General features: G+C 38.5%; 2 protein-coding genes across 2 annotated transcripts; both read right to left on the reverse strand.

The window, feature by feature from the left end:
* Positions 1-15,661: 15,661 nt before the first annotated feature.
* Positions 15,662-23,351, reverse strand: LOC128624217 (CUGBP Elav-like family member 5). The gene is made up of 3 exons (XM_053651682.1): positions 22,374-23,351; positions 20,487-20,630; positions 15,662-15,876 (listed from the first exon to the last, which is right to left on the reverse strand). The coding sequence occupies exons 1-3, from the start codon at positions 22,504-22,506 to the stop codon at positions 15,749-15,751; spliced, it is 405 nt and encodes a 134-aa protein (XP_053507657.1). The 5' UTR covers positions 22,507-23,351; the 3' UTR covers positions 15,662-15,748.
* celf5b (cugbp, Elav-like family member 5b) lies at positions 22,620-61,045 on the reverse strand. The gene is made up of 6 exons (XM_053650921.1): positions 60,079-61,045; positions 55,591-55,670; positions 48,351-48,509; positions 38,360-38,504; positions 23,331-23,540; positions 22,620-22,624 (listed from the first exon to the last, which is right to left on the reverse strand). The coding sequence occupies exons 1-6, from the start codon at positions 60,251-60,253 to the stop codon at positions 22,620-22,622; spliced, it is 774 nt and encodes a 257-aa protein (XP_053506896.1). The 5' UTR covers positions 60,254-61,045.
* Between the last annotated feature and the right edge of the window lie 83,134 nt (positions 61,046-144,179).

Raw genomic sequence — 144,179 nt, forward strand, 5'->3', positions numbered from 1 at the left:
ATGCTCTTCCCTGTCCCTGATGAAAGGTAACTCATACATAGTTTCAACAGAGGTGATGGCATCGGTTATGCAGCGATAATATAGAAAATTCTCTTTGTTGTCTTTTATGTTTTTATTGCGATGTAATGATTCAAATCATGTGCATTTACTTTACCAACTGATTAAAACTGCTGCTCGATTGATTTCAGTGTATGATATGATGCAAAAAATGCTCTCCCAGAGGTTTGTACAGCCAAAGAACACAAACACAGTTCACCCACAGCTTATTTCTGCAGTATTTTTAATATATAGACTGAACCTTTTTAGCATAAAATATGAGTGCTATATATTACAAAGTAGAAATAAGTCACTGTACTATAAATATTTGTCTCACTACATTTCCAACAGCAAATGTCGACTTTTATGTTAATCCATTTCTTTGGACACCTTTTTTTTCCCCTATAGCAGCAAGTGTTTTATTCCTTATACCACAGCAATTTGGTATATTTGGTAAAATAACTGAATTTACACAAATGAACCAGTTCAAAAGTTTACACACGCTTGATTCTTAATACCGTGTGTCGTTACCTGGATGATCAACAACTGTTTTATGTTTTGTGATCGTTGTTCATGAGTCCCTTGTTTGTCCTGAGTAGTTAAACTGCCCACTGTTCTTCAGAAAAATCCTCCAGGTCCTGCACATTCTGTGCTTTTCCAGCATCTTCTGCATATTTGAGCCCTTTCCAACAGCGGCTATATGATGTTGAGATCCATATTTCACACTGAGGACACCCGAGGGACTCGTACACAACTATTACAAAAGGTGCAAACATTCACTGATACTCAAGAAGGTAACACAATACATTAAGAACCAGGGGGGTGTAAACTTTTAAACAGGATGATCGGAGTAATTTGTTATTACACTGTTGTTATTAGACTTGTATGTTCTCATTTGTAGGTCGCTTTGGATTAAATCGTCTGCTAAATGAATAAATGTAAAATTTATTATTTTGTTTAAAAATATATATATATTTTTCGTTTAGTTCTGCCCTTCAGAAGCTACATAAGATACTTACGTTTCCCAGAAGACAATATATGTATATTTTTTAAAAACTATGAACATTTAGCAAATTCCACAAGGCGTATGTAAACTTATGACCTCAAATGTACGTTAAAACGGCTATAAGCAGTTGTTCTCTCACCAAACTCTTTTTGTTTCCCGTTAAAAAAAATCCAAACTCCTGAAGACCTTCCTGGGTCACAAAAAATGATAACTTTCCCTCTGACTTGATGTTAAACGAAATAAATAAATAAAAAAATTCCAACTGTCATCCTATCAACTATTATGTTTGTTGTATTTGTTTTTAGATTATGGCCAGGGTCCATGTGAATGAGCTATTTCTATAGAAATAATAAAATATTAGAACAATCAAGTCTGTGATCTGAATTACAGCCAGATATTCTGACCAATCAGATTTCAGAAATTCAGAAAAGCACGACAGCATAAAAAATATGTAGTAAGTAAAATAAAGGGTGTACGTTCACTTATCCACTAATCAAGATTGCTGAGTACATGTAGCTTTTTCGGTGATTACAATCAGATCAGGACAGCGTGTTTCCCTGCGTTCAGTTTGTCGAGCTCAGCAAACCTGCTGATGTGGAAATCTACACTATAATCATATCGCTCTAACGGCCTGCAGGTCCCTGAATGATGAAAACATCGCCCTCATTAGAATGTACACAAATTTTCGCTTGCGCTTTACTGCTTGCTTATGTTTATGTATGGTGTGATAGAAAGAGCTGACATCCGTTCTCTACTGTGGTGAGTTTCAATCAAGTTCAGGAAACTTTCGAAGAGCTATAAAATGTTTTTCAGTCTGCAATGATTTACCAAAATGCATCCAAGTAGATGCGCGTCCTTCATGATAAATCTGCCCTTTTACACTCGCACTCAATATCCTGCTTTGCTCTCGAGCCCACTGACAAGCCTGGCTTCAGGCATTCAGTGTTATTTGGTTCCAGGAAAGACTGCGTTGCTGATAAGTACTCAAGTCATAAATCTTATAAATAATATAATCTCTCAGGAGGCGTTATTATCCTAATTCCTAATGATAATTCTAATTCATAATCTGGCCGTGGCAAACTGTGAGAGTGCTCACACGGAGATGGAGGAGAGCAGGATGGGAGATTGATTCTCATTAGCTGATCCTAACAAAGATGAACTGACAGCTTCTCTCATCGACCAGCCAGCACGCTTCATCATAATTGGGACAATTTATTTCTCAAGCGAATGGGGGTCAACATCTCATCAATGTGTGCCCAAGAATGGAATCAACTATAGAGATCGTCTTGTCATTTCATGGAAAAGTGTTAAAAAGATGAGTCACTAAACATAGGCGTCTGTGTTGTCGATTGAGAAGAGTCCAATAATTTCCAAAAGGCAGGACACTACAAAATTGATTCATTGATTGACTGATTGATTGATGTGACAGCTACCAACTAGGGAGGGTGAACAAGCTAACATGGGCTTCCTCCGAGACACGGGAAGCCACTGCACGTTTTCAAACTTCTGCTCGTGCTGCATCACAGCACAGCGTATCACATTCAGAGGAAAGTACTGTCTGCCCTCTTCCACATACATGAGCTCACATATGTCTACGATTGGCTAGTATTGCTGTGATTGACAGGAGAGAGAGAACATGGCTAATTTTGCTTGTTTGGACTCCCAGCAACGGATGGCTATGGCATCATCAGGATACGATCTCGCAGTCTCCTGACGATGGGTCTTGCACCATACCCTTGGTGTGTGCCCACTATTTAAAAACCTCCAGTGTTGTTGTTTTTTTTTTTTTTTAGTTAAAAAAGTTTTTTTTTTTAAAAAGCAGTGATTTAATTTTTTAAAAACCCAGTCCAATCCATTCACAACAAAACCCCTCCCCTCGTTCACATTAGTGCAAGTATAATGTACTATAGGTCTTAGTGAGGCTGTAGTGAATCTGTACTAACAAAGCAATAGAGAAAATCCCAAAAACTACAATAACAATAAAGTGGCTTTAATTGACGTCGATGTCTTTACATCAGGTTACAGCTTGTCGTGCAAGCATGGAACAAAACAAATGGTTTGATAGAGAGTAAATATTGAAGAGACGCTTCAATAGGACATGTTTCAATGTCAGTAACTTAAGGTTGAAAAGCAACTATCCATGCATCCATCCATTTTCTGTACTGCTTATCCTACACAGAGTGGCAGGAAGCCTAGAGCCTATCCTAGGGAACTCGAGGCACAAGGTAGGGGACATGCTGGACAGGGTGAGAACCCACTGCAGGGATCAATCACACACATTCACACAATACAGATAATTTGAAATTGTCAGCCTACAATGCATGTGTTTGTACTGGGGGAGGAAACCTGAGTACCCGGAGGAAACCTCTGAAGCACAGGGAGAACATGCAAACTTGCAGGGTGGAAGTGGGAATTGAACCCCCCAAGGTCTGAGGTAAATGTACTAACCACTAAGCCAACATGCCTCCCTAAAATGTGTTTAGAGAGAACAAATTTGTTTGTTTATTGGTCACAGAATGGTTCAACTTTAACTATGGTTCAATAAATGTTTAAATGGCATTCCTCTTAATTATCTGTCTCTCACGTGAAACCCACCTCTTTGCAACCCAAATTTTGATAAGTGATCTAATCTAAGCTAATAATAATAATAATAATAATAATAATAATAATAATAATAACAGATAGTTAGCTTGTACTAGGTAGGATTCCATTGTAGCACGGTTATAGTTACAGTGTGTTGAAAAACATCTAGGGTGCTTGGCTGTTTTTTCCCCAGAAAAAAAAATGTTGGCTGGAGTACAAAGATTTGTTTAGCTCAGGTGATGAGGGTTTTGTTTGCCTTCGCTGTAGCTTTTGATGTAGAAAATCAAAAGAGTTTTAGCTGCTCGTGCAACTTCACTGTATGCAGCCACACAGGTAAAGTGGGACGTATTCATTCTGGGGAATGTCCCAAATAGAAACTTTTTTTTTTTTTTTTTTAGTTATTTAACAATGTTGCAATATAATATAGGTAATACATATTTTCATAAATATCTTTATATTCGCTCACTAACAAGACAAATGTTTCACCTTGTTTCTCTTGCTTGCCCTCCCAACTTGTAACCTGATTTGTCAGATTTTCTGATTTGTCAGAAAAGCCTAACGGCTTTCAACATCGGAAATGTTGCGGAAATGTTACACTTCCTGTAGGATTGTACGTAATTCTTACTTTTTTTTTTTTTCCCAGGTTTTTACTTCAAATGCTGATCAGGAGCAATTTGATCAAATAAACGTCTACTATCTTGTAAAACACAGCAGGTTGTGGAACAAAAAAAATGAGCGTGACACAAGATTTCGGAGTTCATTTAAAGTTTTTTATTGTAAAATTGAAAAAAGGAGAAAGAGAGAAAAAGCCCCAATAAGCCTTATTTATACATACATATTAATGTCTGAAATAAAGAATGAGGGAAACAAAACCTAGCATTCGTACATAAATATATAAATGAAAACAAAATGGAATAAAGTTCCTTCAGTCAAATAAATAAATAAATAAATAAATAAATACCAATGAAACCTTTTACACATTTAATTGTCAAAGCAGCAAGTTCAAGAGGGAGAGAGATGGGACAAAAGTTGTTGTTGTTTTTTTTTTCTCCATAAATCAGAACCTTGTCAAGAGGGCAGGCTATAATCTTTAAGCTCCGCCCCAACTCTTAAAGCCCATCCAACTGCTTTCTGGCTGTGTTGTCAAGGCAACAGCCGAATCCTAACATTATTTCACATAAGCACACACCCCACACTTCCCTTCAAAGCATTTCATTAACATAGTTTAATAATAAGATTCTGTATTTAGCTTACATCTAGTACATTGTGCCAAGAAACCCAAAATTATAACACAATCTTTAACCAACCCCCACCCTTCAGCCCCACATATCAGACAGAGAGCAATGGAGCTCTTACTCCAACCCACCCACTGTACCTGAAGAAAGATTCCTGTGCTAATAACATCCCCTACATACAGTATACTGATTTCTTTATTCTCGAGCCATCTCTCATCGCACTGCATTCATTAGAATAACATCAGTAAGAGTCTATAGCAGTGTATAAGTCTATATCATCCTACATTCCTACTTCACAAACCTCTCTCTTCTACACAAACACATTCTCAGTGTTGACTCTGGAGCTGTTCATTCATGAGTGAGACGAGATTCTGGCAGTAAACAAACTCGAATAGAAAAGCTGAAGTGTTTCAAACTCGTGCGCGTATTGTTTTAGCGGTCCAACCGTGGACTCGTTTAGATGGTAACAGCATATAAAAAGCACAGGAAAGGAAATCATCCTCACTAGCTCACATATAGTGAAATATGCCTGGTAAAGTAGATCTAAGACTGTAGTGTTTCTAAAGGAAAATCCCATTGTCCAAATTTTTCTGAACGTTTCACAGCACTTCATTTTGTGAAAACAAAGTTTCCAGTGTATGTCATGGTGCAAAAATGGCCTCAGACAGGTTTGTGCAGCTAGAGAACTTAAATACAGTTCAACTTATGTGAATAAAAATGTTTTTCATGTATACACTGACCATTAACAATGACAGTGACTGTAAATAGATGAAATACTGTAGGTGACTGTATTATAAAATACATCCATCCATTTTTTCATACCGTTTATCCTACACAGGGTCGCACGTGCGGGAGCCTGGAGACTATCCCAGTGAACTCGGGGTACAAGGCAGGGGATAACCTGGACAGGGTGTAATCACACACACATTCACACACCATGTACAATTTGGAAAAGCCAATCAGCCTATAATGCATGTCTTTGGACTGGGGGAGGAAACTGGAGTACCAGGAGGAAACCCCTGAAGCACAGGGAGAATATGCAAACTCCGCACACACAGGGCGGAAGTGGGATTTGAACCCCCAACCCCGGGGGTGCGAGGCAAATGTTCTAACCACTAAACCACCATACCTCCCTGTACTATAAAATATATTATAAAAGTATTTCATTTTTACCTCACTACTATTTCCAAAAGCAAACATCTACATTTATATTTAAGCTTCTTCAGACACCTTTATTAAGCCTTTCATTCAGGCACATTTTCATAAAGTTGGCTCAGTAAGGAACAAAACATAACATGGTGTGATGTTATAGGAAAATAATCAACAACGATAGAGGTGTAATGTGGCCTGACACATATCCCTAAGCATTTCATTTCTCTTATACCAGATCAATTTGCCAAAGATTTAAGACCATTTTTATTGATTCCATTTTTATTATCCATTTACAGTTACATTTAATGTTGTGGACTGTCTGTGAATTTGTAATTTTTTTTTTACCATGGACTATTTTTGTCCATTATAGAACACAAAAAGATTTCAAGCCCATGAATGAATCAACTTCATATATTTTGAAATAAGATTTTTTTTCCCCCTAACACTAACAATTATGATTTAAGATAGTGCGTCACTGAATTTGAGTTTCTAAAAGCAATTCTGATCTGATCTACCAGATTTTATGCCCCATGGAAACCTGGAAGGATATTTTTGCACCATATTTAACCTTAGAAATGTGGAGTCATTTAAAAAAAAAAAAAAAAAGGAAAGAAAACACTTGGAGTTTCCTTTTTAAACACACAGCTTGCTTGTCACTGTGAGTGTTCTTCACAGCAATATGTTCACATGACCCCTTGAAGCTCAGTTTCATAGATTAGCTCTAAATAAAGTGGTTTATTTATAATAATTGCCTCGGATCATTTGAAATGGCATCATTTATACACGCAGACTGAAGTGAAAGCAACTCAAAGCTTTTCCATAACGGCCTATTTGCGCAAACTCTAGTAACTGTGCTGTTCCTGATCTTCTCATTTAGCTCACATTATGTTATCGTTATGTTGTTGTTGTTTTTTTTTATTCCTGGAGGTATTGGTTGGAAACACAAATAAGACAAAAACAAACAAAAAAGTGCAACACTGCATTTTAAAATTTTCTTTTACTAAAAATGCGTCTCTACGTGTCTAGCTAAATGCATGCACAGAGTGTTTGTCAGGCAGGGCAAGCTATGAAAGAAGGAAAAAAAAAGTTTTGGTAATAAATAGAAGTATAAATGAAGTGATTTTTTTTTCTTCGTTATATTTGTACAGTGAGCTTGTTTATCTGGTCGACAGGATATAATACATCTCTCACTGCCAAACGGCTCTGCAGCGATGCCACGAGCCCCGGAATGTTCTGTTGTGTGACAGTTACATCAGTGTTACACCATCTGGCTGCCAGACGTCACAGAATGAGACAAAGGGTGCACTTGATTTCGTGCCCTGAAGAGTGCCCACATTGCCCCGGTTGGGGGAGACATGTCCTTCCACCTTTTTTATTTATTTATATATATATATATATATATATATATATATATATATACACACACACACACACACATATATGTGTGTACATATATACATATATATACATATATACACACACACACACACACACACACACACACACATACATACATACATACATATATATATATATATATATATACATATATATATATATATATATATATATATATATATATATATATATATATATATATATATATATATATATATTAGGGATGTAACCAAATAAAGAATGAATAGATGATACTATTGCATATAGGAGGTGCTCTATTGGGACTGGGACTTGAGGGGGTGCAACAAAAAAAAAGTAAGATCAATGTGTAGCAATGTCAATGACAGTGCAAAAATTTTCAATGCATTTACAGCAGGACTGTCTAATCTTATCCACAAAAAGCTAGTGTGAGTGCAGGTCTTCATTCCAATCAAGCAGATGCCAAACTGGATTCCACCTGTTTAATCGGTTCATCTTGGCTTTCAGCAGACTCCGGTGTGGCTTCTTCTTGGTTAGAATGAAAACCTGCACCCACACCGGTCTTTTCCAGATAAGATCGGACAACTCTGATTTACAGCATGGCCTGGTCAGGGTCACGGTGGTTTAAATTAGGCTACAACTTTTTTATATACATACTTTGGGAAATAGAACCGAATCAATTTATTCGAAAATATCAGGGGAAGGTACAAACTAACATCATAACTTTTTGCAAGTGGGATTTAAAGCGCACCTATTATAGATTTGAAACGTGCCTAATTTAGTTTTAAAGTTCTCAGATTTAAATGCATCCAAGGTCTAAAAACACTTTCATGTGCTCGTAATTTAAATTGCAGCGTTACCTTTGTCCCCCCCAGTGTCACAAACGACTCGTTCAATGATCCGTTCTAAAGGATTCATTCTAAACTCCTCCTTTCAGAGAGCATACTCTGCTCTGATTGGTCAGATGTGCCAGTCTGTTGTGATTGGTCTACTGCTGTCAGCGTGTTTCAAAAAGGAAACGCCCACTACCATAACGAGTATCAGCTCAGTCTATTCGCGAGCAGCCGATGAAGACCGGAGGCGGGGTTTTTATTACAAACCTACGTATGTTAGTACAGTAAGTAAGTCTGGAATCACTAACAAGTCGTTTAAGCTGTTGAGAATCGGTTCCTTCATTTGGGAGTCAATAACTCTGTTTGTCCTGAACTTTGATTTTTTTAAACTTTGCAGATTTTTTACATTCACAAACAGCTCTATAAACACACTACATGAAAGGTGAGATTTGAAAAATCATAATAGGAGCGCTTTAAAAAACAAACAAACAACAACAAAAACTAGTCCTGTGTAGATCTCTGGCTGGATTATAGTGATGTAGCTGAGGTTGAGGACTGTCAGAGTCAGAATTCACAGAGCATGCCGACAGAGCTGGCATTTCTACCTCAGTTTTTTCCCAATGGTTTATTTTTTGATATTTAATAAAAAACAAAAACAAAGCAAACCCCTTCTGGATTAGATCACGCACACTTTAAATTTGGTTTTAAATCCAAATACAGCCACATAGTGTCATTGCGTTACATCCCTTTTATATATATATATATATATGTGTGTGTGTGTGTGTGTGTGTGTGTGTGTGTGTGTGTGGGTGGGTGGGTGGGTGTGTGTGTGTGATTGCTGACCATATTGTCACAAAAAAATCACAGAATTCAGACCTTTCAATTGGCACATAGCTAGAATGATCCTAGGATAAAAGGGCAAAGCCAATGGCAGTTTAAACTTTACATGGTAAATGCTTCCTCATCATCTGCGGCTTTCAACTCTAATGAGAGCTGTTTACGGTAAATGGACAGAAGAATATTACGTTTTGGCTGTGATTTTATCTGCAGCCTAACAGGAAACTGGAAATGTGTATCGTCCATAATTACTGCACATTGTTAAATCGTAGAATTTTTCAGCATTCTGACATGTCACTTGGTCCCTAATCACTAGGTCTAACAAATAGAATAATCCATGGGCAGTGAGAGATTTCATTTGCGTTGTATTGTCTGTTTCAGTCTCATGTTGGGTTTCAACCCAAAATAACGACGCAGTAGCAAAGTCTAAATCCTGATTTGGCCTTAAATTAAAACATACCTCAAATGCAATAAGGAATGTGTCAGTGAAATACAACTGAGTCACTGAGGAAGGGTTTTTTAGCAGCAGCCACACCTCATCCTATATCTACTGCAATGTACTGATCATTCCCCTTAATTCCCTTTATTACTTTATGATAATATACATGTAGCAGATGTCTATATCTCTAGAAAAAAAACAAATAAAATCTAATTCATGTTATCTCAAAAAGCAGATTTTTAAAAACAGCATCTACCTTCTTCTAATTTCTATTCTGGTGTTAGTACAGTAGAAATTCTACATGCAAGATTCAAAACGAGTTAACATGTACAAGAAGGTGACGTCGCAGTAGCGTAAGCTGGCGTCATAACTGACGGGGTTTTCTTTTTTTTTTGGCAGGGCTAAGAGGATGTTAAAGGTATAGTTAGCAGTTTTGGCAGAAATGAGCTGGTTTGAAAGTCCAAATCATTACAGCTAATTTATATAGCCACACCCCCCACCACACATGCCTAAAAAAGCTAGTAAGAGAGGCTAGTAAGAGAGGCGGAGCTTGCTATATTGACAGGGAAGTTTAAATTTGGTTGGATGTTAGATGTGGTCCACATTATTAATGTTTCTCATGTTTACAGAGCACTGGGGAGCCAGGGAGTTTTTCTTGACAGCTGATCGAAAGTCAGGTTGCCAAATATTCCAACTTAAAAATCAACTATACTGACTCCATGTTTAAGTCCACCTGCTGTAATGTTTCTTTGAGAATTTGATCAGAGCTGTTGTGTACTGCTGTATATCTGATATTTTATAGCATAAACATGTTCCGTGCAAATGTTCAGAGGCAGAAAGCGACGTAATAAAAAGCAATGTAACGTTATGGACTGCCTTTACAAGTTTAAATAAGGCCCAGTCCAGTCTTTGTAAAATGTATCCCGTTTGGTTTCGCATCCACAACGAAACAGCATTTTTGAATCTGTTCTCCAAAGCAGATAAATCTGAAAAGCGATGTTTTCGCGTTTTAGATCAGAAAAACGTAGCCTTTAAAAACACTGACGTGTTTATCATGTGATCGCTACAATTCCAAGATGTCTGAACCCACTGTGATGCAATTTTATGTAGTTTCAGTCATTTTTTCAATTACATGCTTGTCTGCTTTGTTTAGTATACAAGCGATACTGCGATGTACAAGAAAGCTTGTCTTATGTACTTGGTGGCAACACATGTGAAAATGGCAAACAAAATAGCAGTAAAAGTGTGTGAATACCCAGCATACTGTAGCCGCGTTCACACCGCGTCGTAATTACGGTAATTATGAGATTCCGACTTGGAAAAAGCGTTCATGTCCTCGTAGAACTCGTAATTACAAGTTGTGAACTAGGAATTTTCTAAGAGCTCCAATTTCTATCACCTGACCGCTGTGACATCACGCCGAAACACTCAAAATGGTGGCGGCTTCAGCAATAAAATGCACTTAAGTGGTTAAGTCGTAATATTTCTGTGTAATAATTTGTATGATTGACTATTATTAATGATAATGAGTCTTTATTTGTCACATATACATTACATTTTCTTCGCATACCCCAGCATGTTAGGAAGTTGGGGTCAGAGTGCAGGATCAGCCATGATACAGCGCCCCCGGAGCAGAGAGGGTTAAGGACCTTGTTCAAGGGCCCAACAGTGACAGCTTGGCAGTGCTGGGGCTTGAACCCCCGACCTTCCGATCAGTAACCCCCTAAGCCACCACTGTCTTAATAATGCACGATTAATCTGAAAATAAAAGAACGACATACTCTACAGTACAGTTTAATGTAGCTAGCACAAAGTTTTAGTTGTTGTTTAGGTTAGCAAAAACACATTACCAATGCCTGCGTTATTAATAAATTGTTACCTAATGTGCTTTCTGTATTCTTCAATATTTAGCATAAAAAATGTGATTGAATGTTGTAATGAAGTATTTTGCAGTGGTCAACAACATCAAATCATACGGATTCATTTAGGCTTATAGAAATGCATTATTCCGAGTCCGAGGAAGTGTACAGCTCCGAGTAGAATGTCCGGTTGTCATCTAGTAATTACAGTAATTCCGACATAGCGTGAATGAGGTGTGTTTTCCATCATTTGTGTATGTTTTTGTAGGTGGGAAGCTTTTTCACGACATGGACTACTGTTCTAAAACCGAAAAACTGCATTTTCAGATTTGCCTGCATCAGTGTGCATTAACCCAAAATATATTTGAACAGGGCGTGGAGTTATAGATTTATGTAATACACTGTTAATTCACTTTTTTTTTTAAACAAGGCCTGAATATAGAACGGAATAATGATGTGAGTTAGACACTAGGGCTTATTGTTTGGTTTGTTTCTGTTCTGTGATTCATATGCCTTTTTTTTTTACGGTGAAGGACGCCGCATTAGCTTTAGGGAAAATATGACAAAGAGGTGCTAAAATGAAATTTAGATTAGTACATTTCCGCACGTCTGTTGAATCACTGAAACATATCTTGACACTTAGTAAATAGAATTATTATCTGCCTATATTTGAAAACCTGTATCTCCTGCTCCCTTTTTGTTCAATATTTCAAAAGAGTGACCTTTTCGAAAAACGAGGTGTGGCTGTGAATGAGAAAGGAGAACGAACCCCTCATGTCAACGCATGTCCAATTCTATATCAATAACCATCACTGTAGCTTTGCTCCTTTAACCTAGAACCTAGTTTATTCACAACGAAACAGAACCCCCCTGATTTTTTATTTTTTTTTAAACATACACTATACACCCTGAAGTATTTTTCTCTAACTCTTAATTGTAATATTTTATGCAATATCCTGTATCATAAGATAATCAGTGATAATATTGAACGTTACTATAGATAGAGATTAAAAAGATTTGGTCCTCTGGACCCCAATGGGGCCATGGGTGAGAGAGAGAGAGAGAGAAAGAGAGAGAGAGAGAGAGAGAGAAAGAGAGGGATCAAAAGAGAGGAAGGAAAGCGAGAGAAAGATTTGCAACGATACTGCTTCTGTGGAACCTCTAATGAGCCATATACAAGAGCTCTGCGGAAAAAAGAGAGAAAGAGATACAGAGAGAATTCTTACATCCGTCCAAATGACGAAATGCTTCTTCTTTTTTTTTTTGTACCTTGGAGATTAAACCCTCATTAGTCCATAGAAGTAAAAGCCACAGGTGTCGCTCAATGCCTCGTGAAAACTGTGGCTTCTTCAGCATCAATCCAAAATCTGTCTTTCAAACAGTCTTTCTCTCTGGTTGTTGTTTTTTTTTTCCAAGGAAAAGTTTGTTCTTTTTTTTGTCCTGTTTGGCTTTCTCATTGCTGGCTTCAGTCCTCTTGATAGTGACGTTCCCTGTCATGTTGTTCCCTAAACTTCTCATCGCCGTGGTGTTGCACACAAAGTCAAATCTGATATGTTTTTTTTTTTCTTAAAAAAAAAAAAAAAATCATGTACTTATTTGTAAGCTGCATTTATTTGATTCTTTTTTTTCTTCTTGGTTTTTTTCTTGTTGGTCACTTTTCCTTCTTGGTTTTGCAAGTAAAGTTTTCCATCTGTTACAGATGTCAAGACTGTTCAAAACCTGCAAGAGAAAGACAGGATGTCAGAGTTGGACTCAGGAGAAAGAGACAAGCATGGCGAAATGTCTCAGCCTGACAGCTTGATGTCTGAACAGGGAAGCTTGTACTGTACGTATCAGGGAATCTGGAGCTAGAAATGATCGGATGAGGTCGGATCCAGACGTTTGTCTTTATTTTACACCTTACCGAATTCACTCAAATCTAAGCTTTTAAGCGTGAACATGAGCTTTCCGGCCTATGTAGAATCAAACACTAAATTCTGATATGGTCTCTTATGGCCTTAAATTAAACCATGCCTATAAGCATGGAACGTACCGGTCTAATTTCTAAAAGCGCAGTCTATGTCTTCCTAGTCATTGGAGATTATTTATACCCAATCCCTTGACATAATCAGTGGGAGCAAACAGCAAAAAAATGTGGGGTTTTTTTTCAAACAGCAGAGTGGGAGATAGTAAAATAATCAGCCATAAGGAATAACAATGGCTTTATCACCACCAAAGCTGTCTGAGTTTCATTCCTCATACACCTCCATGCAATTACATTTAAACTAAGACTAAAAAAAAAGAATTATGAATAAATAAAATAAAAAAAATTTTAAAAAACGTCATGTCCGAGTTTTTTTCCATTTATGCTTACTGTTGTTGAATGTCTGCAAAACAAGTTATCATTTAGGTTATAGCAGCTCTAAACAGTCTTACTCTCGCCAGCTTCGTGTTACCGAGAAACCAAAAAGCACATAGTCCTCTGTCCTGAAGGTGCTAACACTGAAGAATCCTTTCTTAAATGTTCCCACAACCTTTTTAATGATCTCTTAAATACAAACACGCAAAACATTCTTCAACAAATGATCATTTCATCCCAAATTTAACCAAATGATTCAAAGTATACAGTATATTCATACATCAAATGATATTTATACACCAAATGATATTTATACACCAAATGATATTTATATATATATACACCAAATTATGAGCAAAATGCAAATTTCAAGGGTTGAATCAACAATTAAAAAAAAAAATCGGACACCTAAATCCATAAGAAGAAACAGAAACTGGTCAACATTTCATCTACGCTAGCCTCTTAGCCATGTATGATATGGGGTGATTTAGATCAAAATCATGACCTTCACTTCCTCCTCATCTTATATTTGTATAAATAAATACATCAGCTGAGGAGAAACTTCGACATGCAGTGCCAGTGGATTACTAGCACATCTTTACCCTTTTCCAGATCTATATATCATTTATATTTTGCACTCTCATTTTTTTTCACGAGTGGAAAATTCATCCGTACATTTACATCCAGGATTTCCAGCATGTCTGAGAACCCTGTGTTCTCACATTTGAGGACTTGTGCTGCTGGAATACGAGAACCGTTTCACCTAACATTTAACTCGTTTTGGTGCAACCATTAATCTTTTAAACCGTCCACCATCCAGTGATGGACATGAGGACGCTGTATGACGGTTACTTTAGCGCTTGTTTGAATTATTTCAACGTACACCCATGCTATTAAATGACAGCTAGAAGGAAACGCTGAAGGTTGAAATCTTTATAGGAGATACAGGAAGTTTGATCCTTTCACGTACATAAGTCCGTACTTATGGACAGTCAATTTAAGGCTGTTTTTGGGAATATATATATATATATATATATATATATATATATATATATATATATATATATATATATATATATAAACTATAAATCAAATCTCAAACGTTTGAGAAACCATCACTGCAATTGATCATGAATCATTATTCTGATTTCTATTTCTCTTTAAACTAGTTGTCATTCTCAATGCAGCACATGTCTCTGGTATATCTTTAAAAACCTTTGACGCAAAATTAAGTGAGAAATAAATAATTTGGGCCAGACTTGTGCCAATGAACATCTGATAGTTATTCATTACCGAAGATTTTCTTTAACCGCAGACATCAGCTTTATCAGGCAACCTTTGTCCATCAAGAATATTGTTCCAAAATGCTGTTTTCGATCATTTTCTATATTTTGCTCGTCACTGAATGCTAACAACTTTTGTCTATAAACATATTGTAAGCTTTCTTCTTGTTGTTTGTTTGTCTGTTTTCAAGTTTTATCCTTTTTCCCCCATCTTAAACATGGACAATCTATTTACTTTTTAATTCAAATAAAATGTTTAAAAAAAAATAAATAAAATATGACGCAGTTTAAATGAGTAAAAAAAAATAATATGGATATGTTTTGAAATAATTTCTGCATGAAATGATTAAATAGCACACCCATTACACTGCAAAGCAATGGATTGTAAAATCTTTGAATAATCAAGCAGCAACAATCGAACTGTAGCTAAATTCCATAAAGAGTCACTTGTGGATGAAATGATTCATTAACCTTGTCATTTGCTTCTTACGTCTGTCAATCATCCTGTGCTCGGACACGCCTACCTCGCAGTAGGTAAAAACATTTTTGTAAGCATTTAACCATGAGTAAATTGTTATTACTTGAATCTACTCTTAGTAAATGATTTATTATTATTATTATTATTATTATTATTATTATTATTATTATTATTATCAGCTGAAACCATGGGGAAATGGCGGAACGTTTCGAGGTTATTCAGCAGCAGTCCTACCTGTGCTGTCAGCTGTGTGTGTGTGTGTGTGTATGTGTGTGAGTGTCCTGGGCGAGGGTCAGTAGGGGCGGCTGGCGTCCTTTGGCCGCTTGAGCTGCACTTTCAAGCGCTTCATGCCGATCTGGAAGCCATTCATGGCCTGGATGGCTGCCTGGGCACTGCCAGGGTTATCGAAGCTCACAAAGCCTGCAGGGCACCGAACACAAACAAATAGCAGGAAGAATAATTCATAAAAATTTATTTAAAACGTAAAGCATTTTGAGGCTATAATAGGTAAAATGTTATGAGACGAAGTTTCAATATCCCTGCTGCTGGCCAAATGACTTAAAACGAAACAAAACCAAAAAAATGCAGAGAGGAATGAAGTCATTTAGCTTTTAATTAATATTGATACTTTTAAACTTGGATTATTTCTTTCTTTATTATGTTTTATCATGCTATCTTTATTTCCTTGATTTAATATAGGCAGCTCTGAGTAGCAGAATTCAGTCAGTTGAATATTATTTATACAGGGGCCGATTACATTATGTTGTTGCAAAGCAGCTTTACAGAAATCTGACTCCAGACCCCCTGATGAGCAGCCGAGGGCAACCGAGGAAAGCAAAGTACCCATAAGAGCTCATAAAGAGAAACTATAAGAGTAGTGGAGTAGGCTCTAATCCTTAAAAAAAAATGTTTTAAAGAATTATAAACGCAGGATTAAAACTGAAAGGATTTGGGGTATGACTGGCATGTTGGATATATCAGGAATGGCAGGTAAAAAGTTCAATATGACCATGAAGCAGGTTTTTAATCGTTTAGGAAAGAGTTTAGGAGCACATGCTAGGGTTGGCAGTTCATAATGCTGGTTAGAAATCATAACAATATGAAGCTAAAGAGGGATGTGGTGGTAATGTATTCATTAAAATCTCTGGAGGCTTGAGAAGGAAGTTTTATGCATAAAAAAATGCTATTTTATAAGACAATCATGGCGACACTACATCATAACAACAAACCTCAATCCCAAATCTAGCATAATTCTATATAGAATAAACCATTTTAAGTATAAACCCCAATATTCATACATCACAAGCAAAAAAATAAATCAATAATTATACATAATTTTGTTAATTTAGACATCATTCATTCTGAGATTCCACCACACTTGTAAGTTAATTTGTAATTAAAAAATGGTATTAGTTTAATTTTTTTAAATAAACAACACATTCATCTTTATGATTAACATATAATCTTAACATAATGAAATTCTGACATTATGATCTATTTCCACTATTTCACCTTACCCACAATGCCATCTGAAGTCCTGCTAATAGTGATGCAGTGGGATTTTGTTTAATCTCTACCTAAAGAGAGTGCTGCAGCAGCGCTTTAGTGCTTTAGTCTGTCCTGCTCTCTGACCTCATCATCTGTACTGTACACTCTGCTCAAACAGATCCACTTCCAAAGCTTCAACTTTCATGCATATACCGCCATCAACGCCACCACGCTTGTCAGGTCATAGATCGCTAACTAGCCGAGCCGAGTCTCTGCCGTAATTGGGATCTTTGAGTCCAACATTTGCTGCCTGCACTACTTCTCTGTTGGATTTCTGAGATGGAAAATGGTGAGTAAGAAAAGAAGCTCTTTTGTTTTTAGGCACGAACAGTGAAACCTGGCTGATATCCCTTATGTGTGAGATTATTGAATTTTTTTTCTCTTATTAAATGTCATTGTAACTGTGCTATCAATAACAATGTCCCCAGGTGGCATCAGTGTGGCACACCCCCACCGACTAACAAATTAGCAGCAGAAACACAAATATTTCAAACTTTACTGATTATCTGCCAGACATTTTTTGTTGTTGTTGCAGCAAACCTAGCTTTTGGAAATAAGTTTGATGATTTTTGTTATGTCTAGAATTAAAATTGAAATTGCGATTAAAGGAGCAATTTGATGACAACTGAAATTCGATTGAAAGTATTGACAAGCCTTTTCCTAACCTCTGACTGACCCCATCCCCTTAATTTCAGGGTCAAAAATGTAAGTATCCATAAAACTATATATGGATATATACTGTATATAACTAGAACTAGAATTATTGTAGGTCAAGATACACTTTTCAACATTTCGAATCACAATGTGGAATTAGTTCTATATATTTCTTGCATATAACATCTTTTTGTACTTGACCATATATTTTACAGAGGCAACATTGGATTATGGCCATAGGCCAAAAAAAAGCATTATCCCGCATTCCTCCTATAGTTTCTCCTAATGTGCTCCTTTGCTTGCCTCTGCTGCCTCTTTTACATCTGCTGCCTCTTTTCATCGCAGCCAGAGAGTGATTAGTCCATGTGCTCAGGCTCCTTGGTAAGTCAATGAGATCTGAGCTCATATGAGTGCATCTGGGCAAGAAATAAAATCCTGTCAACCCCGAGAGCAACCTGTGTTAGTTTATCTGAGTGAGGAAGACAGAGAGGACGAATGAACGTCCAAACATGCTTTCTGATGAACAAAGCCGTACGAATATGAATAAATGTGAGAGAGAAGTCTTCGTTAGCTTCTGTGTGTGTGTGTGTGTGTGTGTGTGTGTGTGTGTGTGTGTGTCTGTGACCAGTAAGGCACAGAACCCCAGATCACTCTGTCTTTCTCACACACATAACCAGACACATAGCTCACTCCGAGCTATTTCAGAAACGCTTTTCCCAAAAACGGCACTTTCCGAAAAATGCCCCATTTCCCAAAAAGCTTTCCTGATCAATGTGAAATTGCTCTTGCTCTGTCTTATCAGAGAGGGTCTGCTGGAAATGAGTGTGTGTATGTGTATAGTCGTGTGTGTGTGTATGTATATATATATATATATATATATATATATATAAATATATATATATATATATATATATATATATATATATAGAGAGAGAGAGAGAGAGAGAGAGAGAGAGAGAGAGAGAAAGAATGTGTGTGTGTGTGTGTGTGTGTGTGTGTGTATTCAGGCAGGGGAGTAACGGAATACATGTAACAGCATTACGCAATCAGGATACAAAATAAATGGTTATGATACAGTTACGCCAAAAAACAAAGTAATCAGATTAGAGGTACATATTGTAAAAACTGGAAATACTATCAGGATCACATCTTTTAAAAAATTTAAAGCCAAAGAAATTAATCTTTTGACATAACACAAAGCATGGGCAACCTCCTGGTGCATGCACAAATAAATTTTGGTAGAAAAGTTAATTTGGTAGAAACAAACACAAATTGTTCTCTGAAATGCTTGTGTTAAGGAGACTGTACTTCCATACGTTGTGTTAGGGTGACCATATGGACCTTAAAAAAGCGTCTAAATTTGAGAAAATGTCCAGGATTCGGCTTTAGTTTCATTATGATGTGATTATATATATACAGTTGCAATCAAAATTATTCAACCCCCATTTGCAAATCAGGTTTATTGTCAAAATTTACAGACTTTCAGCTGTTTGCAACGAACAAATCAAACAAAGGCAATTGAAATAGTTCAACACAACGAATGCTTCAAGTGGTTTCCCCAAATTCAACTGAAAATGCAACTTACAATGATTTCTCCAGTTTCAAAATTATTCAGTCACTTCATGGCAAGCATCTTTAGTACTTAGTAGAGCACCCTGCTGCAAATGAGATGCATAGCCAGACACCAGTTTCTGGCAGCGTTCCTGAGGAATCTTAGCCCATTCCTCATGATCTATGGGGTTCAAGTCAGGTGACTGTGATGGCCCTGTAGAATCTTCCAGGACTTCTGCAACCAAGCCTTGGTGGAATTTGAGGTATGCTTGGGATCATTGTCCTATTGGACTGTCCAATGTCCTCAGTGCCTGTGGCCACCAAGTCTTGCTGCAGGTCTTTTGCAGTCACTCGAGGGTTCTTCCCAACCTGCCTTCTCAGAAATCTGCTTGCAGCCATTGATAGCTTCCTTTTTCTGCCCCGTCCAGGTATTTCATACATTTTCTACCCCAAGCCAGTTCAGGTAATTCATGTGTTCCAGCTCAAGCACACCTGGTGCAACTAATGAAGCCCTTGATTGGTTGCATCAGGTGTGCTTGACACAACACCTGTCCTGTTTTGCATATTTGTTCTGTTGTGAGGGATTCTATTCAGGGGTTGAATAATGTTGAGACTGGAGAAGTCATTATAAGTTGCATTTTCAGTTGAATTTGGGGGAAAGACTTGCAGCATTCGCTGTGTGGAACTATTTCAATTGCTTTTGTTTGATTTGTTCATTGCAAACAGCTGAAAGTCTGTACATTTTGACATTAAACCTTATTTGCAATTGGGGTTGAATAATTTTGATTGCAACTGTATATATATATTTACACATGCTCACACACACACCAGTGCCATGGGGTGTAAAAGACACCGCCCCTTAGTTTAATAATTAGGTATTTTATCACCTCAGCGATGCTCCCTTACACCTTGCATTGCCAGATTAAGTGAGATTCCACATAGCTAGGCTATTTTTACTCAGCTTGAGCAGGAAAAAATTTGTTCCATTACTAGATATTAAAATGCTGTATGTCAATAATTAAAATGAGATTTGAACAGAAATTAATGCATCCAAACTGGCATTCATATAGATCCCAAGGTCACCATCACTCACGATCCAATGACTCTATATGTATGTGTGTGTGTGTGTGTGTGTGTGTGTGTGTGTGTGTGTGTGTGTGTGCGTGTGTGTGCGTGTGTGTGCGTGTGTGTGCGTGTGTGTGCGTGTGTGTGCGTGTGTGTGCGTGTGTGTGCGTGTGTGTGCGTGTGTGTGCGTGTGTGCGTGAGCTGATCCTCACCAAAACACTTGCTCTGGTTGGTAGCTCGGTCCATAAAAACTTTGGAGGAGATGACGGAGCCGAAAGGTAGAAACATCTGCATCAGTTCATTATCGCCAAACTCCTGTGGCAGGTGGTAGATAAAGAGATTGCAGCCCTCTGGACCTGAAATACACACACACACACATGATAGTAATATAAATATTAGTAGTAATATTAGTAGTAGTACATGTATTATTATTATTATTATTAGTAGTAGTAGTAGTAGTAGTAGTAGCAGTAGTAGTAGTAGTACATGCAGTATTAGTAGTAGTAATTGTCGACTTAGTAATAGTAGTAGTAGTACTAGTACATGCAGTATTAGTAGTACTAGTACATGCAGTATTAGTAGTAGTAATCGTCATCGTAGTAGTAGTAATAGTAGTAGTAGTACATGATTTATTAGTAGTAGTAATACTAGTAGTAGTACATGCAGTATTAGTAGTAGTAATCATCATCTTAGAAGTAGTAGTAGTAGTAGTACATGCATTATTATTAGTAGTAAGTGTCGTAGTAGTAGTAGTAGTAGTAGTACATGCAGTAGTAGTAGTAGTAGTAGTAGTAGTAGTAGTAGTACAGGCAGCAATTAGTATTAGGAGGAGTAGTAGTACATGCAGTATTAGTAGTAGTAGTAGTAGTACAGACAGTATTAGTAATATTAATAGTAGTAGTAGTAATACATGCAGTATTATTATTATTATTATTATTATTAGTAGTAGTAGTAGTAGTAGTAGTACATGCAGTATTATTATTATTATTATTAGTAGTAGTAGTAGTAGTAGTAGTACCACAGGCAGTAGTAGTATTAATCGTCTTCGTCACAGTAGTAGTAGTAGAAGTAGTAGTAGTAGCAGTAGTACATGTAGCATTAGTAGAAGTAGTAGTAATAGTACATGCAGTATTAGTAGTAGTAATTGTCATTGTCGTAGTAGTAGTAGTAGTAGTAGTAGTAGTACATGCAGTATTAGTATTAGTATTAGTAATAGTAGTAGTAGTAGTACTAGTACATGCAGTATGAGTAGAAGTAATCGTCAGCTTAGTAGTAGTAATAGTAGTAGTAGTACATGCATTATTATTAGTAGTAAGCGTAGTAGTTGTATTAGTAGTAGTGATAGTAGTAGTTATAGTAGTAGTAGTACATGCATTATTAGTAGTATACGTAAGCGTAGTAGTAGTATTAGTAGTATTAGTAGTAGTAGTAGTAGTACATGCAGTATTAGGTAGTAGTAATCGTCAACTTAGTAGTAGTAATAGTAGTAGTAGTACAAGCATTATTAGTAGTATTAGTAGTAATAGTAGTAGTAGTACATGCAGTATTAGTAGTAGTAATCGTTGTAGTATTAGTAGTAGTAATCATCGTAGTCGTAGTAGTCATAGTAGTAGTAGTAGTACAAGGAGTATTAGTAGTAGTAATCATCGTAGTCATAGTAGTAGTAGTAGTACATGCAGTATTAGTAGTAGTAATCATCGTAGTCATAGTAGTTGTAGTAGTAGTACATGCAGTATTAGTAGTAGTAATCTTGGTAGTAGTAGTAACGATAATGATAATGAGTCTTAATTGGTCACATATACAGTAGAGCACAGTAAAATTGTTTTCTTCACATACCCCAGCATGTCAGGAAGCTGGGGTCAGAGTGCAGGGTCAGCCATGATACGGCACCCCTGGAGCAGGGAGGGTTAAGGGCCTTGCTCATGGGCCCAACAGTGGCAGCTTGGCAGTGCTGGGGCTTGAACCCCCGACCTTCCGATCATTAACCCAGAGCCATAACCGCCAAGCCACCACTGCCCCAGTAGTAGTAGTATCAGTAGTACAGGCAGTATTAGTATTACTAGTATGAATCTTATTATTAGTAGTAATCATCTACTCACCTTCTCTCTGTTGTTGCTGCTGCTGAATGACCTGAGGCGGCTGTGGCAGTGTCTGGCCTATAGGAGTCAGTGTGGTGGTGGGGTAAATAGCTACACACACACACACAGACACACACACACACGTGTATTCCATGCATCGGGATGAAGGGGACAGAGGGAGGAGAAACAAAATCACATGAAAGCTGACTGACCTTTATATTCTAATGAGAGATTGACAGACTCACAATACAGCACATTAATCATATTTCAACCTGAGAGCAGATGACAGATTGTTCACTACCGCACTGATAGCTCTAATTTACTGGCAGGTATTATTATTCCACACAAAGACATCATTTCCTTTCATGTGGCATCACAGAGACAGATATGCAACCTAACATTTTAATCAGGGCACACACACACACACACACACACACACACACCTTCAGACTTTGACATTGAATTCAATCACCAACTCTGAATTTAGCATCTATCTATCGATCATCCAGCTGTCCTTGCACATATAGAAACATATTATCTATCTATCTATCTATCTATCTATCTATCTATCTATATATATTTAGTACGTTCATACATACATATTCATCCATCCATATCTGTCCATATCCATCTATCCATACATACCTGTTCATCCATCCATCCATTCATCCACCCATCTATTTATGTACCCCATTCATCCATACATACATATCTGTCCATCTATCCATCCTTCAATCTATCTATCTATTTCCATCACATATCCATCCATCATCCACCCATCCAGTACATATCCATCCAACTACCCCTTTTATCCATACATACATATCTGTCCATCCATCCATCCATCCATCCTTCAATCAATCAATCAATCTATCTATCTATCTATCTATCTATCTATCTATCTATCTATCTATCATATGTGCATCCATCTTCATACATTTTAAATAGAAAATATAGTGTGTGTATGTGTGTGTGTACCTGTGTACTGTTGGACGCCAGTGAAGGCCTGCTGAAGTGTGTCGGCAGCAGTGGGGCTCTGGGTGGAGTACGGTGGCAGGCCGTTGGCGTAGACCGCCTCCACCGGATGACCGTTGGGCTGCGTTGGGATACCAGTGAAGCCATTAACGATGGGTGTCACTATGCTGGGCACGCCCGAGGATGCCAGGTTAGCAGGGGGAGAACTCAGTCCTACAGAGAGTGAGAGAGAGACGCTAAAGTGAGACAGGTGCAAAAAACTCAACTGATCTAATACACATGTCAGAACCAGCGTGAAAACTGCATTGTCTTTTATGTGTATTAATTTGGCCAACATTTTTAATCAGAAAGAAGTGTGAGGAAGCAAACAGAGAGATATCTCACACACACTCACATAGACAGAGTTGAACTAGATGGCTGCTAGTAATTCTACAAATATAGCATATAGCCATATAGTATTCAGATGCGATTTGGGATTTGGTGAATGTGAGGCCATAGAATATGAATTATATCATTTTCATCCCTGTTAAAGCATTCAGCATGTCCTTGTGCTCTGTGGATTGGGGCAGAGTCATCCTGTAAGAGACCATGCCCATCAGGATAAAAATGTTTCAAGAATGTTTTCAGAAGAATTGTGTATTGATTGGCAGTGAAAGTGGACACAAACTGTGCTAGCGAAATGCTACAGCGTAATGGAGAATGGACAAATACGAGTGGGCCCAGTGTATGCGCAAGCACTCACCCCACACACACACACACACACACACACACACACACACACACACATATCGGAAGGTAGTGGTGACAGAGGAATTGTCTCCTGCAGAACTCTGAAATGATGAAATGGTGATGCAATTTTCAGGGCAGCAGCAGTGTCACACTACTGAGTGAGGGGGTAGAGACAGAGAGAGAGAGTGCATGAGACAGATAGATAGAAAGAAAGAGGGAGTGCATGAAAATGAGCGTGAAAGAGAGTGAGGGAGATAGAGCATGAGAATTATAGAGTCAGAAAGAGCGATAGGGAGCATGAGAATGATAGAATGAGCGAGAAAGAGAGAGACAGGCATGAGAAAGATAGAGTGAGAAAGAGAGAGCAAAAGAGAGTGAGACAGAAATAGTATGAGACACTCCGACAGAGAGACAGAGAGAATGAGAAATATAAAGAGACTGAGACAGAGAGTGAAAGAGAGTGAGAAAGAAAGAGCATGAGACCCACAGATAGAAAGAAAGACAGCGCAAGACAAATATAAAGAGTGTGAGAAAGAGAAAGAAAAAGAATGAGACCGAAAGCATGAGAAATATCGCGATTTAAAAAGCGAAAGAAATGTAGAGTGAGAGAGAAAGCACATGAGAAAGATAGAAAGAAAGAACGCGAGATGGGAAGAGCATGAGAAAGATAGAGTCAGTGAGAAAGAGAAAGAAAGCAAGTGAGAAACAAAGCCAATGAGAATGAAAGAGTGAAAGAGAGAGAGACAGACAGAATGAGAAAAAAACCCCACTATGTGAAGAGTTTCCCAGGCCGCCACATATATATATAGTTTATATTAGAGATGCACCCATGTGAAAAATTTAAGTAAAAATTGCTGATGTCGATTATCGGCCGATAAAGGCTATTTTTCACGCTATGGGCCATCGGCCGATAGTTTGAAAACATCCGATGATCAGGGCCGATTATATCCTGTCAATCAAAAGAGGGCGGGAAAACACATCGATTTCGTGCTGTGTGTAAAGAAGATATCTCTTGTGTGGAATGACGACAAAACTGCAGTTTGTAATCCCTGTAATCTCTGCACTGATAATATTTTACACCGGAAGTAAGCAGCAGTGAAGCGGGAGTTTCAGTGTCGAGTCGAATTATTTATTTATTTATTTATTTTGCCAAGCTGCTCGCGCTGAATTAAAGCGCCAGTACACCGCTGAAAGATTTAATTGAAGATGAGTTGACAAAAAAGGTATATATTGCACAGAAAAATATATTTGTAGAGTAGTATATTTCATATCCAGTTAATGATAATATATAAAAAAGTTGATATTATATATTACCAGTTTGATATTCAGTGATGAAGTAGAAATGCTTTTGTTTCTGGTGAGTGAATGTGAGACTAACAGGAGTTTTTTTTTTAGAATTCAGTCAATGTTAATATAAATTAATAACATTCAGTAAGTTAAGAAATCTTACTTTAATCTTCATAATTGAGTTCATGTGTTAATGTTAATTAGAGTAATGTGTTTTCTGTGTATGAGACCAGGTACTGTGAAACAACTTGTTGAAATGGAGAGAATAAAGTTTTTATTTGCACTTCTTTCAGAATTGTGGAATTAATTATTATCCATTTAAAAGAAGGCATAAAAGGCAGACCTATCGGTATTGGTTATCGGTTATCAGCCGATATCACTCTGAATAATCGGTTATTGGTATCAGCTGAGAAATTTAGTATGGGTATCTCTAATTATTATATATACTGGCCTTGACCAGCATCATCTACATCTACTGCAGTCAGTACCATGTAGATCACATTATCATTTACACCACAGGAGTCAGCATGTGCGTTTTGTGTGCTGAGATAACTAATCGCATATCCAGATCCGATCTGTGTAACAGCAAAAGAGAAGCTGTCTCGTTGGAAGCGTGTTTTGTCAGATCAAGGCTTTGTAAAAGTAGACCAGAATGTGGATGTTTAGTCGCTAGTCGAGACGTGCCCTCCGTTCAAGGTTGGGTTGGAGCATATTCTACTCAAAATCTAGCAGAATCCTGAATACACAGTGGAGGTTCGAACATGTTGCGAATACCTCATAATACTACCAATTTTAGCATGTTGACAATTTCAAGAAACTCTCATTATTTGGAGATTTGAATTGTATTCACTCCATGATAGTTTCTAGAAAGGCAGCATTCATTATAGTTTATGCATAATTTATACTTTCCACTAAATGAATACACCCAATCCTTCAAAGAAACTATTTTCAAATCAGCCCACACACACACACACTGTACAGGGTGAGCAGCAGATGGTCCACAAACACAACAATGGCAGGCGGTGACGCTTTTAGGATGTGGAAGCATACAGAAGCTTTTTTACATTTAGAAATCGAATGAAAAACTACTGTGCAGTACCACGACTGTGCCTTATTAGTCTGTCTATTCTGTTCAAACAGGTAAGGATATAGCAGGGAGATTTCAATTGAAAACAATTATCATCCTCCTGGTCAACTGCAAGAAATCTGAAGTCTGCTACTGAAGTCGAGCTGGTTCACGTTTAAAAAAATGAACTAGAGTCGCTGAACTAGCCGGTTTTGTTTCCATAAGTGACATTAATCTGATCTGCTACACTATATTTTGAGTGCTCGGTTCAGTCCAGTCACCACGAAAACTGACATCTTAGTCAGTGAAAATATCTTGAATATAGTCAGATTGATCTAGTATTTCCTTTTATAAGATTACACCTAACCAAATATAAGATTATTAAACCTATTTCTAGACATTTTTTGAACTCATTTCAAGCTTTACATATTCTTGTTCTATTGACAGATCATTTTCACTGCTTATTTTGCTAAACTAGCAAACTTATCTGCCAACTGAACAAGACTATTTCAAGTTAAAATGAGTAAAAATGTCAAGAACTAGGATTTAGTAATCTTATATGTGGTTTGTTGTAACCACTAGTATAGGAAATACTAGATCAATTTGGCAGTATTCATGAACCCTTCATTTGCTAAGATGTCGTTTTTTTGCAATGGGGAAATGGTGACATTAGGAGAAAGCTGTCGTCGCCCAGGTTATGATTCGGGTATATATTTTAGTGAACATAATAAGCCTACACAGTGTGACAAAAGTCTTCATACTTATGGGACTATGTTTGCCAGGACCCCGTCAGGTGTGCCTTCGTCAGTGGATGTTCGTGGACGTCCGTTTCTCGCCCGGTCTGCAACACCTCCAGTCTTTTTGAATTTGTTAATAAGTTTGGCAGCAGTGTGTGTGTGTGTGTGTGTGTGTGTGTGTGTGTGTGTGTGATGTGCTCGCCATGTTTCCTGTTAAAGTCCATCTCAGCCTTGCGACAGCTTCCCGATCGAGCCGTGAGAATGATTTCAATACGTTCTTCTTTTGTCAAAGGCACTCTTAAAGGCTATTTGAAAAAAAAAATGTAATAACATAAACTAAGTGTAAGGGGGGCACAGTGGCTTAGTGCTCAGCATGCTTTCCTCACACCTCTAAGGTTGGGGGTTCAATTTCTGCCTTAACCCTGTATGTGTGGCATTTGCATGGTCTCTCCATGCTTTGGAGGTTTCCTCTGGGTACTCCGGTTTCCTCCCCCAGTCCAAGGACATGCATTGTAGACTAATTGGCATTTCCAAATTGTCCGTAGTGTGTGAATGGGTGTATGAGTGTGTGTGCGATGGGTTGGAACCACGTCCAGGGTGTCCCCGTCTTGTGCCTTGAGTTCCCTGGGACAGGCTCCAGACTCCCCTGCGAACCTGTGTAGGATAAGTGGTATGGAATATGGATGGATAGAAACTAAGTATGAATCATTTTGGAAGACGTTTGCTAAAAAGTGTTCATTTCCCCATGTACGGAGACTTCTGGGACACCCTGAGGTAACTGTACTTTTTTAAATAGTAACTTTTAGTTATTTGGGGTTTTTTTTTTTGAGAAAACAAACTGCAGTATATAACGATTCAACTAAAAGGTTGGATTATGTATCATACAGCAACGTACAGACTTGAGAGGAAAGATCATTCAGGAAAGTTTGGATGCCATGATGCACAACACTGCATGCAAATATGGTTTGATTTTCTTTTTTTAATCATCAGTCCTTTTCTCTTTTAGAGCAGCCTGATATTAAAATATCGAATATATATATATAGCGTATTCGATATTTCCTTTTCTCTTTTAGAGTCCTTTTCTCTTTTCGATATTAAAATATCGAATATATATATATATAGTGTATTCGATATTTCCTTTTCTCTTTTAGAGCAGCCTGATATTAAAATATCGAATATATATATATATATATATATATATATATATATATATATATATATATATATATATATTCGATATTTTAATATCAGGCTGCTCTAAAAGAGAAAAGGACTGATGATTAAAAAAAGAAAATCAAACCATATTTGCATGCAGTGTTGCATGCAAGTATATATATATGTATGTATGTATGTATGTATAAGTATGTATAAGTATGTATATATATATATGCAGTATATATATATATATACATATAAAAGTATTGAACATGTCTGCCACAAGAACAACTTAAGAAGGTCACTGATAATGGGAACAACTTTGCAAAGGCTTTCTGGGAATTTTGAGGACGATAAGGATCAGACAGATGACTCAGATGTTCAATTTGGGGAACAAGGTGATGACAGAGTGAAGTCACGAAGAGCAAAATGCACCATAGTGCCATGCTTGAGTGTTCGGCAATCTGGAATAAAGCACTTATGTCTCTTTTAGCAGTGGAGAAAATAGCTAAAATTGGTGGGGAATGGAAATAATTCCCACTGTGTCATGCTGAAACTCGGAATGCAACGATGTGCAAAAGACGGTTTTGTGAATGCCTCAGAGTTCGAATGTTACAGCCTCATGAAATTACCTTCCTCAAGTATTACTAAGGTACTGAAGACACTGGCTATTGCTCTTCACCTCCTCTTGACCTCTTTCAAGGATAGCAAAAATGCTATTTTGTCAGTCCATGATAAAAAAAAAGAAGAAGAAGAAGGAGCTGTCTGAAAAGCAGCCTTATTTGTGTTTTCAGCTTGATGCCATTTGCACAATCATCAATGCGATTGATTCTCGGTTCCACGGTTTCGTTTGAGGAGGCTGTCTGAGAACGATAAGAACAATATCCACTAAGCTTTGTTGATTGAGGCTGTCACATGAAACTCACAATGGAAGATTCTGACGGTCCGGTGAGCTTTGAAAGTTTAGAGAATTACTCAAAGAGTGGACCAAAAAAAAAAAAAAGAATGAAAGAAGACAAAGTCATGAGGTTTTGAGAGAGCTCTAAAGAAAATCGTTGAATGACTTTGCTATGGTTATGTACTTGTTCCTCAAATACAACATGGACTTGCCTTTAAGTGCTGCAGTGTGACCTTTTCAAAAGGATCCTGTTGAAGTGTTATAAATGTAGAGGACTAAGAGCAAAGCTGTTGTACCATGTGGAACCTAAAGCACAGAACCTACACTGACTATTCTGTTAAAGCTCTGTGAACTCATAAAATTCATTCATAAAATTCACCTTAATTGCCCATTTACTGTATATTCTCCATTTTTAAGTAAACACTCTTTAATTACTGCATACATTCTTAAAATTGATTTGGTTTAATCTGTCATGGTCAGACTTCTTGGCAAATTTCAATTCAGTTCAATTCAGGTTTATTTGTATCATTTAACAATGGACATTATCACAAAGCAGCTTTACAGAACTATATATATATATATATATATATATATATATATATATATATATATATATATATATATATATATATATATATATAAGTTCTGTAAAGCTGCTTTGTGATAATGTCCATTGTTAATATGTATCTATGTATATATATTCAGGATATACATTTTAAATTGATAGATTTATCTCTAAGAAACAAGCCAGAGGCGATGGTGTCAAGGAAAAACTCCCTGAGACAACATTAGGAAGAAACCTTGAGAGGAACCAAACTCAAAAGGGAACCTGTTCTCATCTGGGTGTCAACAAATTGTGCAATTATAAATAATTCCCTTCTATAACTGTGCACTACATGGACAAAAAGTGTTACTGTGCAACCAGGAAATTCATTATGGTTATTGACATGAAAAGAGCCCGGTACTTGCTTTTGTTCTTTTTTTGTCCTGTTTTGGTAAGGCTGCCACTTGCTTTTAATTTTTCCCTGATTATGGTCACCTGCACCTAATTTTCCCCATAATTATAGTATATGTTCCTGGTTTCCTGACCTTTCCTGACCTTTCCTGACCTTTGTATTATAAATTTCTACCTTCCATTCATTCTTACACCCAGACAGAATGTCATACTAAGGTCACATGATGCTTGTTACACCCTCCTGAATACTGATTATGAATGTTCCAAGTCTAGCTCACTGTAATTTTATCTCTTCAATATACAATGATAATGGTTTGATATGGTTTGCTTTTAATAAATTTCATGCTGAGCACACAAGTTTGTATCCTGTATTCAACTCCTGCATTTTCCAAAATCAGATTTGAAATGTTCTTTATTATATTCTTATAGTCACTAGTTGGTTTGTTTTTTGTTCAACATGTAAAACTCTTTTTCTTTAACCATACTTTCTCCTATATTGGTTTTTATTCCAATTCCCTCCCACTAGATAGAGCTGTTCTAGCATGACCGTACTACCGAGCAGGCAGGGTGAAGGTAACTTGATGAAAAGCACAAGAACTGATAACTGTCTTTGTTCACGTACATTAGATCAGGCATGCATGATTGACAGGGGAGAGAGCATTGCTAATTATAATGCGTCTTTATTGATCACATATATATGTGCACAGTGAAATTCTTCTCTTTGCATACCCCAGCATGTCAGGAAGATGGGGTCAGAGTGCACGGTCAGTCATGATACTGGAGCAGAGCAGGTTAAGGGCCCAGCAGTGGCAGCTTGGTAGTACCAGGGCTTGAACCCCTGACCTTCCGAGCTGTAACCCAATGCTTTAACCACCAAGCCGCCACTGTCCCCGAACCAAATTGACATCCCAACCACCCAGAGATCCCAGCCAACTCCTGCCTATGTATATTTAAGGACATTCTGTGTTATCTGCTGAAATTTGCTATATGTTAACAGGATTGTAATTATGGTTCAGTTATATTATAAGCCAAGCTGCTTTAAATAACTTGAGCATTCTGATTTTCCAGTCTGTTTGTGATATTCTGCTCCTATTAGATTCTATGCAAAACGTAATTAACCATCCCGACGCATTACACAAAGCAAGCTGCCAACCAATACCTCCGAAGGACAGAGTGACTTCAGTTGTACTGATGATGCAGCACAGTTGTATTGAAAATGTGCCCTGCAGTTACACTTTTCATGTATTTTAACGGAATACGTTACTGCATACATTTCAGAGTGTATTCAGGATTCAGCCATCAATACCTTTTTCAAAGGGTTTCGCACAGCCCTGCCTCCAACACACCACCACCGTGATACCTCACAGAGTTATTCATGCTGACACTGACTGATACTGCTGAGCCTGCACTAAACAAAGTGTACTTACTGTACGTCTACTAAACACACAGTGTGTCCCGCATGTGTGTGTGTGTGTGTGTGTGTGTGTGTGTGTGTGTGTGTGTGTGTGTGTGTGTGTGTGTGTGTGAATATGCTAATGAGTGACAAGCCTGCTCCTGTACATAATCATCAGGATTTAACATTGTGTGCTGTTCAGATCGAGCGACTCTGAATAGACCTGACTTACTAATTTAGTATATGAGATCATAGGAGATCACCTATGTTAATGCTATTTCTGCCTGCTAAGCTTGAAAACAATGATTATGTCTGGAATTTTCGCAATTTAACTCGTAATTTAGTGTGCTAGTCCCGGACATCCCCCTTTCAGGAAAAACTGCCTCTTTTGGGCGGTATTATAAATGCATGAACTCATTTCCATAATGATACCTGATATTTTGTTGTAGATTTTTAACCCTTTACTGCATGGTGTTGCCATATGGAAACAATTTAATTATATCCAATTCTTTTGATAGGCAATAATACAAAGCTGCTATCTTCCTTAGACATAACAAAACAATGCCTTGTCACATGACCAGGAAGTGCTGCTTGCTAAGCTTCTCTAATAGTATAAAGTATTTAATTATTTTTTTTTTCATATTAAAAGTAAGAAAAACTGTTGTAATTTCAGATCATTTGCATTTCAAGAATTCAAGAGAAAGAATTAAAAGACACTTCACTCAAAATATGATTGGATATAATTTATGTATGTATTTTGAGTAAATCGTTCCCCATATAACTGTAATTCCTTTCTATAAGATTTAACGTTTACATGCCTACATGCTTAAAAACTTATAGTCTGGAAAATGCAGTAATGGGAATTGTAATACATTTTGTGTTATTTTTTGACCATGTGATACTTTCCACCTCTGCACATTGTTGCCATACGGCATCAATTTACCAACTACCCCTCCTAAACTAAAATTTTTTTGAATGGGTCAATTTGACCTATTTCCACATTTGAGATAAATACTAAAATAAATACTATCACATTTGAGATAAAATACTGGTTAATCTCTCTTTTTCTCTTTGAAATTTTTTGACTTCATTTAGGGTCATGAACTTATATGCAAATATTGCATATATGCAAATATGTCTCGGACAAGCCATAATAAAGGTTTTAAGCTGTTCTTTGATGTTTTTGGGTGTATTTAAACTGTGGAAGTCATTTTGACCAATAACATAATGGATGTGACTTTTTTCCCCCAACATAATAGGAGGGTTAAACATTTTTGGATGTAAATGTAACAATTCATGCACTAGAGGGTTAAAAGTTTGAAAGCTCGAGTCACTGAAATAGCAAGCTAGGGATATAAATGAAGGTTGTCTTAAATGTACATGAACAATTTCACCTGTGGTTGTACAGTAAATGGTCATGAACAGAACTATTTATTTCCTGTTTGTGCTTTTAAAAAAAAATCTGCTTCAGATTATTCTACAAGGAACTAAAACATGTTGCTACTACAGATGCAACTAATATAGTATTAGGTATGTATACCAATTAGAGAGGCTACTAATAGCAGAAATCTGTCCCTTTTACATGTATAACATGCTCAACGTAGAAGAAAACACATCAGTGAACATGATTATGACCAAAGCGATAACACAGTGTCTCAATACAAATAATAAAAGGATTCTAATTCATTCATTGATGCAAGGTTTAACCCAAATTATTTACCTCAATATTTTCACTAACTTTCTAGCGAGGTATACCGTTTCCAAGAAGTACATTTCACGTCAAAATTTGGAATAAACAGAGTAATTGTAATAATTTAAAATGCAAAATTTTGTTCCTAGATCCTTTTAGGATTCATCTCAGGAAATGTTATCATGAAGAAAACAAGTTTAGGCAATGCTCACTGTACATGCCTTTGTGAAAACGTATATAATATTACTAGCTCTCAACTTCTGAACATTAAAAAGTGTCTCAAATGAAAATCTAGTAAGTAAACGAATAAACAGCTCCCTTAGGTCTCCAGTGTTTGTTCAGCTCTATGGATTCCTCTCATTAATCCCCTGCAGTTGGAAACATTGATAGCTATGTGAAATGCAGATGCCATGGCTGCCTCTTTTCCATGTTATTGACTGGCATAAATCAATAGGAACATGCCATGTGTTCCAGTCACTGGCACTGATTAGCAGTGAGGGCTGAGAAAGCTGATCTGCTGTTACGTGGTTTAACTTCTAGGCAGAAGAGCTTGTCCAATATTTTCCGTGTGTATTAAAGAGTTTCCTGTTCCGTGCAGTAGTGTCCTAAATTAGAAACGTTCATTTCACATTTTGATGAATTTCTATAAGGCTTTTCAATGCTGATTTTTTTTTTTTTTTGGATTAAAAGATTTCAAAGAAGCGAAAGGCAGCTTTCCTTTTTAGCACCCAGATTACATGATAGTTAAAAACTCTGGCTGACATTTTTGATCACATAAAAAAAAAAAAATACCTTATAGACGTTTTAATGCTTTGATCCTAGCCTCTGCTGCTGATTAAATAGATGGTATTGATCCACATCCACATAAGCTTTCATTTTCAAACGGTTCAACCTTAATCATCTGACACATTTAATATCAATCTCCAAAAACGGCTTAAAAAGATGTTCACATGTGGCTTAACACAGATTTGGAAAACCTTTCAAGACCTTTAAGAAGTGACCTTTACTCTCTGATGTACCTTTCCTGATTAGCCTTCCACACACTAGACTCCTGGTAGATACTCTATGATAATGTAGCTTAGCTCTCTCCGCTTGAGCTCTCTGTTAATGTGGCAAGCCAATGCGCAGCAAATGCTGCTTCCACTTCCTCAACTAATTTTTGCAATCACGTCAAGTGGGTGCACAAGAGCTACTCGAACACGGACGAGCTTGAGTTCAGTAATCAGGGGTTGAGGACGTGTAGAGGGAGGGAGGGAGGGACAGAGAGAGAGAGAGAGAGAGAGAGAGAGAGATAGAAAGGGAAATAGGCAGTTGTAAAACAATGGAGAGAGAGCGTGAGGGTCTGGTCTGTAAAAGAAAGAAATAGGGAGAGTGGGAGGGCTCTCTGTAATGATCACACACACACACAGATAGTATGATATCCCATGGAATAGAGGATGTGAACACACTAGGGGATGCACAACTACTAATTTTTACAAGTCGACCAGTAATAATCACTATTTTAGGCTGTTTTCTTTGTGCACAGAAGAACCACTTCAATTATCATCCATACACAAATACTACAAATTATATTTCCAGCTTCAACACATTTTTTTGTCTACATTCTTAACAACAAAAGTGAATAAACTGGTGTAATAAATGTGCAAATCAGTACTAAATCTGTGCGTCATATTACACAATTTAAGGACGATCTAGTGGGTCAGCTGAAATCGTCGATGTGCTGCGTCCCAATTCGCCTACTTAAACTATGCCCTAAAAGTTGTATTCTTTTTGTGAATAAAATATACATACTTGTGAGTGTTTAGCAAAAAAGTATGCAAGTACTGGGACATATTAACACCTCATGGAAAGGATGAGAACGTTGTTGCCTATGGTAAATGCTCTGCACTTTTATAGTGCTTTTATCCAAAGTGTTTTACACTGTGTTTCATTCACCCATTCACATACACCAATGGTAGCAGAGCTGCCATGCAAGGCGCTAACTTGCCATCGGGAGCAACTTGGGTTTCAGTGTCTTGCCCAAGGACACTTCGACATGTGGAGTCATGTGGACCGGGAATCAAACTGCCAACCCTACGATTAGTGGACAACCCACTCTACCACCTGAGCCACAGCCGACCTAGTTATGCCTAGTTATGCGCACTGTCACCGCAAACAAACTCCTTGTTGCATTTCAGCTTTTCTTCATTTATTATTCCTAATATCATTTATATTATACAGTTTAATTTACCGTTCCCTTGATTTATTTTTCCACATTTCATTTATATCTCTCAAAAATGCGTCCTTGACTTGGCGAAGCAAACCGCCATGACACTCCTCCTCCATGGAGTTCGCTGAAAAAGTGTCCACGGATCCACGTGTCAAAAAGCTTCAGGAAATAGTAGACCATCCGGGTACCTTTGGGATACTAATTTCAACATACTACAATTTGAGACACAATAATTCTAATCTCAGATACTATTTAGGACAGATAGTAGGCGAATTGGTATTCAGCAATGGAAACTGCTTTGAGCTGGCATGCATCACTGATCTGACTCTAAACTAGAGTGGGATTGGATAATGATGCGCAACCCTGAAATATTTTCAGAGTAACAAAGTACAATTATTCTGATTTGTTTTCTCCACTACCCCGACAAGTCAACATCCCCACAGAAGCAACTAGTCAATGTGTTAGTTAACTAGTCTGTATACCCATTAATACACACATGTATACATATACCGTGCATATATACACATACCTCTAATATGGCTTATTTGCTGCTTAGCTTTCTGTTCATGGGCTTATTGTAGCACCTGAGTTAAGAGTGCAATAGTCAATAATTCTTACTAATACAAATAATGTAAAAAAAAAAAAAAAATTTAAAAGTAGAACTGATGAAAAAATAATAGAGTTGGGAAACCTGCCTTCCAGCTCAGAATGTTTGTATTTGGATTCATTTTACAGACACACCCCCGATGCCTCTTCACACCCTTATAAATCGTTATGAGGAGACGTTGCATGTTTATAAAGTTGTAATTGGCTTTCAAGCAGTTGAATGTCCGAGTGCATTTGAATGTGATGTCAGCTGACAGATGACAGTTGCTGATGCTCACTTATTTTTTAGCATGGTAACTCTAGTCGAACCAGCATAAGTTTTGGGGGCTGAGCTTTGCGTACATGGGTGGAAATGGGGTTCTCAATGAGTCTTATACAACACCATCCATTTAACCATTAGAGACCTTTATTTCCACCCAACAAATCTTACCTAATGCACCTTTAATCATATAATAAGCAAAACAATGGTCCTGGTTGTCTATTTCAAACTCGGACAAAAAAATACAGAAAATAAAGTGCACTCAGTCTTGAAATATGAGAAACCTTCCTGGGGTGCACGCAGTTACTCGTGTATTTCTGTATTTTTTCTTGGCACCCTCATCCTCCTCATTAGTTGTCTTTGGAAGTGTTTCTTCACAAAGCCAGTTTGTGGTGTCTTGTTAAAAGGGCAAGTAAAACTTGTTTCTTCTTTTGTTGATCTTTTTTTGGTACAGGAGGAAATGTTGTAAATGATCATGCTGTGTCAAAACTGTACATAGCATTTTTATCAGCACAGCATGTGCCCTGACAAGGAACTAGGCTTTTGTTCAAATATCAGGTGACTATCGGAGGTTCTGTGTTGTGCCATTTTGAAGGGAAAATAGTGATAATAATAATAATAATAATAATAATAATAATAATAATAATAATAATAATGAAGGGAAGCAGATGATTGGTGCAAAAAAAATATCAGGTGACTATTGGAGGTTCTGTGTCATGCCATTTTGGAGGGAAAATAGTGATGATGATAATAATAATAATAGTAGTAATAATAATAATAATAATAATAATAATAATAATAATAATAATAATAATGAAGGGAAGCAGAGGTTTGGTGCAAAAAAAACACAAACAAAACAAACATCAGGAACTAATCACAAAATGAACTGCTAACAGAAACTAATTCCTCTTTTGTGTGTCATTTCCTGTTTAAGTGAATTAACTGTTTTACTAGGCAAGTTTTATTTACATTTGGTCTGACTGTTACATATTGCCACAGTCATACTTGAAATCTCCTTGTGAAATGTGTTACGAAGCGTAGACGGAGACAAGCGCGGGCGAGCGGAGGGATGACGTGAGGAAGAATCCAGAACGAGAATCGAATCGGGACAGGACAGGTGAGCTGTGTCTCAGGGACGTAGGCAAAAGCGTAGTGAGAGACGAGCGTGAGGTCAAGCACCAGGGAAAACACTTCTAATGAAATCGGCTTGGTAAACAAACAGAGACGAGGCTGCTGAGCGGTTACTTCGCAAGCGGCTAATGCTAGGGAGGCCCTTATATAACCTTAGGTGTTTGCAGGTGTTCGTAATTAGAACTCCGGCGAACTCGAGCGCGGGTATGACTGGGAAGTGTAGTCCTCCTCCGCCACATCCCTGGGCGGCACTACACTTTGTGAGCTGCCGCGCCGATTTCGTCGTGTCGTAACAAAATGAGGCAAGACCAGATTAGCAGCTCCATTTTGGAGAAATGGGAAACTCCTCCATTTTGGAGTCATGTGATTTGTAGCTAGCAATATTGTGGCGAGAATGAAGAAACAACAGAGAAGCTAATTTTCTGGAGTAATTTGATGCAAGATTAAGCTCATACTTCTTTGTCCATTGTGTTTTTGTCATATATAAAAAAATCAAACAAAAAACAACGGTTTGCTAATCAGACCAGGGAGGGTAAACGAAATGAAAATCTAGGAAAGTCTGACTGCAATACCTTTAACCCCGTGTCTAGTCTCTGGTTTGATAAGCTACCTTCAGCTATAGTAATTGGAGAAACTGCTTGAGTCGCTGAACTTCTATATTTATCAGCTCTGCTACATAATTTTTCAAGTTTAGTCTACATACAAATGGCCATCCACCAGTTGATGACCCATGGGCTATAACATTGATATTTTGTAACACTTTTGTGGTCGCATAATATATGCAGGTGTCTACAGGCAACAGCATTGCTGTAATCACAGCCTGTGAGGGTCCATGATGGACCACATATGAATCACATATAGCTAGTTTGCACATCACTAATACGAGATGTAATTGTGTAGCAGTGACTCTGACTGACCTGACACTGGAGTCATGGGAGTCGGTGGCAGGCCGTTCATGTTGATCGCCCCCACCTGGTGGATCTGTGTAGCCGGAAACGCCATGCTGGGTGCCAGGTAGCCACCGTGAGACGCAGCCATTATGGCCGCCTGCTGCTGCATCAGCTGTGAGAGAGAAACGGTGAGGGAGTGAGGAAATAAAGTGTTTTACATTAGTAGCCACTCATTAAGATTAAAAAAATTATAAAATATACACACAATATACACACGATAAGTAATAAAAATATCTAACTGAACATTTAATCTCCCAGTGTCCTGGTGAAATTCCCCCATTGGTCCTTCTCTATCATGTCCCCCTAATAATCCCCATCTCTTAATTGGCTAGAACACTCTCTCCTCTCCGCTAATAGCTGGTGTGTGGTGGGCGTTCTGGCACACTACGGCTGCCGTTGCATCATCCGGGTGGATGCTACACACTAGTGGTGGTTGAGGAGACCCCCCCCCCCCACTATGTAAAGCTATATAATGTAACTGTAACTGTAATCCTCTTGCACCTGATGTGCACACATGCTCACAGGAGCCTGTCACACTCCTCCATGTATGCACACTCACACTGAATAAGTTATGAACCACCACTACTCAGACACTGATTATTAAATAAATTAACACAAATTCCCTGTACACCCTGGCAAACAAAGGTAATTACAGTAAGGCTGTCACCATGGCAACACCACACTGAATCAATAACCTTAAAAGGCCAATCTGTCAGACTGAACCCATCAGAGTCGGGATTCACTTTCATATCAAATGCTTCATCCAAAGCTAGGTCTGATTTTTAAAATGACATGACGGAAATCAATAACTAATATTATTACTGCTAATACAAAAATAGTAACACTAAACATAACAGGAATTATATATCTGCACCTGCCCAAGTGTGGCAGTATAATTTTTGTGTAACCTGATTTGGATATGTAGGTAGTGTTATCTAATACATTTACCTCCATAAATCTGGCCAGTGTGCATATCTTTCGGGAAAAAAAAGAAAAAAAAAAGAAAGGAAATGCTTTGAATAAACTTTTTAGTCCAGGTCCCTCCAATACTCAGTACTCAAGGGGGGAGTGTGGGCTCATGAATGAAAAAAAAATGAATATGTCCGGTTTCGCGCAACTTCAAATATAACAGTTCTTTAAAAAATCGAGACTGACTTGATTCTAGCTAGGTAGCTGGAGGAAAATGGAAATATGGCTAGCTTCCATAGCCTATGGCTAGTACTATAACCTTTGCTAACTAATATGCGAGAGCAAAATTGCTTTGCTAAAATGCACGAAAAACACTAACATAGCGTTATGTCTTCTATCTTTTTGCGAACTAGGTATTTAATGCCTACATATTCAAGATAGCAAGCAGTCCTGCTAATCCCCCCATGACTGATTGAAAGTTTGCTTTGCAGAGAATGAAATCGAAAATCCATCAGTCTGGAAAACTGAAACTAAAATTCATTTCATTCCATGTATAGTTAGCTTGAATCAGAGGTCACTAACATTTCCAAAGTATTACCCCAACATCAAACTTTCTGATGTTAAAAAAGGAGTCTATTTTGTGCGCAAGCCATGAAAATAACTAGTGATCTGAAAATGAGGCTTTCGGTCCAAATGGGATTCTCCTTCTTAATATAATTAAATAAGAAGAAACTAGAATCTGGAGCCTATGTGAGTATTGGACAAGTGATCAAATAGGCTAAGAAGCTGTAACTGGATTTAATATACAGTATCTGTGTATTAAATGGCTAAAGAGACCAGACCATACAGACCTATAAGCTGAACCATTAGTATGCATATATAATGAGTCTTAATACATTTTCAGCCTACAATTGGATTCTGAAGGAAGTAGAGCAAGGTCACACCGACCCTACAACTGCCGCTAAATGGAAATAACATCAAGTCAACTATGAATTATTTCTCATCACAGCTAGTTATAACATTATTAGGGATCATCAGTTTATGTGTATGCGTGTTTGAGTGTATGTTTTCAGCCTGGGTTTAAGGGTCAAATTACAAACAGTACGTCTTGTTTCTGGGATTGAATTCACAAAGCCGTGTTTATCGGAAGAACTGCAAAGAAAACTTGTGTGAGAGGAAGACAATGAGGGAGAAAGTATATTGTGAGAGCCAAACAAGACAAAGCCAAAGGAAAAGCTGAGAGTGATTGTACAGATCCTGTGTGTCTGTATATGCACCTGGCATACACATAGATCTGTTGAAATAGTCCCTGATTATAGTATCTTTAATCTCTTCCATTCCAAAAAAATCAATCTCGAAGTCAAGTTTCAACTCTTTCGCTCACTGTTTGACTGTATTCATCAAACACACTGTTTGACTGGATCAAAAGATTGTTTAATCAGCCAAGAGAACATGGGCTGTGAACACATAGCTCTTAAGTCAAGCTAATATTCTTTAGATGATTTGTTTTTGATTATATTTTGACTAGCCATGTCTCAGGGTTGGCAAACAGGAACTGTGCATAGTTCAACTTGGACGGTTGATATCCAATGCCATTATTTGTACATTTGTACATTATTTGTGCCATATACAGTGTTCTCTATGGTCTGCCTTCCTAATGCTTTCCATGATCACCGTGGTCTTTTGAACCTTCTTTTGTTTAGCTGAAAAGGAGTATAGAAATACATGTTTCAAACCGGAGTATCGCTAGAACAGCACACTGGAGGAAGATTTCTGAAAACCCACAGGCTTCACCTCAAAGGATACAGATATGGATCATAGCCATGTTCTGCTCGTCCATCTCTTTTTCTTTATCATTCTGTCTCTATATCTGTCTCTCTTGCTGACTGACATTTTGGTTGGTGTCAGGCCAATTCAAAAGGACGATTCCGAATCTTGACAGATTGAGGCCTTGAACTACATGCAAGAAGTACAATGTCTCTCTTTCTTGACACCTGTCACAGATGTTCGTCTCCCGATCGTTATCATTGTATGTCTTCTCTAGAAGGACCCCTCCCTGCATTTGTCTAAAGTACCATTTGGGAGGCTATTGCGAATCTTGTCTTCTGCTACTTTATCACAGTTCTTTTTTCTCTCAAATATTTGCTACGTCTCACATGATGTTACGTTACACGGTTAAGGAAGCACTGGAGAATCCTTTTTGGAATGATGATAGGTACTCAGGGCCAACAGTGGAGCATGTGTGATAGCTGCGTTAAATGAAACTTGTTTACATACCTCACCAGTCCCCAACTGTGTTGGAGGTTTTCCCAGTGGACAACAGAGTTGCCTCTAAGAGGTTTAATTATCAGGGAATAAACTGAATGTTGTTTGTGCATAATCCCAAAATAGCAATTCAGAGTATTGGAGGAGGTAAAGCAGGTGTCCAAGAGGATAACTCCTACTGACCCCACAGTACAGCAGTTGGGAAAAACTGAAATACTTGGATGGTGCATGATTGGGAGCAATGGCCTCCCAGATCTGAGCTTGAGTGATGTGCATGTCATATGGTTGCCTAATACTGCACTTGGTACCAGAGCACCTTGCCCCATGGTAGGTCAAGATGTTTTCACTGATATGTTTTGGGCACCTTGGTAAAGAGAAAGGCAAAGCTGTAAATGGACAGCTCTTGCTCTGACAACCATTCAGTGCTTCAGGAGAGGGAGTCAAGACATGCAAAAGACATGCATGAGCAGTGCTCTTCTGGGAATAATGCTGAGTGAATGAAGGAGCACTCTGAGGAACTCCATAAACCAGTGGGCGTACCTTCACTTCAGGAGGTAGTGATCTTTCTGTGGCTGAGGCTCACCCGTCTGTTAATCCTAAAGACAATGGCAGAAATATGTGCCGGAGAAGGTTAAATGAGTGTGTTCATTTTAATTGGGGTGGTGTGGTTAACACACCTCTTCCTGGTTGCATGAAGATCTAGGACAGTGCCCTTGGGCTGGCCACCAGGGATGATATTCCCTATTTGGTAGGAGACCAGAGGATGTACCAGGCTTATGGAGAGACTGTCCCATAGTTGAACCTAGGATTCAAGAGGAACAGTACAGGTTCTGCTGAGGCCATAGAACAGTGGACCAGCTCTTTACACTTGCACAGCTTACCAGGCTCATGGGACCATGGTAATCCAGTGACACATGTTTTGTGGATTTGGATAAGGCCTATGATCATGTGCCTTATAATGTCTTATTGAAAATATTTATTGGTGTAAATAAAAAAAAACTGTCCTTGACCTTTCAGCCAACTGGTTTTACTCTTTTTTCCTAAAACGTTGAAATTTTTTTTTCTAAATTACTGTGATACTTGGCACATACAGTAAGCTAAAGATGTCGTGAATAGAGGTTAGGTTGAAAATGCTGGATTAGTGTTTTAATATGCTTTCTTGCTAGTTAAATTGTAATCTCATCGGGTTTCTGCCATGATCAGTTCTGCAATTTCAACCTGGACTGAAAAATTGCCTCACTGATTGTTTTGGTGTTCCAAGCTCTCAGGAAATATACAAGGAATCCTTGTCATGACTCTCTTTGCAACTGTTTGCAACATGCTCCCTTTCTCCAAATGAAAGGATGTACAAGGTTGGTGGGGCTCTGCTTATGGTGATATTGCTGTCTGGAAAATAAAGTCTATTCAGGTTCAGTTGTCCCACTTTTGGAAATATTATGTTTATTCCAGCCAGTCGTCGAACATGCTTTTCAGTCTGTGAACGGATGTTCATTACAATTTTGACTAATGTAGTTATCCAAGCAACTCTTTCTTATGTTTCACTCATCCACTCAGCCTTCACTATCTCGTTCTGACACTATTACACTATTTGCATACAGCTTTGTCTGTAAATATTCTCATCTCAAGACTACCACGTTGTACTCTGGGCAGACTTTACAACCCAAACTCCTGCCAATCCCTATTTAACACAAGCGTCACCTTCTTTCTGGAACATTCTCTTAATTATTATGCTAATGTAATTGGCAAGAACTTCAAATCCAACACATCCCACACAGAAACAGCAGAAGTAAAGAGCTCCCACCTGGAGAACAATTGAATGTGTTAAATATTCGCAGTTCAAAATGTAGGACTTTGGAATAACACCGCCTGTATACTTTAACACAATAAAGTGCTGAACGTGTGATACATTCTCAGTGAAAATGCAGACAATTTCTATGTAAATATTGTGAAGTATTCTTGGTTCAAAATGCACCACCACCCATACACTTTAACACAGCAGATGCTAAATGTGTAACATATTCTCAGGGTAAATTCAAGAAAATCTGGATAGGAATAAGTGTTTGTTCCCTGTCTGCCTAGAATTTTACTGTTTATTATTTAAGGTCATTTTTGAAGTGATAACTATATATATATATATATATATATATATATATATATATATATATATATATATATAAAATCAGCATGCACTATAAAATATATATTATCTTATATATCTTATATCTTAAAGCTAGAAATATCTGACAGTTCAGACGTTGTGTCAACATTTACCTGGTCCCCATGAGGAACAAGAACAGCTTCTTTTTTTTGTATAAAAACAGCTTTAAAAAAAAAAAAAAATCAATGAGCAGTTAAGATTAGGGTTAGATTTGGGTGTAGGCATGACATTAATTAGCATTAATAATTATAATATTATATTAGCATTAATAATTATATCAGTGGAAGGACAGTGTGTGTGTGATGGGTGTGGATCTGTGGAAGGCTGAAACTAGGTCGGGGTCCTTGATGTTTACACTGTTAAGGGTCAGAGAGCAGGTGGATTGTGGAATACCTGGGGACCTTCCGTCTGTTGGTCGATGATTAGACGTCAGAGAGGAGCGTACACACTGATAGCACACCAGGTGAGCATCAGTATGTCATGTGCATAAATATAGACCCGTGTGTTTTTGGGATGTAACCAAATATGAATACATTATTCAGATTAAACAGATAGTTTGTTCTAAACGAATACAAATACTGTACTAATCGGAGGCACGCTATTTGAGTTGATTTATTTCTTTATTTCTTCTTGTAAAATTTCTCTGCCGGTTGATGGTTGTGGTGGAACTCCAGATGCAACCTTGAGCGACGGACTTCCCTGGGAAATGTGTGTCCGCTGGCTGTGAATTAAGTGCTGCAGTGTGTCTTTTGCTTTTGTCAGTGGTGGGGAAGTTCGCTCTGCTTCTTTTTCTGTTTTCTTTTTTTTTTTTTTGCACTGTTTGGTGCCACCATTCTCAGCAGTCTCAAGGCTGCTCAACCCTCTGATATGCTGTGCTAATTTTGCGTTGCGATTGTGCAAATACAGAGTGGTGAATAAAGATGCAACTGTGTGCAATCTCTGCACAGCACGTGCTGCATATGGTAGTGGCAACAAGACAACCATCATCTTTAATCTTTAATGTGTTGGGACTCCCAGTACTTCCATTGCTGCACCAGCCAAATAGACACAAGTGTGGTTCTAATAAAGGGGGCACGCTTGCAACAGAGAGGTGTTCATTGAATTCCTGAAGCTCCATCCATCTTTATTGAAAATGACATCAGGTATGCTGGACAGTTTATTTACGATTCTGCCATGTGTCTCGTAATAAATCTCAGGAATTACCTGACAAGAAGGTTGCCACTTCAGCAGCAAGGTATCAGGGTTTGAGCATTTTAATCAAGTGCAGAAATCCCAAACCCTCAGGTTGCCACTTTGCCAACAAAATATTGATTTGTATCTGTCAGAAACGCTAGAGGAAGTTGCATAATGACTGTAGTGAGAGGCTTTTGTCTTTGATTCAACAACTTCTCTCTTCCTTTGCTTGCAACAGACAAATGACTTAAATGACAAAACAAGAATGTAAATAATGATGTCAAGGACAGCTTGACTGACAATGAATTGGAGTTCATTCATGTTCTCAAACCCCTCAAGACCCCCAATGACAGGTCCCTATGAGAACTGAAACAACCCTGAGTGTCAATGATCCTACATGCTGGAAATGATTCTCAAATCCATGGAACTACAAGATGAGGAGAACATAACCATCAGCGAGGCCAAGGAGATCATCTCTAATGACCTGGAATGCAAAACCTGATCTCCATGTCCAGCTCTGAAGGGTCACAGCCTGAAATCCAAGTAATGACCTTAACTTTGATGGAGGCCACAGAGGCTCTATGGTGATATAACCTGTAAGATCTTGAAACTTGCACAGTGCTGCTATTTGATGACTGCTTTCCAGTAGCTCAGTTATGCTACTGACCAGAACATTAGGAAGTTTTCATTGATTGATTGATTCATTCATTCATCTTCATTAACCACTCTATCCTGGTCAGGGTCACGGTAGATCCCAGAAAATGAGAAGATAGGAATACAGCCTGGATAGGATGCCAGTCCATTACAGGGCACCATGCACACTCATTTACTGTACACCTAGTGTAATCCATACACCAACGTGATTCTGGTTGGTGTTAGGAAACTGGAAAACTCACGAGAACATCCGAAACTCCACACAGATAGTGATCAATGGATAAGCTGAGCTCTGGATCAAACCAGGGACCTGGAGCTTTTTCGAGGCAACAATGCTACCCACTGCATTACCGTGCTGTGTGGTTGTGAATTTAAACCCCATAATTGCCAGATTGCCACTGTTGGGCCCTTGAGCAAGACCATTACCCCTTAACTTAAGGTGTTTTGCATAAAATTGCCTGCCTATTTTGGCTGTGAAGCAAACGAGCCTTCATCATCCATTGGAGCACACAAGCTATCTTCTCCATCAAAATATCAGCCATGGTTCAAATCTTATTACAGCTGATAAGCAGATTAAACCCCATTCATGTAGCTGCAGAGCCACGTGGACCGTGGAGAAGCAATAAGTCCGAGTACCTTCATGTTGCAAGACAGGTGCAACTATAGCACCGCATCCTTGGAACATCAGTTCCAGTGTGAGATTTGAATCTACTAAAGGAATATTTTGAAGAAGTCTGTTGGTTCAAGATTGCAGAAGAACATATTGATAAAGATCTTCTTGCTACATAGATATGATGTTGGACCTAGTTTAGTTTACTCTGATAACGTGGAATTTATGTTGGAACCGATAAAATTATTATATGATTGATTATAACTCAAGCCAAAATGTATCGGTGCATATGGCTCCAAGGGATATCAATACACGTACATCTATGTTCAAACACCTGCATTCATTAAAAAAAAAAAAAAAAAACATAAAAAATGTGCACAGATGCACACATGCTCACATGCACTTTCACAATCATACTGTAATTAAGGTTGGGTGCCTGCGGGGTAAATTCTATATATAAGATGAGCAGATCCAGCTGAAGCACGGTATGGATTCTTTGGCACGTCCATGAGATTATAACGGATCAGTCTTTAGCATTAAACCCCCATTTTAATGTTGCTTTTAATCCACTCTTCTGAGCACTGTCTTTCGCTTCTGCAGTTAAAGGAGGCCACATTTAGCTATATCAAAAAAGTATATCTATATCTAATCCCATTATCGTTCGATAAGCAGCTCATGAATATTTTCAACCATTTCGCCTTTTTTGAATACATTACCTCCGCCAGAAATGTACTCGGAACTTGATGAAGATCAATTACGTTCACGCACATTCAGCATTTTCATGCATGTCTATGTTTGATAAGTAGTTCATGAATATTTAGTTTTTTTTTTCTTTTTTTGTTTTTTTTTTCGCTCAAACGGTTGCACTGTAATGGCAGGGAATGTATAAATGGACTGCATTATAGAATGATTTCATTTTTTTTCTTTTTTCTTTTAGGTTTAATGTTTGTGCTGCTTATAACAATATCATTCATCTTGGCTGGGTTCATGCTCATGTCTTATATTTTCATTCATTCATTCTTCTTCAGTATAGTCTCCTTATTCGCAGTGGATTCGGAGCTTATTCCATGGAGCACTAGATAGAACACCGGTCCGTCAATCCATTTACTGGCATGTTTGTGGGAGGTGGAAGGAAACCGGAGAACTCAAAGGAAACCAGTGCGGACACAGAGGGAATGTGCAAAACTCCGTAATGTGAACCCAGGATTAAAGCAGGGGTTGTGAGGCAGCAATGCTACCATGCAATGCATCACCATGTTGCCATGTCTCATCTTTTGGCTGCACTGAAATAAATTCCTCTCCAAAACTCATACAGCAAATAATCTCTAGGTGTCACGATCATAGAAATGACACTGGTCCTTGGACTGAAGATTCCAAAGTCAGAATTCCAGAGGTAGAAATATGAGCTTGTGAGCCCGGAGTCATAATGATATGAATGATATTAATATTAAAGTACCTCATGAATACTTTGCAAAATGTTTGCATATATGGCCTGAATTGAATTTTGGTGGATTCATTATATATATATTAGAATGGTTGTGTAAGGATTTGTGACTGATGTGCTAATTTTGTGTTTCGCGTCTCCTCCGAATTTTCACTAAAACGGCATAAAGCATTGAACGCAGCCTTGCCTCCGAACTCGAAATGCGCCAACCCGCCTCTTTTTGTGCAAAGATGACAAGGTCTTACAATCAAAGTCAAATATTCATGAAGCAAACAAATCATAAGCCTAAACACTTCGTAACCGCAGAAATCAGATTTGCGCTCGGAACTGAAGGCTCCACGGGGAGTGCCAGAGTTAAAATTACATGTGAACTCGCAGTTCTTCACTGAGCACGAGCTCAGGGAATCGAAATGATGTTAATGCATTATTCAACATCGATGAAAAAAAGACGATGACAAGGCCTTCGGGCTTTGATATGGGCAGCTAGAACAGTTTGTATGGATGGTAGGAGTGCTTCATGACCCTAGACTCTGAATGTGTCTGAATGTGTGCAGAAGAATATATACAGTATCATTTAATGATGTTCCATGCATTATTATATAATGTGTATATACGTGTGTGTTTGTGTTTTGTGTTTTGGGACGGAGTATTAGTTCAAGCCGTACGCCAGTGTATGTTTACGTTGGCGTGTAAGTGGGTGGGTGGGTGTAACCGTGTATGTGTGAATGTGTGGGTGTGGACTCACAGCATGCGTGTAGGTGCTGTAGGTGCTGCTGTATGTGCTGAATGGCAGAGCCACAGCAGGGTTGAAGATGCCAAACTGGCCGACCATCTGTTGCATGCGGCGGATGGTCCTCTCCTTATCAGTGTCGGCGAACTTCACTACCAGACTGGAGGATGCTCCCTGAGACACAGAAAGAGACAGAAATACTGAAAAAGTGTTATCGGTAAATCATCTATCGTATATACTCATTAAATGTATACAGTTCTTATATCAGTACCATTACCAACAGCTGTTTATCATCATTTCTTCATAATGACAGTGAAACTATTACTGAAGACATCACTGAATAACACTTATATTAGAATATATTTGCATTTTTGTGACATCGTGTATTTCATTCAAATGTTAAAGCGTGTACGATCGGCATGGCGTTCACTGGGCCTCATACATCAAGCTAGATATGCTTGGTAAATCATGTGTAGGAGCGTTTACATTAGAAATACGAAAATGCTGAAAATCCACTTGGCTCGAAGAAAACCTTTGTATCCTATGAGAGCTTATGCGAGAGTTTGTGTAAATTCACATATAAAAAGACACACTAATGTGAAAGTCAAGTTATAGGCTTTCAATTAAACCCCAGAGTTACTGCAAATGTATATACTGATTATTCTGGCATGTTGAAGGTCATGTTTTACCTGGATTACTGGAAGATTTAGCGTAAGCTGCACTCAGTAGGCTCTCTTTTGCAATTTAATCAACAGTTTGTCATAACCTTTGGCTTTTATTGAGTTTTGTGAGCGCTCATAATGGCAAATCAGCTATCCAGTGAGTGTGCTTGGTAATTTACAGGAGATCGATTAACATACGAACGTATGAAGAAAATCAGTGTTCCTGAAACATTTATATGTCTGGGAGGAATTTTTCTGTACAGTTTGGCTTAGGCAAACATTTCCACACAAACTTTACTACACAAACGATAAACATTGTAGAATAATTAGGGATTTTAAGTTAGTAGGGAAGTTAGCTGAAGCTGGCTGATTTGTAATTCCCTCTAAATCATATGAGCAAGCATGAGAGCAATAGGATATCCCTATTACTTCATCAAATACTAAAAAGTTTAAGTTCTGACTTAAAGGTCAACTCTACCTTGAAACACATTAAATGTTTATGTTAAAATATTTGGGATGTGTTTAGCAAGTCTTGTTGTTTGACACTGTATATTTCGTTTCCTCCCATGAAAAAGTTAGCAGCGTGTGCCGCATTGACGTAACAGGGGGGCATTGCTGGCACACTTACACTGGCGTTTTATCACTTCAACCTCAAACAAGTGACTCCAGTCAGGTTTTACTGTTAGCGTCTTTTCACAGCCACCATTTTCCAGTGACGTTCAATATCATATTAACGAGAAATCTGATGTAGAATTAGTGGAATCAACAAACATTCAACAATGTAGTGATCTACATAATGACAAGCATGATGGCGCTGACACTGTATTAGAGTGAAAGTTGAAGCTTTGGAAGCGGAGCTGTTTGAGCAGCGTGTTCAGATGAGGAGGTCAGAGAGCTGGGCAGCTTAAAGGACTAAAGTGCCGCTGCAGTGCTCTCTTTAAATAGAGATGAGGCAAGGGCTAAATCCCACAGCACCGATATCAGCAAGTAGTTGAGAAAGAGGTTTAAACTAAAAACGTCAACTCATAATTTCATTACGCAATAATGATCACATGCTCATTTGAAATACTGCTATAAGTATCACTTTGGACTTTCACATGATTCCAAAATGATGTCATTTTGATAAATGACAAAAACTGTTTCGTCTGACTCTGCATCGCTACACACATTCTGTACACACACTCACACACACACACACACACACACACACACACACACACACACACACACACACACACATTTGCTCATTAAACGGCTTCTAATCATTTAGTGCAACACATGACCTTTGGTGTAGAGGCTACGACTTCCTGGAAATCAATCAGCTGTAAAGGCCAGAATACTCTCAACTAATGATCACACAGGAGAGAGGAGACAGCAGGGAGACGTGAGAAAGAAACAGAAGAAACAGAATGACAGTGTATTTTAGTATTAATAGCAGGCCTTTGGCTTTGTTAATGTTATTGTTCATATAACATTTCAATTACTCATATTGTACATCACTGATCATTTGCATGCTTGTAAACATGCCTCATGTATACCAGTGAAACAAGGCATGAAGGATGGTGTGTGTTCTTTGCTTCTCTGTGAGAAAGTGTGTGTTTCACTCGCAGTTTCCACCGGAGTGCTTCATTAAAATACACAACACTGAGTCCGGTGTCCCGAAGTGTACTTTACATGCTGCTCAGGCATTTAGGCACAGGCAAATAATGTTTTCATTTCTTGTTGTCAGTTTTTTAATTTTTGATTCTATTTTGTTTCATTAGTTCTGAATATATTTTATTAGTTTATATTAGATGGTGAGTAGATTTTGATTTAGCTTCATATATATATATATATACATTAGTTACAATTTTCAGTTTTATTTCAATTGATTAGCAGACTGATGCACACCTGCATATTCAAGTTCTGATTAGGGTTTATTTGTTTGTTTACTTATTTACTTATTGATAGATTGATTGATAGTTAGATTGGTTGATCTACTTATTGATAGATAGATTGATTGTTATTATGACATACAGTATTTCCAGAACAAATTCTCAGCCATCCTAAACATTTTCTCAGTTTTCCATCCTAGCAACAACAACAACAACAACAACAATGTTTTGTTTAACTTCAGTTCATTTAGGAGGTAATATTTCTTGTTTCATTTGGTTGTAATAAACTAAAAAGTAAGCAAACAAACAAACAAACTAACTAAAAACAAAGATTTTAGTAGAGATGGCATGATAGAAGTTTTTTCTTTTCCAATAATGATACCAGTACTGAAAGCCTGAGTATCCACTGATATCAATATTCATCCCATTTTTTTTCTTTAAAAATGACTAAGATTTAAAATGTTGTTTTTTAACTTAAATTATTTTAAAAACATAGCTAAAAACATCACTTGCACATAACCACAGCTTTTGCATAAAAATATGGCGAATATAATAAATATAATATAAAGTATAAATATAATAAAAAATCGATCATAAGAAATACCATAAGAAATGCAGTCTTTTTAGTATACATTTACTGTTCCAAATAAATAAAAAATAAATAAATAACCAAATCCAATTCCAGTCATTTTTATTTGTTACAGAATCGGATCCAATAGTTATCCAATTCATTCATTTTTCTCTGATATATATATATATATATATATATATATATATATATATATATATATATATATATATATATATATATCAGCCCAACATTAAAATTACATTTTAATTTTAGTCAAATTTATGTAATACAAATAAATAAAAATGTATATTTATTTATATAGCTTATTTTGAGAATGGGACCAGGCATTTTGTGTGTAAAACATTTGATCTTGCTCACCTTCTTTTGCTTCGTCTGGTAACAAACTGATCCATTTTTTTACTGCATGTAAAATGAGCATGCTATTTCTGCATTGTAGCCTGATGGCTTCTAGGCTACTTTTGAAAAGGTTGCACTCAGTGGTGAAGTTGTTAATGCATACGTTTTATTATTAACATGTGCTACGCTCTTGGAAATAAAGGTAACAAACTTTACTTTTTCTGGCATGATACCATCAAGGGGACCTGTTTTGCACCTTTAAGCATGTATTTTTGCTTTTCTTTTACCTGGGAAGGTGCATGTAGTGTACCTTTAATTAGCTTTTAGAGTAGAGTACATAAGTGGTCCAATTATGTGCCTTCAGTTATTTGAAAGGTGAAAGATAGCCAGCATACTAAAGGCACAAAAGATTTTCCCTTGATGGTACTATCTCAACAACAAGGAAGTGTACAATTTGGTTTGATTTCACTCTCTGGGGGCCACACACTGAAGAACGCAAGTGTACAATGTTAATTATGGTGAAACTCCACCCCCAAACTAACTCCACCCCCAAAATCCTAACACAGTAAGAATAAAAATAAAAAATTCTTTTTTCAAAAGCTATATAATCATATTGTGTGAATATAAGTCAGTAAAGCTCAGAAAGATCTGGATTATAATCCGTATCAATAGATTTGAGACCCAAACCTAACTGATCCTACATTAACTCTCATGCACTGATTCGTAATTGCAGTGGACACAGCGTCAATATTAAAGTCATCAAACTAAAATTCCATTTCCCGTCCCACTTCTGCAGTCTGCTTATGTATGAAAATGCCATTAATTCATTTTAATTAATAAGCTGTATGCGACAGTAATGCCAATATGTCTGGTAGGTCTCAAGTGTGTGTGTGTGTGTGTGTGTGTGTGTGTGTGTGTGTGTGTGTGTGTGTGTGTGAGGGATGCAAATGAATCCCCCGCCCCCACAGAAATACACACCACCCTAATAGATTTTCGTCAGTCTGTATTCATTAATTCTGGTTGTAGATCCAATAGGAAAATCTCCATTTACATGAACATTACATGTAACCCAATCATGTTACCATAACAACAAGAAGTTGTGTGTTCTGTCAGAGTAACAAGCAATAATGTTAGCGTAACATGTTGACTGACCTCTAAATCGCCTCACTTCAGTCCCAGCAAAATATATTATTAGCTGGATTCCCATTAATCCCCACATCTGACATTATAATAACATTCAATTTGATTTCTTACAGAAATGTTTTTTTTTTCTTCTTCTTCTTTTTTGTAGCTGGTCCTGATGCAAACATTAAAGCGAAGATTTCGACTGGGAAAATAACTGGGTTACAATTCACACGGCAATTCTTTTTCTTTAGAACAGATTATTAAACAGATTATTCCCCTCCTTCGATGTGATTAAAATTTGACCTCAATCTGTAATCTTTTTAAACTTTGATTTAGGGTTGCATAGACAAGTCGACTAGTCAGGGTGGTGGAAAAAAAACAGAGAGGCAGGCTGTAATGAAAAGCAGATTAAATGTACAGCGTTAGTCTGAAAATATTTCAAACTATAGATGATGCCAAATCTACAGTCAACTGCACACTTATGTAAGACTACACTGAGGAAAGTCTTTTTCCCCCCTTGGCTTTCACAGATATCATCATCATATCATTTTCATATCAATTACTATGACGTGTAGAGGTGTGCATGGGATTGTGTTTGTTTTTTTAAATCCCATCTCTCCCACCAGCTCCCGAAGGAATTTTGACCAATCCTACATGCTCACTCAGTCATTTTTTAGTTGCACTTTAAAGCTAAATAAAAAGTAAATAAAAGACCCACAATGTGGCATAGTGAAATCCATCATGGACAGCGCTCTGTGAAACAATGCAATCAGTGCTCTGGGTTGCATGTCGTTATCCAATCCCACTCAGCTAGGTTAAAGTGGCACATTCCAGCTCAGGGAGGCTGTTTGTTTTCAAACACTACTGAGACCAGAGCTGAACATGGTGGAAAAACTTCCCAGACACTGATACAGACAGCATCCTCCTTTCAATAAAGATTATAAGACGCTATAAGGAGGGATCTGTTGATGGACATGAGCTTCCATGCTGCGTTCTAGAATTAATTATTTCATAATTCTCCCTCCTCCCCAGCTCGCCCATACGAGGGCATTTGATAAGTCCCTAAATAGTGTAATATGATAAACAAATGTATTCATTTTCACATTTATTGCAGTGATTTATTTATTTTCATTGGTAGCAGTGTAGCCTAAAGAAGTAATAATTTCGAGCCTTGGTATTGTTGTTCACTGAAGTGAAGTTTGATGCATTATTTACCTGTTAATTAGATGATTGTGTTTTAATGTAAAAGTATCGACTAATAGACCAAAAATTTGGAAACACTAAATTTGTAATAATAAACTTTTACATATTACGTATGTACTGTATATACAGTATTGTGGAAAAGTCTTAGGCACATGCAGAGAAATGCTGTAGAGCAAAGATGTCTTCAGAAATAAAGAAATGAAATGTTTCTACATTTTTAAGAAATACTATAAAGTGCAGTAATAAACTGTAATAAAGGAAACAATTTCACTATTTAGTTTGATGACCCTTTGCTTTAAAGAAAAAAAAAAAGAAGAGTGATCTCAGGTACTATTAGTGTAGTTTTATAAGGAAATGAGCTGTAAGTTTTATTGAGCATGGTGCAGAACCAGTCACGGTTCTTCTGGAGACTTTGACAGTCGCACTTGTTTCTTATTTTTTCAGCAAAACCCAACAACCTTCATTATGTTTTTTGTCTCTTACCATTTAATATGTTGCTTTCGTTACTGACATACAAACATTTTTCTGTAACATTTCATTTTGTTTAGGAATCTAAAATGTTTTTGTACTGACCCGATGTAGAAGTCATAAAATAAAAATCTATAACAAAATTTGCTAAATGAATAAATGTAAATGTAAAGTTTGTACAATTTTTTTTTTTTTTTTTAAATAGGGTGCCAAGGCTTTTGCACAGTACTGTATATACACAAGAAATAACAAGTTATTAGCAAAAATAGCAAGTTTATTATAGGAATGTGGTAGGTTTTTTTTTTTTTAAAAATAATCTCCATCCACAGCATCTGTAATGTAGGTGCGATTACCACAAATACTAATTTTGTCCTGTTACCACATATTGAGAAAATAATGAAAACGCCGTTCAGTTATAATAGCTGTTACATTCTGTTCATAAATATTTCAAATAGGCATGTGCATAATTGATCACTGAATACATTTGATACGTCTCTATATCGATATCTGACACATCCCTTGTTCACGTTTTCTTTTTTTCCTCTGTTTTTAATCCCCAGTCAGTGTTTATTTATTCATTCTTATTCTGATAGGATTTCTTTCTTTTTCTCCATCCATATCCCTCTTCCCCCCCTCACCCAGATGAAGAATTCATCTGTCATGCGCACAGAGGGGAGATAAAGAGGAGTATTTCTCCAGAGTGCTGTAGAGGGGGGCAGATTAGGAAGGGGAAAGAGGGGAGTGATGAGAGGACAGGAGAAGGGGAAGGAGAGGGTGATGGAGGGGGAAAGAGCCTCAGCGTGGAGCAGCAGATCAGTGAGCTCATTTGCACTTAGATAGCCATCGATGCAAGAGCAGGAACACGCGAGAGCCGCTGCTCTTGAGCTTGCAGCCTTATGAACATGGAATCACCTACTATTGTGTGTGTGAGTGTGTGTGTGTGTGTGTGTGTGTGTGTGTGTGTGTGTGTGTTTGTGTAAATAAGATATACTCACCGGCATGGTCTGGCTCCCGTGGAGGCCACTGATTGCTGACTGCGCCTCGGTGTGTGTGGAGAACTTAACAAAGGCACATCCTGCAGGACACACACACACACACACACACACACACACACAGGACAGGACTAAGAATAGGGAAATAATCTAGAGCAGTGCAGTAGGCTGGCTGTGTCTGAAAGACTCGAGATTAGACACACACACACACACACACACACACCTAGCACCCAAGAATCAGCATCTATTCTTTCATACAGAATAAATATATTTATATATGCAAAGTATATTTGGGGCAAAGATGAGATGTGTTTTTCTTTTTGCATCATTTCAGAGAAAATTATTAATATTCATAAATATTCCATGACATCATTCCACTTGTCTGCTGTCTTATAGCTGTTGACAGGGAAATATTATAGCAACACTTTATTTGAATGATACCTACTTTGGGCTTTCATAACACATAATCCTTGAATAAATATTTGATATAGTAATGCTGTAGGACTTCAGTCAAATCTCCTGAGGTGACAAAGGGCCTCATTTATCAAGCTGGATATGAATACGTTTATTTGTAAATCGTTCAAAGGATCATTTACACAGCAAAATATGCTATTCCTGAAAATCCGGTTCGTTCAGAAAAAAACATTTATATCCTATGAGAGCTCACGAGGTAATGTATAACGAGACTCAGTAATGTCAATTTCGATTGATAGGCTTCAAATCTGGCGATTCTACAATTTTTCTATACGGATTACACTGTCAAGTTTAAATCGCTTATTAATGACAATGTTGTGAAACTTGCTCGTGTCATATTACCGCCTAAAAAAGCAAGCAAATCCATAAATGAAGTCCAATAAAACTACCTATTCAATTAGGAGAAAAGAAATGGCACCCTATAAAAGGAGTTAGAAAAGAATTACCTGCCTGTGATAGCCGACAATGGCTAATGGCTGAGCTGCATTATTGGAAGTTTTAGCACATGCTATGCTTACTAGACCCTTTCGTCATTTAGTCATCAATTGTTGTTGTTTGCCTTTTTAGGAGTTTTGTGCACATAACTAAATGCGTACTTGGTGTTTCGCATTCATTATACACACAATTATACAATTAATACACACACGAGTACGAAGAAAATCTTTGTTTGCGTTCGGTATGAAAACATTTATTTTTACAACTTTACTAAAATACTGATAAGTGAGGCCCAGAGTTTAAAGATAGCATGCACTATGTACAAACAGACCATCAATAGTGTGAACAACAACCAGGTGAGTGAACACCTGGCATTTATGGCATGCTGTTGAATGATAACTCAGCAAAATATGACGTTTGAAGAACTGAGAAGCTGTTGAAGGGCTTTCAAAATCCGTTATAAGGAAGCAAAAACACACTGCCCACTTCTCTGCGTGAATGACGGCAAACTGTATTTTATAATACCTAGAATGCCTACTTCAGGTGGCAGTAAAATATATATCGCACTATATTCATGGCTTAAGTAAACATTACAAATTCCCTGTAGCCATTGGTGCTGACAAATAAAATAAAAAAATGTTTTACCCAATTACGTAATAATGTATAGTAATTACTGACTAATAATATACTTTAAAATGTATAACTGAATAATAATCTAAGAATTTATGAGGTTAATTGTGCATTTTTTGAACTGTCGTGTTTGATTGTTGGGTAACAAAGAAAACAATGTAAGCCTTATTGGCGAATAATAATAATAATAATAATAATAATAATAATAATAATAATAATAATGCACTAAATGTTTTAGATTTAACATATAAAAATATATGACAATGTATTCTTCTTCTTATTATTATTATTATTGTTATTACAGATGGCACCAGCAAAAAATGGTGGATCGGATATTGGACAAAAAGTAAATAAATATTCAATCAAAATATTCAAATATTCATAGTTTTGGAGACTTTCCGACCCCAAGATACAAATAACTTGTGCAATTCTCCAGCTGTGATCCTTGGAGATTTTTTGGCCACTCAAACCATCCTCTTCACAGTGCGTTGAGACGATATAGACACGCGTCCAATTCCAGGTTGATTCATAACATTTCCAGTTGACTGGAACTTCTTAATTATTGCCCTGACAAATACTGGTGTGCAGGTGAGGGTGTGTGTGTGTGAGAGAGAGAGCGAGAGAGAGAGGTAGAGAGAGAGAGAGAGAGAGCGAGAGCGAGAGAGAGAGTGAGAGCCTCTGAGATGGGATTTGAATGAAACTGGTGTCCCACTGAGATGCGGTTACTCAGGAATGGATTCTGCCACTTTAGTGTCAAGGCCTTTCGTCAAACGCCTCCACGCTGGAACATCAGCTTGACTTGCTTGTGTCTGTGTGTATGTGTGTGTGTGTGTGTGTGTGTGTGTGTGTGTATGCTCGTGCAAATACATGCGTTTGAGAGAAAGAGAGTAAGAGTATCTGTATCTGTATCTGAGTGCATAGAGTATATCATGTATGTGTTTTAGATTAGGGCATACGGGTGTGTGTGTGTGTGTGTGTGTGTGTGTGTGTGCGAGCGTGCGTGCATGTGTGTGTGTGTAGACAGACTGACAGAGTAAAACCGAACGTGTAAATGACAGCCCAGCTGGAGTCCATCCACATGCGCTTCTATTTACAGGGCAGGTTTTTGTGTTCAGAGGAATCAAATGCTTCGCTTTGTGCAGATCAAGTGTTTCACTTTGTCTCTGAAATCCTCCAAGCAATCTGAAATCAAAGTGTAAACTACTGCACGGTTCTCATCGACACGCTCTCTTTTTAGGTTATTCTTTTCAGGTTATGCATACAGCACTTTTTTATCCATACAAGCCAGTTCAGAATGCTTCCTAGTAAAAGCGAAACAACAACAGTGAGAATGAACACAACATTCAAACATTTAATCATACTAATCAAGCAATAGTGGTGAGCTCAGCTAAGTTTCGCTAATAGATTAACGTTAGTGTTTTCTTATTGAGTCTAGGGCATTAAATCATAAGCTCCCAAGAAATATATTTGAACTATAAGACTAATGGCAGTGCTTTGACAGTTTTCCAGTCTTGCATTTTCGAGATAATACTCACTGCAAAACTAAAAGTCCAGGGGGTGGAGCTGGATCTCCTCCTATAATTCTAACTCTAATCCTAAACCATAACCCCTAACCCACACAATGCTGTACAACACGTTAAACACACTTATCCAGCCTGAAACACACTCAGTTGTCTCCACCCCCTGGACTTTTGGCTTGACTCCACCCAGGTAGGAGGAGCTGGATCAGGTCCAACTCTACCCCACTGACTTTATGTTCTGCAGTGAAGGGTTTCTTACATTTAAGCTAAACTTAAGTTAAGCTTGAAGATGGGCTTCAAGTACATTCAACAGAAATGTATACTGTAGTTGTATATTGGATCATTTTGAGTGAAATTATTTGCTACTTCTGTTGTGATATTAATACCTTAGCTTTAGAGTAATAATATTTATTTATTTAGCACCTTTCATGTGTTTAAACATACAACTCAATACAGCTTTATAGTACAGTATGTCAGAAAAAACTACCTATACTACCTCAGTGTTGATTGTTTTCCTATAACAGTACATCCTGGAGCTTTTTTTTCCCCTCTTGTACTACAACAGTTTCCCAACACTAACAATTTATCCTTATTAAAGGATATATAACAACACGTCATACTTTTATGCATTTACAGTTATGTTTAATGTTGTGGAACGTCCACGAAAGTTTTCGCGTATCTTCTAGCACCAATGGTCTCTGCGTATGAAGTCTCCGTGTAGGTTTTTACCATCGAAACAATAACAAACTTATTAGAACAAACGCTTTAATATAAACCTTGTATTGTAGCTGGAAGTACTGTCCAAACTGCTGGCATAGAAAATAATTCAACACCTTCGGACCAATCAGAATAGAGATTTCAACAGCATCATGGTATAAATAGGTATAACACACAAAAATATAGTATGATGTGTTCAATAAAGTGTGGATACTAGCAAAATACTTACAAAATAACTATAAAACAGCTAAACAAGTTTTCTGTGATAATAAAATAAATTAAAAAGTATGAGCTTCGAGCTGTTTCGAACTTATCATAGAGGAAACCTGTCGACTATCAAGGGGCATTGTGTTCCATATTTTAGGAGTACACGATGAAAAGGTTTCTTTACACGTTTTTCTTATGGATTACACTTGGGACGCTCAGCAGGAAGGAGGATGGAAATAAAACTCTGTGTCTTTAAAACCCTGATGTATTTTATTAGAAAGAAATTCTAAATAAAATGCAGAACGGTGTAGTGACTGAAAAACAGATGCAATATGAAGCGGCTTTCTGGTGTAAGTAAAATGGTGACTGTCAATTATTATTATTATTATTATTATTATTATTATTATTATTATTATTACTACTACTACTACTACTACTACTACTACTACTACTGCATGCTACAAATTCATTTCCTACTCCCTGATTTAAGAAAGGAACCTCTTCTCACCTTTGCTGTTTCCATCAGGACCCCTCAATACGGTGCACTCTTCAATCACTCCATAAGGCTCGAAAAGGCGGTACACATCCTCCTCCGTCTGCTGCTTGTTCAGCATGCCAACAAACAGCTTCCTGTCCTCTGAAACACAAACAGAGTAAAACATGTCTGTTATGCTTTCCATCATGTCACTTCCGCCTTCTGGTCATGCTTTACATTACATTCGATTTCTTCATTTAGCTGTCTGAGGAACTCGCTGTTCAAGGATTAGACATGAAGTCCTGCAGATGCTAGTGACCTGAAGCAAGTGGTTGTAGGAAGAAGAGAGGGAGAAAGAACTAACATTAGCCCACAGGCCGTCAGCTAACATTGGTCAAAAAACAATCGTTCGCCCCCGCACTGGAACATCAGCAATAATAGTAATAATGAAGCGCTATGAGTACCTGACTCAGAAATCTGTGCCTATTAACACACACAAGCTCCATCTCACAGTACTCCTGTACCAATTAAAGCTCTTCAATGTGCTGTCATGATTCATGTTCGCATTTTCATGCCTTTCATTTTCCTGAAACTCCCACCAGTTAAAGTAGTAGTTTGCAAATGTGAGTCTCCAGTCATTAATACATGATCATAAAACAACCAGAGTAACACCAAATTCCCGCATTTCAGCACGCTGTCCAAATAATGTTCATGAAAATGTTGGAATCCTGTACGCACTTCAAAAAGATTGCACTTCTCTATTATATTATATGAACGCGTACACTCACTGGACACTTAACCGGAACACAGTCATTCAAGTATCCAATCAGTCAATCATGGGGCAACAGCACAATGCACAAAATCATGCAGATACAGGTCTTTAGTTAAACATCAAAATGGGGGAAATGAATCTGATCTCAGTGGCCGTGGCATGGTTGTTGCTGCCAAACAGGCTGGTTTGAGTATTTCAGAAGGTGCTGATCTCCCGGGATTTAACACAGAGTTTACAACAAATGATGCGAAAAGCAAAAAACATCCAGTGAGCGTCAGTTCTGGAGGCAGGAACACAGATGAGGACGGGTTCCCTTCTGAGTCTGGTTCCTCTCAAGGTTTCTTCCTCATATCATCTTAGGGAGTTTTTCCTCGCCACCGTCACTTGCTCAATAGGGATAAATTCACACACTTAAAATCTGTATCCTGTGTTTATATATTTCTGTAAAGCTGTCCATTGTTAAAAGTGCTATACAAATACAATTGAATTGAATTGAATTGAATTGAATCAGAGGAGAATGGCCCGACTGGTTTCTAGCTGACAGGACGTCTCCAGTAGGTCAAATAACTGTTTACAACCATGATGAGCAGAAAAGCATCTCAGAACGCACAACTTTGAGGCTACGACAGAAGAAGACCACATCAGGTTCCACTCCTGTCAGCCAAGAACCGAGTCTACAGTGGGCACAGGCTCACTCAAACTGGACAGTTGATTGGAAATCTGAACCTTGATTTTTTTTTGTTGCCACATGATTGGCTAATTGGATAATTGCATGAATGAGCAGTGGTACAGGTATCTAAGCTACATCTGAGCTAAAACAATTCCATCTATGCAATGTCGTTTTGCCGTTATACATTATACATGTGTGGTAGAAGAAAATGAATGAACTGTACTTAAGAGTATTCAAAGGGCTACATGATAATTAACATAAACCTACATAAACATTATACCAAGCGCTATTCCAACAGGTGACAGCTGTCTAAAATTCACTTGAACCGCACTGTCTCCATGGAAATGTGTGCATTAGTGTGACATAATGTAGTATGTGTGACTCTGGGCTGGCTGTTCTTGTTTCCAGTCCTGGAGACCCCCGACCCTGCACAGTTTGATGTTTTCCCTACACACATGATCCAGCTTATTATTAAGCCCTTTAATTAGGTGGGCCAGGTGTGTTGAGGGAAGAGAAAACCTCAAACTGTGAAGCGCAGGGGGTTCCCAGGACTGTAGTTAAGAACCCCTGCACAATGTAAGGAATAAAACATGAGGTGGCGTGCTGTTATAGGAAAACACTTGACGGGGTGGTGTGACGCGCACTCTGGAGTTGATTCTTTTCCAATTCCTCTTATACCACAGCAATTTACCAGTGTTAACAATTTTTACATTTATATGTTTAGCGTCACAGTTAAGGTTGGGGAACATGTTACAAAACAAATAAGTTCCTGTTAACACTTGACCTCTGAGTGTTACAAAGCACTGACACTGGAGACTCCTTCACAGAAATGTGAAATTAACATCTCTTTACAGAAATCTTTACTATATTACAATTACACATAAAAAAACAAACATGCACGCACACACAAACATACTCACATACTCACGCTCTCTTTACACACACTTTCTCTTCTGTTCTATTCCCTAGTCTGCTCTTTTGTTCTCTGTTGTCTTGTTTAAATGCAGATGCGGGCAAGTTCGTGTTGTTAACATGCTGTGAAAGTAAAGACTGTTGGGAAAATGTTTTTTGGTATGTGTGTGTGTGTGTGAGAGAGAGAGAGAGAGAGAGAGAGAGAGAGAGAGCTCTGGGTTACTGATCGGAATGTCGGGGGTTCAAGCCCCAGCAGTGCCAGGCTCTGGGTTATTGATCAGAGGGTTTGGGGTTCAAGCCCCAGCACTGGGGCCCTGAGGCCCCTAACCCTCTCTGCTCCAGGCGCGCTGTATCAAGGCTGACCCTGTGCTCTGATCCCAGCATCCTGACATGCTGGAGTATGTGAAGAAAAGAATTTCACTGTGTATGTGTGACCAATAAAGACTCATTATCATTAGCATTATTATCTTGAACCCAGGTTTTGTATCATATAAACAGAACAGACAGAGTTTCAAACATACAATTCTCCATATAGTCTAAGATTCAGGATTTTCCCTTCATTTTAATCAGATCCGAAGTAAAAAGTAGCTTGCTACTTGAATAGTCTTCTCATCGGATACTTTATTACTCTTACTCAAGTTTTTTATATGTAGTTTGACTTGTACTTGTGTAAAATGTTTGGCTACTCTACCCACCTCTGGTTAGTGATAACGTGGTGTAGTTTCATATTTCGGGTTATGCGATTTTTATGAATAATTATGACAACACTGTAATGACAAACGTTACTATTTAAGATTTCCAAACTTATGGCAACTTCATGACACTGTAAGGCAGTTTCGTTTAGTTTCTTTAGCTCTAATTCTTTTGGTTTTGCTGTTTAAAATCACATAATGGTTAAATTGTAATGGTAAATGGTCTGCACTTATATAGCGCTTTTTTTTTTAACCTTAGCGGGTCTACAAAGTGCTTTACACTGGTTCTCATTCACCCATTCACACACACCAATGGTAGCAGAGCTGCCACGCAAGGCGCTAACCTGCCATCGGGAGCAACTCGGGGTTCAACGTCTTGCCCAAGGACACTTCGGCATGTGGAGTCATGTGGCCCGGGAATCGGACCTCAAACCCTACGATGATCCTTATATGACTCTGACATAAAGTCAGTTGTCTTGACATTCTGACACAATTCACCCTGTAAAGTGTCATTAGAGAGCCTCATGTCAGTTTGACTCAGGTTTTATATGAACTTGAATTAAAATAAACAAAAGTGGTCTATATGACTGCTGGTGCTCGTTGGTTTTTGTTACTTATCATGACAACTAACATAAACCATGTTAATATAACCGTGTTATGTAGCACTATGAACTCAAAATGCTGATAATCCTTATACAAGATGTGTGGGCTTTTAATATACACTTCCATTATTTGTTACCAATATTAGCTGAACGACTCCAGTGTAAGATTATAGACCACAGCTGTTTTAATTCACCAGTGAAGTTTGGTATATGAAGTGTAAGTTATAAGTTGCCTTAGTAGTATACAAAAGACTACGTTACAAAAACAAGTACAAATTCAAGAGGCTTAAAAAAAAAAAAAAATTCAAGCCGCCGCTAAGACAAAAGGACAGCTGGACGATTTGATAGCTGGATTTCCAATTCTGTATTTGCAGAATGAAACAGATTGGCCGGCAATGCTCAGTATCAACAGAAACTAAGCCATCGTTCCTACCAAACAAGAGCATGGAAAATTGCATTCTCACTATTTTCCAATCAAGGATGGAATTTAAATACAGGGTTCGGACTTTTTTTTTTTTTTTTTTGCACCGTTTCAGAGCTACAACACCTCCTAACCCTCCTAGTCCAGGATTGAAGCAAAAGTAGGAAATTTGTTGTGAGGTGTCATGTTATTGGGGCTGGTAGAGCAGGGAGATGGATTGAGCCAGAGGCTTGAGAACAGAGGAAGCGTGCCATACTGGCAACAGTGGGATGGAGGGAGGAGGAAAAAGGGACTGCTGGCGGGAGGTAAAAGAGCGAGAGAAAGCTCTAATCTTGGTAGAAAGCACATGGCACAGGCCACCTGTCAAATCAATCAGAGCTGACCCACAATAGCGGCTCCATACAAACCCCAGATTTTGGTCACAAACTGTGAGAGAGAGAGAGAAAGGGTGAGAAAATGTTGGTGTGTTTGCCAGAGCTCTGAATAAACCTCCTATTATTCCCCTTTCATGTACCCAGTGTGTGTCATGGGGAATTTGTGCACCCACTGTGAGTGAAAGAATTGGCACCTCATCAGTAAAGACATGCTGATTACAGAGTGTTTTTTTTTTTATAATATATTGTTTGTTAATCATTATCTCCATATTAACACTGAAATATGATAATTAGCCTTCTAATGAAGCAGAATTTTAAAAGAAATATTGCCTTACCACTGTTTCAGCACTAGCCACACAGTAGCTGTGTAGCATTAAAAACAAAGAACATCTGTAAGAGAACTGGCACACCCTAGCAACATTATCTAATCAGGTATTCATTCTTCGATAAAAGTAGCTTTGACATTATTTCTGGCTGCAAGACAAATCACAGGTTTATAAAAGGGTGCGTCAAATGAAAAAATGAAAACAAATTCCAGGTGCTGCACACGCAACCGGAGTATTTTTGTAGAGGAATTTGGACCCTTGTTAAGAGCGGTTAAGAGTTAAGAGATTATGTAAAAAAAAAAATATATATATATATATATATATATATATATATATATAGTTCAATAAACAATGCACAAAAAACATATTATTAATATTCATATTATTAAGTTTTTCAGAGTATTACCATATTATAATACCCTCATATTAACACACTTGTTCTAATATGGTATCGTTTTTGTGTTGTTGTGTATGTTAACAATAGTGAAAAAGCTAAATGTTAAATTATAACTGTTATCATGGAAGTGAAAACATGAACTAACAGCATCCCACCAATCTGCCGTCCATCACTGTACTACATAACAGCAGAACACACTATTGTTAGCTCACAAGCTGGTAGGTAGGTCTCCATGTTGGTTGTATTTTAAAAGGTATTATGCACAAAAAAAAGGAGTCAAAAAATACAAATTTGTAAACACATATAAAAGGGTGGTTTGAATCAGATTTGAAAAAACATCCTTCAATTGGATCTAGCAAAAAAAAAAAAAGAAATCAGATTTGTACTAGGGATAGGGTTAGTACATCTATCCATTTTTTATACCGCTTATCCTTCAGGGTCGCAGGGAACCTGGAGCCTATCCCAGGGAGCATTGGGCAGGGGTACACCCTGGACACTACAGACACTTTGGACATGCCGATCAGCCTACCGTGCATGTCTTTGGACTGGGGGAGGAAACCTGAGTACCCGGAGGAAACCCCTGCAGAATGGGGAGAACATGCAAACTCCACACACACAGGGCAGCAGTGGGAATCGAACCCCCGACCCTGGACATGCTAACCACTAAGCCACCGTGTGCCCGAGGGTTAGTACAATTAAATACTATTAAAACCATTTATTTTAATGTCCAGTTAGTTAGCACCAGAATGTGAAGGCTCTCCCACAAGGTTCTGTATTTAAAGGGTGCACTGTGTGAATGGCGGAATTATTCTGTTCCGCTATTGTAAATGATTACCGCTCGAATGTTGGAGATTGAAGCACGGAGCTTGCATGCACGCTGTGTGAACACGCATGTGTGTGCGTGTGTGTGTGTGTGTGTGTGTGTGCAGTTTGAGTGATGAAACTCTCAGTCAACAGTTTCCACACAGCCTGTGTTTACCGAACACACACTCGTCCAGGTGTGTGATGGAGGCTTCTGAATGTGGGCATGATTGAGTCGAAACAATGGATTCGGATGACGGGTGTGTTGCAGAGGACATGTGAGTTTAATGCCTTGTCGGTGGCCTTGTTTGACTGTCACACACACACACACACACACCCAAACAGACACACACTGCTGTCAGGACGGCCGAGCTTGACGACGTGTCAGAGTTTTATCATCTTTATGAGTCAAGGTCTGATGTCTACGGCGAGTGCTAAGCTATATAAAGCAACGGAGCAAACACCACACAGCAACAGTCCACCCAAGGCCAGAGAGAGAGAGAGAGAGAGAGAGAGGGGGGGGGTAGGGGCGAATCTAAATAAAGTATAAGATAAGTGCCTGTAAATCACAAAATGTCTTCCAAGGCCATGACATCCATCACACACTAACACACACTAATATTCTTTTTCCTCCAACACAGTGCTGGCACGAGTAATGAGAGAACCGACCCGTGATTCGCCCGGTTTAACAGTCTGATGCATGTTTTAACAAAGTCAAAACATGCAAAATCTACACACAATATAAAAACATCACCACAGACAATGCTAGACGAGAAATACGTTACTGCTTTGCGAAGCAAGTTTTGCCGATATTGACATTAATAACGTTAAACGTAAAATCATTCTATTGACAATTCAGACTGTTGCTGAGATTTCAAATGGATATCTGACTACGGATTCATCAGTGAATTTCAACAAAAACCGGAGAAATCCCAGCACGCATCACATCATATTTTAACGGCGGATATGCAAATAGCTTGAAGGAGTTTCGTCCAATCCTGATGTCCATAGGTGTCAAATTCAAGGCCTGCGCAAACTTAAAAATAAAAGACAAAACGGAAACCATTTTTATACAGGAGACCAGTAATATCTAGAATTCCCATCAGATCCATAGTAGATCGAGCAGAGCTGTAGTCGAGGCCACCTTTCAAGTTCAAGACTAGCCGACTAGAGTCAAAACCGAGGCTGTCCGAAGAGTCCAAATGAAAAACAGAGTCAAGATCGAGACTGAAAAGCATAGTTAGCATCATTCGTTCCTTGCAGCAGTGATTAGACTGTGTTTGTCAATCTTTATGCAAAACAAACATTATTTTGACCAACTCTCAGTCGAGACCATATTTAGCGAGTCCAATGTCCAAGAATAAATACAAAAGGCCGGTGAGTTCAAAAGTTTACATACTATACGCTTGATTCTTAATACCGTGTATCGTTACCTGGAAGATCAACGACACACATGTGTTTATGTTTTGGGATAGTTCTTCACGAGTCCCTTGTTTGTCCTGAGCAGTTAAACTGCCTACTCTTCTTCTTTTCCTTTCAAAACCATTCCACTGTTTAGGGTTTTTTTTGTTTGTTTGTTTTTTTAAAGTCACAGCCAAGTGAATAAACTTAATGAATCTAAAGTTGCCATGACGATGAAAGAGAATGCAAGCCCCAAATGACACCAGTTTCATAATATGCACCGATGTACTGGCTTCACAATTAAGAGATGTTCTCTTAATAAACACACACACACACACACACACTTGCAGCACTAACTATAATGGCTCTCTGAGCAACAGCTTCCAGCACAATCCTCCCCCAAAACACTTCCTGCTCTAACTGCCCTGTTCCTCTCTAACGCTGCTGCATCAGCATCTCTCTCTCTCTCTCTCTCTCTCTCTCTCTCTCTCTCTCTGTGTGTGTGTGTATGTGAAATGCTTTGCAGGCAGCAAGAAGCCTCTGAGCTCTCTCACTGTCATTCATTGTGTCTCGCTCTTCCACACCCTCTCTTTCACACTGCCCATCTCTCTCTCTCTCTCTCTCTCTCTCTCTCTCTCTCTCATGCTGACTCTCTCGTCATGTCTCTCTATCAGAGAGAAACAAACGTAAAAAATTATAGAACATTTCTAATATACACAACGTCGCTGATATCCATGTCCATCTGTCTGTCCTTCTCTCCCGCCCTCTGTCATCCCCCTTTCCCCCCACCCGTGTAAGTGTTGCTGGCTGTTGCAGTCTGCTTGCTGGATTGCTGATCTGTTCTTCTCTGCTCGATGAGAAGCCTGACTCGTTTCAGCTCTATTAGTGTCCAGCCTGAGGGGACAAGCAGTGCAGTGCATCATTATACACGCTGTAGGTCTGCCCAAATCCGTCCATACAATATTAACAGAGACATGAGAGACTGACAGTCTGTAGTGTGACGCGTTAACTTCATCCATCAGAGCTGCGGTAAACAAACACAACAAAACAAACAAACAAACAAACAAACAAAACAGTGCATGCACTTTGTTTTCAGCTACTGAGGACCTTGATATAAAAAAATGCAATAGCAACTCAAAAAATATCATATAAAAATAGCATAAGACCCATATTTATACTTAGTATATATCATTTATTTATATAACACCTATTATTCTTTACTATTTTGCTATGTTTTACTTTTATCTGTTTACTTTTTACTCCCTGTTAAACTACTTTATTATTTTATGCCTAATTTTTATTTTGACTTTTATTTCTTATTATGTTTCCTTTTATGTTTTACATAATACTGCATAGCTCCTCACTGAAAAAGACAGACAGAAAGAAAGAAAGAAGCTGGAAAGAAAGAAAGAAAGAAAGAAAGAATGGAAAGAAGCAATGGACAAAATGGTGGGAGGAAGAGAGAAAGAGAGGGAGAATGAAAAAGAGAAAGAGAACCAGAGTGGAAGAGAGAATGAGGGAGAATAAGAAAAAGAGAATGGGGATGGAAGAATGACAGAAAGAGAGAGAAAATGAAAGAGGGGGAGAATGACAGAGCGAGAGAGGGAGAATGATGTAGAGAAAGAGGAATAATGAAAGAGGGGTAGAAGGGGAAGAGAGAAAGATAAGTTCCGAATGATAGAGGTAGAGAAAGAAAGAATGAAAGAAAGAAAAAACAATAGTGGAAGAATAGATGGGAGAAGCAAAGGACAAAATGGTGGGAGAAAGAGGGAGAAAAAAGGGCTAGGCAAAAAGAGAAGGAGAATGAAAAAGAGAAAGAGAAGCAGAACGAATGAAAGAGAGAAAGATGGTTAGAACCGACGTACGGGAGGGAGAATAAAAAGAGAAGGAGATGGAAGACGAAAGAGATCATGAAGAGGAAAAGAGTGATAGAGAAGAAGATCGAAAGGGAGGGAGAGTGATAGCGAGAAAGAGAGGGAGGATGAAATGCAGGGAGAATGAAAGAGAGAAGAGAACCAAAGAAAGAAAGAAAGAAAGAAAGAAAGAAAATGGAGAATTAACGCGATAAAGAGAGGGATGGTGAAAACGAGCGAGAGGGAAATGAATGAGAGAAATAATGGGAGAATAAAAGAGAAAAAGTGGGGGAACAAAAGAGAGGGGAAATGGAAGACAGATCGAGGGACAACAAAAGAGAAAAGAGAAGGAGAATGAAAGTGAGAGACGTGGGGGGGGGGTGAGAGAACGAGACGGGGAATGAAAGAGAGAGAGAAAAAACAAATAAATAAAGAGAGACAATGAAAGTGTGAGGGGAAAGAAAGTGAAGGAAAATCAGAAAGATGGAGAGACAAAAGGGGAAGAAAAGAGTGAGAGCAAAAGAAAAAAGGGATGAGAAAATGAAGAGGAAGAACGAGGAGTAGCAGCATTGTATAGCGTGTTGATGTTTCTGTGATATAAAGCCAGTGATGAGAACGACAGAGCAGTAGTGAGAGATAATTACGTTATCGGCTGAAACACAGCGCAGGGGGCTTGGATTGATTTATTGGATGCATATTCATAATATGACCTCGGAGTTACTCTTCTGTCGTTCCGTCTCACTTTCTCTCTCTCTCTCTCTCTCTCTGCCAAATCCCTCTCTCCTGCTGGCTATAATGCTGATTATCCAGACAGACTCCTCATTTGCCTCTCATTAGCAGGGTGAATATGTATGAACCCCATGTGTTGGACTCTCCCTTCTTCCTGCCGCTGTGGCTGCATCTGCATCTCTACTCGGCCTTTTCTCTTCTCCATCCTCCCTCTATCCCTCACTCCATCCCTTTCTTTCCTTCTTACTTTCTATCCTAGAAAGCGTCAACTAACTTTCAGCAGCGACTTACTAAGTAGCTAATCTCGTTCAGTAGACTTACTTAGAAGTCTTTGTGTTCTGTGAAAGTGGGAGACAGAGACAGAGAGAGAGAGAGAGAGAGAGAGAAAGAGAGAGATAGAGAGACAGAGAGAAGACAGCATTCTTCTGAAGCGCTCCAAAAAAAAAAAAAAAAGGGATGGGGGGAGAAGGTGGGAGAAGATGATGCAAGACTGAGTTAAAAATGTGCAGGCAGTAACTGTGTGCGTTCAGAGCGAGCTCAATCAGTTACACACCTGACTGGAAATGAATTGAAAGTTTTTCACGTTATGCCGCGTATGAACATTCGATTTATTTATTTCTTTATTTTTTAAAAGCTCAAATTGAGATTCTTCCAACCAAATATAACCTTAAACATTGGTTTCCATCTAAAGAGGAATCTTTTTTTGTGTGTGTGTTGCATATACCTAGTGGGCATGAAGAAAAGAATGAGTTCTCCAATTAAGAAACTGGTTTAGTTTGTATGATGGGACTGACTGGATGATAGAATTACAAATGAAAGTAAACAGAACTTAAATGAAATATGAGGTACAAGCATCGAGCTGTTAAAGTGAACGGGTTTGAATGCAGTAAAACGATGCGAGGCTTTATGTGTAAAATGTATCGGTTTGAATGTTAGAAAATGGAGTCACTGGAAATACCTAGAACTTAGGAGACTGCCCAAGAAAGCGTTACGATATAGTCGTATGTAGTTGAGTCTGGAAACACTGAGGGGAAAATAGAGGTAGAGACGACATTATTGTCAGCACTGTGTGTGAAGTCGGACTCTGACAGTTCCTCAACCTCAGCTACATCACTCAAGTTGATAAATAGTCTTCATTAGAAATCTACATGGGACTGCTTTCTTTAATCCTGCTTGTGTACAGAATGAAATTTGTGCCAAAAGCATTGAACGTAACTTAAATATACCGTACAATGAGAAAGACATGAGAAAACACTCTGAAAACAATTAACTCAATGTTAAAAATTTGACAAGCACGGTCTTCAAATAAACAGCGTTCTTTGTTAACAGTTTCCTAAACTTCGTTTTCGCTAATCGTGGCTTATGAGTTTTTCTATACGCTTTCAATTGTAAGTTTTCTTTCATGCTCTGCACATTTGCGTTCGCCATTCTGGCACAAACCTCTCGTGTGGGTGGGGCTTATCAGTTATATACTTTGATTGGCTAGTGAGATTTGGATCAACAGCTACTGTGATTGACAGCTCAGAGATAGCACGCCATCCCTCCCGCCCAGACAAAATGATCAATTATGTCCCTTGGTTCCCAACCGCAAATGGCTGTGGCCTCTTTGGGATTTGAACTCACATTCTCTGCTTTTCTCTTGCATTATCCTGGCACAATAAAGGTTATTATTATTATTTATTTTTTTTTAGCATATTTTCAGTTTATGGCTTGTGAGTGAAACAGCTATTGGCAGTAATACAGTATTTGTCGTGATGTACCTAACAGTCCAAATATTTCATGTGTAAATAAAACAATAAAATGCAGATGGTGCTGATTTTTCAGACATCTGGGACATGCGTGTGCATAAGTATGTGCTGGGAAAGCTCCAAAATTATTGGGCAGAGAAGAAAAAAAAAGAACCAAAAAAAAAAAAAAAAATGGCAAAATAATGCGCTGCTGCATTTCAGCCTTGCTGTTTGGAGTTTTTTTTTTGTTTTGTTTTTTGTTTTTTTTAGAATGAGACTGTAATGTGCTGTAAACTGCAATCTGTCATATGTGGAGTAATTGTTTTTTTTTTTCTACATTACTGAGGCTTTATGATGATTTGGATCATTATACTTTGCCTTCTGTGCTGATCTAAATAAAAGTATTTATGGGGCCCAGCGGTTGTCAAGCCAAAGGCTGAGACAGTAACTCAAGCACAGTGCTCTTCTGTTTCCTCTGAACTTTTGGCCCTATCTCATTCATATTCATGAAATAATCTCTGCGAGATTTACCACACACACACACACACACACACACACACACACACACACACACACAATCATGCACACACTCTCTGACATGTGCATAGATACACTCATAGAGACGCAAATAGAGAGCCTCCTGCACAATCTGTACAGTCCAATAGAATAATACATTTAACTGAATACATAGATTTAAACAAACATACACACACACACACACACACACACACAATCATGCACACACTCTCTGACATGTGCATAGATACACTCATAGAGACACAAATAGAGAGCCTCCTGCACAAACTGTACAGTCCAATAGAATAATACATTTAACTGAATACATAGATTTAGACAAACACACACACACACACACACACACACACACACACACACACACACCGAGACAGCTTCTCGGTGACTTCTCAAGCAATTGAATTTGCAGGCTCATTCACTCAAATTACTACAGATGCAGATCAACTAAATAGATATATCAATAAATGATGAGTAGACATTACAGTCTGTCAGCCATCATTTGATCCTTATGTACACAAACAACATGTTAAAGCCACTGCAATCACCAGTAGGATTCAATATGTCAGCTGTGCTCATTTTAATATGTTTTTATTTCTATAGTAACAACTCATAACAAGAACTTGCAAGGCAAGGAACTTGTACACTCCACATAATCTAAGGTTAAATGGATTTTTTTTTATTTATTAAAAAACACATGTTATTTAACAAAGAAAAACATGTAAAAGTTCAATAGAATGATGAAGAGTTCCGGAAGGAGGCTCCAGGCTGTTAGCTTTGAGAGACAGAGAGAAAGAAAAGAGTGGGGGAAAAATGACTGTGAATAGCTACTATAATGCAAATGATGACAGGAACGAACTTGAATGTAACTACAAAAAGTATGAGGTGTCAATCAGTAACAAACAAAAATTTGTACTCATTGGCAAATTGCTGTTGTAGAACATGTTGTTATAGGAAAATAATCAACTTTTGGATTGGGAACAGAATTACACCACCCCTTCACTGAATATTCTCCTACATGATCATCCATCCATCCATCCATCTTCTGTACCGCTTATCCTACACAGGGTCGTGAGGGAGCCTGGAGCCTATCCCAGGGAACTCGAGGCACAAAGCGGGGGACACCATGGACGGGGTGCCGACCCATCGCAGGGCACAATCACACACACTCACACACGATGGATCATTTGGAAATGCCATTCAGAATACAATGCATGTCTTTGGACTTGGGGAGGAAATCGGAGTATGCAGAGGGAAACCCCCGAAGTCCGGGGAGAACATGTAAGCTCTGTAAAGCCTTGATTCGAACCCCCAAAGGCAAGAGGCAAATGTGCTTACCACTAAGCAACCGTGCCCCCTCCTATATGATCTAAAGCTATTTTAGCAGAACCATTAAGACTTTCTTGACAGAGAGAGAGAGAGAGCGAGAGAGAGCATTTTTTAGACAGCATCTGGCGCTAGTATCAGGTGCAGCAGTGTTACTGGGGTTTTAAACACTTAACTGCGCTTACTGCCACTTTATTAGACACACAGAACTTGGTATTCTGCCATATTGGTACACATTTAGTGACTGCAGCTCATTTCTTTCCATTCCCAGCTTGTACTAATCGTTCTCTACACCAACACTGGATGGAGATTTTTGGACTGTTTCACAACCCAGCAGTAAACAGGCATAGCAATATTATGTCTAGGGGGCACGGTGGCGTAGTGGTTAGACTATTTACCGCACACCTATAGGGTTGGGGGTTCGAATCGCGCCTGTGTGCATGGAGTTTTTATGTTCTCCCCATGCTTCGGGGGTTTCCTCCCCCAGTCCAAAGACATATATTGTAGGCTGGTTGTCATTACAAATTTTCCGTAACATGTGAATGTGTGTGTGATTGTGCCCTGTGATGGGTTGGCACCCTGTCCAGGGTGTCCCCTGCCTTGTGCCCCGAGTTTCCTGGAATAGGTATGGGAAAATAGATGGATGGATGGATGGATGTTAAATCTGATACATTACCATTAGCACCGCCCAAACAACATCTGATCAGTGGTGGTCTTATAGTGGTGCATTTTTATTGGTATGTGAGGTGCAAAGATGGGCTATAGTCATATATGCACCTACATATTGCCTAGGTGTACCTGATAAACAAGCCACACAGTGTGTATATGTTTGTATATCCTCTATGTGTGACAATTTACTATATGTACCTAAACAGCAGTTTCTCACAGCGCCGCGAAATTCGCTGCACACTCTCATGCACACCTGCACTTTCTAAATGACCTCTTTATCACTTTTGCGCCCTGGATTTATATAAAACCCGAGAAAGCATAATGCTTCGTACAATCTTCCGAGCGGTGTGCATATACCGTCACTACATTGCCGTTTCAATGCACTAATATGTTTAGATTCGATAAGCGTTCATTTGCAGCTCTTTCCAAGATAAATAACCCCATGATGAGAGTGCTATTCAAGTGTCCCAGCATGCATGCTGACTCCGCGTGTGTGAATGTGCTCTTACAGCTCTTCAGATTGGGATGTGTGAGTCAGAGAGAGAGAGAGAGAGAGAGAGAGAGAGAGAGAAAACGAGCTGCTACTAGTTTATTCAAGAAAGCAGCAGTTCGGAGGTGGAGCTCATGCACTAAAACTTCTTAAATGCAAACTTCTATAAGGACTAAGGATGTAACCGGGTATGAACACATTATTAGGAACATACAGATGTTTTCTACAAATAAAGACCTAATACGATGTGCCTTATTCCACAGTATAATGTATTGTTTTCTTTTATTTAAAAAAATCCTTTTTTTTTTTAGAAAGCTTGCCAGAAATCAGGTTGAGACTAGAGGTATGCTTTCGGACTGGAATCCAAAAAATAAAAAAAAGAATCTTGCAAGTAGGGAGGCATTTACATTCATGCAGGCAAGAGGTTCAGGTTCAGATACAAACCTCGAAGGACAAAGGGCACACTCATTAACATGAGCCGCTATGCGACGTTCATTCATTCATCCTGGTCAGGGTTGAGGTTATTTATATTATGCTATTAGGCCACACCCACTTAAAGGCTTAAAGCTGAATACAGAAGCAGATAAGAATAATTTGGAGCACTAAACAGATACAGATATAAGCACATTTCACAAGACTGAGGCAGGAACCCTGTGTTCAGAGAGTGAGCAAGCAAGAAGATATATATATATATATATATATATATATATATATATATATATATATAATCTAATATATAATATAAGATATATATATTATCTAGAGTTACAAAGTCAGCATTTTATAGCTTTTGTCTGGTGAGTGTTGCACTTGATCAATAAGTACGGCAAGAAAAAAAAAATTAGAGACAAGAAAATTAGAATGAATGTGGGTCTAGTATAGCAATCTACTTAATTAGATTATTATTGTGTTCCAGATGAGACGTGTGGCATTGCGTTGGGTAACGTTTAGCGTGTTGAAGGTGGAGGAGTTTCTCTCCCCTGCTCCGTCCCAGAAACTAAAAACAGAATCCCAAATACTTGGTGTCAAAGCACGACGCAGCCTATCAAACTACTGTAAAGCATCTCGGCGTTGGGAAGGGAAAGGGGTGCGAGAGGGTTTAAATATTCATGCACACAATTCAGAAAGAGAACTCTTCATCTCCTATCCTTTTCATCCCGCTAACCCTTCCTTCAGCATCACACTTTTTCCTCTTCCTCAACTCTCGAAGCAAATGCCACATCTGCCACAGCACTTTAAAAAATAGACGCAGTTGCGTCTCATTCCAGTAGCCGTGACAAAGACTAGTGCTGTAGGAATGTCCGTAGTGGCTTCGTGTCATGTCGGAATTATTAATTATTAATTATGAGTTTACCTCATGTAAGAAGCATTTATAATGAGAAAAATGTATAAATAATAACAATGGTTAGCTTCTGATTTTCAGAAAGTGTTGTGTATCGATCTAACAAATATCACATCATAATTTAAACGATATTAACTACTAATGTTTTAATACAAACGTATGCAAAAGCTTGGGCACCTCTGGCGTAATCTCATATTTTGTTGATTTTTGTAGTGAAAAGAATGAAACACAACCACTGCAGCAAACTATTTAAATAAATAACATTACTGTATGATGCAAAAGTTAAGGCACCCTACTATGTCAGTACTTAGCAACTCCCTCCTTGAAAAATAGCTTGCAAGTGCAAGTCTTTCTATTTGTGTTTAGGAATTTTCACCCGCTCTTGAAATATTCCCTGTAGAACATTTCTTGTTCTGAGATATTCTTGGGCCATCTTGCATACAACATCTTCTGGAACCCATGCCACAAATGAAGAACTGAGGCTGAGAGTAAAGGAAGGTCCTACCCAGTATAAGTATGGTATTCCTAATAAATTGACCAGTGAGTGAACATTTGCAAAATGAAGAAGAAGAAGAAGAAGAAGAAGAAAAAAGAGAAAACTATAGAAAGTCTGGTTTATCAACGTTATCAAAGGCTCCTGCAAATGTTTCTATTAATAAAATATTCATGAATACTCTTGAATGTTTTTTTAATGCTTTTGAGAATTTTTTTATTATCGATATTTAGACCATCATGTACATGCTAGCCTCACTCACACTAACCAATTAGTCAAGCCAAAACATTCGCCGTTACAATGGACTGATGAACACCTATGAATATCCTCTCTTAATAATATTTGTGGCTATATAACCACCGAACAAAGCGTCTTTGACAGCCATTGTATGGCAAAAAAAAGATAAGGCAGCTTCATTCCCCGCTGAAACCCCAGGTTCTGAATCCTAATGTGACGAGCAGAGTGGGTGCGTCAAGGGAGCGAGCTCCGTTTAGTTACAGCCTTGGCCACGCGCTAATATGAATTGACGAGCTGAGGCAGTGAAGGGGAGGATGCAGGGGGAATAGGGCAGGACGGCCCTTTTCAGAGTGCCACTCATCTATCATTGGGTGTGACAGCATGACAACAGGCCTCGTGAGGGAGTATGAACGCTTCAGAACGAAGGATGAAGAAAGAAGAAGATGGACTATGAATGCTGGCTGTTCAGGCAGGTTTGGCAGAGATCTGAGGAGATCACAGTGACCATGAAAGTGCTGGAGAACAAATTTGTCGAAGTGGCACGGAAAAGGTGTAAACGGAGGCAAAGAAATATGTGTGAATATGAAATGGAGGGTTTTTTTTTTTTGCTTTGTTAGCGAATGCCCCTGTGAAGTGTATACAGGTGGTGTGTGTAACATATCCTATATTTTTATATATTTAACAACTATATTTTAATATGCAGGACTTTTGTAGGATTTATGTCTTGAAAATTCATCTATATCCCAGTGTGTGTGTGTGTGAGTGTGTGCGCACGCTCAATTTCAAAGTCCTTCATCCTCAGCATGTGTGGGCAATGAGGGCAAAGGAAGAAAAGCCATCAAAAGGCTTCAAAGCTTCACTAATGGACCACCTCCACTCAGTCTGAACTGCACATGACGTTCAAATTCAATACACAGACCATAAGGCCAAGACTGATTCGTTTCTGACTAACTAACGTCCTGTCCACACATATATAGACATTTTTAAAAGCACATTTTTTACCACTCTGTTTCTTAAAAAAAATAAAATCCTGTTCGCACGGACAGCGTTTTTCTTTTTAAGCTATCTCTGTCCACACAATTTTTAAAAACGATTTGAAGACACTCATAAACTGTTACCTGTCTGACTGGTCATAAGGTCGATTCATTTTCTTTCCCAGCACGGCTTTGACAACAGTGCTGGCAATACTTTATATTAATGCGGTTATTCTAATATGTTAAGGTTTCCTTGCAGCATTTCACTCACAGGGATTTGAATGGAAGACAATCAATGTAAACAAAGTAACATGGCAAGCTATGTTTTTAAATACATATATATTTTTAATCCATTTTATTAACTTGAAGAAAGAGAAAAAAGAGATGCTGATGAGGGAAAGTTTATAGCTGCTATAACGTAAGTGATCACACCTTCCGCAACATTAATTGTAATTATAAATGTTTAGAATGCATGACGTCATTCTTTTTAATAAACGTATGTCTAATAAATAAATAAATAAAATTGCACAGTTGGCAAATTGGTACGGTATAAGAAGAATAAAACACTAAAACATAAAATCAGAATAAAACACTTCAGGATGTGCTGTTATTGGAAAATAGTCTTCGGTTGGACTTCGGCATCTGACTCATTACACCACGTCTTTGATTATTATCCTTAAACAGCACACCCTGTTTATTAATTTAGTTATTTTACGCGTCAAGTGCCTCAAGAATGGTATGAGAGTGGTATAGAAGGCAAAAATGTAGAAAAAACATCAACATGGGAAAGTTCTCAAACAAAAAGTGGCAAACCAAGGATTCTTACTGCTTACAGTTACACTTGAATACAAAAAGTGTTCACCTGGGTCTTATCTAAAAGCTCCATTTCCACAAAGTGAAATTAAACTTCAAATACATTATCCAATAAGAAACTGCAAAATGCAACCTGTCAACCTGGTCAGGAGCACATTCATAACACGTAAACAAAACTAAAGCTCTGTTCTGGATATTGAGTCCCAGTTCTAGATACTACAGATCAAGCAACTAAATTCACTAAAATTACTTAAAGTACCGAAGATTTTAATACAATTTTTTGAATTTTTAAGCCATCTGACATAATTGTAAAAGAAAAAAAACCCCAAAAAACTTGAAAATTTTGCACATGCTTGTGAAGGTCGGTGACTTCAGAGTAAACTGCCTTACTCTCTCATCAAAATCCCTCTCGCGCTCTGGTTTCCTGTGAGGACGAGAACTGCTGAGTAGAGACAGGAAGGCAGATGCTCAAAAGAACACGCTTAATTGGTTCCATCTCCAAATGTTTTTCTCCAATTAGAGGGCTCGAGTGGGTCTCGCGTATACTGGGGATTTGATAGCTCATTTACCACAGCCATCTCCAAGACACACTCCCCAGACCCCGCCTCAATTAATGACAGACGGAGAACAAAGAGCAGAAAGACAGCTACATTTTTCACGTCAAAAAGGTGTGTCCATCGGGGACTACAAAAAAGGTTCAGATATATATATATATATATATATATATATATATATATATGCACTATAGACTGTACATTACACATTTCATGACAACATGTGAGCAAGTCTGGAATTTATATCTTCAATCTGAAGCAAGATTTTAAAGGCAACCTGTCTTCAACAGCAAGATGAAGAGACTTGGTTCTCCTACATACTAAATATTATCTGACCTGGGTAATAATTTGTTTTGGATGCATCCTCTTTTGAACTCTGGATCTGAATCTGATTGGTCAGAAAGTGTTGATTAATCTTCCATAACAGCAGCTCCAACTGTAGGTCTGGCCACAATCTAAAGGTTGAATTAATGCATTCATCGTAATACATTTACATTTACGTTTAGTCATTTAGCAGACGTTTTTATCTAAAGCTACTTACAAATGAGGAAATACAAGCAAAGCGATATATCAAGCGGAGAACAATACAAGTAGTGCTACTGTACAAGATCTTTAATTGAGTTCTAGAGAAGCAAAATGCACAGAGTAGAGGTGTAAGAGCCAGAGTAAGTTATTTATTTATTTATTTATTGTAAATAATGTGGGGGTTGGCATTTTAGGGGTTAGTTAAATGCTCACGGAAGAGGTGGGGCTTTAGCTGTTTTTTGAAGATCGTGACAGATTCTGCGGTCTGGATTGAGGTCGGAAGTTCATTCCACCACTGAGGGACAGATAGTGTGAAGGTTCTGGATAGCTTGAGCCACGCCGAGTAGGCACTACTAAGCATCGGTCGTTTATCGATCGCAGACTGCGTGAGGGAACGTAAGCCTTCAGGAGAGTGTTGCGGTAGGAGGGTGCTGTTACAGACAAGGTCTTTTAGGTGAGCATCAAGGCCTTGAATATGATACGGGCGGCTACAGGAAGCCAGTGGAGGGAGATGAAAAGGGGTGTGACATGGGTTCTTTTGGGCTGGTTGAAGATGAGGCGTGCTGCTGCATTCTGAATCATCTGAAGGGGTTTGATGGATCTGGCTGGGAGGTTCGAGAGTAGTGCAATGCAGTAGTCCAGTTTTGAGATAACAAGAGCCTGGACTAGTAGTTGTGTAGCCTGTTCGGTGAGATAGGGTTTGATTTTCTTGATGTTATACAGAATGAACCTACAGGATCGTGCAGTTGTTGAGATGTGGTCTGTGAAGGTCAAGCTGTTATCAAAAGTCACCCAAAGGTTCCTGGCTGTCCTGGTTGGCTTGAGTGTGATTATGCCGAGCTGTACAGTGAGGTTGTTGTTGATTGATACATTATTGTTTCGATAGTTACAACTAATTCACAGTGAGCTGTATGGCGATACTGCACATAATCTAAACCTAATAATAAATTCCTCCCATCAAAAAATTCTAATTAACAAAACAAAATTTTAAATGGTTGATATGCTGAAGCTTTCTGTAAGGAGACATTTATTTAATATTTATTGACAGAGTCTCCCATGTCAGCGCTTTGTAATGCTTTGTAAGTCTCCAAGACAGAGGACTTTGTGCTTCTCTCCTTTCTCTGTAACATGACAAGATGCTTTTTGTCTTATTAACATCAAGAGAGAGGGAAAAAGACAGGCTTTTGAAGAGAAGACTAGCTTCTATAAAGAAGTGATAACAGGGACTAGTTTTGTGTATGTCCCACAAGATTAACAGTAACTATAAATGGATAAAAAGTATTTCCTTGAAATTAGGTATGATCTTATTTAATTAATAAAAAAAAAGAAACGCTGAAAAATAATCACCTTTGACCGTTCCATGACCCCACTGGTTTAAAAAAAAAAAATCTTCCTATAACAGCATGCCTTGTTGCATTTTAACTCTTACTTTTTTATCACATACCTGGCAACCAGATACCTGCAGAAATGATTCCCTGGAGAAAAATAGAATAATTAATTGAGAAATTTTTGAGTTTAAACGTTGATGGAGACAAAAACAAATGCATTATAATTCAATATCAACAGTTTTAAAATCCTAAGGGTCTACATCTGTAACGGCCTATCACGGTTCATCAATACAACAGAGATCAAAACAAAACAAAACAAACAAAATAAACCCTGGTCCATTTCCGAAGCCTTCATTTCATAAGAAGGAAGGAACACACCTAAGTAAAGCATAGCTCCTCCAACACTCCTTCTGAACTTCTACCTGTGCACTACTGAGTCTTTAATCACATACATCAGTGTGGTACACATGCTGCACCTCAGAGGACAGGAAGACGCTCCAGAGCATCATCGAAACAGCACAAAGACTCACCGGATCACAGCTTATAACACTGGAATATATGTACAGCACCCGTCCATCCTCCAAGACCTGATCCACCCTTCACCCTCCACCTTTCACCCTCCACCTTTCACCCTTCTGCCATCTGGTAAACGCTACAGGACCCTGTACACCTGTACAACTAGTCAGAAAAAAAAACCCAGATCCTTTCTTTCTTCCAGAGTTGGAACTGATTACTCCCCTGCCACTATAATAACAGTACCTCACACTACTCTGCAATATGCCTCTATAGACACCAGCCATTACACCATTGTGGACATATGTATAATAGACCATTATCTTCCAAGTACAATCAAACCTTTCTAAGCACAATAAATGGGAATAGCTATTCTGTGCAAAACCCTATACTACACTTATATTGTACAATACTGTATACAACACTTACATTTACAGTATGCTTTTATATGATATCTCTCCACAAATACTCTGAATATCCCAGCAACCCACTTCTGCGCATGCACTTTATCATTACACTGTTACCTTGTTATTTCTCACTCACTGTACTTTGTTTCTACTAATATTTGAATATGTTTTCCATCCATCCATCCATCCATCCATCCATCCATTTTCCACACTGCTTATCCTACACAGGTTCATGGGGAGCCTATCCCAGAGAACTCGGCGTACAAGGTGGGGGACACCCTGGACAGGGTGCCAACCCATCGTAGGGCACAATCGCACATATTCACACACTATTTGGAAATGCCAATCAGCCAACAATGCATGAACGGGGGAGGAACCAGAGTACCCAGAGGAAATCCCAGAAGCATGGGGAGAACATGCAAACACTGCACATACAGGGTGGAGGCGGGATTCGAACCACCAACCCTGGAGGTGCGATGAAAACGTGCTAAGCCACCGTTGCCCCCCCCCCCCCCCCCCGAATTCGTATTCATATTTGAATAAGCCTTTATTTAGGTCCTTTATTTGATATCTATTGTCTTACCCTTTACTCTGATGGAATCTACTGCTTGCTACAAACGATAGTTCATTGAACTTGCACAGTGACAAAAAAGATATCTTCTCTTATCTTATCTTTAAGCTAAATAAGCATGTTCGATGTACACATGAGGAATCTTGCATAAAAAACTTGACAAAAGTGTAAATGTTCGATTGAGCTGGATTTAGCTGTGTTTGAGACACAGTAATACCCATAATCCATCATTCTTGGAGAACGAAACATTCAGAAAGTCAGTAAATTTACTTTGACATTGGCACCAGCCAGAATACTCTGTACTCTGAAATGTAACTATAACCGGTGACATACAGTATGCAACCAACTTTGCACAGCACCATCTTTCAACGCTGACAGTTTGAAGTGTGAAAACTTGGTCCCAAGAGAATCTCATATCGACTTTTGACAGCATCACCTATTCTCCTTACCCGGGTTGCGTGAAGCTCCATAAACCACCATAAATCCTGACATTCCACCTTCTGCATTGATTGGATCAATGAAGCCCCAAATCCTCTATTCATTCCAGAGAACAGTCATGCTTGGTAAATGTACATCAGTCTGTGACCACCAACCTATCCCAATTACCTGCAGTGAATTATAGGGGGTGTAGTTAATCTTTCTCCATTCCTCAAGAGAATCCACCATTCCTAATAGTACAACATAGGACTGCCATGAGTCCCAGCACATACACTGCCTTCATGTGCCATGTAAATTCTTTAGGGGGTTCATTACAAATGGCTGCAACTCTCTTTATAGTAGTTTTTTTTTAAACAGCAGTGGTCTTTATGTAGAAGCTCACCCTGTTTGCATCTCTCTTCTCTCACTAATTCACACCTCACCCAAAATATCTGGAGAAGGTGCGATAAGCCCACAGAGATAAGTGTGTGTGAGTGAGAGAGAGAAAAAAAAATGCAGAATGTGATATAAAAGAAAAAGAGGCTTCAGAGCTGATATGGGGGCCCTTATGGGAAAGTTTTGCACTTTATAATCATGTGAGTATGTGAATAATATGTGATCATGTGTGAAAAACACGTGACAGTGCATTTCACCATACACAAGTGACTTCAAGGAAACATGTGACATCATACGGACAATATGTAATCACTGTGTGTAACTGTGTGTACAAATCACATTAAATGAATAAATCATTTATAAAAACACATTAAAAGAATGAACTGTGTAAAAATCACATTAAATGAATGAACTGTGTAAAAATCACATTAAATGAATGAACTGTTTAAAAATCACATTAAAAGAATGAACTGTGTAAAAATCACATTAAATGAATGAATCATGTGTAAAAATCACATTAAATGAATGAATCGTGTAAAAATCACATCAAATGAATGAATTGTTTGTAAAAATCACATTAAATGAATGAATTGTGTGTAAAAATCACATTAAATGAATGAACTGTGTAAAAGTCACATTAAATGAATTAATCACATGTAAAAATCACATTAAATGAATGAATTGCTTGTGAAAATCACATTAAATGAATGAATCCTGTGTAAAAATCACATTAAATGAATGAATTGCTTGTAAAAATCACATTAAATGAATGAATCACATTAAATGAATGAATCACATGTAAAAATCACATTAAATGAATGAATCCTGTGTAAAAATCACATTAAATGAATGAATCATGTGTAAAAATCACATTAAATGAATGAATCCTGTGTAAAAATCACATTAAATGAATGAATTGCTTGTAAAAATCACATTAAATGAATGAATCATGTGTAAAAATCACATTAAATGAATGAATCACGTAAAAAATCACATTAAATGAATGAATTGCTTGTCAAAATCACATTAAATGAATGAATCATGTGTAAAAATCACATTAAATGAATGAATCAAATGTAAAAATCACATTAAAGGAATGAATTGCTTGTTAAAATCACATTAAATGAAAGAATCGTGTGTAAAAATCACATTAAATGAATGAATCTTTGTAAAAATCACATTAAAGTAATAAATTGTGTAATAATCGCATTAAATAAATGAATTTTGTGTAAAAATCACATTAAACGAATGAAATGTGTAAAAACCATGTGAAAATAAATGAAAAAGTAACACAAGAAAATTAATAAATCATGTAAAAATTAACAAGAAAATAAATTAACATAAAAAATGTAATACAAAGAATAAATGTAAAAAGGTTAAAAAAAATAATAAATAAATAAAAATAAAATAAATTACGTGTTGGGGGAGGAAATCGCACGTGAAAATAAATGAATCATGAGATTAAAATGAAAATGAAAATATCGCGTGAGTCTAAAGTCTAATCTGAACATAAATAAATCACATACACATCAGGTGTGAAAACTGATTAAGCATGTGAACAATCACGTGAAAATTAACACATAGAACTAAATACATATGGGGGAAATAAGCCTATCGCAGCTTGTTAACTTCTCTTCCTTTATTTAGTTTTTTGATAGGTGGATCACTTTTGTTGCATTCCTGGGAAGTAATGGTCAGCCCTGTTACCCAAACGACAGACTGAAACGATTAAGTAAATTATTAATTTAAACACAAATTCAGTAAATTATTAGAAAGTCCTTAGCCATTACGGTTGATCCAAGTTAACAACATTTTGTGTATTTCCTCATTCTATGCTAAAAAAAAACCTCAACGCTGTTACTTATTTAAGAGCAACATGCTGCCATCACAAGGCAAAGATGCATGTGCAAATGCATGATTTCTTACATTTAATGTTGCAAACTGATTTTTAAGAGAGAGGGCTAAGAGGCACGCCAATCATAGAATTACTAAAAGAGTGAAAAGATAGGAAACTAGTCCATTATTGCAAGTCTGCATAACAGATATAGTTAAATATACCTAATAATTATATAGTGTTCAGTGTTCAGCTGCACCTCAGCTCAGAACATTTCCTGCACCTACGCAAGTAGGAGTAAAACATCGCATCATGCGGTCATTATTTTCGGTCGTTTTAATAGACAGAGGCTGTTATGGCGAAATAATTAAACTCATTACGTGGCTGTTTTCTGTAATTTTCTATAACCTCTTTCTCTCATCCATCCCGTATCTCCAGTCTAGAGGCAGAAGGGGCAGCCTGGGCACGAGCCGAGTCTATCATTATTTCTAATTACAGGCTCTCTCTGTCTGTGTTACCCTCTTTTAAACTGCAAATATCATTTCATCTGTGGGCTATTAAAACTGACGCGCAGACAGATGTGATGTCTGACGCTGTTCTCGGACGGCCGCTGATGAATCGAATAAAACTGAGACATTACTGAGGGATGGATGGGTGTGCAACCTTGTTTACACACACACACGCAAACAAACACACAAACACACTCATACACAAGCACAGTCCCTCGATGGATGCGTCTCCGGCCCGAGCTCTCCGGAAGCATCAAAGCAGAACAAATGTTGGCTAATTATATCCGAAATAATCTGAATGTACGCTTTGACCGTGAAAAATCCTCTTTCGCGCCACTCAGCAAGACACCGTGTACAAATACACACTCATGTACACGCGCACACACCCACACACACTCATGTACACACAAAGGAGTTCATTCCCCTGACTTCTGATTGAGGAATGAAAGATGTAGTTACACCAAGAAGCTGCTTGATCAGGTTAATATCAGCGCTAACAACGTCAGCCATCTGTCGTGCACGATGCAACCTCGCCCTCCGATCCGGCACGGTCCGCTCTGCAAATCACCGTCATCATGGTAAGCGCCATAAGCCTCGGTTAAGTTCAGATCGGAGTGGACTCCGGTTACATCTCAGCCGTAAGAGTGTGTGCATCCCTGGCTAAAATGAAATCAGATAGCTGTGTCTGAAATAGCCTCTCTCTCTTTCCATAAAGAGCCTGGCTGATGAATAGTTGTCTAGCGCATCAAGATGATGCAAGCGCGTCGAAATCCATACCAGTGTGAGTTTTATTTACTCGTGAACCTGAAACTGAAGTGAATCCGCTCTAAAACGTTGTCAGCGCTCTCCCTCAGGGTGCCTGCACATGTATATGTCTCCTTTTATTCCTGTTCTATTGTTGTTGCTGTTGTTGTTGACGTGTTGTTTTTGCTCCAGTTTATGGCCTATTTTTCACGATCGTAACACGCGAAACATACAAAACAACAAGGCATACAGTTACAGCAGTGTAGCGGAAGGCTATAGGCGAATTCTCAGGGTTCTCAATATACGCTCGCTGAGCACTTTAATACTGTAGGAACACCTGCACACCTGATCATTCATGCATTTTATCCACGTGGCAACAGCACAAGGCATAAAATCATGCAGATACGGGTCAAGAGGCTCAAATTCGTTAATGTTTCACGTGAGAATGTGGAGAAAATCTCAGTCATCTCGGTGACTTTGACCGTAGCATGGTTGTTGGGTTTCAGAAACTGCTGATCAGATTTTCACACACACGTACACGACACTTTCTAGAGTTTACACTCTGTTGGTGCAAAAAACAACCAAAAAAACCCCCCAAACAAGAAGCATCTAGCAAGCAACAGTTGTACAGGAACAAAACGCCTTGTTGATGAGAGCGGTCAGACGAGAACGGTCAAACTGGTTCAAGCTGACAAGAAATGCTACGGTAACTCAAATAACAACTCTCGACAAACGTGATGAGCAGAAAAGCATGTCAGAACGCACAACACGTCAGTGGGCACGGGGTCACTTTGGGAAAAGACTAGTTTAATGTCACGTACATTCGTTTTCTTTCTCTAGAACATGTTCTGGTGTTCATGTTGGCTAACTCCTCATCTCCATGCCAATGCATTTAGCGAGTCTGATTTGTTTATTCTTATTTGTTACAGATAACATAATTCAATCTGCTGTATTTAGTCAGGAGTTGGGTGAAGTAGGGGATTAATATTGTAGAGGTAGTGATAAATAATGTACAATTTCAAAACTGGACATGTGTAGCTAAAGCCTGGTTGGAATGAAAACCTGCACCCACACCGGCCCTTTGCGTATAACATAGATAGACACCCCTGATATAGAGCAATACAGCTGTATCATACCACTACATCATGCTTGTGGCTGTACAAAAATATGTGTTGTGTATTAACGGACTCTATATAACAAGTCAACTTGTTTTCATTCATTCATTCATTCATTCATTCATCCATCTTCAGAAAGCATTTTATTCTGGTCAAAGTAGCCATGGATCCGGAGTCTACCCTAGGAACAGTGGCCGTGAGGTAGGGATACACCCTGAATGGGACGCAAGTTCATCATAGTGCACCATACACACATTTTCACACCCACCAGTATATATTTGGTAGGTGAACGAAAAATCTGAGCATCAAGAATATCCACGCAAACAGTAACCTGAGGTCAGGATTGAACCGGGAACCCTGGCGCTGTAAGGCGGCAATGCTTTCTTTCAACTTTCTTCAAAGATTGTCTGAATTATAATGTTTGTGGCACTGAGCAGTGCTAGCACGTCCTCAAACTTCGGTTGTTTAGTCGTGTCTCTTTCATTCCTTTCTGCCTCACTTTGCATGTCACTTTCGATAAAAGCATCAGAATGAAATGTAAATGTAATGTGAAGCCGACGTGAATGTCTTTGTCACACCCCAAAAGCAGTCACGCTGGCACCAATCAATTCACTAGCGACATTTACATTTGATAAATATCCTGCGTTCCAGTCCACATTCAGCCGATGCAAATCACATCCGAGGAGGCTGACGTTTGATTGGCAGCACTATGGTAGAGGCGGGGCCGCAGTCACCACTCGCGAACCTTTTACTGAGCGTTTCTATGACAACAATGCATTAGGCCCTCGATCACCCTATCATATTTAATTTGTGCCTCGTTACCATGATGCTAAACATTTTTTTTTTTCCCTGCCGTGCTCGTCCATGTCAATTTTTAAATGAAAGAGGTAAAGAACAAAAGGAAGAATTCTGAAAGAAGTGGTGATGAGAGAGAGAGAGAGAGAGAGAGAGAGAGAGAGAGGAGATAGAGCAAGCGAGGGATGCTAATGAAGGTTTCTAACGCTCTTTCTGGCCTGATGGGCTTGATCCCTAATGGGAAGCAAATTGAAATCAGAGGTCTCATTGGACTTGGAGTAAACCTCCCACACCACACACAGAGATGCAAATACTCTGCTATTTCCAGCACATACAAACATCCTTCTCCAATCAGAGGCATATTAAAGACAAGCCACAGTCTTTAATTTCAGTAATTGAAATTAAAATCAATTGAGGGATTTTTTTTTGTCATATACCGACCATTTACTGTGAATGAGTATTCTATAATTAAAGACGCATATGAGTCTCTCAAAGACTGATATTTACTTTCCATTTGTGTAGGCTTAAACTGACAAGACGGTTTACAGCTCTACTATGAGCCTATACATATCTGACCAATTGAAAGCACAGTTCAGCCATTACTTCTGCGCACTTTATATGACGGTACAAGTGCTACTATATACAGTAATTCCCCTGAGACACGCCATATGCCCACGATAATCAAGTAAGCAGGGGCGTTCTCTACTTTCGCTTCATATTTATAAGAACTTGACGATGTGATAAAAATACATTTTGATTTCATGCTTCAGCACTAATGAAGGACACCGTACCATCTGCCCCGTTAACTGAAAGCACTGAGTGAAGAAATGCAGCGGATTACGGCTGTGCAAGTAATTGTACTTTACTCGCGATCGTGGTTTTTGGTTTCATCAGTTTACTATAGTTATACCACAGTGCTGTTGAACTCTCGAATCAGAAGGTGTGGATTCATTTTATATAACAGCACGGCTCTCACGATAGTTAAATCTGTAACATAAATGATATGTTTATATTAATGCACGTCTTCTAATACGTTATTGTTTCTATAGTAACAGCTCATTCATAGGGACTTGTATGAGAGACGATCATTGCTATATATATATATATATATATATATATATATATATATATATATATATATATATATATATGCATAAAAAAAGTCATTGATATTGTCAAGTTTTGTGTAAGGACATGTTTATTTTACATCAATGGAAGACATCTCCAGTGTCAGCTCTTTGTAATGTCTGTACGTTTTCCAAAAGATAAGGTTGTGCTTTCTGGTTTCTCAGTAATATGATGAGCTGTGGTTGTTTTTTTTTTTTGGTCTTATTAACTTCAAGACAGAGAGACTGTTTATAGCTGCTATTATGTAAGCGATAACAGAAACTTGTCTCGCAGATGTCTAACAACAAAAAGTGTGACTTGTCCTTCATTAATATATATATTTTTATTTTATTCTTTGGAAAAGCGCTATACAGGGTGTCCCAAAAGGCTCCATACATAGAGGAAATGAACACTTTTTAGCAAAAGGTCTTCCAAAATTTTTCCTACTTAGTTAGAATTCTACATATTTTTTTCAGGTAGTCTTTAAGAACGCCTTTGACAAAAGAAGAACGTATTGAAATCAGTCTCACGGCTGGATCGGGAAGCTGACGCAAGGTTGCGATGGACTTGAACAGGAAACACGGCGCGCACATCACACACACGCACACACGACACTGCTGCCAAACTTATTAACAATTTCAAAAAGACTGGAAGTGTTGCGGACCGACCGAGAAGCGGACGTCCACGAACATCCACCGACGAAGTCCCATATAGTCCCCTATGTGTGGAGATTTTTTTGACACCCTGTAATAAAAGATGAATAAAACAATCCGAGCCAGGCTGTTCAGGGTGTTTAAGCAGGACCCATCGTGTGTTCATCCTTACATAATTATTTATGAACTCTTCCACTGAATATCTTTACTAATGATCGAGAATCAGCTAGTGATATCAGCTTAATACGCAATAAATAATACACAACAGGACATGCTGTTATAGTAAACAAAAATGTAAAAAATTGATGACTAGGCGGTGTGACGCGAAGCAGCAGGTTGTTATTATACCACCACAAAGTCGATTATTTTCCTACAACAACACATCCCCAAAATCTTTTATTCCTCTTAAACTAGAGCAATTTGCAAAGATTGCATTTTTAAAATGAAATAACAACATGCCATATTAGATTATAGTTGAGTTGAATGTTACAGACCGTCAACAAGACGGAGGAAAACTTACTGAAGGCTACAAAATGCTGACACCGGAGACTCCTTTTAATATACGTTAAATAAACACTATACTATATACATGACTTTAAGTTTTTCCTCGATCAAAAACAATGCATTGCAATACAGTCGTTACTATAGACGGGATAATATATTAGAACGAGCGCATTAATACAAACCTGTGATTGGTCTTGCAGCGAGAACTACTGTCAGAGCTGCTGTTATAGAATATGAATCAACACCTTCTGACCAATCAGAATCGAGAATTCTACAGTGCTGCGGTATAACTGTTCCCGCTAATGATCTTATCTCATTCTGTTTTGGTGCATACTCTGGTGCCATATTTATTAATGAATGCCATTTATTTATTTACAAATAAAGATATAGAATGTAACTAAGGCATAATTCTGTTTCAGTGATTTATCTATCCATGTGGAGGAATTCAGGATTACAGTCCGGTTTTTATGAATTATTGTCTTTATAAAAACAAATCAAAATGGCTGGATAAAATGACACACAAATGGATCAAATGATTAGATAAACGACTTCACTTTCGTTCTTTCTTCTTTTTTTTTTTACAAGGAGAACAGAAATTATTGACACCGGCGAACTCTAATTCCCAGAATACACCGCGGCCTACAAATATGGCTGCCCCAGACTACGCACCCCAGAATCCACCGCCGCCAACCCGCTCCCAATTACAGTCCCCACACTCACACTTTAAAAGAGACGTTCATTCATTCTGAGTTTGTGAAGTAAATGTTCAGTTTGTCCTCGTGCATCTGACTTTACAGAGCCTTCTTTTCCATGTTTTACGATCCTGTTTGTTCATCGCCTGACCCGCGCCTGTTTATTGATACTGACTCTGCCTGATGTTTTGGATTTATTTGCATTGCTCTCGTTAATGAAAACCTGATCTACAACTGCATCTATCTCAGCCCCAGTTACAGCCCTAATATTTATCACTTTAAAAAAAAAAAATTCGAATAAAAAAACGCATGGTCATGTAAAAATCCTTCACTGTGAGGGAAAAACAAAGAGCTCTCAACAGACACAGTATAGATTGCTGTTCAGTAGTTAAGAGATGTCAAATTCATGATTTGAGTACTGAGTGAAATAATTGATTCATTTGAACCACTCATGCAGCACTAAAAAGGATATAAAGTCTGTGGAAAGACACAAAAGATGAAAGATGAAGCAGAAACAGCGAGGACGAGAGACGGGATGTTGGAGTTAATTGTAAAGTTAAACTCTAGCCTCATTTACATTTGCTGAGATACTAAGATAATTAAGGCTTCGGTACGTGCACAGTCTGAATATGTACTTTCTTTTTCTCGTTCTCTTTTCTCTTTCCGTGGACGTGCTCTTGAGCTCAGGGAGCAAGGTCTCTCTTTTTGTTCCTCCCAATGAGAGCCTTCTGTAGCTCGTCTCTCCTTTATTTAAGCAGCTCGAGCCATCGGGGACCAGAGAACGTCGTGTTTAATGCGCACATCTAATCTTAGATTTACAATATTCCTCACAAAAACCTTCACGCTGCACATAGAATGTGTAAATTGAACAGCAGCGTCTGTTTTCATACAGCCATGGCTCACTCAGGGAGTACTGTGGGACTGTTTTAGGGGGGTTTCTAAAGGTTTTTTTTTTTTTTTTTAGATCACAGTATATAGAAATCACTCACATACTGAATTGTTATTTATTGAAGATTCAGTATTTTCTAAACCCGTACCAAGTGCTCATAGTGGGTTTTTTTTCAGGTTCAGGTATGAGTAATGCTGCATGGATGCGTACGGTTTCAGAGCAGTGACCTATATTTACAATGAGCCGCGAGGCATAATCGGAGTGAATAATTCCGAGAACGTTTCACAGATGCCAAATACAGCACGGCTGAATGCTGGATATTTCAGTCATGCTTCAGGCCTCGTTCCAAACCAAGCTTTAGTCTCCTGGGGCGAGCGGTGGATTGATCAAAGACGTCAACAAAAATAACTTAATATGGACGGTGACTGGAAACGCTTAGTACATTGGAAATGAAGCAGGGGGAAAAATTGGCGTAATTTTTTATTTATTAATTAATTTTTTTTTAGCTGATATTATGGGGATCGCTGGCTGATTAAAGACAAATGTTTCCATTTGAGATGCGATTATGGAAAAATTTAAAAGGGGAAAAAAAGAGGAACGGGAAGATAGAGAGAGACACATGCACACGTGTAATTATTAATGCTATATTAATGCTGTATTAATGCTATACCAACATTTAAATCATTGCGCTAACCTTAAACTTGGTAACCATAATGTTTTTTTAAATCAAAATAAAATAAAATTAAAAACATTAAATAAATAGAGGATAGATAGATAGATAGATAGATAGATAGATAGATAGATAGATAGGCAGATAACTAGACAGAGACAGACAGACAGATAGATAGATAGATAAATAGATAGATAGATAGATAGATAGATAGATAGACAGAGACAGACAGACAGATAGATAGATAGATAGATAGATAGATAGACAGGTAGATAGATAGACAGACAGACAGATAGACAGACAGACAGGTAGATAGATAGATAGATAGATAGATAGATAGATAGATAGATAGATAGACAGACAGGCAGATAGCTAGACAGAGACAGACAGACAGATAGATAGATAGATAGATAGACAGACAGACAGGTAGATAGATAGATAGATAGATAGATAGATAGATAGATAGATTCTGCAGTTAAGGAAAGAAAATCCTTTCAAGACACACACCCACCCACCCACCCACCCACACACATACATACACACAGAGAGAGAGAGAGAGAGAGAGAGAGAGAGAGAGAGAGAGAGAGAGAGAGACAGACAGACAGAGAAAGATCCTTTCCAAGAGATGGTTTAGTTCAAGCCTGAATTGTTTAATCAAGCCAGATTACATTTGGCTTACTATAGCCGCTCTCAGAAGGGGAGTCACAAAGTGATCACCCAGCATGCAACACCGTATGTTTGTGTGTGTGTGTGTGTGTGAGAGAGAGAGAGAGAGAGAGAGAGAGAGAAAGAGAAAAAGAGAGAGAGAAAGAGAGAGAGAGAGAGAGAGAGAGAGAGAGAGAGAGAAGGACACATCCCCAAATCTAGCTCAGCCCACTCGCCTGGCCTCGTTTGAAGTCTGTTCTTCTGTGTGCCGTGTGTATGTGTTGTTTTACATCAGGCTGAAATGGCATTGTCATGCTGGATTTGGAAGCTAAGAGAGGAAGATCGTATAGGTTACATAAGTGTCTAGACTTCAACGACAGTTCAAAGGATTCATTCCAGGAAAAGTTAATTAGCCCAGGAGTCGTTCTGGTGTACTTAGTGAATCTATCCCTCTCTTTTATCTCGTTTCGCATTGCAGATCCTGAGCTCGTCTTCATTAAATACTCGGCTCTCGGTTCCTTTATGCTGAGAGTTTTTCACTGGCGTTTACTGTAGGCTATAAACACACTCCCCTTAGCAGAAGTCACAACTTCAATGCAATATTTTTATCTTTTATCTCAGGTTCACATGTGATATTAATCTATAGAGTATACCAAATGTGTACCAACCAAAGTCCTAATATCTATACTGATGTAACGTGAAGAAATGATTCAAGATGTGCAACAATGCACGAATCAATATGATTGAAAGAACATAAAGATAAAGGTTAGGGTTAGGGCTGAATTTAATTTTGACATGTTCATGAATGTGTTCACTAAAATGAACAAATCTGATGCTACATAGGATTGCATAATAGATTTTTTTAAACATCAATGAACTGTGTAGGTGAGCCATTGAGTCAGTGAATCATTTCAGTCCTGATAGCAAGATTCATTGATTCCAACACTTTTTCTGCTGAACAAGAGATGTGAGATTTTCGAGCCTTGACTGAAATGTAGGATTACATGATATGATATTTTTACATGATATATTATGTAGGATTACATGATACTTTTATGTCACTGTTTTATAAACACCTAAACTCTGCAAGTGAATCAATTCAGTCATGATTGACAAAATTCCCATCTGTTGTTCAGCAGAAATGTGTTTCAGTTTACTTATACAATTCATGAATGTTTTTTTAAAAAAAAAAACAAACAAAAAAAAACCCCACACAGATACAAATATAATGAAATCCTACATAAAATCTATATTTGATAATAATTATTTCAGTGAATCATCTCTGTTATGATTCACTGCCTTAACTGCTCTCATCTGTTGTTCAGCGGACATTTGTTTGAATCAGTAAATCTTTATGTCAGGACTGAGATTTGCTCCTCGTTCGTTCTGCAGATCATTGTTTGAATTGATGAATTCTTCGATTAGAGCTAAGATTCACTCCTCTCATTTATCGGGTCAGTGTTTGAGTCAGTGAAGCTTTCAATCATGAGTGAGATTTCATCATCTCTCTTTCAGCCGATCAGTGTTTGTATCAGTGAATCTTTTGATTACGACCGAATTTTGCTACTCTGGCAATCTTTCTGTCATGAGCAAAATTGGCTCCTCTTTCTTTCAGCAAATCAGTGTATGACTGAATGAATCTTTTGATTACTTTTGATTCACTTTTGCATTGAGCAGGCCGGCGCCTGTGTCAGTGAATCTTTTGGTCATAACCGAGATTCACTCCTCTCTAGTTAAGCAGATCAGCTGAGTCAGTGAATCAATGAGTCCTGTTTAGTTTCATTCGGTCTGTGCTGGAGATTTTGAACATTTTAGTTCATTTAACATTTAAGAGTACGTTGGTCCGGGTCTCAAAAAGAATTCTTTATCTATATCAAGGATACTTTTAACAGTGCATGTTCCAAACCTCTTATATACTCTTATGAGAGAAAAAAATAGAAAGGTTTCTAGCATGCTTAAGGGCTTGGGGTTTTTGTCAGTGTTTTCATATTAAAGAAAGTTACAAGTAAAACCCCTTTAACTATTCAAAGAACCCTTGAGGCACATGTATTTCTTTCTTTTTCTTTTTCTTTCGCATTTGTCCCTATTTTCTTCCCAATTTAATCACCAATTCCAACCAATTCCCATCCAGCTCTCCACAGCTCCCAACCAGAGAGCGTGAGGGCTATCATGTACTTCCTCTGAGACACATTATAGCCAACCAACCGTATCTTTTCAAACTGCTCATGCTGCATCATAGGGCAGTGTAACACACTATAAGATAGTGCTATCTGCCCTCTTCCACATACATAAGCCCATAGACCCCCATGATTGGATATTGTTGCTGTGATTGACAGGAGAGAGAGAGAGAGAAATAGAGAGAGAAAGAAAGAGAGAGAGAGAGAGAGAGAGAGAGAGAGAGTATGCCATTCCCCCCATGAGCAAATTTGCTTTCTTGTCTCCAGGCAACATATGGCTGTGGAATCGTCTGTATTTCTTTCTAAATGAAAAGTTTTCTGGGTTTTTTAAAAAATACTTTTACTTTATATTCATATTCCTACTTAATTCCCTACATCTAATACAAACAGCTTGAGAATATTTTTTTAAAAATAGACCATATTTCTGTGTACTCGTCAAAACAACATATTATATTTATTGTTCCGGCAGCAGCAAATGCTTAGCTCAATCATCCAGCATCATGGATGAACAAATTCGTTTTTACTTTGATCAGGGACTCAATCAAGCTGAAACAGCTCTATGTCTTTCACTGATCGACAACTCCCACATTAGTGTCCGACACTTGAGAAGGAGGCTGTCGGGTCTACAACTTTATCGTCAAAGACACGCATAGATAAAGTCCATCTCTACAACGAACAGTTATTAAACAACATCAGTCCCATTCACAAGGCACGATTTTCTCGTAATGAAATTACGGCGTGAGAAAACAACTATTTTCTTATGTCGAGCTCACGATAAAACAACATCCGTTCTGTCAAGATCACGAGAAAATTTTCACAAGAAAACAAGAAAGAAAAGAAATAATAATGCATGGCCTTTTGCATTTACAATGTTGATTTAAATACCTTAAAAATAATTTTGACATTTTTGCATGCATTTTATCATGAAATACAATATACCGTATCGTATTGTATTTGAGGTGAAAACCTAAAACATATTACATATACATATAAGTATATTACATATACTTACTAATATGTAAATGTAAAGATATATTCAGGATTGTTTTTCAATCCCACTTCTATACGTTTTTGATTATGTTCAATTTGACAAACCCCAATTTGCTTAATTTGTGTTGTGAAGTTCAGTGAAACTACCTGTAGTTAAGATAGTAAGGAATACAAGGCTTCAATCATAAAGATAAAAAAAGTCAGTGATGATAATGCAGAAGGGTGGAAGTGGGAGAAGCTGTGGTCTTTGTGTGTGTGTGTATGTGTGTGTGTGTGTATGTGTGTGTGTTTGTGTGTGTGTGTGACCCAGATCTAGCACAGCACACATGTCTGGACTACTGTGATTTGCTGTGCATGTGTTTTATTTGTGTTCTCGGGACCCTGTGGCGAGTTTCCTATTGTACACTGTAAACACTTTCCATTCAGCAGAAAACGGTTCGCCTGTACGATTTTAGCCTATTCATGTGCCAGCTATCACTGTTTATGTTCGAGTAACAGTTCAGGTGCCTAACGCAAGGCACCATGGTCAGCATCCTGTCCAAAATCCAGCCCTTCACATGTCTGAGGTATCCACGGCAACCCCCTTCCCAAACACCACAAACTCGCACACATTCCTTCTTTGCAGTTTAAATGGCTCTGGTGCTGACCAAGGTACCAAGCATTATACCAAGTTTGTGTGCTATTATTGTCTGAGCTAAACTTCAGCATTAAAGGACTCGAAGCTATCTGGGGTCCTGAAGAGCAACACAGCCGCTCCGAGAGCCGGCGAGCCGCATGAGTGGGTTCTATGGTTCACTGCACTCTGAATAGCTCTAGATCGGGTTTAAACAAGGTCTTCCTTGAGAAAACCAGACTACGTGCTTTCTCTCAGCTGGAATACATCCCACGCTTCTTTAATGCTCAGCACAGTTCTCTTGTAATAAAGAAGAAGAAGAAAAAAAACGTTTATAATCAGCAAGACGTGATGAGCTGAGGACAATCGCCTACATTTCGTTTTGATGTAGAGACGACTGTAACCGAAAAATATACTGTGAGGAATCATAAATACGGTGATGTTACTGTGAAACTACTTTCCATATATAAGAACTACAAGAATCTGTCAATCTAGGCTTGACTAAAACGGTTCTGCAATGGTTATTTATACGGTTCAGGGTTCTAAAGAGGTTCAACTTAAGAGTTGCCTCTGACACAAAAAATCCTTTCAAGGCTTAGATTTAACCCGAAAAAGGAACAGTCAGTCCAAATCAATACAAAGTTCTTCTGATTGATCATCTTTATCCCATGACGAAACACTGCTACCTTGATGGGAGTGCGCTCTTCCAGGATGACTGATCACGAGGGCTCATCGAATGGTCTGGTGAGGATGAAATTGTTGTAAATCATATGCTATGGCCTCCACAGGCACCAGATCTTATCCCGAATGAACACCTATGGGAGATTTTGGAGCAACGTGTTAGATCCACCAATACCAACGAAGGGGATATCTTTTGGAAAGAATGCTGATGATGACTCCAGTACAGTTCCAGAGACTTGCAGAATCTATAGCAAGGTGCACTGAAGATGGTGGCTGGGGGCGGGAGATTCTTAGAAATATGCCATGGAGATGAATTACTTTAGAGCTATTTATCTATTTATTTCTTCTTCTTCTTCTTCTTCTTATTATTATTTAAAACACATTTCATCTGATATTCCATGTGGCAATTTTGCATTTTAGAACATTACTTTTTAGATGTATTTTATATGAAATGTAAATGTAAATGTATGTCATTTTTTTGGTCATAAAATGTTTGCCAAACTGTTCTCTGTTTCTAGGTTTTGCCCTTTTAAAATGCTCAGGTTCATGTTTTTGTATCAATCTTCATTTTTGTATCCATCTTCATGCATAAATTAGCACATCGCTATCAATGTTAGGATATAGGGCATACGGCGTCAAACTAATCTTTGTCATTTCATATGCTTACATATCTGTGCATATTACATAAACAGTAATAACTATATATATATATATATGAAGTGAATAACATTGATTATCGTTACAGTAGCAGCTGTCAAGGGGTGGGATATATTAGGCATTATGTGAACAGTCAGTTCTCAAAGGTGATGTGTTGGATGCAGGAAAAATGGGCAAGTGTAAGGATCTGAACGACTTTGACAAGTTGCAATGGCTAGATGACTGGGTCAGGAGGATAATGAGTCCTGCCACACTGCAAAAATTGTTCAGGAATGGTTTGAGGGACATGAAAAAGAGTTCAAGGTGTTGAGTTGGCCTCCAAATTCCCCAGATCCTAATCCAATCGAGCGTCATGGAGATGTGCTGGACAAACAAGTCCGATCCATGGAGGACCTCGCAATTTACAGGACTTAAAGGATCTGCTGCTAACATCATGGTACCACCTTCAGAGGTCTCGTGGAGTCCATGCCTCGATGGGTCAGAGCTGTTTTGGCAGCACAAGGGGGACCTACACAATATTAGGCAGGTAGTTTTAATATTATGGCTGATTAGTGTAAATACAAAACGGTTTCCAAAGAATTTAGAGATGAATTTGTACTTCATTCTGACTTTTTTTTCATTCATAAATGTCATATTTGACCTGTAGGCTGTTATTATGAATGATAATTGTGCAAATCAGAACTTTTTTTTAAATGAAGCATGTTTGTTTGTTTGTTTGTTTTTTACGGGGAAATATGTGTGTATGGAATGATACTGTACAGTATTAATGCATATTCATGAATTTCTGTAAAACACTAGGCACCCGGTGCCTGCTTTCCTACAGTACGTTCTAAATAAAAACTTGAAGTGGGCCATATGTTAAATATATAATGTGACTTGAATTATTCATTGAGGAAAAGACAGAAAGATTAAACAAGTCTTAGAAAAAAAAAAGGGAGGGGGGAGTTTAATCTCTATTCAACAATATCATTGATGTGATTCATCATGATTATGATGTGACACTGTATATTTTCATGATTTCTTTAAAGGAATTTCTTGGGAAACAAATTCATACACATGCATTAAGCTTACTGTTGATAGAGTGTATAGAGCGAGTGCACGAGAACTGGAAATGGAAAGACAGCTGCAAACAGATGAAAGCTTATGAATAGGTGTAAACAATTTACAAAGCTGACAGTCTAAACAAACATGTTCCATCTTCTTTAGAGCCGGGCTCATATTTCAGAACTTCACTGTTGTTTTTTTGCCTTTCATATTCCTCCCTGACTCAACACTCTGAAGATCCGGCTTTCTTCAGGGAATAGTGCTAAATAGCTGTCCTACAAACTCCAGCATGCGAGAGTGTCCGCGAGGAACCCTGGAGTCTTTTAGGTTTGTACCTTCATCAAACACACTCGTCGTCTCAGAGCAAGGACTCGAGGGCTGGGAATACGCTCAACAGCTCCTCTTGCTTTCTATGTGTTGTTTTTTTTTTTCTTTCCTTTTTGTAGGATGTTGTTGATGGTGTGTTTTATTCAACACAGTTAGAATTGCATGTCTCTGTGTGTGGGGGCGTATATGCATCCAATTGCTATTCCTTCTAAACACTTTCATATCCACAAGCATTGCTCACCAGGCTTATGGGAACAACAAAAAAAAAGTTTTATCAAGTAGGGTTTCATGTGATGTACTCACATTACATCAGCTTTACGCCATATAACAAGAGAATCGAGCGGCTATAATAACATGGTGTGATTGACATAAACCAACACCACGACTAACTCTATCTGGACAATACGTCATGACTGACATGCTGTGATTATCCTAACTTCTCAAATGTTGCGATTATCCTAACTATTAACTTCGAACGATCCATATTGTACAAGACAAAAATCCTGTCAGCCTTTAACCTTGACACAACAAGTGTTCAGTAGAATCCAGGAGCTGTATCCTCGCACTCCATACAGCACCTCTTCCTATTTCATAGTAGCTACTGAATAATTAACAGTCGCTTCTGCACATCATGCAATAAAATGAATAACTGAATAATAAACCAGTTAATTGAGGAGTTATATGAGGGATTATATTGCAAGGCATGCCATCATAAAATAACACAACAGGTATAGATAAAAAATGTGAACATACATACTGTATATGCGAGCAATTTTCAATAAAATACAAAAACAAAAGTAATCAAGTTCCAGAATTGCATATCATACATAAGAACGTATTATTATTATTATTATTATTTACTTGCAAAAAAATTACTTTAATACAAATGCTAACATGATTAACCTCCACAAGCTCTAGCACCATCACATCACAATGTGCTGTTATTGGAAAATAATCAACAGGTGAGTGTAATGTGAAGTGGTCATAGAGACAGTTCTTTCTAGCAAAGCAACAACATAATTCTCACAACACTTATTTCCACTCTCCGTACGTTATGCATGATTTTTTTTTTTCCATCTACACCTTGACCTTCATGGTGGTACAGCATCTAGTCTTTACACGTTTCATTTACTTTCTGCTACTCCATCTCCGGCGAGTGGTATTTCGCTGTAAAGTAGTGGTTAGTGAGGTGGAACACTGAGTCGGTAAGTTTTGTTAACCTCTCTCTCTATCTGCACTTTAACAGTGTAGCTACTGCATTACCCCCGAAAGCCTTTCACACTTTACCGTGCACCCCTAAAGGGCATTCACTCCCTAAAGCGGTGACTGAATCTTCTGAGCTGTAAATTTATCTACTCTATTCGCACACGAAGATAAAACAGACCTTTAGTGGGGATTGAAATCTGCTCCGCTGAAAAATCTACATTGACTTCCATAAATATGAATCTTGTACTTAAGAAATCATGTTAGAGATGCACAAATCCCATTTTCTTTTTAGATACAAAGCTGATACCTGATACTGATTTGATATTGGCATCCTGCCTCATTCTGTACTTCTGTTTAGAGCTTCTGCTGTGGATGGTCAGTTATTTTATTCAGTAAATAACTGAATTTACACAAATGAATCAGTTTACATATGCTTGATTGTTAATTTATAATATTATAATATTTTGAACAGGATGATCGGTGTAAGTTGTAATTGTTTTGTTTTCTGGGAAACATGTACATCTTATGTGGCTTCTGAAGGGCAGTACTACATGAAAAAAATAAGATCTTTAAACCAAATAATAACAATTTGCAAGCATCATCCTGTTCAAAAGTTTACATCCCCTGACTCCTAATGTATCGTTTCGCCTTCTTGAGTATCAGTGAATGTTTGCACCTTTTGTAATAGTTGTGTACGAGTCCCTCAGTTGTCCTCAGTATGAAAAGATGGATCTCAATATCATATAGCCGCTGTTGGAAAGGGGTCAAATATGCAGAAGATGCTGGAAAAGTAAAGAATGTGCAGGACCTGGAGGATTTTTTTGAAGAACAGTGGGCAGTTTAACTGCTCAGGACAAATAAGGGACTCATGAACAACGATCACAAAACATAAAACATTCGTGGATCAACCAGGTAACGACACACGGTATTAAGAATCAAGGGTATGTAAACTTTTGAACTGGTTGATTTGTGTTAATTCAGTTACTATTGTGTCTTGTGGACTATATGTAAACATCTGTTATGTGAAATAGTGAATTCAGGGCAGTACTAAGTAAAAACAAAATCCTTTTTATGATTTTGTTATTGTTGTTGTTGTTGATCATTTCTATGATCCCTCTATGATTTTTTTTTTTTTTCAATTTATTTTTTTAATTTTATTTTAATATTTTGCAGATTCTGCAAGGCATTTGTAAACTTATGACCTCAACTGTAGATCTGGATATAGGCCATCCAGATTGCTGGAAAGCATGTTTGTGACCATATAAATAAAATAAAATGAATTCAATAAAATGAATTGTGTCCTTACAGTTACAGCACCTTCAATTACTAATTTATTCTCTAACACCACTGTTTACATATAAGATCTGCATTGTGTCAGTCAACACTGAATAAAACTGACCAACTCTACACGTATTAACCCGTGCACAAGATGACACAAAACAAGAATCCACTATATGGACCACCTGCTCCTGTTAAACATACAGTTCCCAGCTAGAACCCATAGAAGCACTGTAATAATATAGGTTACAGAAGAAGTGGAAAATAGCATTACAATATAGCCATACTGCGAAGTTTCATGTTCCTTTCTGTTGCTCTAGCATGTTACTAGGAACTATTATAAGCCAGCTGTAGTGTTGTTTCAAATATATATATATATATATAATATAATATTCCTAGGAAGACGATCATTTCTGATTAGTATTTTGAAAATCAAGGCAATGTTTGCTTTCTAGCCTAATAAATGTATTCATATAAAGTTGGCAAAAGTCCAAAACTTACAGCAATATTTACACTGGGAAAGTTAGGTGTATTCAGAGATGGGTTACACACATGCTTAAGTCCATTTTCTGGCCTCCCCATTCAGGTTATTCAAATGACCTCATACCATTGAGGTTGCAAGGTTTTTCTGGTAAGTATAAGCTTCAAATACAGGGGAGTTCAATACCGTCTACACCACAACAAAAACAAACAAACCTCATTATTCAGCAGTTTATAAAATAGCACTTGATCCAGCACATCCAATTCATTTGTTATGAATTTTTAAATCCTGAGATCATTTAGATCATTTCTTTCTTTTTTTAATTAATTAATTAATTTTTTTTAAGCTCATGCTCGGACAGTTATTACATCCTGTGCGTTCAAAAAGCATGGGGCTTTACAGTATGTGATCACCAGCAGTGAGCTGAAGAGATTGGCACCTGGGTGCTGCGTTACACATGGCTGGCTCTGTCATTTCAGCTTCCAAACATAAGCAGCAAAATGTCAGTGCTGTTCCAGGCCGTGTTTGCTCACACTGAAGCCAGAACGGTGTCAGAAATGAAACACGGTTTTGCAGTAGATAAATAATGCAGATAGCGCACGGCGGAGAAAGTAACCTCCTCGAAATAACAGCTGAGACGGGACTCGGGCGCACTGCCACTCTTATTCACACTAGCATTTTGCTGGAAAAAAGGTTTTCTTACATCTTTATTTGTATGAAATCTAACAAAATTGCTGTAGCCTGTTAGGGCTAGACTGACATATGAGTTGCCTAGCAAACAAAATCGGTGGATATTAAATGTTGATGGGCTTCTCAGTATCAGTAGGAAGCCCAGATGTTGTTTATTTAAATGTTGTATAGGAAAAATTACATACATTTCATTTGTGATGCTTCTTCAACCTAGAAAACATAAAGATCTAGTAGCAGATTTGAATTTTTTTTTGGGGGGGGGGGGGGGTTGTAAATATTTCAGTGAAGTGAAAAAAACTTTATACGAACATTTTAAGATCATTCAAATCCAAATCAGTAACAGCATTGTCACATTGCTCAGGTCAAAAGGAAATCTTAATTTGTGTGAGATCAGCAATGAAAATCCTCAAATAAGAGAGAAAACAGTGGACAATCTAGCTTATTTAATTACAGGAGTGAATTATTTATTTTTTACTCCATCTGCTTTCCAAAGGGTAAGTCATAATTAGTCTTTTAAACAGGCTGTAGTTACCAGAGCAATGTCCAGTTCATTAAACATTAAGGATATGCTTACACTTCATATTAGTGATATTAATCTTTTGTCTTCATAAAGCTTTAAACAGAATAATGAAGGCTTTTATATTGTACGCAACATAAGTGTCAGCTTGCAATTGTTGTAATACTAGTGGTTTCTATGTTGTTTTCTATGACAAGTCCATCCATTGGTGGAGAAAAAACCATGCATCTCTTCGATCGTACGAGTGAAGGCACCTGTCTGAGTCATCCTGCACGTTTTTTTTTTTTTTTTGCTGAAGCTGCTATCTCCCAGCTCATTTCAGTCAAAGAAAACCCAACAAAGCCTTTACCATTCTCTGAAGTATGAATTACAGAGGAGCCGAATAAAAAGAGAAAAAGGTGAGCGGAGGCACCAGCATCACTTAAGTCTTTTGTTATAGCTTTCTCAGGCTGCCTTCTTGGCATTCATTGCCAATCTGTATGAGACAGACACAGCTCCAGAAGAGGGGTTCGAAAATGGCTCCCAAATGCACTGTAAAACCTCTCTAAAGCCTTTACCCTTCATTCCCAAGAACATTAGCAGTACCGTGATGGGTGAGTGTTTTTTTTTCAGCCTGTGCTGGCCAAAGACGGGACAGGGCGCCACTCATGCTGTCCCTGAACGCTCAGCGTGGCGGCACGACTTATGGCGCAGACGACCCATTTGCTTGGTTTGTAGATCAATATCGAAGAGAATGAAGGTTTGTTTTATTACAGCAATAAAGTGTCAGGTAATCAGTATGGAGACACTGCTAATGACCCGAAGCCTGACTTTTTCCGCTCGTAGGACTGCAGTTAGTCATCCATCACAAAGCGAGTCAGCCAGCATTTCCTTCTTGAATTCTCTTGCTCATCCCGGGCAAGCGGCCATTTCCATATCGGCACTCAAACCGAGTCAAAACGCAAAGGTGACCGTTAGCCCACGATGGATGAACTTATGTACCGTACAGTATGAACGATTTCTACATAGCATGAACCCTTAACACAATTCAATCAATACAGACTAAGCCTGTTTAAATGCAAAATCAGCATTAGCATCAGTAAACTTGTCCTCCACCTGATTTACAACCAGTGTTCTTCTGGAATGAGTATAGATTCGGAAAGCAAATCATCAGTCTGAATAGATCTAAGCGGCAAGAGATGTCCAAGCTGGTCCACAAAGGGCCAGCTTGGTCGCACGTTTTAATTTTAACAACGCGGAAGCACCTGATTAACTTTGGAGTCGGCGATTCGTCATTACTGGCCTAAACTGTGGAACTCTCTCCCTGACAACCAACGTGCAGCTGATTCACTTAGCACTTTAAAAAAAAGTATCTTAAAGCGCAATTTTTCACTTGGGCCAGTCCTCAAACCAGTTCATTTTCCATACTCAATTTTATTTGTATTATTATAATTATGCTATTTTATTTGCTTAGCCTTTTATTTCTATTATTTCTTTCATTTTTATTTCTTACTACTGATTTTAATGTCCTGTATGTCTTCTGTCAAGCACTTTGTGAGTATTGTTTTAAAATGTGCTATATAAATAAAGCTTCACTTATGTACTTACTTGCTTAATCAATTACACAGTGTCCAAGACTTTGCACTATTCACTGTTCAGCGCCATTTTGTAGTGGTGTCTTAAAACATAGTGGAGAATATCCATGTTGTACCTGTTGTGCTTGTACAGTAACAATAAAGATATTCATATTTGCATTTGTATCATTTGATTGAACTAATAATGAGGAATTTTTTTTGTTGGTTTATTTTTTTTCTTGAAAGTTTGCCACAAATGTTTACAGGCTAATCTGGTTGAGTCTACAGATGTGTATCAGAACTGGGACCTCCCCATTCAAGTCAGATCTATCCATCCATCCATCCCACTTGTCCTACACAGGGTCCCTGGGAACTCGGGGCACAAGGCGGGGGACACCCTGGACAGGGTGCCAACCCACCGCAATGCAGAATTACACCCACATTCACACACTACGGACGATTTGGAAATGCCACTCAGAATACAGCGCATGTCTTTGGACTGGAGGAGGAAACCGGAGTACCCGAAGGAAACCCCCGGAGCATGGGAAGAACATGCGAACTCCGCGCACACGGGATGGAGGCAGGATTCGAACCCCCAAAAAAAGTCAGATATAAGGTTTAAATAAAGACCGTGTTCACTAACATGAATTTTCGGCAGTCCTTAAAATAAAATAATAACATAATAAAAAACATAATAAAATAACTACGTGAACAGGATTATAAAAAAACAAAAAACAAACATCAGATACAGATACAGGTAGTGGTATTGCGTAAAACCCTTATTTTATAGTTAGCTCAGTTAGATACAGGGCAAATTATTGTGTGCAGAACAAGCTAGCTATGGGTGTGTGAAATGGGTGTGTACCAGGCCTACTGTGAATGGGACACAGGAGAGACGTGTTAGAGAGAAGAGATGAGGAAAAACTGGGGCAACATAACAAATGCTTTGGACCCGGGCCGGCTAGTAGGAGAGCGAGAAAGGCGGCAAAACAAAATTGTACTTTGATGTGGATGGTGTTTGAAAACACACGCGCACAAACCACCACAGACTCAACAGCCACTGCCCTAATCAGTTCTCTCCCTTTCTTCATTAAGCGCTCTTTCTGTCTCTCGTTCACTGCTACGTTATTCCGCTTTTCCCTTCTTCTTCTTCTTCTTGGTCGCTCTTTCTTTCCCTCATTTGAAAAGGAGGATAAAAGAGAACAGTAGTGAAAACGCTGGCAGATCTGAGAGTATTTTTAAAAAGCGAGCGATAGCTCTTTAATTGTCTTCCTCATTGTGAATGATTGATGCTATTCATCCATCTGCCCTTATCTGCTCACACATCTGAGACACCAGTTCATTCAAAATTTACCAGCCAGATTCAGGATGGAACTCATGTACACCATCACGAGATACTTTTTACAAACCTTGTGTATAACTTTTCAAATAAAACACGGTGAATATTGTGCACATACATTAAATATGCAAATACTGCATGAATGCATATTTTCCAAAAAGTATCATTTCCATGATATTGCTGTATAGAAACAAATACACTAAACAAGGGGTTTCAAACATATGGCCATGAATCTGAGACACCGAATGAATCGAGAATCTGTGTTATGAATTAAAATTGTCTTGTGGATGGTAACTGAATCAAAATATATTTTTTCTCAAAAAAGAAAGAAAAAGAGTTGTTTCTCCCCACAACCCTGTAGGATAAGCGGTATAGAAAATGGATGGAAGAGTTGTTTCACTGGGGGCAGAATAGAGCAATAAATTCAGGGTCATAATCTCTGAATTTATTCTGATAAAAAAAAAGTAGCATTCTGTACGTTTACATGGTCAACAATAATCTGATATTAACCCGATTAAGACAATACTCTGATTAAGAAACTAGCATGTAAACAGTGATCATTGGTTATCTTAATCCGACTAAAGTCATACTCGAAGTAAACACAAATGGAATTAAGACGTGGAGTATTCCTATTCCTTTAGTATTCCTGTTTTAGTCGCATTATCGACGTGTATTACAGACATGTACACACCTTAATCACACTATTAACGTTGTGTGGGAGTTTTCACCACATTTTGCTCAACCATTTGATAGCCGTAAGCTGCGTCCAAAACCGTGTACTTACCTACTATATAGGAGGAGAAATACATGTATCTTAGCTACTATATAGTAGGTAAGTACGCGGTTTTGGACGCAGCTTACGGCTTCAAGCAGTTGTCTATTTGCACGTATAGCATGATAAATAATTAACTGCACTTGAAGCTTTCGTAAAATTAAAATGAAACACCCAAAACTGTATATGGTACCATAACAAAGACGAACTGTATGTTGATATTTGAAATTCTGGAGGGAATGTCGGACGGCGTGGTATGGGGACATAATGACATGTGCCGTTAATCGATCTATGTTCTATAACATGTAAAACGGGAACATGAAAGGAATATTCTAAAATCAACTCATGTAAACACCTTAATCACAATATTATTCAATATAAGGTCAATAATTAGATTATTGCTGTCCATGTAAATGTAGTCAATGATATGTAATTCATCATTAGCAAGCTAAACATTTGACACCATAACCATGTCTCTTTCCAAAAGTAATGTAGGGGTTTTACAGTGACAGGGGTGAATATTTATGCACTCAGATCTTGTCACAAGTTGATTTGTTGAGTTGATTGGCTCCTATATTTCATGATGCAGTAACACTGGCCTTTTCAATCTCGACTCGTTCAAATTTTTCGAGTTTTTAGGTTACTCTTATTTCCTAAAAGAACGCAGTCAAACAACTACAGCAACCACCTCACCATTAAAACATTCATATAAAGTTATAAAATGCAGATTTATAGGTTGTCAGTCACTATTTGCACTAGTCAATTATTATTAATGTTCCTCTTATTTCACTCTTCATTTTTCACTTGTCAATGTGAGCAACTACCAGGTCGAATTTTCAGAAACAAATGATCATTTGGCCTAAAAAGTGATTCTGACATACACTGCAGCAAGAAATATGTCTTTTAGTCTAATTACAGTAACTTTTTGTATAAAGTCTATATTCGAATACAACCCCAATTCCAAAAAAGTTGGAACGCTGTGTAAAATGTAAATAAAAACAGAATGCAATGATTTGCAAATCTCATAAACCCATATGTTATTCACAATAGAACATAGAAAACATATCAAACGTTTAAACTGAGGAAATGTACCATTTTAAGGGAAAATTAAGGTAATTTTGAATTTGATGGCCGCAAAACGTCTCAAAAAAGTTGAAATGGGGCAACAAAAGGCTGGAAAATAAGTGTTAGTAAAAAGAAACAGCTGGAGGAATTCCATTACAGAATTATACAGATTATCACGGGCATGCAATATTGATTTTCAACATTGATTATCTTTTGACGAAGCATTTTACAAGCATATATATATATATATGAAACAAACAAACAAACAAACAAACAAAATATATATATATATAAATATATATATATATATATTTTGTTTGTTTGTTTGTTTGTTTGTTTCATGAAGCTCTAGTAATGTGCTATAAATAATTCCTTGAAATGTATAATTATGTTGTACTGCAAGTGTTAATATTCATTATAATGCCATGTGTTGTTCTACCCTACATGTATAACTAATAATGATCTAAAAACATTATAAACACTATATTATATAATACTATAATAACAAAATAAACTATTTTATAATATTATAATATCAAAATAAAAATTAAAGTTAAAATTAAATAAAGTATGGATGCTTTGTTCTAAAACTTCCAAAAAAGACAAAGTAATCAATCTGGCAACCTCAGGATGGCATTGACCTAAGTCATGTTCATTATATAAGTGATTGAAGTGATTGCGGTAATTTCACGGTAAACGCAAGACCCTGTTTGATGGCAGCAAAGGGCCCATATAACAGCACTAAACCCACCCATCCACACACTCTCTCTCTCTCTCACACACACACACACACACACACACACAGGCATATATTGCAACATGCATGGTTAATGCAAACTTCCATCCATCATCCATAAATACATCTGTTAGCAATGCTATTGTCTTTCATAAGTACAGCGAATCAGGCAGTCTTGTTCATAATGTATGAGGCATTTTGTTAATGAGCAGGATGACATGGAAGTTTTAAACAGTAATGGTCCTTTCTGCAAATACTGAATGCAGACTCCTGAGTGCTGATTGAGCAATGAGTATATCGATTACCGCAACCACAGAACGCAACTCGCTCTAATGACCCACGGTTTAAAGAGCAGGAAACTTTTTTACTCAACAAGACTGCATCAACATTATCATCTAGCCACATAGCTGCTAGGACAGCATGCAACAGTTTCAGCTTATCATCAACAAGGAGAAGACCAATATTAACTTTTAATATTAAAAAGATCTGATGGCTAGCCTACTGGCATGCTAAAAGAGTTTAGCAAACATCTGTGTCTGGTTGTACCATTAGAAAAATGCTTCGTAGAGCAAGAACTTAGCCAAAAACAAACAAAACAGTTATTGCTAATGCTTCTTTTTATGACTAGCCACATTAGCATATTTGGCCAAACTATCCCCAAGTTAGAAACAAATGTGAAAACGTGTGTTTAAAATGTCATTCAAGTTACAGTACTGCATAAGTATTTTTAAATTGTGGTTGGGTGATGTTACAAATACTAGCTTAAGGCTAAAAAAAAAAAATGGATTTAAAGACAAAAACAAAATGCACACTCATTTCTCTAGCACTTCACTGACAAACAGCTATCATACAAGAGTGCCACTAGCACTTCATTGATACTAGCTATCATACGAGAGTGCCACAATGCTGAAATAAGTGAAAGTCCCCACTTCCCCTCAAGATAAGAAATAGAAAATAGAGAAAAATCATGTGATTTGTTTCAGTCTTGTTTACCAGTCTCTTACATATTGTAAGATACTGTAACTATAGAACGGTGTTGCCATATGGCAACCGTTAATTTATCTCCAGTTTGTTTGATAGACAATAATACAAAACTTATGTTTTCCTATGTAACTGGAGAAAGGGGGCTTTGACATAACAACAACAACAACAAAAAGCCATGTCAGATGACCAGGAAGTGTTTTTTGCGCTTTCTTTTTCAGCAGTCACATGGTATGGTGAATGTCATCCTTGGAGGGTAAAATATTTAGGCAAAACTACTTAAAGGATAAAAAATTAAACACAATCTATCTGAGATAAGTTAACTTAAAAATAAAGTTTTTTTTTTTTTTTTCATTTAAACAAGTTTATATATTTTGAGTATTCTGTTAAATGATAAACTGTAATTGTTGCCAAATGGCAACAACATGCGATAATGGAACTGTGGTATGTGCATTCATGAACTGAAACAGGCCCACATAGCAAAAAAGATGCTAGGCTTCTCTAATAGTATATTTATACTTTTTACACATGCAAAATATGGAAAACTGTTGTGATTTCAGACATTTTGCAATTGCAGCTTACTTTCTAAAAGTTTCAAGAGAAAGAATTAAAAAAGAATTAAAAAGAAATTATGGACTGCAAAACCGAGGGTACGGATTACAAAACCGAGGGTACAGATTACAAAATCGAGGGTACGGATTGCAAATCCGAGGGTAAGGATCACAAAACCGAGGGTACAGATTGTAAAACCGAGGGTACGGATTGCGAAACCGAGGGTACGGATTACCAAACCCGAGGGTACGGTTTACAAAACCGAGGGCACGGATTACACATGGCTGTTTTTTTTCTTCTTACCTGACACTAGGGGGGCTCCGTACGTATCAATGTAAGCAACTACCAGGTCGAAAAATCTGACTCTGAAATACACTACAGCAAGAAATACTGTATGTCTTTTAATCTAATAACAGGAACTTTTTCTATAAAGCATGTATTCATATATAATTATAACTGTTCTTATATTTCATTGTAATTTGGTATGACTAACTTTAACTTAATTTTAGCTTTTAGATTTTAGCCACAGCTAGCATGGGCTACTCTCGGCTCGATAGTTAGCGACGCTAACCAACAAACTGGATTCTGCTATTAGAGAGAATTAGTTCAGCTAATTTCAAAACCTGAACTTGTGTTAACCATTTCTTATAAGCTCCTGACTACAGCTTCATTTTTGTTTTAACTGCAAGCCAATCTGCTCAAACATAATTGGATATCAATATCATGAGGGGATTTTATGTGTGTGAATGCTTTAGCTTGAGTAAATGCTAACACTTTCATCCCAAATGCCCGATAATTCTATTGCTAATGCTGACGCAGCCCAAGAGACACATACAGAGGACTGTGTCCATCCATTTCTCTCAAAGGTCATCACAGCATGAGCTCTCACGTAGGTGAATATGACACACACTTATATAACAGTGTGTGCGCGTGTGTGTGTGTGTGTGTGTGTGTTTGTGTGTGTGTGTGCCTTTTTGTGCTTGCCTACCCATAACAACTTCAATTAGGAGACCATTCAATTTGATTGCAGTGAACCTCTCTGTTCAGACTCACACACATACGCACACACACACACACACACACACACACACACACACACACACACACCCATTCCACATCTATACATACAGCGTGCAGCCAGCAGTCTTTGTGAAAATAAGACATCAAAGGCACAAAAACCCCTTTAAGTGGCCGTCTCTATTCGGCTGCGATTCGGAGACACACATGCAGAGAGACTCTTTTGTTTGGGCCGCTGAAAAGCACTTGGTATTCTGGATACGTCGCTGTGTGCTGGGTTGCAAGGAGAAAGGCGGGCGAGGGATAAATATCATTTATGACAAAGCAAGGAGAGTGAGTTTGCCACAGTGGCATTGCTGTTGTGCTACAGGGCTTTCTGACCATTGCAATGTTAGCAGAGACATGATTCAGGACTAGTGAACCAAATACAAATGAACAAATGATGTGTTCTAAATAGATTTCAATATGAGGTACACTGACCCCCCCCCCCCCTAGAATTTTTTACTTTAATGTGGGCACGAGCGAACAGCCAGACATGAACCTCCTGGGACAAACAAAGAGCACGTTCTTTAACGTGAACATACAGTGCTGTGCGTAAATATGTACTGTACATATTTACAGAGTCCTTCGTAATTGCCTGGGCACGGTTGTAGGTTTTAAATTCCGCTACTAGGTTGTTTATATTTTGGGAAATAGAACCAACTAAACTTGTTAGAAAATACCACAGGCTGTAAACAGTAAACTGTCTGAATTATGAACTGGAGTGATGTAGCTGAGGTTGAGGAACTGTTGGAACCAACTAGAACTGTTGATGCTGGCATTTCTACTTCTGGGTTTGCTTCTCCAAATTTCTCCTATGTTTCTGGCTTAGGCCATGCCCACTTCAGGTTTAAATCTAAATATAGATACAGATACAGATATTTGGAGCACGAAACAAATACAGATCCAGATTTAGATTCAGATGTGTGTGTTTCCTGACTTTAATGACTTGTGTGTCCTCGATTACAGGAACATGTTAAAAACAGTGCTCAAGCCGACATTCATTGGTTGCCTTTCTTCTATTGTCAAGGTTGGGATTTAGTTTGTGGTTATGGTATGAATTTACAGTTCCAGTATATCCAGTGTGTGTGTGTGTTGAGGATAAGTCCCTACGAGTCTCGTGAGAAGCCCGGGATCACACTAGACAATACATACAATCTTTACTCGTTCCCCTGTGCTGGAGGTGCCCTTGTAAAAGCATTGCTGCATTGATCCTGGTTTTCTGGGGTAGCATTTCAAATACAAGTACTGTAAGAGCTGTTGTTGTTTTGTTTTTCTCTTGAGAAAGAGTAAGGGAGAAGGGGGAACGAGGAGTCAATCCTGAGGTATAAGGATACTGTCATGGTAGCGCCGAAGGGCACAGAACAGCCCTATCCATGTTTGATATCCATGAGAGCAGAGTATTTTTGTGATTTTTTTTTTTTTAAAACAAAAGATCAAAAGGTTAAACAATAAAGACAAATTTTCACAGCCTGCTTTGCTCATATTTACCAAGGGTGCCAATATTAGTACAGGGCACTGGTATAGGGAAATGAAACATTCCATAATTATATAAGATTAATATTGAAAGTCAACTGATAAACGATGTGTAATACAGTGATGTAAACAAGTTTTGCATATTACTGATGACATAGGGGATGTAAGTCACATGTTTTGGAAGTAATCTATCCACTGTATATCTAGCCATATCTAATTATCTGTCTCTAGAGATATCATAACATTAACAAGGCCACTGAGGACACGTGTGTGCTGTCTGGACAGATGAAGATATGAACATTTTTCTTCGTTTTATTAAAGAAAACAACATCAAACATCAGCGTGACCCTGAGCGGAATGAAGCAGTTACTGAAGATGACTAAATGAATGAATGTCACACATCAAATCTCCATTACGCTGCATTCAGCGCACTTTTCCTTTAGCACGAAGTGAAAAACAGCCGTGTGCTAGTAATTTCTCCCTAATCACGTTTCACACAGGATTTTAGCATGATTATAGTTGATGGAAACACTGATTCGTTCACGTTATCTTTTGATGAATATAAAAATTGTTTTTAATCGTGAAACAGGGCCACGGGAAATATAAAGAATGGTGTGGTATGGTTACTTATCCTAATCCGGAATCCTAATCCTGTCTGTACCCTGGTTGAGAACCTGTGTCAGCTTCCCATGACATAATGGTAACAGTTGAAAAGCTTGAAAATGTCTGATCTTCTTTTAACCTTTTCATCTCTCTGAATCACTATTTTTAGCTTCACCTATATGTCCCTGTTTGGTACTTTGGCAATGAGGACAACCAAATTCATGCTTAGCTATGGAAATCACAGCTTGATGACTGTACTGTGCCATTCTGCATTGTCCTGTGGAAAATCATATTTCATGAGCAGCCATGAGGGGATGTGAAGCAATTAGTGACTGTGTAACAGTGGCTGGTGATTGCTAATTCACTAAAAATATACTGCTGGCTGCAAAAGTGGGGCTAGAATCATGCAGTGTGCACTCTGGCATAAAGAGAAGTCCTTATGAGTTCTGAAATGTCATGTATGTGAGTAACCAATATGGAGACTTTGCTCTATCCCCTGTGCTGGAGGTGCCCTTGTTCCACTGATTATAATAGGCTTCAAAGGCATCACTTCAGTTACAATACTCAAGATATGGTTTTGAATCTGTTCAGTCAGAGTATAATTGGCTCTGATGCGTTATGATTTTTGGTCTAAGTGCATGCCGTTCAGATTTGCGGTGGAACATATAAAACCTGATTACGGTTTCGCTTGGTCATTAACGGAGATTTTGTCATAACCACACTACAGAAAGAGAAAAAAAAAGAAAGGAGAAGGGGTATAAGTGGGCAAGCTAAAGGGCTAAGTCCCCTATCTATCAACGACAAAAAAAAGACATCTACACTATATATGGTTTTCACTGAGGAGCATGGTGGTTTAGTGATTAGCACATTTGCCTCACATCTCTGGGGTTGGGGGTTCGAATCCCATGGTTGCCCTGTGTGGAAAGAGCCTGAATGTTCTCCCTGCCCCTCAGGGGTTTCCTCCGGGTACACCGGATTCCTCCCCCAGTCCAAAGACATGCATTGTAGGCCTATTGGCATCAAATTGCCTATTGTGTGTAAATGGATATATGTGTCTGTGTGCAATTGTGCCCTGTAATGGGTTGGCACCCTGACCACGGTGTGCCCCAAGTTCCCAGGGAGCGGCTCCAGGCTTCCCTGCGATCCTGTGTAGTACAAGCGGTATGGAAAATGGATGGATGGATGGATAGTATGAAGAAGTGAAACTGGGACTGATTTATTTCTATCCCACACTGTAGATTCATGCAGCCTACCTTACCTGATTTTTTCCCCATCAAAATTAAATACAGAATGAGATAGATTATGTACTTTTTTTTCTCCCAGGTAGCTCAGTGATTAAGACATTGGACTTCTGATCCAAAGATTCAAATCCCTGCACTACCAAGTTTTTACTGCTGGGCCCTTGAGCAAGGCCCCTAACCCTCAACTGCTGAGTTGTATAAATGAGATCAATGTAAGCCACCCTAGATAAGCACATCTGCCAAACGCCATAAATGTAAATGTTAAAAAATTAGACAGTCTAAGCACACAATGAAATATCCAATGAAATTACACAAAAGGACAGATAACAAAATCACAAATGTAGTGCTTTTCATGGTTATAAAATCTCACGCACACGTACATAAACACACAAGCATACAGACAAAACAAATCTTCATATCTACTGACTGTTAGTCTATTTGGATGTGAAATTAAATAATGTCTATGGTATGTGAAGAAAGACAGTGAGACAGTGGCAGCCCAAGATCTTAAGAAATACTGAAAGGCTTTTCCAAACCTGACTGACCCTTACACACACACACACACACACACACACACACACACACACACACACACACACACAAGATTTAATGGGACAGGTGGGAACTACATTCTTTCTCCTTCTCCATTAATAAGCACACTGCTGGGCAGTACAGTATATTATTCCCACAGTCACTATAAAACATTTTATAGGCTGCTGCTACTGTACATTAAGCTGCTGTTGCTCTTCAAGCTCACCTCACACCCACAGGACAAGGACAACGGAACAAACATCCAAACACGCATCAGGGCTATAAGACCCGCTGTTCTGTTACAAAATATTAGAATTTGCATAATATTTACATTATCACAGGGGCAAAAAAAAGACTGTCCAAGCTCTCATTTCCTTTTGAAACACATTTACTAATCTTTTTTTTTCTTCTTTGTCTTTTGTCCTATAAAGACAAACAAAAAGACGTCCCCTTTTCAATAGGCACTTATTGGATTCAGTCGTCATCTGTTGCAGAATCACATTTTATTGGGTATATAATGCACTATGTAGTGCACAGTGAATAGGAAGCCACTTGGGATCCAGCATGTTGCATGAGATAAAAATATATATATAAATAAATTCCAGATTTTACTAATACATCCATCCATCCATCCATCCATGCATTCATCCATCCATTAATTCATTCGTCCATCCATTCATTCATTTATCCATCCATCCATTCATCCATTCATCAATCAATTCATTCATTCATTAATTCATTCATCCATCCATTCATCCATCCATTCATCAATCAATTCATTCATTCATCCATCCATTCATTCATCCATCTTTAGTAACCACTAAAGTATGAACAGTGTAGTGCTACCGCTGAAGTGCACTCTGTATGAAATGATCAGCTCATTAACATTCACATAAATTCAAATGTTGCGCCTTTCAAGAAATTTAAAAAAAAAGCTATTTTTGAAGCAATTTGTCCACCTGAACATTGACAAACAGCCTCCTCTCTCTCTCTCTCTCTCTCTCTCTCACACAGACACACACACACACACACACGCACAAAAACATACAACCCCCCTCACAGAGAGACGGAACAGCAAAAGAAAGGAGAGAAAATTGACGATCTTGGCAAGAGTCCCTGCTATTTTATTGATCACGCTTTGTGCACCGAGAAGTCGTCTTTCCTCATATTCTCTGCTCTCATCCCTCTCGTATATTTAACAAAAGCAGGCAGGGCTGTGAAATCCCAGGCTCCAGTCACACTCTCTCCTCTAATGACTTTTTAATTTACTGTCTAATGGTAATGCACTTGGCAGGGCCAGGATGTGGCCTACACACACACTTCTTCACTCAATAATGCAATCGCTTTAGTCAAAATGAAATCCCACAACAGCCATCACAGAGCGAGAGAGAGAGAGGGAGAGAGAGAGAGAGAGAGAGAGAGAGAGAAACTAGGATAGAGGAAAAATGAAGGGGGGGGGGTGCAATGTAGAGAAAGTGAGTTTGTGAGATGAAGCGAAGAAGTGCAAGAGCAAGAGAGGCTGCAGGCGAGAGAGAATGAGTGACTCAGTCGGTGAGTGAGAGAAAACATGAGTGAACGGAATAAGATCACTTAGGTCAAGGCTAATATCAAGAATGACACCACATATAAAAACAGTACGAGTGGAGAGAAAGCGGAGCGTGAGGAAAGAAGGGTGTGCAAGGTTGAGAAAGTGTGAGTGTGTGTGTGTGTGTGAGAGAGAGAGAGAGAGAGAGAGAGAGAAAGAGTGAGAGAGAATAGAAGAACTAACAGAACAGGTTCACTTAAGTCAAGGCTAACATCTGGAACGAAAAACGTATACAAAAAAGACAGAGGAAGAGATTAGCTGAGGAGGAAGTAATAGATTTGGCCATACCTCCACGACTCTCGCTGTCAGCTGGTTTAACCTGAATAGGCCGTGTCATCTGCAAGAAAGAGAGAGAGAGAGTGAGAGAGAGAGAGATACAGAGGTTAATCTTGGGATGGAAAAATAAAAGCAATATTTTAAAACAGCGTTTGCATATGCGGCTTATGTTTAACAGTTAGCTACAACTCGCACGTTATGTTTGTTTTGTTTATTTTCATGTCACGTGCTTTTGTTTCTGTCCTGTCTCCGCCCCTGTCTTGTCATTGGTTGGTTCCCCTAATGTGTGCGCATGTCCTGATTTTAATCCTTGATTAAATTGGTTATTTATACCCAGATGTCTCCATTCCTCTTTGCAAAGTCTTGCCAAGTGTTTCATTTCCTTATATATTGCTTCCTGTTTTCTGTCTCTTGGCTGCGTCGGTGGTTATGAACATGGATTTCCATGTGATGATGTTGCGTGGATGTGTATTGACGTCCTCTATTGTCAACGACTATGATTTTTTAAAAATGATTTCCTTTAATAAAGAACAGTCTAAGATTATGCACTTGCATCTTGGCTCATCATCACATATCTTGCACAATCTCTGCTTTTAGAAGAAAACATATTTATTGTCCCTAAACACAGCACTGGCCATGTCTTCAACCTTATTAGACACCCTGCCAATGGGAAGATATCTGTATGTGTGGGCTATATACTGTAGCCAAAATGTTGACGGTGATGGCATAGACTATACATTTTATGAGAATGGAATATAAAATGACTAAATAAAAAATGTTTTAATTAAAACAACAACAACAACAACAAATAACTGGAGTTGTTTACACACAAGTTTTTTCAAGCTTTGGATAGTCATGTATATACATGTTGATACTGAAAATGTATAAACTGTTTAGTGAAGAGTTTATTTTTTGAAAAAATAAAAGCACCTAGTGACAAAACTTTTTGGACAAACCTTAGCAACTTTCCAAATGTCACCAGTACTGTCCTGAAAGTGCGAGGTCTAGCTTTCCCGCTGCAGTCTCACCTCTCTCTGCGTCTGCTCTGTTCAGTGAGGGGCTGAGAGCCAGAGATTTAACAATGCCATGGATAATGTGACGCGACCTTCGTCCCAATTTACATCATTTGTAATGCAAATGTTTTTTAAAACATTTTAAAATGGAATACAACATGTTTTACACGTTATTACAGCCTAGTTCTCTTGTTCAAAGCAGTTGTAGTGTTCAGAAACATTTTTGATCATTCATGTTCCATACCTGTCCGTTATATAGTTTTATAAAAGCCATAAAAGTTATTTTTTAAAATCCTAAAAGTTATGAAAAGTAATTAAAAAAGTGAAAAAACACGAAAGCAAAAAAAAAAATCCATGTATCCATCCATCTATCTATCTATCTATCTATCTATCAAAAGAGATTTTAATATATATATATATATATATATATATATATATATATATATACACCAGAGCTTCACAGGTTGCCACTGGAGTCCTCTCCTCTTCCACTCCTCCATGACAATGGAGCTGGTGGATGTTAGAGACCTTGTGCTCCTCCACCTTCCGTTTGAGGATGCCCCACAGATGCTCAATAGGGTTTAGGTCTGGAGACATGCTTAGCCAGTCCATCACCTTCACCCTCAGCTTCTTTAGCAAGGCAAAAGACGTTATCATGCTGGAATACTGCCCTGCGGCCCAGTCTCCGAAGGGAGGGGATCATGCTCTGCTTCGGTATGTCACAGTACATGTTGGCATTCATGGTTCCCTCAGTGAACTGTAGCTCCCCAGTGCCAGCAGCACTCATGCAGCCCCAGACCATGACACTCCCACCACCATGCTTGACTGTAGGCAAGACACACTTGTCTTTGTACTCCTCACCTGGTTGCCACCACACACGCTTGACACCATCTGAACCAAATAAGTTTATCTTGGTCTCATCAGACCACAGGACATGGTTCCAGTAATCCATGTCCTCAATCTGCTTGTCTTCAGCAAACTGTTTGAAGGCTTTCTTGTGCATCATCTTTAGAAGAGGCTTCCTTCTGGGATGACAGCCATGCAGACCAACTTGATGCAGTGTGCGGCGTATGGTCTGAGCACTGACAGGCTGACCCCCACCCCTTCAACCTCTGCAGCAATGCTGGCAGCACTCATACGTCTATTTCCCAAAGACAACCTCTGGATATGAGGCTGAGCACGTGCACTCAACTTCTTTGGTCGACCATGGCGAGGCCTGTTCTGAGTGGAAGCTGTCCTGTTAAACCGCTGTTTGGTCTTGGCCACCGTGCTGCAGCTCAGTGTCAGGGTCTTGGCAATCTTCTTATAACCTAGGCCATCTTTATGTAGAGCAACAATTCTTTTTTTCAGATCCTCAGAGAGTTCTTTGCCATGAGGTGCCATGTTGAACTTCCAGTGACCAGTATGAGGGAGTATGAGAGCGATGACACCAAATTTAACACACCTGCTCCCCATTCACACCTGAAACCTTGTAACACTAACAAGTCACATGACACCGGGGAGGGAAAATGGCTAATTGGGCCCAATTTGGACATTTTCACTTAGGGGTGTACTCACTTTTGTTGCCAGCGGTTTAGACATTAATGGCTGTGTGTTGAGTTATTTTGAGGGGACAGCAAATTTACACTGTTACACAAGCTGTACACTCACTACTTTACATTGTAGCAAAGTGTCATTTCTTCAGTGTTGTTACATGAAAAGATATAATCAAATATTTACAAAAATGTGAGGGGTGTACTCACTTTTGTGAGATACTGTATATTATAGAATAGATAATCGTTATACCTGGTCTCCATGTGGCATACCTGGTCTGCATGTGGCACGCACCCCCCCCCCCCCCATATTGGAGGAGACCAATAGGGGAGGTTTGGGGGGGCTTTAGTTACAACCTCTGGTTTAGGGCATACTTGATTTACACTAAACAGCTCCATACTGGCATGAGGTGGTGCACTGTAAAAATGACATAATTATGGTATGTACTCTTTATGACTACTTGTTAATCAAAGGGGTTACATACCTCTTCTGTTGAATGCAAACCAGACTTAAAAACAATCTGAAAACAAAACTGACCTTTTCCCTTGTCAGCGCCTGTCTTTATTCAGACGATTCATCTGTACTAATCACTTAAAAAACAAACTTCATATTTGTCCACAATTTTCCACTAAAAACTGTGACTCTAAATTGCCTCTGACTTTGGACAAGAAGAATTTGAGACTATGGGTTACATCAAAAAATCAGCACAGACATGTCAAGATGCTTGCAGGGAAGCAAGACACCACCTCCACCTTCAATACATATGGCATCACTCGTTGAACAATAGTCCTCTTCTTGCACTAGCAGGATCTAATCTAACCCGTGGTGGTGAGGGGGCCAAGCAATCTCATGACTGACTGCAGGCTGGCATCGAGCTCAGACTCCATGTTTGTTTTGGAACACTCACTTAATAAGTCCCGCCAACACAAAAGCTACTTTACATTGTCTTTAAAGAAGAAAATAGTCAGATTCATAGCATGGTAATATCTTTTCTAAGGTATCTGTGGAATTACATGATTAGTCTGGGACTATAAACACTTTTACACATTAGAAACGGCACAATGAACTCCTTAAACTCCCAGGACACATTGTCAGGTCAAGACTACTAAACCAGACATTCCTCATTTTCATAATTACATACCGTTTCTCTTAATTTTCGAAGTTACTGAAGCATTCAGAGTTATTGAATAATAAGTTAGGAGTTATGTAGGTCTGAAAGGTTAATCGAACGTGGAAAAAATGTGGACTTTGTGTACAGATATATCTACACAGTATAGTGCTTGGAAACACAAAACACAGACAGCCCCCCTGACTAGGCTGTGGTCCCATCAACAACTACTACTCCATCATTTTCTCTCTCCAATTACCTTCGGTTTGATCGCTCTCCTGCTTTTTTTTGTCATTTTGTTGGATGATTTCTTTTCTCCCCTCACACTAGGTTGTTTTTCGTTGCGCACAGAGGCATGAAGTCACCCTTTATATCATGAATAAGGAGTGTGTGCCATGAAGCGGAGAGTGCGAGGAGAGAACTCATGGAAGACGCATTTGCATTTGTTTACACTCCGATGTGGCTGAGGAGATGGAATTGGGTATGAGACGGCTCGCTTCTCGCACATCTAATGCCCAATGAGGAGGTTTTTTAAATCTTACATCTTGAATCCAGTGGAAAGTAATATTCTAATTGGGGTGTGCAGGTGGGATTCGATTCATCGGAGTCCTCACGTGTGTAAGAGGGGAAATTGCATTGCCTGTTTTGCAGAATTCGACAACAGGAGCGTGAGCGTGAAAAAGAGGTAGAGAAATAGAGATGAAATAGAGGGAGACAAGAGAGAGACCGGAGGGAACAGCGGGTGAGATCCGCGCTCGCCCGTAGTGCCATTGCGATGATGAAATGCTTCCCTGTAGTGAGCTGTCACGGTTCATGCAGCACAAGCACAACAGGAAGCGGCGGCTACGATGGGCTGCTACTGGAAGTTAGCAGCGGTGCTAACTGGAGCATAGCGCACGTATCTAACACACGCACCCCCCACCATGCACATCCAAACATGTCTAAATACACGCTTTAGGCTTTCAGACACAGCCTATGGTGCAGCTGGGACTGTTTGCAAAGAATCTTTTGCAACATTGCATCCTTTAGGATAGCAGGGAACACACCGTCTCATCTCGCATGCCTATTCATTCCAAACACACTTTCAGTCGGTAGGACTGAACATCTAGGGAGGCATATGAGAGCTTTTCAAATAAGGGCTCTGAGCAAAATAAAGCAGAAATCCAAATCTCTTTTCCTTTATGGTTTAGAAAGCATGAATGCTTCCAGATAGATCGATCTAACCACTATGTAAGCAAGCACAGAGCTCAAAGAGCTAAATGGATACTCTAAGGGCATCATTACTTTAGCTATTAGATAATATGTTCATTCCCTCAAAGCTAATTATATGTATTTATATGTACAATCTCAGAAGCCAGAAATCTCATGATGCAACCTGATTGTGGTTCTGAGTGCAAGTCCATTCAACTTCAGTACAGAAAACGTTTTTTTTGTATTATTTTTTTTTTTATGCAGCTTGAATATCAGAATTGTGTCTGATTATTCAGGAAGCATAAACATCTGTCTTTTCTGAAGATTGATTGCTAAAGTTCTTTTGCGGTTATGGAAATTAAAATGCAAAGCAAAAACCAAGATTGATTTCCAATGCATCAACCATTTTTTCCTTGAAACAACTAGAAACAACTGAGGAAGTTGGTTGTCAAGTGCTATGGATCAATTTACATATTGAAGCAATACACTCATCTGGGCGACTGAAAACACGAAACTTATCAAGAAAAGACTCACAAAACAAGCAGATTGAAATAGGCCCCTAGGTACTCACGCCTCGTTGCTACACGCAAGCACTTATAGGACTATCTGAACACCAATCTCTGCTACAAAAGCATCTATCCAGAAGAAAAACACACTCCTCCTCTGCACTCCAATCCTCCACAAGTGACATTTTCCAAGTTTAGAAAGGGTAAATACCAAAGTGCCCAAGGTTATTTTTCGGAGTGGTGTGGTAAAATATTATTTCAACAAAACAGCTTATATTTAAAGGTCTTTCACTGTCAGGGATCTGGAAAGATCTTGACCACAGAGAATATCCCATTGGCTAGCTTTAAATGCACCACCAACAGTCTCTGGTTCTGATAAAACCACGCTCATTTCAACATCATCCCAGTGTCCAGCATTTTATTGTTATTTTCTTCACTTGTCCTAGCCCAGAGCACAAGATCAGCCATGGTATTGTGCTCAGAGCAAAGACAGGTAGGGGACTTGCTCGAGGCCCCAACAGTGTCCAGATAGCAGTGCTGGGAGTTGAACTGTCAATCCACCAATTGGTAGCCTAGAGGCTTAGTCAGTATGTCATCACTTTCATTATCCCTTATCATCCCCCAAACTGAAGAAGACTCCAGGCCAAATTTGGTAGAAGGGCAGAGGGACAATTGAGTGTTTATTGTGGGCCAGTTGTAAGGAGCCAAATTAAAGATTTTCATGGCATTTGGATTCCAGGCCAACAAAAAAAAAGCCCAAATGAAACCAATGTGACCCAGCTGTAAGCTCTGCTCTGGAACACAGCCTCATCAAGATTGAGTTGTGGTTGTTTTCTGGAGGTCTAATTTGGATGAGTTCTTTGCCCTCATTCTGTTGATGCATGTAGACTAAATGAGGGCCAACACTGGACCATTACTCAACTGCCCTCAGGGTCTGAAGCCAGGTCCATAACTGAATGCAAGTTTGATTGTAAGCCAAGGTATAAAGTCAGTGTACATATGTTCAGATTAGTGAGTTGAAAACTATGTGTAGAATTCCAATTGAACCAAGGACACTAAAGGCCCACTGTAGTGTATCAAGTGATCATACTTCAAACATGTTTCACCTGGAAAATACTAAATCCAAGTTTAAAATGATGTACAATGTGATGTACATTGCAAAAATCTCTATCATTTTGTGCTAGCTCAGGAAAAAGCTCTCTGCACTGGCTGATTTACAAATAGCATGTTTGTACATTATCTTATGATCCCTTGTATTTACCGTATGGTCCATTATAAACAGTGTATTTTAGCAAAGTGGGCGTGTCCTGTGATCACAGACCACACATTCTTGCATTCAAATCATTATCCTCGTCAGAAAATCAAATCAAATCAAATGCATTCATAACCCAATCTTCTACTCTGCACATACTGTAGTTGTTGTTTTGTTTATGGTTGACGTTCTACCTGCTAGTGGGTAGGTGTATGTTTCATCTATAACTTAAGCCTATGCTGAAACTATATTACTTTATGTTACTTTAATGGTGCAACAATTACATTTTTAAGCAGAAAGTATGCTTTGAGTTTATTACACGTACATCTGTGCACACAGCTTCTACACAAGCATTATTGTTCACATACAGTAGTCATCTGCGTACCTTGCGTGTATTTGGAGAATTAAAAGCTACAGTATATCCACTAGGGGAAAGGATAAGGCTGTAATATCCCTGGCCAGCATTGGAATATTTTCTTCTGATTTTGCATGTCAACGATGAAAATGGCGACAGTGCAAGCGGCTACTATATCTTCGCTATAAAGTTTATCTGGCGAAATCAATGTAGATGGTATGTTAGACCATTAAATTGATCTCATCAGGAAAAACGTCTGGGTTACGCATGTAACCCTGTTCCCTGAGAAGGGATCTTCGACGTTGCGTTTAGCATGACACTATTCCCCATAATGTTATGCTAAACGCAACGTCGAAGTTCCCTTTGAAAGGGAACAGGGAGTATGTTTCTCTCACTTTACATTGCATTTTACTACAACGCACCCACTATTTACAATGGTATTGCACCACATGGATGCGTAGTGTTAACGTACTGAGGATGTGCACGCTCCAAACGAATGCTGGATATGTGTGGCAGTCATCTAGCGTACGCATAGTTAAAAACAAGTATAATCCAGGCTTTAATAGGAGCACATGAGTGGCACAAAAGGAACGTGTTTGTACTATTGTTGGGAGATTACACGTTCAAATCCTTTTGAGAGGGATGGGGTTACTCCCTATGAGTTTGGAAACTAAAACATAGTGACATTTTACTTTCAAACTAGGCTACGACGGAGCTTAATTTGAACTGGTGAAATTATTACCTTACTATACAGTAGGAGAAAAGCAGTACGCCAGAGGAGTAGCATGTCCGAATTCTCAGTGTTCATAAAACAGTAGGCGAGAAATACCCGGATGCGATTCTGCATATGGAACCAGCAGACATTGCGCTATCCCATAAAGCAATGGGATTTTCACAGAAGAGCTGTCAGAATTAAAAATGGCGGAAGGCATTGCATCGGCTCTTTTTAAGTTGAAGGTCACATGACAATGCCGACATGGCGGCTGTAGTACGTCCGGATTGTATTCATGCTACACACTTATACTGATCAGTATGTACTAGATCAACGGTCGAGCAGTATAGATACTGAATCAAATACAGTATGTACTGGCACAGTACACGGTTTCAAATGCAGCCCTAGTCATAAACTTGTAAATTGTGTTAGAGGTGTGTTGGAGCTAGGAAATCCCAAAACAATGCAGAGGTCTAGAGTTGTACACACATCGACTTATACTCCACAGTGGACAGGCCATAAGGACCTGAGTGTGTAATGTCTCAGCTAGAGTTTGTAACACACGTTTCATGATAATCGGGAAGATAATAAGGCTGTCATAATGACAAATTAGCCACCTGCCGGAAGACACAAATTTATGCACGAAACACATAAATCTTTACGAGTTGTGCGATTACTCTAATGTGTGTTGCATTGCACTCATAGCTATTTGTTGTAACTAATGATAGAAAGCAGACTTCATTTGGGGGGAAAATACTGGCAAATATCTATACGGCTTCCCTCTGCGGAGTCCTCCTGCATTCATGTAGTTCTTGTGTACAAGTCGCTCATATTGTTTCTGTATACAGAGGGCTGTATGATGAGGATGGATTGCAGGTCCTGCGTGGGCCGCTTTATAGCTTGGGGTGTCCTTGGAGCACTGACCCATAATGCTCAGCGTGGGCAATGGGAGATCAAGGTCCTGTTCCTGATTTACACACCTCCAACAGCCAGGGCAGGATGATAACCAATTAGAAATTCCCTGCAGCTAGCAGTCTTAAAGCCCACACACACACACACACACACACACACACACACACACACACACACACACATGGAGGATACACACATGCTTCCTAAGCCAGAGATCTTCACTTTCATTTGAGACACACTAAATGGCATATAGTGTGTGTGTGTGTGTGTGTGTGTGTGTGTGTGTGTGTGTGTGTGTGTGTGTGTGTGTGTGTTTGTTGAATGCCTAGAAGTGAATGATGTAACAAGAAAATACATTCAGGAAGATGGATCTATTATACATTACTAAACAATTCACAATTCACATTGGTCTCAAACATTCGTTGAGATACTAATGGTCTGTGATATTCACCAGGGGAAGACTGAAGAAATATTTATCCTTAACAACAATTTAGAGTTAAATGATACAAAAGATTCAATTTTTTACCTAATTAGAACTGACTGAATAATGATTGTGGGTTTCTCACTGCCAATACAGTAAACAACAAATTCTAGTGCTAGAAAACAGGGTAGGGATGAGAAAGTCGAATATTTCTCTTCTCAAAAGTCACAAATGTCCCAGGGGTGTATTTTGTATGCATTTCTAGGAATCTGTTGTTAGAAGCAAGCAATAGAAATACTTGCAGCTAGCCTGAGAAGCTACACTGTTTAACTTAGCATTGTATTGCTAGCAGCACGATAACACTGCAATGCTACCTTCTGGTTTAAATTGAACATCACTGTCCTTTAGCCTGTACCCAACTGTCCATGGTGGGTACATGCTAATTTAGTTATCATCCTTAACAGCACTAATTTCGAGACCGATATGTTGTGATATTGTAATAAATATAGAAAAGTGAGGTAGAAGTTCTCACCCTCAGAATGTAAGCTACTGAAAAAAACAACAACAGGCGTACACAGAATGGATAAATGGAGCCTCAGTCATGGTCACTTATTGGAGGAAAACACCTGCATAAGCAAGAAAGTCACTTCAGTTTTTGTGGGTGGGATATTGGAGGAAACTGGTTGATTCAATTTGATTTACTTCTTATTCACACGGGGTTACTTGACGTCACCTATTTCCAACACAAACCAAAACTTGCTACAATAAACTGCAGAAAAACAAGATTCTGAAATCTGGCACAAGAAAAGACCAGTATCCTTCTTTCTATTGCAGTTGATTGTAAATTCACCACAGAAGCTATAGTAAGCAGCTAATCATAAAAATAAGTTGATAAAGTCTTTAAAGCCATTCTGTCTATAGGTGTGTGTTGGGACAACACGCACACTGTTGGTTAAGAGTGTCTTCAGGAGTGGGCAGGATTGGTCAAGAGTGTCTGCAGGAGTCAGCAAGATTTGTCAAGACTGTCTCCTGGAGTGGGCAAGATTGGTCAAGGGTATCTGCGGAAGTAGCAGGGATTGGTCAAGGGTGTCTGTGGAAGTAGCAGGGATTGGTCAAGGGTGTCTGTGGGAATAGTTGGGATTGGTCAAGAGTGTCTGCAGGAGTGGGCAGGATTGGTTAAGAATGTCTGCAGAAGTAGGAGGGATTGGTTAAGAATGTCTGCGGAAGCAGGAGGGATTAATCAAGGGTGTCTGCGGAAGCAGGAGGGATTAATCAAGGGTGTCTGCGGTAGCAGGAGGGATTAATCAAGAGTGTCTGTGGAAGCAGGAGGGATTGGTCAAGAGTGTCTGCAGGATTGGGCAGGATTGGTTAAGAATGTCTGTGGAAGCAGGAGGGATTAATCAAGGGTGTCTGTGGAAGAAGGAGGGATTGGTCAAGGGTGTCTGTGGAAGCAGGAGGGATTAATCAAGGGTGTCTGTGGGAATAGGTGGGATTGGTTAAGAGTGTCTGTGGAAGCAGGGGGAATTGGTCAAGGGTGTCTGTGGGAATAGGTGGGATTGGTCAAGAGTGTCTGTGGAAGCAGGGGGAATTGATCAAGAGTGTCTGTGGAAGCAGGAGGGATTGGTGAAGGGTGTCTGTGGAAGCAGGAGGGATTAATCAAGGGGGTCTGTGGGAATAGCTGGGATTGGTCAAGAGTGTCTGTGGAATCAGGGGGAATTGGCCAAGAGTGTCTGTGGAAGCAGGGGGAATTGATCAAGAGTGTCTGTGGAAGCAGGAGGGATTGGTGAAGGGTGTCTGTGGAAGCAGGAGGGATTAATCAAGGGGGTCTGTGGGAATAGCTGGGATTGGTCAAGAGTGTCTGTGGAATCAGGGGGAATTGGTCAAGAGTGTCTGTGGAAGCAGGGGGAATTGGTCAAGTGTGTCTGTGGGAATATGTGGTATGGGTCAATAGTGACTGCAGGAGCAGGCAGGATTGGTCAAGTGTTTCTGTGGGAGTGAGCAGAATTGCTCGAGAGACTGTGATTAGTCAGAATTCATTGCTGACCTCACCAGTTTACTTTCTTGATAATATAAAGAGCTATCATCAGTTAAATGTAACTTTCGTACATAAAAATGACAGAATTACTGCTTAGATCATGTAGATCTCCATATTATTCCAGTCTAACATAAGCACACCCATGGCTGCCGATGATGAACGACGACGCACAGCTTTGAAAGGTCAACCATTCACTCGCGGTCTTGTGCGGCCTACAGCCTCTACTTGTTCCATGCGGCGCCACTAAGTAGAATTAATGGTTGTATTGATTGCTCTGCCCACAACTCAAATTGAACAGAGCAGTGTGAGCTTTTTGGGAGCCAGTGCCTGAGCACATGGGGATCCCAGACCTCACATACCCACTCACAGCCTGCAAAACACAGTTACACAATCACCGCATTCACATACTCTACCCAGTCTTCTTATTTAGACAGTATTAAAGCTGTGATTGATTAATGAACAAGATTGTTACGGCAGAATGTCAGTTCATTTTGTAATGGCATAAAGGCTTGGGCATGTGTCAGGGATCTAAGCATGTGGGGTGAATGAACTCACTCAATACCCAGCAGCAAATGACAGTCTTAAACAAATACACAGGGGTTGAGCTGTCATGATTCAAATGGTGTGTTTGGCCATTATTGACCAGTAGGAAAGGTTATTTAAACTCTGCGAAGTGGCCACCTGCTGCTTGTCACCAATCCTTTCAATCGGGGTATAATTCAGTTCTATATTTGTTTGCTGTATGATTAATGTGACGCAGTGCCTTGAGGGGAAAGCGCCTCCTTTTGTCTGTTTAGAGTAAAAAAAAACCAAAACACACAGGCAAGTGACAGCGTTGCATTTCTATAAACCAGGCCACACACACCACAAAACACTGAGCTAATGAGCACAGTGAGGGAGACGGAGATAAAAGAAATGGAAGATAAAAATAAAAGAGAAAACGCAGCAGTGGGACGTAAACCCCAAGCCAAACAAGAAAAGTGAAGAGGAGAGCGAAAAGCGATGACACAGTTCTGAAGGTGAAAGACTTCGTCCATTTTAATGCCATATCCCATATTCATATTTACAAATACATGAACCTTGGCATTAAATAATGTCTATATAGCAGATCAGAGAATTGTGGGAGCAGCCACGTTCCTGTACACCAAGCTTTAAGTATTTTCTCACTCTACATATTTATTCCAGCGCCATTCCTCAGTTCCTCCGACTGAACAAGATTTGCAGGTATGTGAATAAATCTGGGATATTGTAATGGCATAAAATAAATGTTTATTCAATAGGAGAATGTAAATGTCACGGTAGGAAATTGTTTTCGGTTGTAAAAGTCACTCTTGAACAAGAGACATGACTTTTAAAGTTCCAATAGGGAAAGGCTAACACAAGAGATGAACTCTTGAGTTTCCTAACAGAGAGTTGGCCTGTGCATACATTTGCATTTACTTTTAATCTCTTTGACCATTTTTTTTTTATCCTCAAGTAGAAAGTAGAATCCAATCCTAGTGTCAAAAGACACTTACTTGCAATACAGCAATACATGTGACTATGTATTATATATGAATGTCATTTTATTCATTAACGATTATTTCAGAGATCTGAAGCTGTTGCCAAATGGTCTTTTAAACATATAGGATTTTTATTTGGCCACATTTATACACAATAGATTAACTGTGTTTTGCACAGGCCATGCACTCACATTTACACTTCTTGATTCGGCAGACACTTTTAATCCAACGCAGTTGATAATTGAGCTTGATGGCTTTCTGTCTGTCCTGGGATTCGAACACACTTCCTTCCAAGCACTAGCTCAGAACCTTAATCACTGACCTACCACGATTCCAGAGGCTCTAATTACAGATGTTTTAGTGTCCGTTTGCACATTTGGCCAATTTTGTGACAGATCTACTAAGAAGGGCACCTCGCCTAATTACCTAATTAATTATCTGGCACATTATAAACCTATATGTCTTCCGGCCAGCAAACAGATGGGTGGATCTGGGGTATTTTTCCCATAATGTCTGCTATTAGGGTGTTTCCATATATCTGTAAACTGTGCAATGCTGAAAATCCATGGTTAATTTTATTACACGTTTAAAAATATATATATATTCCTTCCAATCAATTTAGAAATTTAGAAATGGGTGCTCAATTACAGCAATCTCCACTTTGATGTGAAAGCGTCAGTAGTGCAAAACATGTAAATATAGTATGGTAGATATGGACCATAGTATTCATTCATATATTCATCTTTATCCCTGTCAGGCTCACAGTGGACCCGGAGCCGATACTGGGAACGCTAGGTGCAAAATGGGAATACATTCTGAATGAGTCCTTCGCAGGCAATTTTACTATAGCCAATTTACCGACCAGCTTGTTTTTTGAGAGGTGGGAGGAAACTAAGAGAACCAAGAAAAAGCCCAGATGGGAACAGACAGAACATGAGAAGCACATCCTGACGTCCTGGATCATAATATACAGTAAAACATAAAATGCTTTAAATGCTATCGTAACATTAATTAATTTATCTATTTATCATGATTTTTAAAAAAATATTTCTTCTGTCAGTTGAATCACACATTTACTCATTTCATTAAATATTCATTTATTTTGTGGTTACGCTGCAATCATTAGGGTTGTTCTAGCTTGATTCATCCAGTAGTCATTAATCATCAGTGATCATTAGACTCAGAGTAAGAGTTAGGATCCATGCACTGAGGTGCTTAAATACAAAATTCCAAACAAAACAAATCAAAGTCGGTAATCAGGAAGTAGTCAGAACGCGGGAAATCATAGTGCAAACCAGACAGAAGATAATCAAAAGAATAAACCAAGAAGACAATCAAACAGAGAATAAACTATCAGGATAGTAACAAGGCTCAGAATGTGCACAACCATGACGCTTTGCAAGACTTCGCAATGATCGAATTGTATTTGTGTATTTATAAAGTCATGAAGTGAACTGGAAGTGGAATGGCAGAGGTTGCATTAGCATTCCAGACAGGGTGTTACTCTATTCCTACTCTATGCTTATCTTTTGGTATAAATATGGCCATAAATATGCTGTACAAGCTTTGTTTGGAGGATAAGAACGAACCTTTATGCTGTGAATATCTCTGAATAAAGAAATAATTCCCTCAACAGCATTCTGTTCTTAGTAGTTCCTTTATATAGTATTTTTTTTCCAGTCACATAAGGCATATCAAGTCTGAATACACGCAAAATGAGTGGTTATTAAATAAATCTTGTCAATTCACATGCAACTTTTTAAAATAAAACCGATATCAACCAAGCAGTCAGTCACCTTCAGTTGTAGTTGATGTAATATAAGAGAGCCAATGGTGGGAATAGTGTGTTTATATAGGCCAAAAACTGCAGTCTCTTCGCTGTAGACTTTCTTTTGACATCTCTCTCTCTTTCTCTATCTCTCAGGGTTTGGGCATGTGTGTTTGCATTAAACCGCCGCAGCTGTCAGAGAGGATTACAGTCTGCTGGATGGGCCTGCTGCAGATATGACAGGCCTGATGGGGAAAGGACGTGTCTAATTCGGGCCAGATGAATATGACAGCGTAGGGTTGAGGATGGCTGGGTTACACACACACAGATAGAAGCCAGTGTGTGAGTGTACAGTATGCAAGAGAGGGGGAGCAAATTATTCTCTCCCAAACGAACCCTTGTTTACGAGCCATGTTGTTTATGCTAAGCCTCATGAAGCCTTTGATGTAAAATTGCATTGTGGAGGGGGAACACTTCAGCTAACAACTTTGGTGTGAAAACAGGCGAGCAGAGTAGACACGCTTCCCACTTAAATGTTACCCTGATTGGTGCCACGTAGGAGTGTGACAAACAGCAAATGCCAGTGTCACGCTCTTTGCACTTATGGCTTCCTGTCAGCCAGGAAACGCATCATAAATGCACGCCAGGTGAGGTGTAATCTGAGTTCCAGAGGCACCTGCCACACTCCAAGTGTCCGACCATCAGAATTAATGAGGTCAGGACCACATGACCGGTAACTCTCATTTATATGTAAATGACGGAGCTGTTTTCTGCTGCAGCCCTCTCCTCCATCCCGTTCCCTTCTCTCTTCCCTCCCAAAGTCCTGCTCACAGTAACACTAATACCAACACTTACTTCAAGTAACAATCTCATGCGAACATGCATGCTAACATACCCTTATGTACTTGGTCCTGTTTTTTGTTACTAAAAAATGTCACTAATGATACAAAAATGAGTAGCTTACTTACTGTAGTACTAATCAATCAAGGGCATCAAGGAACATTTATTTTTGCTCTGTTTATGTTGTTTTTATGTTTATACATTATGGTGTGGGGAACACTGTGACTTAGTGGTTAGCACGGGGTTCAACTCCCGTTTCACCCTGGGTGTGTGTGTGTGTGTGTGTGTGTGTGTGTGTGGAGTTTGCATGTTCTCCCTGTGATTCGGGGGTCTCCCCCAGATACTCCAGTTTCCTCCCCAGCTCAAAGACATGCGTTGTAGGCTGCTTGTCATTTCCAAATTGTCCATAATGCGTGAACGTGTGTGTGACTGTGCCCAGCGATGGGTTGGCACTCCGTCCAGGGTGTCCCCCGGCTTGTTCCCTGAGTTCTCTGGGAGAGGCTCCAGGCTCCCCTGTGACTCTGTATATGATAAGCGGTATGGAAGATAAATGGATGTTATGGTGTTTAACATAATAGTATCTTTAATAGAGAGATCGAGACTGGTCGATCTGACCATGCGAGTGTGGCATTTAATAAACGAGCCCCACTAGAAAGTAGGTGAGCATGTCTCGGTGTTCAGTGCTCACAGAACGAAAGTGCTCTATTGCACGGAAGCTTCTCTGTACACTCACGAATATCTCCGTGTGCACACAATTCACAGCAACTTTACATTACATTTAGGGCATTTGGCAGACGCTCTTATCCAGAACGACATACATTTATCTCATTTATACATCTGGGCAATTGAGGGTTAAGGGCCTTGCTCAAGGACCCAACAGTGGCAGCCTGGCAGTGCTGGGGTTTGAACTCACTCAGTAGACCAACGTCTTAACCACTGAGCTTCCACTGCCACAATTTTAATGAATGCTGAGAGCGCTCTGCATGCTCAAGTTGGCCATCCCCACTTTCTCTATTAAAGATACCGTTTAAACACCATGCAGTGTTTTTATCAAGTTACTCGGTTGGGGTTATTGGAAGAAGATGCTGTAGTACTGCCTCTTAATATTTTCACATCATTAATGGTGATATATGTCCAGATCACGGTCATTAAGTCTTATGGCACATTGTATCACCTGGTTTTAGATGTTGGTATCAAAGTGTTGTTTGGACTGATATCTGATACCAAGTATAATTAAAATGGCATAGCAACATCTGGCTACCATTACCCTCATAAAAAAAAAAAAAACAATGAAAACTGGCGCTACCCCAGCTAGCTAGCGATGTAACTACTAGAAAACTATCTGGTCTTGGTGACAATAGAGTATGTTTTAAGTGTCAGTGGCTTTGATATGTATTGGTATAATCTCAGCAATAGGTTTAACAAAATATACCATAACTATAATTTTGTTAATATCTCTAATATTAGCTAGCTACCTCACATAGACTCGGTGTCTAAATGTTATGGTGTTTCACACTGTCTGAAAAAGAAGTACTGTACAGATGAATGTTTTTTCCCCCCATGATACCCACAAAGATATACCAGTGGTCCATCCAAGCCATCCAAGAGGAGTTAAGTATTTAATAATTAATATTGCAGGGTTGGTTAAAAAATTCTGTTTAAATGTCAAAACACATCTAGACCCTTGCTTTACAGTTACCACTAGAAAACAGTCTACAGAAATAACGCTTTTTGCCTTGTGTTTCTCAGCAAAACAGCTTTTTTTCCCCTGCATTTCAGCATCAGAAAATGCTTTCAGTGTTTGGTTGAGTTTAAAATGCTTTTAACATCGGATCGGTCAGGGACTTAACAGAGCCTGGGCCGTTCACTCCGATGACCCCTGCTCTGTGGGAAGCTGTTTTCTCCACTTCTTCATCGGAACTGTTAAAATGCGTCCCCAAGGCTGAGTCAATGCGAGGAGAAGCGTGTATGTCTGGAAGAGTGTACGTGCCTGTGTGTATAGGTCATATTGATTTTGGATACTGGTGAACAGTGTTAGTGATCTCGGCAGAGTTTGTAAGCTTTATGTAGGAGGGAGGGCAGAGAGATGCAGGGAGTCGGGAGTTCAGAGGAATAAGCGCTCAGCTCCTGCTCTAATCTGCTCTTACTCAGTTTAAAGTGATTACAAGGACTTCATCTGTGTGGTGTTAAGCGTAATAAAAAAAAGCTAATCGTGCTATGGACTAATTGATTACAGAATGAGAAATGAATGCAAAGGTGAACAATAGTCACAGAGAAGAGAAGCGAAGGGAAGAAAAAAATAAAAAGAAGAGAAGAGAACAAAAGAAAAAAAAGAAGAAGAAGGTGATGTTACAGTAAATGTTAAAAAAGAAGACAAAATCAGAGAAGAGAAAAATATGTTTAAAAATACAAGAGAAGAGAAGAGAAGAACTAGAAAATGAAGGGAACATGCTAAATGTTAAAAAGAAGACAAAATCACAGAAGATAAGAGAAGAAGAGAATAGGAAGAACACAGAAGAGAAAAACAAAAGAGAAGAGAAGAGAAAAAACCCAAAAGAAGAGAAGAGAACAAAAGAAAAAAAGAAAAGAGAAGGTGATGTTAAAATATTTTTTAAAAGGCAAAAGAAGAGAAGAGAAGAGGAGAAGAGGAAGAAAACAGAAAAGAAAGACGAAAGAGATGAGAGGAGAAAAATATTTTTAAAAAGACAAAATCAAAGAAGATAAGAGAAGAGAAGAGACAAACTAAACAAGAAGGGAATATGTTAAATGTTAAGAAAGAAGACAAAATCATAGAAGATAAGAGAAGAGAATAGGAAGAAAACAGAAGAGAAGAGAAGAAAAAACACAGAAGAGAAGAGAAATATTGTTAAAAGAAGAAGAAGAAGAAGAAGACAAGATCAGAATAGGAAAGTAACAGAAAAGAAAAACAGAAGAGAAGAGAAACAACTAAAAAGAAGAGAAGAGAACAAAAGAAAACAACAAAAAAGAAGAAGACACAATCAGAGAAGAGAAGAGAAAAATATTTTTTAAAAGGCAAAACAAAAGAAGAAAAGAGAACAAGAGAAGAGGAAGAAAACAGAAGAAAAAACAAAAGAGAAGACAAGAGAATAGGACAAGAACAGAAGAGAAAACCAGAAGAGAAAATCAGAATAGAAGAAAAAACACAAAAGAAAAGAGGAATATTGTAAAAAGAAGACAAAATCAGAATAGGAAGGTAACAGAAAAGAGAAACAGAAAAGAAAAACAGAAGAGAAGCGAAGAGAAGAGAATATGTTTTTAAAAGAGGACAAAATCAGCAAAGAGAAGAGGAGAGACCTCTTACAATACAGTCCATGTTCTCTTTCTTACTGCTGCTCACGGTATAATCCACAGCCTGACACACAGTAACTAACAGCCCTGAACCCTACAATTAAACCTGCACAGTTATATAGTAACATAAAAGATAAAAGCAGCTTTGTTCCTCTACAATTCCCTACAATACGGGCCAACAGCCGCCCAGAGCTGTATCATTTCCTGTTGATTTCGTCTTGTGTAATTATGCACAGGCAGAAGGGGTAGAGCACATGAGCAGAATTATAGAGAAGCAGCTCTTCGTGTAATTATCAACTGGTGTCGATGGTGTTAATACGGTGAGGGTGAGAGTTGTGTGGTAGAAGGGGGTGGTCTCAGTGCTGTCTCTCTGACTGTAACTAATCCCTCAGGAAAGGACGTTGTGCTGTGTTGTGTTGTGCTGTGTGGCCCTACAGTTCATGCGAGATTTAATCACTAGAACAGATCTGGCTAATGCAGAAAGACTACAGATATATATATATATATATATATATATATATATATATATATATATGTATGTATATGTATGTATATATGTATATATATATATATATATATATATATATATATATATATATATATATATATATATATATATAAAGAATGAAATGTATTGAAGGTAGGACAAGCGATTATTTTATAAGTTTTTGGCTAGGTAGTTGTGTTGGGTGTAGATGAGCATAGATTAAATGATGAGATGGATGGAGGGATGGCAAAGGGGATGACAGACTCTGCAGAATGCTATTGTCAAAACACACACACACACAGCTGCCATGTTCAATAAGCCATGAGCAGATCAAACTGAGAGAAACAAACAGCCATGAGCAGATCAAACTGAGAGAATGAAAGTAAGAGTGAGAAAGACAGACAGAGTGCAGCAAGTGGCTGTGTTTCAAATGTCCTACTTGTACCCTATGCACTACGCTGTATACTACACACTAGCACTAGTTGCTTGCAGTATAATATGCCTTGCAGTATGCCAAGATTAGCATTTGGGTTACAGCACAGTCATGTGACCATCTTGTCAGTTAAGCTCACTCATGGATGCAGTTACATAGGAATTACCTCAGACTGCTTCATTATTGTGCTGAGGAGATTCACATTTACTTTGACCCAAAATCTGTGGTGGTGAAAGCCAGAAATGACGCAACGAAGCAGCAAAGACAGGCTTGAAGACATTTAAAACTGATTTGGCCTCGATTTAGAAGAAGCAGGACAATGAAAATACAGCATTGACACTAGAAGCTAGCATACATAGCTAATCTATTGTTCAGAAAAGATTAAGAAAGAAATGATTACTTGAGGCGAAATATTTGAGTCAAAATGTTAATAAATTGTATCCACTTAGCAATATCTAACATAAACTAACATACTGCCAAACGATTTATCATTTGCTAATAGCTAAATGCATTAGCTTATTCGCTTAGCATTACTAAACTAGCCTTACATTAGGAACAGGAGGACAGTGTAAATACAGATAACTCAACTAGCATAAATAGCTAAGCATTTTTTTGTTTGTTTTGTTTTGTTTTTACAGTATCAATTAAACCACCAATGCTAGTAAATGATTATTTAAGGCAAAATATGAATGACATGTATTAACTTAGTAATAGCTAACATATGCTAACAGATTTGAAAACTATTTATTAGTTGCTAATAACTGTCAGTTAGCATTAGCTTATTCACTTTTGTTGATTTAGCTTTTAGAAACAGAAGGACGATGTACAGTACGGACACAACTAGCATAAAGAGCTAATCTTTTGTACAGTATTCAAGTAAGCCACCAGTGGTAGTTAACAAATAATAAACTATTGAGGGAAAATACATGTATTAACTTATTCATATGTAACATACAATAGCAGACTAGCTGTTTTTATAATTATTTATAGTAGTTCTCACCCAGGTAGCAAACTGACATTGGCCCAACATTTATTTTTGGGTTGCCATGTTGGCCCTCCCTGTACAACATTGGACCAGTATTGGCAAAGGAACACTTTTCATAACAACCTTGCCAAAGCTGATCCAATGTGGGGGCCCCCTGCTGGAAAAAACAACAAAAACAGAAACAGAAACACTCACAGAATTTGTAATGGTTTTAATGGTTATAATGGGAATTGTATTGGTTTTAATAAAAACTGTAATGGTCCCTGTGGGTCTATACTGGTAATTTGTTGCCTTCTTTTGGTGGCATGTTATGTCTAGTGGATACCGTTAAGGACCAATAAAACACCTTTGGCATTTGGTAATGGTTTTAACGGTTAACAGCTGATGGTTGGTAATGGTATTTGTAGTGGAAACCATTCAAATTTCTGTGATGGTTTCTATTGTTTGTTTGTTTGTTGTAGTTTTTTTTTTATCTGGGTGCAGCTTGGCAAAGCTGAACTTTTCAGAAGAGTCCTGCTAATGTTGGGCCAACGTTGGTGAGATGGATAAAGGTTAAAGGTGGCTGAATATCCATTAGCCCTGTTGCCACCCACTGGATAAAATTACACTGGGCCAACATCAGTTTGCTACCTGGCTAGTTAGCATTAGCTTGTTTAATCAATTAGCAAAGATCAATGTTTCAGTTAACTGCAAAGTTTCTATACTGCCACCACAAAATTTACCATAGTTTTATGGCTTTTCTTTGAAAAAGCAAATGGCCCTGTTGCATTGTGGGATGCAATAACATGCAATACACCATGAAGCTTTGGATGTATAGTTATAAATTAGGAGTTTTGGCAGGAATTAGCATCAGCAGTATGTGTATTTTATATTAAGAAAACTGCATTTATATTACCCTTTTTATGGTCTCTGTCCAACTCGGACCATCACAGACGTTTTAATATGACACTGAGTGGAGTGGAAATGGGAAGACAGAGAGGGAAAATAGGGAGAGTCAAGAGGATGGATCATTTTATAAAGAGTTCAATTCCATATTTATCATCATAGTTTGACTGTGAGTGAGACGTTTAAAACGCTAAGCCACATCCAAAAGTTACTATCAGGTCTGATATTCCACTGATGTGAGATCAGTTGCGTCAAGTCTCCTGTAATTATTCAGGGTAAGACCTGAATGTGGACGAGCCGATCTAAAATCAGAGCCGACCCAGCTATCTGAGCTGCAACTGAGGAATAAGTGTCTTTGATAGCAGATTAGCACTGATGAATCTCCGAGAATGTGACACTTACAAGAGGAAATAAACAAACAGCGTTCTTTACCTTGTCACCCAACCCCAATGAAGAGAGTCCAGACCTCTGGCACATCTCATAATACAGGAGGATAAGCCATATCTGTACAAGTTAGCGTGTTGTCATGGCGTTGTGATTTTATCCACCATATTGCAACAGAAGACAAGAGATAAATTAAGCCGTAATTTCTGACATGCAGCCTAAAATGTTATTCTGTTCAGCTGTCCTGGAATCGACTCCAATGATTCACAGCACCTTGAATCCAAATCAGAGTTGACTCCACATTGTCTGGAACCAAAACTCGTTCGACTCTTAAAATCAGTAAAGGACAAAAACACTGAAGTGGAAAGAGCACCAAAAAAATTCAGCTGTCACCTCAACAGTGATTACCTGACAAGTGTGACTAACGCTAAAATTACAGGCTAGTTAGAGACACTGCAGATTGAAATCAAAGGATGAAAGTGTGTGTGGGATGAGGGTATGAAGCACGTCAGACTGACAGAGAAGGTCAAGCCTATCACACTTCACAGATGAAATCGCAGTCAAATTACTCAGACGGTCCTAGTGAAAGACACACGCACACGCACACACACACACACATGCACACGCACACACTTAAACACACACTTGGCCAAAATTTGATCGAGTATATAAAACTGCGGGGAAAAATCTCTGGGGCAGTAACTATGGCATACAAACAAATATTTTATCGCTCTCATCTGCATACACATGGAACAATGAGACCAGACATCTCTTTTTTTTTTTTTAATTATTGTCAGAGCTTGTCGACTGGATGTGGGCGTGTCCAGCGATGTGACAACTTCTGGAGCGACTTGGTGCAGCGAGTACTGTCTTCAAAGGCATTGAAGACAGTAGAGCGCACGTGATCTGTAGCCTCTAGCAGCAGAAGGCGCGAGGATCTGAGGCTGATGCACGCAGCTCTGGCGCACATGAACGAGCAGCGCCAAGCCTGACACTTCACCCAGGAAACATGGAGGCCGCGGCAGAGGAGGCCATAAGCTAAGCTAAGCTAATTGGTGCTTGCGCTTTCGCCGCAGATAAATGGCCGCAACGGCAAAGAGCACACACTGCTTTTCCTTCATCTCATAGGATATTCTGCATATATACACTGATGGATTTTATATACAAACGCTCTCGATCTAGAATGTTCCATCTGAACTGATTTGTTGTGAAAAGTGGAATGGTAGTTGCGCAACCCATGTTTCTATGCTAACCAGTGGCAGGCACACCTACTACTGACTTCATAGTACAGCGACTGGTGACTTGCAGCATACAATCGCTGCATGTGTGAACGTAGCATGAGCATTCTCCTGATCATTGGGAGACTTTCAGTTGGAATCTCAATAACACTACTGACATCTATGGCCTTGTGTCCTATATTGTGTCCTTCCCTGTTCAGTGAATTGCCTTTTCTGCCAAGTGAATTTTACTTGCATTTAGTCTGACCGCTGCTTTATTAAAAAAAAAAAAAATAACTACAACAACAACAAAAAATTCCTGAAAAGCATAGTTTTCAGATGCCTTCACTTATTGACATAGCATGGGATCAAAAATGATAAATGCCAAGGCTAAACCACAAATGTGGCCATTTCTGTATGTATATACAGTATAATATATGGAAGCAGGCACTTAGTGCTTTCCAAGTGTGTTCCTTATGAGCAGGAGTTCAAGGAATGACTTCACATTTCTCAAAGTAAACGTTAGCCATCTACCTGCCAGACTGATAGCTGTCATACGGTAGGAGAAACGTAATTATCGGGTGGGAATTGGCTACAACGAAACCGTGAAACGGAACAAAAAAAAAAACCTTCCAAGATGCAGCTAACGAGGAGGAAAGGAAACCTTGACTGGAACCAAAATTCAGCACAGGAAGCCCATTTTCATCTTGCCAGCACTGTGAACCATTAGCAGGGGTGGAAAGTAATGAACTACAGGACATGTACTGTCATTACAGTACTTGAGTAAATGGTTCAATTGCTACATTTATTTTGATCATCATTACAGACTAAAAAAATATATATATATTATTATGCATTTAGCCCTGACAGACTGTAAATCAATTAAAAAGTTATCATGTGCAAATTTTTAATAATTCAATTTCAAGAGCCACTCAAAAGTCAACACTTCAGCTGCCGAATGCTTATTCAGCAGCAGCAATGTCTGAGACAGTGGAGACAGATGTGCCCCCTGGTCCAATTTACTAGGTATCTTCATTTTAAATACTTATGATAATATGATAATGTCTGCAAATTACACGAGCCAAAACCCTAAAAGATATCTGTATTGAACAGCTCAATGTTTGTCCTGCGGAAACATGTACAAATAAGCCATCTTTTAATGTTTTACAGTATGAATGCTCTGTATTAAACTTAGGATGATGCTATTACATCACAGTCACTGTTTTGAATATACTGTATATAAATTGTAGTAAATAGTAAATTACTCAAGCAGTTTTGTTGTTGTTGTTGTTATTCTTTTTAACCAGACCACTTGTTTACTTTTACTTGCATAACAACATTTATTTTTACCTTTAATCATTTAAATTATTACTACAATAGCAGTATTTACTCAATTAAATGAGTATATAGAATATACAGAATACATAAAGGAAATAATAGAATAGGTGTCAAGGGTTAGCAAGAAAAAAAGAAAAAGAGAGCAAGCAAAACAGAGAGAGCAGTGGGTCTGAATGTGTAGCATCAAAGTGTCACAGTGGTTTAGATGGCATTGGAAACAGGAAGGAGAAAGAGAGAGAGGCAATGGAAGGAATGGAAGTCCTGAGTCAGTGCAGTGCGCCAGACTGACAGTGTGAATTATTCTCTGGTATTGACCCAGCTGTCTGGGTCGCTCCTATAGCTAAGGAATAAGTGTCTCTGATAAAGCAGGTTAGCATCGATGAATCTGTGAGAACTCGACGCTTATGAGAGGAAATTAACGAGCAGCATTTTCACCTTACGACTGAGAGAGCTTCACACGACATGCGCATGTTAGCACGTTACCACTGTGTGGGTCAAAAAGAGTGGCTGGCTAGCCGAGCGATGCAATGCTGTGTTGTGTCTGTGTCTGAGAGGACCTGTCCTGAAACTTATAGAAATTCACTGACAACTGATAAAACTGTAAGTAATTTATAAATATTAAAAAAAACAACAACACACAATTGTTGAGGTACCCACAATTGTTGAGGCTAGTAACTGTAGCTGTAGCTGGATAGTAACTATAGCTGGATAGTAACTGTAGCTGGATAGTAACTATAGCTAGATAGTAACTGTAGCTGGATAGTAACTGTAGCTGGATAGTAACTGTAGCTGGGTAGTAACTGTAGCTGGATAGTAACTGTAGCTGGGTAGTAACTGTAGCTGGATAGTAACTATAGCTGGATGGTAACTGTAGCTGGATGGTAACTGTAGCTGGGTAGTAACTGTAGCTGGGTAGTAACTGTAGCTGGATAGTAACTGTAGCTGGGTAGTAACTGTAGCTGGATAGTAACTATAGCTGGATGGTAACTGTAGCTGGATGGTAACTGTAGCTGGGTAGTAACTGTAGCTGGGTAGTAACTGTAGCTGGATAGTAACTGTAGCTGGGTAGTAACTATAGCTGGATAGTAACTGTAGCAGGATAGTAACTTTAACTGTAGCTGTCTAGTAACTGTAGGTGCCTAGTAACTGTAGCTGGATAGTAACTGTAGCTGGCTAGTAACTGTAGCTGGATAGTAACTGTAGCTGGCTAGTAACTGTAGCTGGATAGTAGCTGTAGCAGTACAGTAAATGTAGCTGTCTAGTAACTGTAGCTGGCTAGTAACTGTAGCTGGATAGTAGCTGTAGCTGTACAGTAAATGTAGCTGTCTAGTAACGGTAGCTGGATAGTAACTGTAACCTATTTACATAAAAAAAAAAAAACAATTGTTAAGGTACTAACTGGCTATACTAACTACAAGTTACTTGACTGGACAAGTGGCATTCCAAGAGTGCTTATATTTAGTATAACCGCACTGTGACATTCTACATCCTGTATCACTGTTTGCATCACTCCGCTTGTATGTATTCACCATCTAAAATTCCAATTCTAGCAACAGTCCCACTGAAACATTTATTACAGTAGAGTTAACGACATCATCAGTGGACATGATAAACGATACATTTTTCATGAATATAACTTCTGACTTAAATTATGAAAGCTTGTTTGATGACGATGAAAAGGAATAATGTAAGCCGATTTCACCGGATGTACCTTTAACGGTAATGTACGAATCTTCGGTAATTTCTTATTTATAAATCTGCTGTATAAAAACAATATCACATTTGCAATCGTGCTGTTATACTGAATATCCTCACGGCTGGGTTTACCTATGGTGGAATCACAGCCGTGACGATATTCAGTATAACCACACTCTTGCTTGAGCGCTACTGCTCATTTAATTCACTTTCTAATTTCCAAACAGTGATGTGGCTGTAACATAGGAAGCAAACAACACCAGGGTTAACATGGAAGAGTTCTGATTGGCTGTCTGTTAAGCATGGAGGAAGTCTGAACGGTTTGGAAAAGCCATTTGACATTTTTAACATTTGATGTTAAAAATGATGATAACAAGATTTTTAAAAAATGTTATAATGATATAAC

This window comes from Ictalurus furcatus, chromosome 20 (assembly GCF_023375685.1).
Source record: "Ictalurus furcatus strain D&B chromosome 20, Billie_1.0, whole genome shotgun sequence".
NCBI lineage: Eukaryota > Metazoa > Chordata > Actinopteri > Siluriformes > Ictaluridae > Ictalurus > Ictalurus furcatus.

Excerpts from the sequence above, each read along its gene's own strand:
- LOC128624217 (XM_053651682.1), bottom strand. The coding sequence starts at position 22,506 with ATGGAATACACGTGTGTGTGTGTGTCTGTGTGTGTGTGTGTAGCTATT. Across the intron at positions 20,631-22,373 it reads GCAGCAACAACAGAGAGAAG|GTCCAGAGGGCTGCAATCTC; the intron begins GTGAGTAGATGA and ends TGTGTATTTCAG. Across the intron at positions 15,877-20,486 it reads CAACCAGAGCAAGTGTTTTG|GCTTTGTGAGCTTCGATAAC; the intron begins GTGAGGATCAGC and ends GGTGCCCTGCAG.
- celf5b (XM_053650921.1), bottom strand. The coding sequence starts at position 60,253 with ATGATGGAAAGCATAACAGACATGTTTTACTCTGTTTGTGTTTCAGAG. Across the intron at positions 55,671-60,078 it reads TCCTGATGGAAACAGCAAAG|GATGTGCCTTTGTTAAGTTC; the intron begins GTGAGAAGAGGT and ends TGTGTCCTGCAG. Across the intron at positions 38,505-48,350 it reads ACAGCACCTACACGCATGCT|CTGATGCAGCAGCAGGCGGC; the intron begins GTGAGTCCACAC and ends TCTCTCTCACAG.